Source organism: Medicago sativa, chromosome 4 (genome assembly GCF_051527215.1).
Source record: "Medicago sativa cultivar Bolivia chromosome 4, Bolivia_mono, whole genome shotgun sequence".
NCBI classification, from domain to species: Eukaryota; Viridiplantae; Streptophyta; class Magnoliopsida; order Fabales; family Fabaceae; genus Medicago; species Medicago sativa.
Window position 1 is genome coordinate 100,644,103 of NC_140752.1, and position 126,590 is coordinate 100,770,692.

At 32.6% G+C, this 126,590-nt stretch overlaps 11 protein-coding genes, 2 long non-coding RNA genes, 3 other non-coding genes and 1 pseudogene across 20 annotated transcripts; 7 read left to right on the plus strand and 10 right to left on the minus strand.

The window, feature by feature from the left end:
• Positions 1-3,444: 3,444 nt before the first annotated feature.
• Positions 3,445-5,185, minus strand: LOC146934741 (cyclin-dependent kinase-like protein). Its single transcript, XM_085706672.1, has 2 exons — positions 5,088-5,185; positions 3,445-4,982 (listed from the first exon to the last, which is right to left on the minus strand). The coding sequence occupies exons 1-2, from the start codon at positions 5,160-5,162 to the stop codon at positions 3,582-3,584; spliced, it is 1,476 nt and encodes a 491-aa protein (XP_085562798.1). The 5' UTR covers positions 5,163-5,185; the 3' UTR covers positions 3,445-3,581.
• Positions 5,186-9,451: 4,266 nt separating this feature from the next.
• Positions 9,452-14,693, minus strand: SUF4 (zinc finger (C2H2 type) family protein). Of its 2 annotated transcripts, none has more exons than XR_015007865.1 (7): positions 14,330-14,693; positions 13,562-13,662; positions 11,871-11,997; positions 11,292-11,713; positions 10,998-11,152; positions 10,065-10,904; positions 9,452-9,942 (listed from the first exon to the last, which is right to left on the minus strand). XR_015007865.1 is itself a non-coding variant. In XM_085706673.1 (7 exons), the coding sequence occupies exons 1-7, from the start codon at positions 14,521-14,523 to the stop codon at positions 9,871-9,873; spliced, it is 1,125 nt and encodes a 374-aa protein (XP_085562799.1). In that variant the 5' UTR covers positions 14,524-14,693; the 3' UTR covers positions 9,452-9,870. The 2 variants fall into 2 exon arrangements, 1 of the variants encoding a protein (XP_085562799.1); XM_085706673.1 differs by having other exon boundaries at positions 10,851-10,904.
• A 6,860-nt stretch (positions 14,694-21,553) lies between these two features.
• On the plus strand, positions 21,554-24,440 carry LOC146934743 (uncharacterized). Of its 2 annotated transcripts, none has more exons than XM_085706669.1 (5): positions 21,554-22,150; positions 22,418-22,567; positions 23,207-23,305; positions 23,443-23,589; positions 24,115-24,440. In XM_085706669.1, the coding sequence occupies exons 1-5, from the start codon at positions 21,587-21,589 to the stop codon at positions 24,247-24,249; spliced, it is 1,095 nt and encodes a 364-aa protein (XP_085562795.1). In that variant the 5' UTR covers positions 21,554-21,586; the 3' UTR covers positions 24,250-24,440. The 2 variants fall into 2 exon arrangements, with proteins under 2 accessions (XP_085562795.1, XP_085562797.1); XM_085706671.1 differs by lacking the exon at positions 24,115-24,440 and adding an exon at positions 23,738-23,863.
• A 632-nt stretch (positions 24,441-25,072) lies between these two features.
• Positions 25,073-25,267, plus strand: LOC146934744 (U2 spliceosomal RNA). The gene has a single exon (XR_015009022.1). It is a non-coding gene; the product is annotated as a U2 spliceosomal RNA (small nuclear RNA).
• Positions 25,268-30,671: 5,404 nt separating this feature from the next.
• Positions 30,672-31,151, minus strand: LOC146934745 (uncharacterized). Its single transcript, XM_085707938.1, has one exon. The coding sequence runs from the start codon at positions 31,149-31,151 to the stop codon at positions 30,672-30,674; it is 480 nt and encodes a 159-aa protein (XP_085564064.1).
• Positions 31,152-35,516: 4,365 nt separating this feature from the next.
• Positions 35,517-35,945, plus strand: LOC146934746 (uncharacterized). Its single transcript, XM_085707939.1, has one exon. The coding sequence runs from the start codon at positions 35,517-35,519 to the stop codon at positions 35,943-35,945; it is 429 nt and encodes a 142-aa protein (XP_085564065.1).
• Positions 35,946-39,076: 3,131 nt separating this feature from the next.
• LOC146934747 (U2 spliceosomal RNA) lies at positions 39,077-39,271 on the minus strand. Its single transcript, XR_015009013.1, has one exon. It is a non-coding gene; the product is annotated as a U2 spliceosomal RNA (small nuclear RNA).
• Positions 39,272-41,076: 1,805 nt separating this feature from the next.
• LOC146934748 (uncharacterized) lies at positions 41,077-43,308 on the minus strand. 2 transcript variants are annotated; one of them, XM_085708446.1, is made up of 2 exons: positions 42,128-43,308; positions 41,077-41,746 (listed from the first exon to the last, which is right to left on the minus strand). In XM_085708446.1, exons 1-2 carry the CDS (start codon positions 42,994-42,996, stop codon positions 41,077-41,079), a joined length of 1,539 nt encoding a protein of 512 aa, XP_085564572.1. In that variant the 5' UTR covers positions 42,997-43,308. The 2 variants fall into 2 exon arrangements, with proteins under 2 accessions (XP_085564572.1, XP_085564571.1); XM_085708445.1 differs by having other exon boundaries at positions 41,077-41,812; positions 41,984-43,308.
• A 6,917-nt stretch (positions 43,309-50,225) lies between these two features.
• On the minus strand, positions 50,226-50,393 carry LOC146934749 (U2 spliceosomal RNA; annotated as a pseudogene).
• Positions 50,394-52,243: 1,850 nt separating this feature from the next.
• On the plus strand, positions 52,244-58,379 carry LOC146934750 (uncharacterized). Its single transcript, XM_085706674.1, has 7 exons — positions 52,244-52,421; positions 52,558-53,002; positions 53,089-53,181; positions 54,865-55,098; positions 55,793-55,895; positions 57,063-57,292; positions 57,856-58,379. The coding sequence occupies exons 2-7, from the start codon at positions 52,713-52,715 to the stop codon at positions 58,073-58,075; spliced, it is 1,170 nt and encodes a 389-aa protein (XP_085562800.1). The 5' UTR covers positions 52,244-52,421; positions 52,558-52,712; the 3' UTR covers positions 58,076-58,379.
• A 10,320-nt stretch (positions 58,380-68,699) lies between these two features.
• On the plus strand, positions 68,700-71,959 carry LOC146934751 (uncharacterized). The gene is made up of 2 exons (XR_015007864.1): positions 68,700-69,429; positions 70,399-71,959. It is a non-coding gene; the product is annotated as an uncharacterized LOC146934751 (long non-coding RNA).
• Positions 71,960-73,442: 1,483 nt separating this feature from the next.
• LOC146934752 (protein PHYTOCHROME-DEPENDENT LATE-FLOWERING-like) lies at positions 73,443-90,476 on the plus strand. Its single transcript, XM_085707941.1, has 9 exons — positions 73,443-73,637; positions 83,739-83,811; positions 83,895-83,959; positions 84,050-84,121; positions 86,230-86,310; positions 86,410-86,532; positions 86,627-86,725; positions 86,807-87,909; positions 88,428-90,476. Exons 1-9 carry the CDS (start codon positions 73,443-73,445, stop codon positions 88,507-88,509), a joined length of 1,893 nt encoding a protein of 630 aa, XP_085564067.1. The 3' UTR covers positions 88,510-90,476.
• On the minus strand, positions 89,996-90,190 carry LOC146934753 (U2 spliceosomal RNA). Its single transcript, XR_015009024.1, has one exon. It is a non-coding gene; the product is annotated as a U2 spliceosomal RNA (small nuclear RNA).
• Positions 90,477-101,410: 10,934 nt separating the features above from the next.
• LOC146934754 (Disease resistance-responsive (dirigent-like protein) family protein) lies at positions 101,411-102,188 on the minus strand. The gene has a single exon (XM_085706675.1). The coding sequence runs from the start codon at positions 101,984-101,986 to the stop codon at positions 101,444-101,446; it is 543 nt and encodes a 180-aa protein (XP_085562801.1). The 5' UTR covers positions 101,987-102,188; the 3' UTR covers positions 101,411-101,443.
• A 4,696-nt stretch (positions 102,189-106,884) lies between these two features.
• LOC146934755 (uncharacterized) lies at positions 106,885-110,264 on the plus strand. Of its 2 annotated transcripts, none has more exons than XR_015007868.1 (2): positions 106,885-107,351; positions 107,992-110,264. It is a non-coding gene; the product is annotated as an uncharacterized LOC146934755 (long non-coding RNA). The 2 variants fall into 2 exon arrangements; XR_015007867.1 differs by lacking the exon at positions 106,885-107,351 and adding an exon at positions 107,359-107,431.
• Positions 110,265-112,920: 2,656 nt separating this feature from the next.
• On the minus strand, positions 112,921-115,235 carry LOC146934757 (transmembrane protein, putative (Protein of unknown function, DUF599)). The gene is made up of 2 exons (XM_085706678.1): positions 115,074-115,235; positions 112,921-113,601 (listed from the first exon to the last, which is right to left on the minus strand). The coding sequence occupies exons 1-2, from the start codon at positions 115,233-115,235 to the stop codon at positions 113,059-113,061; spliced, it is 705 nt and encodes a 234-aa protein (XP_085562804.1). The 3' UTR covers positions 112,921-113,058.
• Positions 112,921-117,880, minus strand: LOC146934756 (uncharacterized). The gene is made up of 3 exons (XM_085706677.1): positions 117,515-117,880; positions 116,324-117,285; positions 112,921-115,534 (listed from the first exon to the last, which is right to left on the minus strand). Exons 1-2 carry the CDS (start codon positions 117,677-117,679, stop codon positions 116,686-116,688), a joined length of 765 nt encoding a protein of 254 aa, XP_085562803.1. The 5' UTR covers positions 117,680-117,880; the 3' UTR covers positions 112,921-115,534; positions 116,324-116,685.
• Positions 117,881-126,590: the final 8,710 nt, after the last annotated feature.

Below are 126,590 nucleotides of genomic sequence, written 5' to 3' on the forward strand. Positions count from 1 at the left end.
TTGATTATTTGAAAGAAAAAAAGTTATTTTATAGATAATATATACATCTATACTATATATAAAGAAAACTACCCCTTTAAGCATTTTTGGGCTGGATTTTTATTTCCAAAAATACCCTCAATTTTTAATACAAATAACACATGTAACAAATATATAAGAATAAATTTAAATATTAAAACAAATGTAACAAACACAATATGATTTTTTTGTTTTTGTTTTTTAACCTTTATCATTTAAAAAGTGTAACAAACTAGATGAATATATTTATTACTTACTTTTTCATCATTCCAATTATACCCTTAAACAACTTTTTCTATAATAAAATTGTTGTTGGTGTCATTAAAAAAAGAATTTAGATTATATTTTTTTGTTATATTGTATTATTGTCGGTGTCGTTGAAATAGATAATCATGATTACTTTGAAGAGTCATACTTAATACATGAAGAATGAGAGAAATATGTATCCTCACAAGATATATCAATGATGTCATGCAAATAATATGTGACATTCTTTGTGATTGAAATGCATGACTCTAAGAGTCATATTTAATTCACGAGAATGAAAAAAAATCAATTGTGAACGATTTATCTATTATTTATAGTGTACTTAATATTTGAAACACTTTTATAGTATGGTTTTACCTTTTATTTAATTGATATTTGTAACACTTAAATTAATAAATCAAAAGTGAAATTTTCGATTTTAGATTAAATTCAAAATTAAATTATAGATTATGAGTATTCAAGTTTGATCTCTAATTTAAATAATACTTAATGTGTTTTTATTGCCTCTTGACTAAGTTTTATATTACTAAACTTGAGAAGCAAACCTCAAGAAAGTGAGTTGAATAACAAATTGAAGTGCTGAAATTGTGTGTGTGTAGTCAACAATATTAAATCTAGCTTCAAATTAGAATAAATCTCAATCAAAAACACGAGATATATCAAAATTAATTGTACAACTTTAATATCAATTTCAACTCATCTAAAAGTGGAATTAAACAATACACTAAAGATAATATATCATAGTTTTGTTTTTATTTTTGAAAAATAATATATCATAGCTAATAAAAAGATTTTATTCAAATAAATATTTTGTAATTTATAAAGAGGAGTATCATCTCCTCTAAAAAAAAGGATAATCATCTAATGCGTAAGTGTTTTTTTCCGTATTTAATGCATAAAAAAATTGAGAGGATTTGTAATACAAAATTCTGCTCGACCATTTTAAGAAGATAATTGCTACTTATAGCGAAACGAAACTCATATAAGGAATATTCTCATGTTAACTTTATACGGAACATCAGGATAACTTTATAGGGTTTAAGGTTTATGCGAATGGTATGATTTAAGGAATCCACAAAAAAAAAAAATTGTCTTAAAAATATAAGTCAAACACATATAAAATCATAGCTACACAATTTTCAATATAAAAATAACTATTTTAAAAATATTTAAAAATGTCTTAAGAACACTTATTAACATGTTTATATCCAATTAGATTGACTATTTACCAATTAGAATCGGCACCAATTAGAATCGGCGTTCCACATAGCAAGGGTATATGCCAAAGTTAGATGACTAATGTAATAATGTAAAGGCATGACAAAATATTTAATTTCGATGTGAACTTATGGTAGAGAGATGCATTCATGGCTATTATTTAATTTAAAGAATTAAACTGAAATAACTGACTGATGGGATGGAAGAATATGAACAATCATCAATAAACAAAACAATTGACGCCTCTTAAGAGTTGTGAGTGAAGGGAAAACATATGTAATTTCAAAATAATTCCCCATTGTTAAGTCTAAGAACATTAATTAAACAGGTGAAAGAAGAGATATTCATATAACAACAAAGTACTCATCTTGAGCTGGGCCGTTAATATATTTGATGTATTCAACATTTTGGCACCAACAAACGTTTTCTCTTGTTTTTTATTTTATTTTATTTTATATAAATGTGGTTTGTTTTTAATTTAATAAACACTTGTACGATTTGACAATATACAAATTACATTGTTTGTCAAAAAAAATAAAAAAATTACATTGTTCCTGTGAGCATCACTTAATTGGTAAGACATTATATTCTATATGTTGAGGTCAGAGCTTGAATCCGGATTATGGATTATCCACTTATTCACTTTAAAAGGATGTAATTCTACTTGATAAAAAGAAAATCACATTATTTTGAAGAGTAAAAAAAACATTTAATTTTCTTCATGGGGTTTATAAGTTGAGGATGTAAAACACTAACAAGACATTTTTCTTTGATTAATTTCTTCTTTTGAATGCACTTTTTGATTTTCTTATTCTTTCGTTTATCTATGTGTTTTTGTTGTTTTTATAAGAAGATGAAGAATTTGAAGATTTTGATGAATCCTCTTTCCGACTCTACTTGCATTTTTCAGAATGGGACGAAGATGATTGAGGTTCATTGATGGATTTGAGAAATAGCAAGGGTTTATATCAAGAGGAAGAATATGATTATTTTTTCTTTTTGTTTTGAAGCTTAAAAGACTTGTATCGTAGAAGCTCATAACTTGAATGATTAGCTTGATCTAGCATTATTGCTCGTTTAACCACATCAAATTTCCAACGGTCACAAAGTTTAAAAGACCTATTTAAAACAATGAAAACTTACCTAAAAGAAAACTTAACAAGTAACACACATAGGTTAAAAGATTAGAGATGCAATTTTGTCATAAAGAAAAGCAGCATAATATTGGAAAATCATCCACAAGATAAGCATCTTAGTACAAAAAGGTTTAATTCTGTCCTATATATATGTTTTTACCTTCTCTTTTCATAGTTTCATAATGATCTCTGATCACCATTCACATGCTTTAGGACCCATGAGAATCTAAATAATCTTTCCCAATCCCATCAAACTATTGAGGACCAAAAAACTAAAATTTCCAGATAGATATGTTACAAAACAAATTTTTTGCCTTTTCAAAAAATATGTTACAAAACAAAAAATGATAAGAAGTCCAAATAGACTTGACAGAAGATAAAACAAAAGAGTAATTAATCAAATAAAAAAAAATGAAGATAAAACAAAGGGTAACCATAAAATGCCAAGTTGTTCACGTTGACCCAAAAAACTCCATATATCGACATATCATACCCCAACTCAAGCATGAAAAATACATATCAAATATCTATCGAAGTTACTTTTTAACAACAAAAAACCAACCCCCATCAACACCAATATAATATACACATTGATTAAAATTGGCCAACATAAACAACAATAGAACCTGATCCAAATTCTAAATTCCAAACCAAATAGAGTACACTTTCCAATTCCACATTAAAAATCAAAAATAAAATACTCCCTCCGTCCCAATTTATCTGACCCCTTGGTTCATTTCACACAGATTAAGAAAAATGTATAAATAAAGGGGAAAGTGGAATATATTGTATTGGGAATGATAAAAGTAGTATTATTTAGTGTTATATTGTATTGGGAATGATGAAAGTTGTATTGAAAATTGAAATGGCTCAGTTATTTTGGGACACTTTTTTTTAGAAAATGGGTCAGATATTCCGGAACGGAGGGAGTACTTGATGGGTTTAAGGTGATGGGTTTAAACCTTTGTCTTGTTTGTTGTTGCTGAGGTTATTGGTCAAGTACCTGCAAAGAACCTTACATTTAACAGCACTACCATAGACATAAAAACCAGGAGCAACCATAATCCTAACCATGTTTGGTACCAACCTTGAAGACTTGTCCCCACCCATATCTTCCATGTAAACTGAATCAAAGTTGACTCCTTTATCAACTCTAAAAATTGGCAAACTTGGATGAACTGAATTAGCCAACAAATGAACCATCCAAACACTCTTTGAAGCAACAAAGAAAGCTTGCAAAAGTGGTTCAGACCAAGCCCTATTCCAACCCAACATAGCAACAATTTCACTCATTTTTCTATCACAAAATCTACTAAAATCTTCACTAAAATGTCTTGTCCCTTTGCTCAAAACTTCATCCCAAGTCAACCCATGAATCATGTTGAATGAAGCAAAACTTGATTCACACCTTTCCATAGGGTTCAATATCCTATTACAAGCATTCTTTTGAAACCCAATTGACTCAAAATCCTCAAAAAATGTCTTGTTCAAAAGTGCTTCCAAGTAAAAAAGCAAACTTCTTGGATTCTTTGAAAAAGAGATTTTTATATCATAAGGTTGTAAAAGTAAAGAAACTTTTTCATACACTTTGCTTCCTGTGTGTCTAAGTTGCATTGTTAAAGAACGACTTAGAAGTCTCACTGAAGATCTTGCTTCAGAAACAGCCACCAAGAAATGTTGTACAACGTTGTCATTGTCTTGAACATGATGATGAAAATTCTTCTGAGCAACAACATTAGAAGAACCAACAACATTAGTAGCAGTATTAATATTGTTACATTCTTCAAGACCAGATTTCAAAGTGTGACAATAAATTTCAAGCTTGTTCAACTTTTTCTCTAACTCTGACATTGAGTTCATGAGCCTTGAAGCTTCTTGAAGAGCTTCATCTCTTTTTCTTGTGGCATGAACAAGTTTGTGAGAAAGTTCTGCTACTGCCATTTTCCATTGTTCTTCATTGTTGTTTGTTGTTGATGCTGACATTGGACTTTTTCTTGTTAGCTTTGAAACAATGGATTTGAAAATCCCATTTGGACTTTGCAACAAAGATGAATACTTGCTGTTACTGCTGTTGTTGTTGGAATGATCAAAGGGAAGGATGAAGATTTTGTCACGAGAATGTGGTCTGCATTTGTTGCATGAAACAGAACCATCTTCTAGTTCAGTTTCAGAACGTTTTTTCTTGTGATTTGGTTTTGTGTTTTTGTTGATATTGATTGGTGTTGGTGGATGATGATGATTGATATTGTGCTTTGGAGTTGAAGCACTTGTTGGTGTTGTTCTTCTACTTTGGCTTCTGTTTTCACTGTTGGTGTATTCATCAAATTCATGTTCCTCTTGAATCTGCATATTTAATTTGATTAAATATAATAATATACCATATGATAAAAAAAAATAAAATAAAATTAGTGCTAGTACTAGCTAGAAAGTATGAAAATGTTACTAAACTGGTGTGAATTGTGGAGAATGGCGTGAAGGGATTAAAGGAGGAGATTTGGAAGAAGAAGAAGGAGAAGAAGTCATTTTTGAGAGATAATTGGTGGCATAAGATTTTTGAATGATATGATAATGGTAGGAATTAATATTATCCGTGACATGTCAGGGCAGGGCACAGTACAGTACCGAGGAGGTGGTCCAAAAAATATTAAATGTGATGGTCCTCTGAATGAAAGGAAGTGGGTAACATTTATTGATTATAAGTAGAGTGGTAACTTCCCTTGTTCAAAAGGCCAATAGAAATGAATTGAATTAAATGAGACTCAACAACTCATATTTAATTTTGAATGCGGTGGATCATGAAATAGCCAAACACGTCACTATCTATCTAGTGTGTGTGTGTAGTGTTGTGTTTCGTGTTTTGTGATAGGATTAGTGTTAGTGGCATGTGAACTTATTAAATGATTCTCACCACAATGGGTCCTCCATCCTCTCATCAATGCTATGCTGGAATTTAATTACCCTCTCGGGTACTAGTAGTATGGACGGACTACTATGTATATATTCGACTTACCTCATCATTGTTTTACACAAATTCAAAACAATCAATTGGTATGGTTAGAGACAGTGCTCGTAATATGTAAGGATGAAGTTTGAATGTTAAAGCTAAATTTTAGTCACTTGATTGCTTGATTAAGAAAACAATCTTGTAGTATAATAAAAAAGATAAAATTTTAAGTGAATTAATTGAGAGTTTGGCTAATATGTGCTTCAAACAACTCTCTCAACATTTTTCAAAACAAAAAAAAAAACAAAATCCATAAGTATGAGCTCCCTTTCAATTTTTATGTATTTATTAATTTGTTTACAAACATAGCTTAATTTTGTTTTGACGCACAAAAATAGTATAATTAATACCATTAATTTACATTAGAATATAAAAAGTTAATGTTGAATGCATCATTCACAAATGAGAATGTAGTAATATTTTCACACAAATGTGAATATTATATATATTACCCATCAACAAAATATAAGTAGAGTTCTCTAAAAAAAATAAGTAGAGTTATTTCTATTGACACCAATCGAAACAATTTATTTATCTTTTATTATAGATAATAAAAGACAAATAAAGGATTTAGATTGATATCAATTTAATAGAGGAATGAAAGAAAATGAAGATGAATGCAAAATATTTATAACCACCAATATCTTAAACTATAACTACAATCAAAAGAAGTACGTAAAATAAACTAAATCTACCAAAAATACATTAGACACATCATAAACCCTCGAAACTTTGTTTATAATGTCACAATTTAAAATATAGGGTTAATTATGTTTCTAGTCCCTATAAAATAGCGACCTTGTGAGTTTAGTCCTTACTTAATTTTAATAGCATTTTTAGTCCCTAATTTTGTTTTTCTGCACTGAGTATTAGTCCTACTCAATTCAAATTTGTTTAATTTATGCTTAAACTCTTAAATTTTTGAACAATTTTTTGCAGACATGTTTAGAACATTACTAAAAGTTCCTCCGCAAAAAATTATCGTAAAATTTGATTTCTACATCCAGATTTTATTACTTTTTATCTTTAACTTTTGTCGTTTTAAAAAATTCATATTTAATTCATTTCATGTCAGAAAATTCTAAATTTTAGTAAACGAACCTTTCATAGTGTTCTAATCTTGTCTTAAAAAAATCGTTCAAAAATTTAAGAGTTTAATGATAATTAATCAAACTTTGTTTTAGCAGGGACTAAAATTATAAGTAATTTTTTTTATAGGGACTAAAAATGCTATTAAAATTAAGTAAGGACTAAATTTACAAGGTCGCTATTTTATAGGGACTGGAAACATAATTAACCCTAAAATATATAATGTTCTAAATTATATAATCCGAACACATGCAACACCCACCCTTATCACAACACCCACCCTTATCACATTTTTCTCATTAAATTATAGAGAAATGATATTTTGACAACCACTTTTAAACAACTTTTGTGACAACTTTCTCTCTCATACTCACATTATACTTTTATTCTCTCTCTTCCTTTTTCTCTCTCTATTGTTATTGTCCAATAAGAAGAGAGAAAAAAAGGTTGTCATTAAAGTTGTTTGATTTTGGTTGTCAAAATATCACTCCTCTAAATTATAGTAGTCCTAAACTTTAAGAATAGGAATGAAAGTGATAGTTAGGAGTAATGTGTGTTTTTTACCGTTTAAAGTGGCGATATTGGATTCCATGTGTGATGATTAAGGCATATTGTAGTTTCATTTCATAGGTTTGAATAAAAAAAGCTACATGAATTAATCCATTCCATTTGAAGTTAAGGACATCGGTGTAAAAAGGAAAATGCTATGTCTCGCGACAAAAACCATCCCGAGAGTTTCAAGAATGACGTGTGATGACGTGTTAATGACATCCTCTCGTGGGTCCCACTTTTAATTCAATTTCTCTCTTCTTTCACATCTGCTTTCCTCTTCCACCTCAAAGAACAACTCTGCATGTTATTATCAGTGGAGGAAATAATCAAATCTTTCCCAAATCAAAAACACCCAATCCGTAATTCTTCTCCCCCAAATGTCCATTGAATTGACGCCGTCATCGTGTTTCACCCAACTCCACAGTAACACCTTCAAATTGTGTAACATTTCAGAAAATCATTACCACATTCAACAGTTCTGAAACTTATTCTGTTTGGGAAGAGCTTTCATCCTCCTCATGTTCTCCGTCTCCACCAGTTTAGATTACTACCAGCATCGACATCGTTCGCAGTTGCCGAAAATTCCGAAGCTCCACGATCTGATTTAGAATCCTTTTATAACATGTCTCGAAAACTCTGAGAAAGCAAAATTAAAACTACAAACAGAGTGAGTGGTGAATCGGTGGAGGTTGGAGCACAATAAATTGGTTGAGGTTTGGTCACAAAGAAAAGTTTTTTATTTTGTTCACAGAGAAGCAGTTGATTATTTTGTACAGGGAAGCGGTTGAGTTTATTTTATAAGAGTATTAAAAAAAATGTCTTCGTGAAATTTTCGCTATAATCTCCGTCGCGAGATATAGCATCACTCGTGTAAAAATGAGGCGGTGTATAATTGCACAGGAAAGCAATTAAATTGGTGATGTAACTGGTGTGGTGTGGTGTGGTGTGGTCTAAGTGGATCTACTAATTTATTTCCTATTCACTTAAATGAGTTACCAAGCGTGACTCAACTTAATCTATTTACATCCCTGCCTCTGCTCGTAGTTATTTCTTCTAGCAGTAGTGATTCAACACTTATTCATTTACCAATTTTTAGTTATTAATTCGTTTGGCTGTATGCAGGGGAAAGGGGATATGATATTCTCCAGTACGTGTCTCAAGACTTCAAATTTTCAATTTAGTAGACTTTCAGTTTTATTTGTCTTTTTCTATACTGGATCTACTTATTTATTTTCATTCACTTAAATGTTTTGCTCCAAAAGAAAGAGAGAAAAAAGATGTTTTGATTACAAGGGAAGTAGTACGTGTTACATATAGAATAAATCAAAATTCCATAGTTACGAAAGATTTCGATATAATTTTCAGGTGCAATCTGATATAGTAGAAAAATGTTTCATTTAGTAAAGCTATTTCATTTTTTCATATAGATTTGAAAGAGAGAGGGGGGAGGGGGGGGTTTATTTTTACGTCCAACGTAATGATGCATCAACATTTAGCTCATATTTCGTTATTGTTTCATAAATTCAGAACCAATAGTAGTGGAGTTATAAAAAAAAAAAAAAGATTAGGATATACTTAATCTAAAAGAGAAATGATATTTTGACAACCACTTTTTGACAACTTTCTCTCTCATACTTACATGATGTTGTTATCCTCTCTCTTCCTTTTTCTCTCTCCATTGTTTTTGACAATAAGAAGTGAGAAAACCAAGGTTGTCAACAAAGTTGTCATTAAATGGATGTCAAAATATCATTACTCAATCTAAAATTATACTCACTATTTTTGAAATAAAGGAAAGGTGCAAGTAAACCTAATAGTTAGATTACAAGTAAATTATTTGATAGAAATGACTACGTCCCGTTGAATTACTGACAGACGAGGTGTCTCAACTCAACACATCACATAAACAAAGAGTCTTGGAATTGGATGGCGCAAGACAAGGTATAACAAGTGGTTTACAAGTCGCTCATCAAGGGGTCTCCGTCTTGGTGCTCACTTGCTATTGCAACAAGTAACGTAACACAACATTGGGACGTTGAAAAGTATGAGTTGTATCTTATTTTAGGGGATAAGGAAGCGTTTTGTCTGTGTGCTAAGCATAGGCTTGTAATTTATCCTCTCATTACATTCTTTAATTTTGCTCTAACACAGAAAATGGTAAACGCTATTACTAATAAACGAAATATATAATCAAGAACTGCGGTCTTTTTCCCCCAAATCAAGACATGTAAATAAAGATTACACCAAATGGTCCTAAAGTATATATATCATCATGTCCTAAAGTTTGAATACAAATATCAGCTGGAAAAAAGTAGGAAAAGAGAAACAAACGAAGTCTGCAACTTCCCACGCACAAATATTGTCAGATGAGCCTTTCAAAACCATTGCAACCTTCTTCCTCAGGTTTAAAAATGACGAAAGGGCAACTTTTGCCCATTTAAGTAAAGAATGGCACCAATAATAAGGTTCCTTCACCGATCAATTAAAGGAATGTTGGAAGCTGGTTGTCAGAGGCTTAATAAAATGCCGTTTTCAGTTCATATCATTGAAGAAGTTTGAGAAGTGTACATGGATAATATTGACGACTTAAAATGCCATGCGACCAGCTAGCCTGCTCTCAAGTATCCTCTTATCTATGGCTGCATCAATGGAGCTCATCTGCAAGATAAACATGACAATAGTGATTAAAAAGTAGTCATAAACCACAAATTACCACAACAAACAAATATTTTGGAGCATGGTCCTATGCAAGAGATCCAAACTCTGCGAAAGAAGCTGACCTGGGCCAAGTCTGAATTCACTTGTTCCATAAAATAAATTGTAATGATGCTACGAATGAGCAAAAGTCTGTTGGGTAAGATCATGTTTCACCCAAAACCCCAAACTTTCGAATCAAGCGAAGGGTAAAAAAAATAACATTGGTAAAACGAAACCCAACAAAAATCACATATACATACTCTTTTATCGTGTACAAATGCTGGGATGAAGGATCACAAAGTTGGTTGTGTGCAACAAGCTTCACAAATTATGTTGTTATAATTATAATTACCAAAAGGAATTAGTAGAATAGCTACGTATATCTTTAGATAGCCCCCAAATTGGAAGCATAGCTTGACAGTGGTCCTTTAAATAAATGTAACTTCCATTCAGGTGGGAGGCAAAAGGGAGAATTAAGTGATCATTTTTTCTTTGCCGTTTATTTTTTTAAAATGATTGGAAATTTTTACATGATGTACCTCTTTTAGCATGCATAAACAACTGAATATGAAAACAGAAAGCGTAAAGCATAAACTGTCTGCTTTGCCATCTATTCTTTTAAAGTGTTTGGAATTTAAACAGAATGTACCTCTTTTAATATGTGTATACAACTGAATCTGAAAACAGAAAGCATAAAGCCTACACTTTTTTTGTTTGCCGTTTATTTTTTAAAATGATTGCAAACTTATACAGAATGTACCTCATTTAATATGTGTAAACAACTGAATCTGAAAACAGAAAGCATAAAGCCTACTCATCTGGTTAGATGTGAAAGCAACTCCAAGTAATAAAAAGGTAGTATGACTTACCTGGCTACTTTCATCATGAACCTGATATTTTGTTAAAGACATTCTTCTTTCCTCCTACAGCAACAAAGCATCAAAACATTATCGACCATGAAACAATAGTAGACTAGTAGTCCAATGAAAAGATTTTTTTTCAAGAATATGACTGACCATGGACATTGCCTCGTCATCCCAAACCAGGTAGACTTCGTTAGTGGCAGGCTGAGTAGCGGGAGCTTTGTTTGAGATTACTGGTGGAGGTCCAATTGAAGGACCACCGGTATTTGGGCCAGAAGCATAAGAATGTGAGTTACTTGATATCCCACCTATAAGAAACCAGAGGGACAAGAAAATGAAAATCACATGAATCATATTTTTTAGTTCCAAGTTTTTTACTATATCAAACACATTCAGTTGTGTCAAAAACCAGTCACAGTGGTTCAAGGAAAGAAAATAAAGCGTTACCTGGAATCCCTATTGCTTGATAACTACTTGTCACAGAAGAGTTGATGCCTAAATGTGCGTCAATAGGAACATTTGAAGAAAGCCCAGGAGCTATTGATGGTACACTTGAAGACATGGGTGCAGCGGAAAATGGTGAACTTTGAGTGGCCATGTGGTTATTTCCAACAACAGGAAACAAAGGCTGTGAAACTGGGACAGGAGGTGTAGATGAAGGCAGTCCAGGAGGAGTAATCTGAGATTGTAGTGCAGGTGAAGTAGTTGATGGCAATGGAGGCCTCACATTCTGAACAGGAAATAATGGTTGCTGTGGGTATTGAACCGGAGGAGGAATTGAAACAGTTGGAGGCTGGGGAAACCATGGCTGAGGTCGAGGTGGAACAACTCCCCAAGCATTAGGAGGGCCTGGTACAGCAGGATTATATCTGCAGCAGCAGAGAGATAGGTAAATGAGCAGATTTTGTGTCGCTGATAATTTTCTAAATAGAAAAATATTCACAAATATATCACTTCTACCACATTCCAAATAGAATAAGAATTCGAATGAGAAAATCAAAATGAAAAAAATGTTTAACAGCATACATTGGTCGAATTGGGCCCACGGTTGATCGTGGAGGATATCCGGTACCCATAGGAGGTGGCACCATTCCACCTGCAAATGGGGTTGATGGGATGTCCACCTTGGCTGTCTTTGATGGAACATCATCGTCTGCATTACATACAAAACTGTCAGAGAATATTAAACAATTTCTCGTAAAAAAAAAATAAAAAAAGGAACTTCAAGTATGATTCAACATTTTTATCATCACTAACAATACTTGTACAAAGCCTTTATCCTAAATAATAAATTGTACAAAAACACTCCTAACGTCAATAATACCAACAAAACAGAATAATACATAAAACAACAGCCACCATACATGTCAGGTATTCGGTAGAATAGTGTCAGAAAACAAGAGCGATTAGAATTCTTTTATTGAATCAACATAAACTAAATCCTCAGATTAATGATCAATTTCAATGCCTAGTCCTATTAGGGTTGAACAAAAAACCGAACCCCAACCCAAACCAGAAAAACCGAATGAAAATATGAGCAGACCAGGTCATCTGTTCAGTTTTTCGGTTGTGTAAGGGTTAGTAATGGTGGAGTTCATCTGTTCAAAATAAATCCATGAGAAACTGACCGCTACCATGTTCGCTGTATACATACTGATTCTTCATTTAAATTACAAGACAGTGATGCGACAAGTCGGTACTAATTCAGAGTATTAGTCTTGAGACCCGACCCGGTCTCATAATAACTGCAACTTGGAAACTGTAAATAAATATGCTTTTTATATTTGTTTTAGTAAAATAGAACAACTTCAACTATCCTTGACCTTGGAAAATGGAGATATTAGACAAATATGCTTTTTATATTTATTTTACATTCGTTATTTTTCTTTCCAGTCAATTTCTTCCTCAATTTCTTCATTAACATAAAGGAGTTGTAAAAAAAATTAGTTTCAGAGATAGCCATGCATATTTCAGATCCTTGAGATTTCTTATGCTCCTGATGTGGAGGCCTTCTCACGGTTGAAGGCTATTAAGCGACGATCAAAATATGAGCAACTTTGTTGTCTTTTGAGATTTCTTATGCTCCTGATGTGGAGGCCTTCTCACGGTTGAAGACGATTAAGCGACGATCAAAATATGAGCAACTTTGTTGTCTTTTTTCTTTTATTTAACCCATGTAAGTTGTAAACTAAGGCAGAACTTGGCCGTGGATATATGCAACTGTGTCGGCACCGACGGCCAAAATCTAAGTAGCCCCTTCTTCTCCTTCTTGCTCTGCTATCCATTTCAACCCACCCGCTTTCGTTAGAACCCGCCACCCAACCTATCCGTGAAAATAAATGGTCGGAGATGGGCTGAGATTTTCCGGCCGGCGGATTTCTCTAGATGGTGGTTTACCGACTGGATCCAACCATTTGTCCACCCCCTAACTCCTATATATCTGCTACCTTTTATAATACCCACCCTGCAGATAACTAATTAACCAACTATGGTTAATGAGCAGTTACATTACATCTGTTACAGTTATACAGGGGCATCCTTCCCTGCATCCCTCCTATTTCTGACACTACAATGGAATCATTAAAATGGAAAATTAACAGAGGTAAAAAATCAGATTTGTTTGTACTTGTAGTAGTTATTAAGGTGTCTCGAGTATAAACTATCAATAAGAACTATGAAACAAGGAGAAAAAACAATGAGACAGAGTATCGTGTGACCTTCATCTCCATAATGAGCAGCCAAGACATCTGGCGGAATCCCCTGCATTCCGTATATTTCAATTTCTGTACTCTCTCTTCCAGGTTTCGCATTTGGCACCCTGAAAAGAAAAACGATACAATTGAGAGTTCAGTAAAATCTAGTACATTAATATTTTAAGGAGAGCATTCATTCAAACATAATCAATTATGTACATCTCGGGTCAATCAAATGCTTGACTAACAAAGCAAACAACCTCCCTCTTTGTTACTATAAGGGTCTGCTTTAATTGTCTTATCTGAGCTTATCTACTGATATAAGCACTTGTAAAACTGCTTAGGAGAGCTTATGAAAATGATTTATGACATGTCGATCAGCTTCTATCATTTTATTTCCATCAACTCTCAAGTATAGCTTATAAAACCAGCTTATAGCTTATATCTTATATGAAAATCGTTCTGACATTATTTTATCTTTTGTGATAGAAATAGCTTATAAGTAAGCACTTATAAGGCTATAAGCGTATAATTAAGTTGTTTATCCAAATTGAACCTAAATAGTAAATTGAATTCACACATGAATAGATAATAATTAGCAATGAAAAAAAACACACTTGGAAACATTCTTTGAAATGTAACTACAAATCATAGCATAAAATGAGGGAAACTAGTAAGACAAAGATTAAATTACATAAAAAGTATTGATCGTATTAGCAAGTGTACGAATGAAGAAGAAAAAAGTGAAATTGAAAACCCTAAAAAACGAATGAAAGAGAAAAGGGAATATACTTGGTGACGTTTTCTTTGTGGACCTGAAGAACGTGAATGGACATGCCACCAGCAGTGGAAAGCTTCTTATGACAAACATGACACTTAAAGTGCTTGGCTTTCTGATGCTGAACCAAGATCTTCTCGTCGTCGAATTCACGATCGCAGTAATAACACCACACCTTTGAAGCAACGCGCTTCTTCTTCCTCCCCATCGAAATTCAGATAAAGATGCCGCTAGGGTTTGGAGATTCCGTTCAACCACCCCTGTGCTGCTGCTGCGATGGAGGAGGAAGAAGAAGAAGAAGAAGAAGACGAAGACCTAGGCTAGGGTTCTTAATCGTAAATTTGATTTTTTTTTTTCTCTTCTTTTATTTTTGCATATAACATACCCTTGTATTGGGTGGGTCCATAAATGTGAATTGTTATACGCACGTGTGGTTGTTTATGTAATTGTCGATAGTCTTGGGGCTGAAACTATTTTTTCTATTCATCCCTAAAAACATACTACTATAAGATTTTAATTTTCCCCTAAAAAAATTGATTTTAATCCCTTAATTAATAGACATCATTTGATTCAACCACGTTTTCTCACACTTTCATGATGGTGTTACGTAACTCTATCAACCTCATCTCTTTGGTATCAATCTTTTTGGCATCCACCTTTTCAGAATCATTCTCTTTGACATCGAAATACTCCTTCCGTCTCACAATAATGGTCGTTTAAGGTTTTTGCGCGGTAATTAAGGAAATGATTATTTGTGTTGATTTCAATGGTAAAATCAATATTATTTACTAATATACCCTTATTAATTGTAGTTAGTGGAGTAGTTAAGTTAAATGAAATTCAATAAATAAGGGTATGGTAATGGAAAAAAGTAATAAATGATGCATTGGTATTCTAAAGTGACTATTATTTTGAGACAAAGAAAAAATGCTAAAGTGACAATTATTGTGAGACGGAATGAGTACTTAACTTTGTAATTTGTCTTTGTACTTAACAATGGTGAGGTCTTCACCATTTAAGACCTAGTACCTAATAGGTACTCTCATTGTGGGAATTTTTTTTGAGGGTCTTCTAAGACCCAGGGTCTAAGTTAAGACTCCCATCTTTTAGTGGTCCCAACACACTTTTTTTTATTAAAATAATGTTAGTGGTGGAATGTAAATGAGGAAGAGTTAGTTGTGGGACTCATTTAGACTTTTTGCAAGAAGATCTCTATTGGAGTGAATGAGTACCTATTAAGTACTGTTATTAAAAAATAATAAAAAGTTATGTGTACAAGTGGGACCCGTTTAAGACCTTCAAATTGAGGGTCTCCATTGTGGATGCTCTAAGGGAGGATACTAACAATGTGATTCATATGTGCGTCATCCTTGTCAATCACAATAACCTTTGACATGTTGTTTTTAGACTTCAAAATATCAAGACAAGTTTGTAGAGCCCAAGTGGATTTTTTTTTCACACGTCAAAAATCAAAATCAACAGAATATGTCAACTAAATTGAGGTGACCTCGGCTATCTCGAACAATGACATTTTATAGTGACATGTTTTAGAAGTGGAGTTCATTGAGAAAACAATAAGAAAAATGCTAAACAAATTAGCAGATTCAGGATGAGCCCAACAAATATCATAAATAGTTGTACACTCACCAAAGGATTTAAACTGATAAACATAACTGTGATCGACCAAACATTTCAACAAATATTGCATTTTTAACATTTCAACTCTTATGGACTTTTTATACCTTTGACGTGCATTATAAACTTACTTTATAAACATTGCATTACTTTTTATTTTAAATTTCAAGTCATTAGGATATTATTTGGTAGACCGTATTCTCTCCCATGTCAACAACACTCTCATTTTTTTTTCTTGTTTAAACTGCCTACAAGAAGGTGACATTCTTACTTTGACTCCATTGGATGTTTGTGCACTCCATTAACAAGACTCAATGACATAAATGTACATTTACTTTTTATTGACCTTGTGTCTTGTCGTTTCAACTTCTTCTTGGTTCCTTGGTACACCAACCCTTTTACAACCCTGTACTAAATTTGGCACTCTTTGTCCACTACCATGATGAAGTTTTTCTATAATTAAGGTAAATCCGACTATTGATGCTTGACGACAAGTCTAATTAATCAAATTATTTCTAAGTTTATATTTTACTTTTGGTTAAAAGGTATTTCGCCGTCTCAACTTCATTATCAACAAGTTTAGAAACAACGAGCTTAACAATCTTCTCTCTTGTAATCAACATTTGGTTTCACGTCAATAAAAATCTCAACATTTGGTTCGACGTCAACAAAAGTCTCTACAATGTGTGGTTTCACATAAATGGAAGTCTCAACAATGTTTGATTTCAAATCAACAAAAACTTTGATGTTGTTTGGATTTTACTTGAGCGAGCGGGAGTTATAGCTCGAATGGTTTGGATCGTAACTCTAGAGGGGAGTGATATTAGCATTTTGAGGGGTCTAAGAGCAAATAAAGGGGCACTTTGAGCCAATTTCTCAATGAAATTGAAAGAACTACGACAATGTTGGGCTTTCAATTTTTTTTTTGTTTCAACCTTAAGAATTTTGCTCTCCACCCAGCACGTTTTACTCGCACCCTGCAGCCATGTCCAAAATGACCATGCGCTAGTTAACTTGCGCAAGTGTAAATTAATGCGCAAGTTAACTAACGTTGCGCTACTTAAGTAACGCATGTGTAAATCATTGCGTGAGTTAACTCACGCAGGTGTTACACCCCGCGTGAGTTAACTCACGTAGGTTCATATCTGCAAAAATTCATATCAGGAATTGAAAATCATATCTGCTATTGCTTTTTACTTTTGTCAGCAATTGAAAAATCAATACCCCTGCTTTTGTTAGCTTTTGTTAGTTGTTGTAGAATTAATGGGCTTCACGTGTATGAATTGATGGCTTGTTTCTATAATTTTTATCAATTTATTTTGGCTTTATCTTTGTATGAATTTAATGCTCAAATGAAAGAAGAAATACGTGAGTTAATTGATGGTCAAATGACTTAATCTTCATAGTTAACAAACACATGATGCTAGAAAACGAAAGCAGAAAATGAGAGAAGAAACAACAAAGAAATTGAACATTGCGTGAGTTAACTTGCGCGGCGTGAGTTAACTTGCGCAGCGTGAGTTAACATGCGTAAGGGCAATTTTGGCATGGTTGCAGGGTGCGAGCAAAATGTGCTGGGTGGAGAGCAAAATTCCAACCTTAAACAACCAGAAATGATGAAGCCCGCATGACCTAGGTTGCTAATTTTTCTATTCAAACCATATGCTATAATTTGTCTACTTCATTGCCATGTATTTTCTTCTTTTGTGTTAATCCTATGAATCCCAAGGAGTTCGGCCGGTAGATAAGGGAAGTCTGGTAAAGAATTATTTCATCCAAGAATCAAACTCAATTAAACAATTCGTTGTTGATGAAGCTTAATGATTAATTGAGCCAATTGTTTGGTTTTTTTCCATGTATTTTTCTATTTACGCGTGATCCAGGAACAATCTTTTTTTTTTATTTAGAGGATAAAACCATATGAAAAAAAGCATATACTTTTTTTTGGAGAAGGAGTATATACTTTTTTTTAGAGGTGTAAACACTTTTTTGTCATTTTCAATTTTACCTTTAGTTAGTTTTAGAATTAGCATCTTAATTATGATAATTTGGCGGCAATAATACACATCAACCAAACCAACAATCCTTTGTTACTACGACCGGCTTCCAAACACGAGTTCTCATGTTTATTTACTGTAAATTGTTATTACACCTAAAGAAGTGAACATAATACGACATTGTGCATATAATTCAAAATTAGCATGTTTGATTGCAACTACCATCAACGCCTCCAAATAATATTGTTCTGTCTTTAATAGATAGAGATGCGGAATGCATCATAAAAGATTAAAGATCATGGTGTAACTTTCGGCAAATTAATGGCCATCATCATAATCTAATGGGAGCTTATGAATAATCTTCAAGTATACATTTATATGCACGACCATCATAGTTTCACAAATTTAGAGTTAAAGGAGGACACTAATTGATTACGGCAAAAATTAAATAAAGCTAATTTCCATTCGGCTTGCTAAAAGAAAGAAATAATCGCTTTCCATAAAGCTATGGGATTAAATAATGTGACATACGGAGTCAAATAAGCCCATTATTTACCCGTTTCACCTCAGGGTTATGGAGCTAAACTATTGAACAAATTATAATGTTAAGGAAAGTTGTGACGTACAATACAACTAACCAACAACTATACAAGGAAGTGAACCTATTAGATATAAGTAGGGGTGGACAAGACCCGTTGAACCGAAAAAACCGGTCTACCTGTGCGGGTTTGTTTCTCTTCAGTCCGGTTTGAAAGGACAAACGGGCCATATTGTACAAAAGCTCAGGTTCAATATAATTAACCATGGAGTATTTCATTATTTCATGAAGGGATTTGGAAATACAGTTCATGTTTAACTGGAATGTTCTGCATGTGACTCTTATATGTGATGAAAAGATAACAAAAATTCTTTCTAAATTAAACTAAATAAATTAAAAATCACTAACTAAACCAAATAACACTGCCTACATTCTATTGGCTAAACCCGTAGTAATTTAATAACAAAATCTTCCTAGTGGGAAATTAAATTTACGGTCCTACCTCTTGGCCAAATTATTCTTTTGTTTATTATACTTAAAGATGTGGTCCAAAACCAGCCCTAGATTGAAAAAATTGAATATGACAATTTGTCCTTATGCTTTTGTTCTTTACTCTATTGCATCCCATTTTAAAGATGTGGAGCATTTTGCTGTTTATATATACACGCCACTATAATCGTTGGTTTCTAGCCTTTTTAAAAAAGTTTCCATTGATATGTGAGTGTAAACTAAAAGTTTTGGTGACAAATTCATTTCGTTCAAAGGGAGAGAAGAACACACCCATCATATAGGTCAAGGGTCTTTTTTTTTTTTGGGAACCAACATGACCATTTTGGTGAGACAGGCGATTTGGTATAATACGCTCATCAAAGGTTAAAAAAATGGATGTACCCATCATCATACCTAGGATAGGGTACAAAGTTTTAGCTTTGTTTAAACACTTTTATTTATGAGTTGTGTTATTTGAACAACCATTTAATAGACAACTTTTGGGACAACCATGATTTTACAAAGGAAAAGAGATATTGGCACAAAAACCAAAGCAATAGAGAGAGAAATTAAAAATATAATATGAGTATGAAAGAGAAAGTTGTCACAAAAGTTGTCAAAAAATGGTTGTACAAATATCATTTCTCTTTATTTATAGTGTGCTTGAAATCAAATTGAAACTCACATGACATAAGTGTGATAATGTAGAAGCTTCAATTTATAGTGTCAAATAAATTCACCTTAAAATATTATTAAGATGTGAGGTTGATGCGTAAAACCTAACACGAGAAGTTATGTGAACATTTTCTCTTCTAACGCTCTTTAACAATTAACATGTTTGATTTTGTGTCAAAGATATCAAAACAAAACCACAATTTTAATCAAAACCACGGTTTGAAATGTTCTCAATGCAAAACTAAAGAGTGTAATGCACTTAGAGCATGATGCTTGTACGAAAGGAGTTGAAATTGTGTATCGATACACCGTGGTACAAAATCAAAACACGGTGCATCAATACACAATTTGATAAATTGCCGCAACCGCAATGATATTACAGTGCCATCGTGACCACTATCATTCTCATGATGTCTTACTCTATCCTCCCGCTACTCTATTCCACCTCCATGTGTTGTCACCACAACACCGTACTCAACTCTCGGATTTGTCGAAATCATAGCATGTCATCTTGATTTTGTCAAATTCAACATGAATACAAACATGTATTAATTAAAAAATCAATAATTAAATTATTCTCGAAAAGGGTATTGATTTTTGTAATTAATAAATCAACACCATTTCCAAAAAAACCAATTGATTCTACACATTATTTTTTCTTATCATATTATTCACATATTCCTCTCTATTTCTTTTTTTCAATGACTATAGTGGATTGAAAATTGTCCAAATAAAATTTTTCGTAAGAAAACAACGTCACAAAAACCTTCGAATTATATGACCACAACGATTTAAACATGTAGTCTGGACACACTCATAAAAATACATATCAATAAGTTATTTTAAACAACTATATATTACAAATATTTTTCTGATGAAAGATGATATTTGTACCACTAGTTTTTTAACAACCTTATATTTTTATTTTTTTATCGATAAAAACAATAAAATGAAAAATGAACAATGATAATAAAATACTATAATATAACTATAAATATAAAATTATTTAAAAGTTATTACAAATACTACTCCCTCGGTCCCGGAACATCTGACCCATTTACTAAAAAAAAGTGTCCCAAAATAACTGACCCATTTCAATTTTTAATACAATTTTCATCATTCCCAATACAATATAATTCTAATTAATACTACTTTCATCATTCCCAATACAATACATTCTACTTTTTCCTTTATTTATACATTTTTCTTAACATGTGTGAAAAACCAAATTGGACCCGATATTCTGGAACGGAGGGAGTATCATTCATGTTTTCAAATCTATAACTTTCTCCAAAACATTCACGACGGGACCAGAGCAGAAGTTGAGTTGTTGTAGTTTGACTTTCCATAGTACTAGAAATATTTAAATATAAATTGTCAGTAAATTAAGTTGCCCTCCCACTACAGTCCAAATGAGAATCATAGATTAAAGAGAAGAGAAAGAATTTTCAAAGTTTTTATCCTTCCTTTCATAAGTACACCCTCTGGTCACTATTATAAGCAAAACTCAATTTTTTAGGTATATTGAATAATTAATCTATTTGATCTATAATAAAGATCAGATATATTAATTACTCAATGTATCTAAAAAGTGGAATTTTACTTATAATAATGATCGGAGGGAGTAGCATCAGCCATCCATCGGTAGTTTGGCTTGAAAAACACAAAAAGAAGAGAGCCTAGCTGCTAGTGCTAGTGCTAGTGCTAGTGCTAGTGATTGAATTGAATTGAATGAATAGTACTATATGTCCACAATTCCAGTAAAACAAAGATTGGACCCCACTTAAACTAAAGTAAAGGGCACCCCACCCCACAAATATTACTTATTAAATTATTAATTAATCTCAAAACTAAATACTAAGCAGTACTCTATATTCCTCTGCAAAAATCAATTTCCAAATCCCATTCTTGTTGATTCTTCTCCAACCAAACCAAACATGTCTTCTGTGACACAAGATACAAAAACAGAGCAACAACATATGAAATGGAGAAAACCATCCAGAAACCAAATCAACAACAAAAACCACAAACCCATTTCAGAAACAGAAACAGAAACAGATCCTCTTAACACAAAACAAATCCAATCCACACGCTCCAAGTCCACAATTTCATCTCTGCTTCTCTCCAATGAAACAACAACAACCTCACAACAACCCATTAACAAAAAGATCAACTTTTCATCTGCAGCAGCTACCTTCAGAGGTTTAGGATGCACTGCTGGTGCTTCTCAACAGGTGTCGGTGCCGGCAGTGATTCGTGCTTCAGCAGATTGGCCTCATCAAGGGAAGAAAACCAGAAAAAAGAAGCACAAGAATAGTAATGATGCTTCTTCTTCTTCTTCATCTTCAGCAGCTACTTGTGTTGATTTTCAAGATGTTTGGTGTGGTCCTGGAATTGGATTTTCAGCAGATGCTGCTGCTGCATCTGTTGATTGTGTTGTGTCTAAAAAGAATGTGTCTTCAAGAGCTAAAATTGATGTCGACAAGATAACTCACAGAGAGGTAGTAGTATTGCTATTTTTTTTTTTTTTACCATTTTGAAAATTGTGATGTTCTTCTATGTACATTAGTTAGGCTGCATTAATAATGTGTCACTATATATAAACTTGTTTGTTGTGATTTAGACAGACATCTATGATTAGTTTGGATTTTTGTTTGATTTGTGTTTGCTTCCTTATGTTAAACTTCATCACCATTTTGGTTTCTGATAACAGTTTCAAATTTCATAACATGATTATGTACTAAACTTGATCATAACTATATTGGCAGCCTTCATCTTCCTTCCGAAGGCGCACTGCTGTCTACCCAGAAACCTTCTCTTTTCCGGACACCGATCCCAACATTTTCACAGCATGCTCTTTTGGAACTGCGACATACCCTCGTCATATCAGAGATATTTCGTCTGATGATTTTTCTGAGGTTTGCTCATGCTCTTGTGTATTCTTTCATTAAGGTATTCTGATCATTTTTATGATTCTGATTCATAAAAACTAAGCAAAATCTGGTCTGTCTATATCAAACCATGGTAATTTACTTTCTTTTTTTTTTCTTTTTTTTTTTTTAAAAAAATCTATAACTTGTTAAATACTGCAAGTTAATCCAAGTACTTTGATCATTTTTATGAATCTGATTCATAAAAACTAAGCAAAACGATAACTTACTAATCATGCAAGTTACTCTATGTTCTGTATAGCATTTGAATGTATTGGCTACTAAATTCTAAAATTGGATTGGCATACCTTGAATAGAATATACCAAATCATGTTTTTAACATCGCTCTTGTTCAATGACAAAATTTGATAAAATTAATGCCTACTTAAAGTAGGAAGGTGTTATGGTTTTGATATATAATTTAGAGAGTTATAATCTTGATTGCGATTTTTATGTTAGGCTACATGATTTTTTCAAGAAGTAGGAAAAAAATGTTGTAAATTTCTTTGCATGGTAGATGATGTTGAGTAAGTCAATATGATGGTTATAACCAATCAAGTCTTTGCTAAGTTATAATTGTAGTTGAAATCTAATTTGCATATTCTCATTATTGTTGGAATTTTGAAGATAATGGCGCTTCAAGGAAGAATACTAATGGGAGGACGATTCAATTCACGTGATCTTTACAGAGATTGGAGACTAGATGTTGATAACATGTCATATGAGGTGACTTCTTTCTCCAATAATCATTTCTATTATTTTTCTATTTTAATAGTTACATCCTCAAGCTGTTGATATGTTGTCCAGTACTTGCATGCATCTTTGTTTTATGTTTGTGTAATTTTCTATTTTGTGTTTGACAGCAATTGCTTGAGCTCGGTGAGAGAATCGGTTATGTGAATACTGGACTTAAAGAAGATGAGATGGAACCTTACATAAGGAAGACTAAGCTTCAGTTTTCAGATGATGCATCAAAGCATCAAATAGACAAAAAGTGCAGCATTTGCCAGGTAGTTAGTTTGTAAAACTTAATTAGCATAAGTACAATCACTCTGTTTTGCTTTATTCGCGATTTTGTCCCCCTATTTCTCAATCTACGATTTTGATTCCTCAAATTTAAAATTGACCGACCTTTTCCTTCTACCTATGCATTTTGAGGCTGAATGTTGAAGATGTTGTAAGTGAGGCAACTTAGTTGGTTATATGACACAGGCTAGGTAGATTCTCACTTAACAATTAATCTTTTTTCATCAAAATATACACTATTGATCAATATCACAAAAACAACTAAATTTAATACAAACAATTCTAAGTGAATTTTCACTTAATAACTCATTTTCATGTCATAATATAATTTTGTCAATGGAAAAAAATAACCTAAATACATAGGTGGCAGAAGAAATATCAGACATTTTGAAAATTGTGGGACCAAAATCATGAATTTAAAAATGGAGGGATCAAAATCAAAAATAAAGCATAAAATTGCATTGTAGCCAATTAAATTTATGATATACATGTTTAATTTATGAGTACAGGAGGAGTTTGAAGCAGATGATGAGCTTGCGAGGCTTAACTGTGATCACTTGTATCACTTTCAATGTATACAACAATGGGTTGCACACAAAAATTTCTGCCCTGTGTGTAAGCAGCAGGTTGCAGCTCGACACTGAGTGAATAATTCTAATGTTTTTTTTAGACATTCTCATCCTAAAATAGGTGTATAATTTTTTATATTCAGAATTTTCATTTTTTGGTGTCAAACAACATTTCATCTTCCAAACTTTTAGCCTCCTTGTTGAGGAGTCTGTAATATATGCTATTGGATTAAGGTTTCTTATCAATGGATTTATTTTATGCTTCATCTTTAGATCATCCTTCTAAGGCAAATACAATGATGATGTTAGATAATTTCATAAGATCCAATTAGAATAAATAAAGTTAACTAGAGTAGAACCTATGGGGAGATGATTGAGAGATTTTTATCTGCATCACAAGACGAGTACATGCATTTGTTGGAGTCAGACTTAATGCTTCTGTTGAGATTGCAAAACACATTCTTTCTCTCATAAGAAACTTTATAAGGTTTTTCTGATCAACCAAAAATGAATTTTCAAATAAATTCCTGCTAATAAATTGATCAACCAAAACTGTATATAGTATTATTTTGCCGGAATGTGAACATTAAAAAGAAATAAAAAAAAAAAAAAACTCCACAAAATAAGAGTTGAATGTAGTGCAACTAACTACTACATCAGAGATTGAATTCTGAAGAGTATGTTGGCATATAATTCTAAGAGACACACAACAGTGGGACTCAAAAGAAATGAATGAACACAGTTGAAAGATGTAAATATGTAATAGCAATAGCGCCCATCAACAAAAGCATCGAGGAGTTAAGAGTTCAACAAGTGAAATAGTCCCACATCGAGGAGTTAAGAGAGAAAGTGAGTGAATGTGTGATATAAAAGCAGAAGCGAGTGCCACATACAATTCATACCTTTCTCGGCCTTTTGGCTAAGATCAAGTGTAGTATCTGTTCTTATCAGTTTAATATCTGATATGTGGACCAATGGTTCACACGATATTAAATTACTTTTTTGAGGGGGAGAAGCCATCACAGTAGCTTGCTATTGGGTTTCTCGAGTGTCGCCTATGTGTTGCACTATTGCATAGGCTGGCGCACCCCACCAATCCTAGTTCAATTTTTTTAAAAAAAAATTTCGTTTCTAAAATTCCTTGCTATTGATACCCCCGGTGTTATTTTCTTTTATGTCTTATAATTGGTGTTTTTTTTTAAAGCATGTCTTATAATTGCTCTTAAATTTACTAGTGTTTACTTTCATATAATAGAGTGTACTCCCTCCGGTCTAATTTATAAGCAAATTTTCACTTTCTAGGTTCATTGAATAAATGATGAATGTGGTCTATAATATAGACCGCATACATCATTTATTGAATGAATCTAAAAGATCAAAATTTGCTTATAAATGAGACCGGAGGGAGTATAATATTATATTTTTGTTTTTTTCTAGTTGTTTATTTGTGTTGAAATTCGTTGAATACACTTCATGATAAGCGTATATAAAAAAATTCCCGACTCTGTTGCAATTCAAATTCACTATTCCTATAAGGGTCATGTTAACTTGTGCCCTTAGGGCACATGTTAAGCATCCCAAAAGTAGAAATTGTTTCTTAAATTTTGTGCATTCAATTAGTTAAAAGTCAAAAAGAACATTTCTATTTTTACTTCTTAACTTGTGCCACATTAGCCTTCCTATAATAAATTTATTTTTAGATAGTGTCGAGTTCATCTTTGCTCCATTTAGCCTTACTCCATTTACTCCTTTTCAATGCATAGATGTATGACACATGGTAAAAATAAATCCAAGGACTGAAATTAAAAGGTTAACATAAACACGTATCCATCTTATTCCATCTATCTTCTTCTCGTCACCTAATCTCCATTGTCGCCTCTCTCTCTTTCTCTCTCCAGTTATAATCCCAACCACCATGAAATTAGTGTTTTAATCAAAATACCCATTCTGATTCATTGATTTACAATTAAGAAGAAATCCCTAAATTAAGATGAAACCCTAAAATTAAGAAGAAATCAAAACAACTACGTGATATCCATAATTTTATGCATTTGATCAGATCTGAAGCAAAGGCATCAAAACAAATATCATAACGTAAAACAAGAGAGTTGAATAAATTTGGAGCAGAGGAATCAAAGATAAACTCAGAAAAACAAAGGTGATTAAAAAGAAGAAAAGGAAGCATCTGGTGGTGTGAATATGGGACCCAAAACGTTTGGTTCTTCTTTGGATATGTTTCATTACTTTCACAAATTTCTTCATGCTTGGCCTCAGAATCTCAATGTTAACAAGTATGAGCACATGATGTTGCGAGAATTGCTCAAGAATGGAGGATGCCTGGGGTTTGTGTACCGGTGATTGTGATGATGATAGAAATGAGATGCATAGGTCTCTATGTTAACCATTTAATTTCAGCCCTTGGATTTATTTTTACCACGTGTCATGCATCTATGCATTGAAAAGGATTAAATGGAGCAATGTTAAATGGAGAAAAGATGAACTCGATAGTGTCATGCAGCACTGCAGCTCATTTAGGGAACTTTGATTTCATATAAGACCATCTACAATGGGGAGTCCTTCCCCTATTAAGCACCATTGTAAATAAGCACCCCCTTTGTGACACCAATGAATATGGTGCTTATGAAGGTGGGTGCTTGTATAGGCACCCTCTCTCCTATTACCCATGGGCCCCACATGTACAATTAATTCTATTTTTTTATATATTTAATTATTGTATTATTTTGATATTAAAAAATAATTATATAATAGTTGTAAATAATAGTTGAATTTGATTTCCTTAAAAAAAATAGTTGAATTTGAATTTGCTTTTAGCATAGCCGTTAGATATCTTAGTTGACATTTCTTGTATTCAATTACTCCTTAATAAAAAACATTGTACTTAATTACTTTATTTTTTCCTTCTTTGAATTTGTTTTTTTTTATAATTTATAATTAAATTATTTCAATATTTTAAAATTATATAATTATGAATGAGTATAAAAATTATTGTTAAAATGTAATGATATAGAGTTATTGTTGGGACCCAAATAATAATTATTTTGAGGTGCTGGGTTGGAGAGATTAGGTGCTTATTACGTATTAATTATAAAACGAATGACGTGTACAGTCGGGACCCATTTAAGCACCCAAATGAGGTGCTGCATTGTGGATGGTCTAAATACACTCAAAAGGTTGGTTGCTATTTTTGCCCACCTCTTAACAAAAAAAGGGAAATGTTAACGAGTGCCCCGGAGCACTCTTTAAGGGTTACAAATAGTAATTTTTTTATAAAAATTTGTGTATTCAAAGCTTTGGAAATTGAACCATTTCACTTTTTTATAGAATAATTTCCTGATTTAGAATGCTTAAAGAGTGCCCCGGGGACACTCGTTAACAAGACCCCAAAAATAAATGCTTTAACAAATCTACTGAAAACCATGCAAATAAGTCAAAATAAATTTTTACACTTCTAAATGTTTTACGACACTTTTAAAATCAATTTTGATACACTTAATAGTGGAGGGGAAAAAAAACTAAACCTAGACGGCAAATATCTTACTTTTCCATTGGTGTTTTCAAAACAATTTTTGGGAACCAAAATTTTTACGTTATAGTAACTTGTACAGTAATTGTTTGATGCAATCCCTCTCAAAATATTTTTTGACGAATATAAATGTTCCATACATTTAATACTCCCTCCGTTTTAAAATGAGTGTCGCTTTAGCCAAAAAAAATTGTTTCAAAATGAGTGTCGCTTTCAGTTTCCAATGCAATAATAACTTTTTCTTTTCAATTGTAACATCCAATTAATACTCTACACATTACTTCCAAGGTATTACTTTTAAAACTAACCAATAGTTAATAAGGATAATTTGGTAAAATAATCATTCTCTTTCTTTTAATCATTGCATCTCTTAATATGTGTGTAAACACCTAAAACGACACTCATTTTGAAACGGATGAAGTAGTATGATTCAATCAATAAAAAAAGTGTAATTAAATGTTTCAAGGGATCGCCTATGCATTATCAATTTATCAAATTTAATAGAAAAATTATGAGCAATATATTTAACAACTATTTAAAAGTTATACGTCCTTCAAATACTGTTAGCTATAATTGATTTTGTTTATGTATAATTAATTCCAATTGGTTTTGGATGTCTAGGAACGTTGAACGATATAAACGTTCTAGATCGGTCACCAGTGTTTGATGATGTGGAACAAGGAAAAGCTCCAAGGGTGAATTTCTTTGTGAATCAACGTCCCTATAATATGGCATACTATCTGGCTGATGGTATCTACCCTTCTTATCCAACTTTCGTCAAATCGATTATACTTCCTCAGAGTGAACCCGATAAGTTATTTGCAAAACATCAGGAGGGATGTCAGAAGGACATCAAACGTGCATTTCAAGTGCTTCAAGCTCGATTTAAAATCATCCGTGAACCAGCTCGCTTGTGGGACATAGCCGATTTGGGTATCATCATGAGGTCATACATCATATTACATAATATGATAGTTGAGGATGAACGAGATACATATGCTCAACGTTGGACTGATTTTGAGCAATCTGAGGGAAGTGGATCTAGTACACCGCAACCATACTCGACCGAGGTGTTACCCGCTTTTGCAAATCATGTGCGTTCTAGATCCGAGTTGCGTGATCCAAATGTTCATCACAAATTGCAATCAGATCTAGTGAAACACACATGGTCAAAGTTTGGAATGTTTTGTGATTGAAAATGATTTGTATCGTACTAAATAAATTAGGGAAATGCTAACCGGTGCCCCCGGGGCACTGGTTAAGGATACTAAAAAGGTAAATTATACACTATTTATTACATTGAAAATTGTGTAATTGATTCATAAAATGTCACAATAGCTTCCTTTTATGGTAATAATTCCAATTTTTGGTATGCTTAACCAGTGCCCCAGGGGCACCGGTTAGCATGACCCAATAAATTACTTGTGTGTTGTGTGCTTAGTTTGTTGTCTTGCATTCTAAGTTATTTGTGTGCCGCATGCTTAGTTTGTTGTATTGCATTTTAAGTTAAGAAAATAAAAATAAATTATTTAAATAAATTTTGTTTTTACAAAAAAAAATTGTTAAGTGTTTTTTAATTTAATTATAATCGATAATTGTAATTTTATGTAATTATAAAAGCAAAAATATAAAATTAAATAAGAATAAGAAATAAAAGATGGTGGGGTAGAGTGTTGAATGAAAAATCGTTGGAGATGGTAAAAGTTGAATGAGTGTTGAATAAGAGAGAGAAAATGATGTGGAGTGTTGGGAATTGAAAAAATAGGTGTTGAGTGTTGTTGAATGTTTTTCACCATTGTAAACGGTCTAACTCATTTATACAGATGTGTATTCAATGGCCATGTAGGCAGATTCTAGCTTAATGAAAAGCTAAGAATAAGTCAAGTTCATTGTGCTCCCTCCGTCCCACAATATATGACCTATTTGACAATGTACAATATTGACTTAACTTATTGTGACCGTATTTTTCTACTAATATACAAAGATAAACAATATCATGTAAGATGTTGTTGAATTCGTCTCGATGAGTATTTTTAAAATATTAAATTTTCATAATTTTTTCTAATAGAGGATTGAAGATATGAAAGATAAAAAATATGCATTGATATGTGTGTCAGAGTCAACTGTGTCAAGTAATATGGGACGGAGGGAGTATATAGGAAGATATAGATACATAGTTGAGACCTATTTTTCACATAAGAGATATAGGTTTTTTTATTCATTATTCAAATCCCATTGGGGGGATTTGGAGCACGTTGCATGGGCCATATAGACAACGTCGGTTCATTTCATTTTTATAAATTATTTTCTTGAAAATTGCTCTTCCCCGATTGAAAATTGCTCATTCTCATGTATTTTGACAATAATACCTCAGTGCGACTTAAGTCACTTTCGATACAACCAGTGTGACTTAAGTCACATTGGCAACGTGATTTAAGTTACGTAGATTATACCTCAACGTGACTTAACTCATGTATGTTATAGACCAACGTGAGTTAAGTCACGTTCTGCCTGTGTCAAGTAGGAGAATAGAATAATTGTCTCTTTTTTCCCCTTATTTTCCTTCATTCGTTCATATTTTCATACATTCATTCATTCCTTCATTTTCATCCATTCATGCAATAATTCAATTATACATACATACATACATTCAATCATCGAATCATTCAAAATTTAAATACGCAAGATAAAACCGAAAATTAATGAAATTGTCATAAAAACGCAAATGCGCAAGTGTAATTATATTACATCAAAATCCGCCAAAATGTCATTAAAACATTTAAAGATATACAAATGTCATAAAAACACTAAAAAAATAATACTTATGTGGACTACGGCTCCTAGTCCTCCTTCGGGAACCGGCTCCTCCTGCAAAATGTTATACTTTAACTGGATGCCCTGCAACACACTAGTAAAAACTGGAGAGAAAAACACTTCGGGATGCTCCATTGCACTAATCCACTATGGCTCTGATGTTTGCAATAATCTGGAGGGGATCCGGAAGCTGTATGGGCCATTGCTGCCGAACAATAACCTCCTCGTATGGAGGGACAAGAGTTGTGTACTCAGCAACGCACGCAGGGTAGCTCATAATAGGTTGAGATACATCGTAGAACCATCTGATGTACCCCTCTACATACCTCCACTGCTTCCTAGTCGTTGTCTGTCGACCCCTCCGCACCTGGTCAAGGACATGGACCATAAAATCCTGAAAGGCCGCAACCACATTCTCTGACTCAAGAGCCCGAATCATCGTAGGAGATCTGGGAATGATATGGATATAGCCGTACTTCCTGAGAACACGCTCTAGGAAGTGAAGGCACCATCTGTCTTTAACGGCCATGCTCCAACTGGAGTACCAACACATGTCGTGTAAAGGTCTGATGTCTCGCCGATCCTCGTACGGCCTCAAGATGACATCAACATTCACCATCAGATCAATGAGGCCTCAATAATATCCAGGGTCATAAAAGCCTATAGGGGGGTTTCCATCTGGTAGCAAGCGGCTGAGAAAGATCGTAGTCCTTCACAACCTTCCTTGGAAAGAGCTTTAGGAAGTGCTTCAAAACTCATCCCTACGAACATAAAGACACAATAATATCAGCACAAGTATTATACAAACAAATTTTTCAGCATCACAAATCCATAAATAGACACGATAATATTGTAAGTCATTTATATGCTATAGAAATGCAAAAAAAATATTACCTCAAGAAGAGTCATGTAACCGCCAACAACACCAACGTCTGGGTTCGTAGCAAGAGAAAGTTGGGTGCAGAGAAAAGCAAGTACCATCCCACCTCAGGACTACTCGTGCGCCGTGTCCAAGTCCTGCTTCGCTGTCAGCCATATCAAATGAACGTTTTTGCTGTTCTTGTTGGCGAAAATGGTGAGGCCAACCAAGATCAACAAAAGCGCTTAAATGCACATAGTCCTAGTAGTCTCCAGCTCCTTCGCCTCCTCCTCATCACCAGTCTACTGCAACTAATTACACCTATGGAGGAGTCTGTCATATGTAACACCCCGTTTTCCCAATGTAAAAATTTCATAACAATTATCAGAGTTTTTCATCACAAAACGGAATGTCACATTTCTACACCAAATAACATATATATTATACTAGCAAATACCAGCGTATAACATAACAAAATATCACTCATCAAAATAAGTCGACTAAATTATAAAAAGACATCTAATCTTAATAAAATAATAAATAATAAAAGTAGGGCGTTACATCATACACCTCCCTCAGATGAGTTATGCTAATATACTCACCCCCACTGATTATTCACTTTATCCCAACCAACTTTTGGGATAGATGACAATGAGGGGTATTAAAGTCACTTTGTTTACTCAAATTCACAAATGAGAATCTTTTTATTTGCTTTATTTTTTTTCTTTTGAACTGAGTTTTTTTTTTTTTTTAAGGTTCTTCTGAACTTAGTTGTCATTCTATTCATAATCATTCCATATTCTATTTAGGCATATGAGATTCCGGTATGCTAAGTTAGGAGACATCTCACACTTGTGTTTAAGTTTTAAAACTTTGACTTTTCCCTAGTGACTTCTAGTAGTTTCACTTACACTGTGTTTGGAATGAGAGAGATAGGAGGGAGAGAGATAGGAGCGAGAGAGTTAGAATAGAAAGTCACAATTTCTTCAGTTTGGAGGATCGAAGAAAGTGAGAGGAGAGATTAAAACATGGTGGGGTCCACATGTTTTTTTCATCTCCCCAAAAGAGAGAAACGTGAGAGAGATGCTAGATAATAGGAGTTTTCCAATTTTATCCTTTCCTTGACCTGCATTAGATAAATATCTTGAAAATTGTTGTTCACACATTAGAGAAGGCTGGGACACACATGTAAAATACGTTTTTGCCCCCTCGGCAGTTAACTGCCGAGGAATTAAAAATCCGGCTGCAGTTAACTGCCGAGGAATTCCTCGGTAGTTAACTGTCGAAGTTTTCTGAACATAAACAGATCGAAACAGAAGCAGTTCCAGTTTCAATATTTTGCTTCAAACACTAACAAATTCTCTCCAAAATCACATTTTCACGAATTGCAAGCAAATCATCACCACATTATCACAAGTAAGTACCCTTAATCATTGCAATGTTAATGTTAGTTTGTTAGGTTTATTTTTTTTAAAAATTAGAGTAGTTTGCATGTGGTTAGGTTAATGATGAGTTGATGATTAAAATAGACAATTTGATGATTGCATGTGTAGTTTTTGAATTGATAAATGAATGTAGATGTTGCCTATGCTGTTTAAATGGTAATGTGGCTTTGAATGGTGGCAAATGAACACAATTTGAATATGTTTTATACTTTGCACACAAAGTGTTTGATCAAATGCCTCAATGAAAATTATTTTGATTATTTAGTTAGTTTAGGTTATGGAAATGATAGAAGTGATGTTAATTATAGTTTGATTAAGTGTATATTGATTTTTTAGTGTATTTAGGTTATGATGTGAATGATTAAGTGTATAGAAATGATTAAGTTATGATGGAAATGATGGACATAAGGATGATTGTATGAATGATTTTATTTTATTGTAAGTGTTTAATGTGTTTGATTATGTTATGGAACTTGATGTTAATTTATTAAAAATTTGTGTAGATATGGCCGATCAGGAGCCCATTGATCCATCTAAGATGATAGGTGGTAGGCGTGCTCAGACACAAAGCTACCGGAAGGAGAAGGAGAGGAGAAACGCACATATCCCAAAGAGGGGAAGAGGTCGGAGGGGGGGGGGGATGGTTCAGGGAGTTCTCAGCCTTCTGAGGCTTCTCAGGCACCGCCTGAAGAGTCGCAGGTGGTTGACCCGACCCAGGCGGTGGAGTACCTGAATTATCAGGATCACCATGATGTGACCGACGGTGGGTACGACGAGCAGTATATGCTAGAGCAGCCGCATATGCCAGAGGAGCCAGACGAGGATGACATTGCAGCAGCGGCTGCCCCGGAGGTGTTGCCTACGGACGCTCCCTTTCCTGGAGGACCGCATGACATATCTTTGCTTCACTCTTATGCCAGTCATGTGGCATTGCCGCTTTGGTATAATAAGGATGACGTAAGTATTTTTTTTTAAAATGTTCTTTCTTTATGTTTAATTACGTGTTTTTTATATGTGTTTTTTTATATGTGTTTTTTTATATGGATGACGTAAGTAAAAACAATTATGTGTTCTTTCTTTTAGTTAACTTTTATATATGTTTTTTTTAATTCCTTTCTTTATGTTTAATTATTTTCTTTATTTTTCCTTTCTTGATTTAAATTGTTTTATTTATATGTTTAGATTATATGTTTTATTTATATGTTTTATTGATATGTTTTATTTATATGTTTTATTTATATGTGATTTTCTTTAAATTGTTTTATTTATATGTTTTCTTTATATGTGACTTTCTTTAAATATGTTTTATTTATATGTTTTATTTATATGTGATTTTCTTTAAATTGTTTTATTTATATGTTTTCTTTATATGTTTTATTTATATGTTTTCTTTATATGTGATTTTCTTTATATGTTTTCTTTATTTTTATTTTAGCATTTGTTAAGTTTAATATTTATTAGTTAAATGTTTACATTGTTTAAACTATGTTTATTTTTCTATTTTTGCAGTGCCGCAAGAAGCGTTTTGTAAAACCAATTAATCATGGCCCCAAGATTTTAAGTCTCGGACGTCCAAACCCCAATCAGAGATGGTTTTGGGATCCGCTTATGCAGAGTGGGTTACATGATTTGGTATACTTGGGCTACGCCACTGTGCCTCACGCTTTGCTGATGACTCTATGCGAGAGGTGGCATTCCGAGACCAGCACTTTTCACATGCCTATGGGGGAGATGACTGTGACTTTGGATGATGTCGCATGTCTTATGCATGTCCCGATTGAAGGGCGGATGTTGGGCCACCGGAAGAAGATGCTGAGACATGAGGGAGAGGCACTACTGATGACTCACTTGGGTGCGTCGAGGTCGCAGGCAGAGAAAATCTGCAATACTGAGTATGGTGGATACATTAGTTATCCTAAGCTGAGGGAGTTTTATACGACGCACCTTGGTAGAGCCAACCTTTTGGCGGATACACAGGATCCAGAGGAGCTGGAGGAGTTGGAGAGGGTTAGGACTTATTGTGTGAAGTCCTACCTTCTATACTTGGTTGGATGCCTGTTGTTTGGGGATAGAAGCAACAAGCGCATCCAGTTGATTTATTTGACGACTATGGCGGACGGCTACGCGGGGATGCGTGCTTATTCATGGGGAGGGATGGCACTTGCATACCTGTACGATGAGTTAGCTCAGGCTTGTTTGCCCAGAGACAGGCAGCTTGGGGGAAGCGTGACACTGCTCACTGTAAGTAAAAATTAAATTTAAATTTAATTTTTTTTGTTAACTATTATTATTTTGTTATATTTTGTTATATTTTTTCGTTAACTTTAATTTTTTTTTTGTTAACTATTATTATTTTGTTATATTTTGTTATATTTTTTTTGTTAATTGTAAATTTTATTTTTTTAGTTAACTTTAATTTATTTATATGTGATTTGTATGGTTTATGCAGGCATGGTTTTTGTCGCACTTCCCTAAGTTTTACACTGTTGATCCAAACCCGGACTACATTGAAAATTTACCGGTTGCGGCGAGGTGGACTCTTCAGAAGGGTCATGGAGAGGGGGCCACGTATCGGTCATTGCTTGATCGCATTACGTTTGATGACGTATGCTGGAGGCCGTACGAAGGGCACAGGGAGTTCCAGCCTTTCGAGGAGGTATTTTGATATTCTGGCTGGATCATGTGCGACGACCGTAGGGTGTACCGTCACCTGCCGGAGAGGGTATTGAGGCAGTACGGATACGTCCAGTCGGTACCTAGACCTCCGACGGATGTTCCAGCGCTGACACCGACTGAGATTGTGCAGGCCTTCTCGGACTTCCGCACTCACACACTTAAGGAGGCTGATTGGGGTGAGCAGGCAGGAGAGCAGCCATGGCGTATGGCAGAGGGCTATGTACGATGGTACACGCTTATGTCTCACCCTCAGATTTTGCCACTTCTTCCGGGAGATGTTCCGAGGCCTCCAAACGAGGAGCAGATCGTTGCAGAGCAGTGGGAGCGGTACGAGGCGAGAAGCTCCCCCGACACCTATGACATGGTTAGCGGCGCTGTTGCCCATGCTGATGAGTTTTTGGGTCAGGAGGTGATGAGCATGACCCCTCAGTAGTTGTATGCGGCCTTGCAGGATGTTAGGCAGCAGATCGCGCCGATCATTACCAGGAGGAGAGCCCAGAGACCGAGGAGGAGGCACCAGCAGGACCAGGACCAGCAGTAGGATTAGGACTTGTTGTTTACATTTCGGATTTTCATGACATTATGTATGTATTTTGATGACATTATGTTTGTATTTTGATGACATTATGTTCTTTTTTGTTTATGACATTTTGATGATTTGGTTCATTAGTTTGTTCGTTTAATTAGTGTTTGTTAAATTGAGCCAAATTTATTTTGCCATTTAAACACAGTTGCGCCACTTAAATTGAGCCAAATTTATTTTCTTTGACTAGCTTTGGCATCCAAACAATGTGTTTACAATGTGTAAAAACACATGTAATTCTGCCTTCAACAGGTTCTGCCAATTTCTGGCTTCAGAACGACTCGGCAGTTAACTGCCGAGGAAACTATGAAACCGGCGGTAGTAAACTGCCGAGGTTTTCCTCGGTACTTAAATGCCGAGGTATTCCTCGGCACTTTACTGCCGATTCTTTTTTTTTAAATTTTTTTTTGTTTTATTTTGTTTAGAATATTATTAGGAATTCTTTAAAAATTATTTTATGTTATTTAAAATATTGCGATAGAGTGAATTCGAATAAATATTGCGATAGCGTGAATTCGAATAAATATTACAATAGCATGAATTCGTTCGAATAAATATTGCGATACAGGTTTCGTTACATTACATAAATGGGGCATTCCAACTACAACAACTGTCTTACCTCTGAAATGGGGTAAATTCAAACTTGCCAAACGGCGAGGACTCAAGCATTTCGCTCGCTATTCATGCTTTCCTTTGAAAAGAATAAATTTTTGTCAGGCTTGATTTAGATGAAGGTATTCAAGTGCCACCGAAATGAGGTCCATTCCTTGACACCTAATACCTTCATCTAAACCAGCCTAACAAGAATTTAATCTTTTCAAAGGAAAAACATGAATAGCGAGCGAAATGCTTGAGTCCTCGCTGTTTGGCAAGTTTGAATTACCCCATTTCAGAGGTGAGACAAATGTTGTAGTTTGAATGCACCTTACCCTAACTAATGACGATCTTCTGGCGGAATCAAGCTGTTGATGATATCTTTAATTGATCTCAGCAACGTCACCCGCATATCGATCCACTGGAACTTGGTGTGCTCCCAAAACATGCTCGTCACGTTTTCGTCGTTCTTTAACTCCACCCAAGTGAATGATACGCTCCCCTCGTCGAGCTTTGGACGTTTATACAGAATATTTTGCACCCTCCTTGTGTCTCTAGGGTTGACTCCTTGGTAGAATTCATTCAGTTGATCCTTGAGACCTCTTAACGCTACATCAAGGCACCGAACCTTCAACCTATGAGTTTCTCCGCCGTTGAATGTTGCATGAACGTCGATCCATCCGGCCATTGTTTCAAATCTACACACATAGAAATTTAAAAGAATCAATGAAAAACTCGTTCAAACATTGCAAATTATACATAGACTCTAAAAATCATAAAAATAACCCTAAAATGTAATTGTCTAAAAAAAAAAATTAACGTAAAATATAGCAAAATTATTCAAATTATATTTACTTTTAAAATAAATCATATAGTCTTACTAAAATAAAATTAAAAATATAAAACACCAAATTCAAAAATAACCCTAAAATTTTTAAATTATAACATAATCATCATGCAAACATTTTAACAAAATTAATCAACTAACATCTAATCTAAAAATTATTTATAACATGTAAATCTAATTAAAAACTAAAATAAAAAATTAATTTAAAACACCAAATTAAAATATAACCAATAAACTTTAAACTATAACATAAACATCATACAAACATTTTACTCTAAAAATGAATTATACTATGTAAATCTACTCAAAAACTAAAATAAAATAAATATACTCAAAAACTAAAAAATAAAAACATTTATAACAACTAAAATTTAAGCTAATAATGAATACTATGAATTATAGCTAATAATGTTTTGAAAAGTAATAGAAAAACGTAACTAATAACACAAATAAGCCGAAGTGGATATGTATGATATAAATTATAAGGTAATGGTAATAATAATCTATACTATATATAAAGAAAACTACTCCTCTCAGCATTTTTGGGTTTGATTTTTCTTTCCAAAAATACCCTTAATTTTCAATACAAATAAGTGAATAACACATGTAACAAATAGATAAGAATAAATTTAAATATTAAAACAAATGTAACAAAAAACAATATGAATATATTTTATTTTTTATTTTTTTCCTTTATCATTTAAAAAGTGTAACAAACTAGATGAGTATATTTATACTTACCTTTTCATCATTCCAATTATACCCTTAAACAACTTTTTCTATAATAAAATTGTTGTTGGTGTCATTCAAAAAAAAAATTATTATATTTTTTTTGTTATATTGTCGGTGTCGTTGAAATATATAATCATGGTTGATTTGATTTTTTATAATTTGAAAGCAACAAACATTTATATTTTTTTTAGTTTTAATCAAAATCAAAATTTTATTAAAAAAAAACATCGTTCATAATTTTAAAAACTTTAGCGAAATAAAAAGAGCGGAAAGACGGGCACGTGAGTGCCCGTCTTTTCGCTAGTAATAATAACATACTCTATAGAAAAAATTAACGTGTGAATATTTTACTCTAACTAGTCTATCTTGAGAGGAAAAAAAAACTCAAATTGGTATAATATAATTACTTCATTGCTAAAATAATAATCAAATTAATTTAGTGATTAATATCTAAAATAACATATCTAAATTACAAACAAATAAATAATTCAACTTTTAAAACAAGGATATTTTTGTCTTTTAACAAATCAGTCACACTTCATAGGGTCCCCACTCAAAACAAGCATAATGCTAAAATTATGAATTGAAATTAGAATACCTGCTGAGACTATAGAATACGATATGTAAATATTTTTTTGTGACTTAGAAGAAAAGTTTGTGAATTTAAGTGATTTAAGAGCAATTATAAGACATGCTTTAAAAAAATAAAACAGCAATTATAAGACATAAATGAAAATAACACTGGGGGGTATCAATAGCAAGGAATCTTAGAAACGAAATTTTAAAAAAAAAAATTGAACTAGGATTGGTGGGGTGCGCCAGCCTATGCAATAGTGCAACACATAGACGACACTCGAGAAACCCAATAGCAAGCTATTATGATGGCTTCTCCCCCTCAAAAAAGTAATTTAATATCGTGTGAACCATTGGTTCACATATCAGATATTAAACTGATAAGAACAGATACTACACTTGATCTTAGCCAAAAGGCCGAGAAAGGTATGAATTGTATGTGGCACTCGCTTCTGCTTTTATATCACACATTCACTCACTTTCTCTCTTAACTCCTTGATGTGGGACTATTTCACTTGTTGAACTCTTAACTCCTCGATGCTTTTGTTGATGGGCGCTATTGCTATTACATATTTACATCTTTCAACTGTGTTCGTTCATTTCTTTTGAGTCCCACTGTTGTGTGTCTCTTAGAATTATATGCCAACATACTCTTCAGAATTCAATCTCTGATGTAGTAGTTAGTTGCACTACATTCAACTCTTATTTTGTGGAGTTTTTTTTTTTTTTTTTATTTCTTTTTAATGTTCACATTCCGGCAAAATAATACTATATACAGTTTTGGTTGATCAATTTATTAGCAGGAATTTATTTGAAAATTCATTTTTGGTTGATCAGAAAAACCTTATAAAGTTTCTTATGAGAGAAAGAATGTGTTTTGCAATCTCAACAGAAGCATTAAGTCTGACTCCAACAAATGCATGTACTCGTCTTGTGATGCAGATAACAATCTCTCAATCATCTCCCCATAGGTTCTACTCTAGTTAACTTTATTTATTCTAATTGGATCTTATGAAATTCTCTAACATCATCAATGTATTTGCTTACCATTATCAGAATTGTGCATATCAGTATCAAATTTTTGCCTACCATTATGACCTGGGAAAATATGCAACTCTAATTTGCTGTCCTATTCTTCTCTTTTACACATGCAAATGTTTGATTTTCATTAATTTTATATATATGACAATTTTTAATTCATGCGTTTTTCATTTTAATAATCTGATGTATATTTATATAAAAAGGCTCTACTTGATACTTAGTTTTCATATGAGAGTACAGACATATGCATGTGGAAATTTAAGGTTCCAAAGTGAAAGTAAAAACTGTGCGCTGGAGTCTGAGAGACTTTTGTATGTACTCAGTATATATACATTGTGTCATTTGTCTCACTTTGACAATTTTTGTATAGGCACAATATAATGTATTCAACTTTTTAAAAATACTGGCTGCAGTGAAATCCTTGATACCGTATACCGTAGAGAATCGTGGTCAAATGCAATGGATGTGAGGTCAGTTATTGTCGCAGAGATATTGAAAACTCTGATGTCACAATCTAGATGGTGGTCGCATACCTTTGTTTATAACCTATAATTATTATCAAAGTAAAATTGTATAAGCTATAAAGAGTATCAGATTATACATTCATAATACAGCTGAGTTCTTCGGCATGTTGCACGAACAGTTATAGATTCCTTTGATGCCATTTAGAAAATATCAGAGCACACAGTGCCCAATCTATGTCATGTTGATTATGTTCTATTGCAATTTCCACTTATTAAACGTAATTTTAAAGTGATGAAATAGTTCGCAACATATAAATCACAGTACTAGTTTGGTTGGACATCAATCTGACAACCATCAAGTGGAATCAAATGCAATGCTCTTGAATGATGACATAAATTGATGAGTCACGAAATTAAAGTTTTGGACCTATTTATTTTCATTAATTTACTCGAACCACACGTTCACGTGCTAATAGAACTTGTACATACTGGTATATAATATAATAGATAAAAACTAATGGCAGTAGCTTTGCCTTATTGAACTGGAATATTGTCTTAGATAATAGCATGACAGGAACTAGACTGAAATATATGATCTTACATTAGATTCACATTCATATAGATAACAGTCAGAGGCCTTAGTTTTTCAGAAGGAAGATCTCAATCTCATATATAATTAATCACTAAAGAATGAACAGGAATCGTGTGACACACTGTTCTACGAATCGAATTATACTTGCTGTGAAGTTCTGTTCTGTTGCTGGATGTTGTTGTCTATAGGAAATTGTTTTGAAACGTCTAACAGTGCTGCTGCAGCAGGTGCTGGTGTTATGGATTGGTACTGAGGAGGTGCATTTGCATTTGCAGGTTGTTGTTGTGTGTAGTATACTTGTTCTTGTGTAGCTCCGCCATATTCATAACCATAAATAGTCCGTGGTGGATGATGAATATTTTGAGGCAAACTCACGTATTGCTGCTGATATTGATTAGAAGGAACTTGAATAAAAGATGGATTTGATGCCATAGGAGTTTTATAAACACTTGGATTCACCTCAGGTACAACACTTTGTGGTATTAGTGATCTAGTTGAAGCTACCACATTTGTGTCAGATAAATTGGATTGTAAAGCCATGTTGTATGGTTGAGTAGATCCATGTCCAATTGGCATTACATAAACAGGATACTGATGAAGTTGTTGGTGTGATTGCGATGGTGGGGCATAAACTGGGTAGTAGGATGACATTGGAACTTGACCTGTACCTATAGGACGATGAATATAGACAAATTGATGTTGTTGATATGTTGGAGGTTGCTGGTTTTGATTCAATTGTTGTTGGGGTGGGGTGTAATCAGGATCCTTTGCTTGTAATTCCCCTTGTTCATTTTGATCAAATATTTCACTTTTGATATTATTTGGCAAAGTTGTATCTTTGTTGTCCACACATGCAGATGCAATACTGCTATCACTTTTCACATAAACAGAAAATCATAATCATCAAATAACATCAACATGTGGTGGACATATATACTTCCAAGAAACTACTTGAATAAACTTTATATGACACTACCTTACAAAATTAAACTAAACAAAGAAAAATTTGCATATAGAATAGATTGATGATAGTTGAATATATTACCTTGCTAGTGAATCTGGAGAAGGCAAGCCAAGGCCAGCTCCGGACGTGGTCCTTGGTTGAACAATGAGCAACGGCAAAGGAGGCTTCCGATCATCGGACACAACCCTATTGAAATCATAACCAGCATGGGCATCATGACAATACGAAGATTCAAGAAAAGGATCATTTTGCTTCACATCATCAAAGTTGTTATCATGCTGTTGCTCCATCCTAAGCCTCTGCTCTTGCTTCGCCCCGTTACCATCATCGTCATGATCAACACGAACTCGTATTTCAGAAAGATTAGCAATTGAATAATTAAACATGTTCTCCTCCTCCTCCACGGGCACTGAATAATGATCAACATCAATCAAATGCTCCTTGATAGCATTATTATTAGTATTTTCGTCATTACTTGAAGCACTAATATCATAATCATCGAGGTTGAGGAGGCAGTTATCAACAGCAGCTGCAGAATCAGAAACAACACGAGACAGAATCCCTGAGTTGTTGAGAGCTTCCACAAACCACGCATGATTATCAAAGTGATCATTACCCATAGAAACAACAGTATCTGGTTTTGAGAAGAACAAGAACAATCTGAGACGAGAACGTGAAGGGGAAGGGTTTGAAGACAAACGATCATACTCATCTATCATATTCTGGAGGTCTTCATCAGTGGAAACAGTGATGAGGTTGTCAAGGTCTTCATTGGGAAGATGATACTTGAGAGTGAAAGGTCTTCTTCCATGAAGGAGAGTGCGAGAGAGGTGAGAAAAGAGGTGTGTTAAGGAAGATTGACGGTCAACGGCAACGATACGAGTGTCGCCACCGACGTAGTAGAGAGAGTTGTCACGTGGCATGATGTGGCCGCCGTAGCTGCACATGAGGCGGAGTTTGGAGCCAGGCACGTGAGGGAGGAGGAGGAGATCAGCTGTGTCATTATGATAATGACGAGGAGGAGAGGAAGGCACTGAGTCAGGGAAAGGGAGAGGGTGCTGTTTTTGTGATATAGAGAGTGATGGATCCATCATATTGCAGAATGAGTCGAAAGTGAATGAAAACTATGTATGGATTCAATTCTTATACTATCATATGTTTTTTTTTTTTTTTGCATAGGATATTTGTCTCAAGTACGAGGTATGCTATCTTTTAAGGCTTAATAACACTTTTGACCCCTTATGTTTGCAAAAATTGCGATTAAGGCCCCCTATCTTTGAAAACTACAAAACCGTCCCTTATGTTTCGTTTTCGTTGCAGTTTTGGCCCCATGGTCATTTTTGACCTGGTCCACGCTGACATGGCACCCACATCACTTATGTGAGGGGCCAAAATTGCAACTTTGGCAAACATAGGGGGCCAAAAGTAATATTAAGCCTATTTTTTATTTTTTTAATTCATTTTCTTTTTTTTCCATTTTTTTTTGTTTTGAAAAAGTTAAAAAAAGAGGGAAAATTAATAAAAATTGAAAATAATGAAAAAAATACTGAAAATTTTTTAAAAAATTGGAAAAATTAATAAGAATGAAAACAAAAATCTGAAAAAAAAAAAAATTCGCATGACATGTGTGTATATACATACCACATCATTAAATCATTTTAATAATAAAAAACATTAAAAACTGAAAATCTTTTAAAAATAACAAAAAATCAGAATATTTTTTTTTAAAAATAAAAGATTGATTTTTGTTAAATTTTAAAAATAACAAAAAATCAGATTATTTTTTTCGAAAAATAAAAGAAAAAATCAGATAATTTTTTTCAAAATTTAAAAAATTAGAAAAAGTTCGGATTTTTTTTCGAAATTTAGAAGATATTTAAAAATAATGGAATTTAATTTTCAAAATAAAAAATTTAGATTTTCTTGCGAAATAAAAAACTGAATATTTAAAATTTTAAAAATCTGGATATATATTTTTTAAAATCCAATTACAATATGAAAATTAAATTTTGAAAATCATATAATCTGAAGAAAAAAAAATCAATTTTAGTTCAAAAGAGATTGGAAGAGCAACTTGAGGTACTCACTTTTTAAATTTTAATGTCTCTTAAATAAGACACTTTTTAAAATTTTACACGCATTAGTAATTCTTTTTACAAAAATATTCCTATGTAATTCGAGCTTCTCAGATTTTTTTCCTAAATTTTTAATTAAACTAAAATCAATTTTTTTCTTGAGATTATATGATTTTTAAAATTTAATTTTTCGATTGTAATTGGATTTTAAAAAAAATATATATCCAAATTTTTAAAATTTTAAATATTTTCCAGTTTTTTTATTTCGCAAAAAAATCTAAACATTTTATTTATTTTGAAAATTAAATTCCAGTATTTTTAAATATCTTCTAAATTTCGAAAAAAATCCGAACTTTTTTCTAATTTTTTAAATTTCGAAAAAAATCTAAATGTCTTTTCTGCTTTTTTCTTTTATTTTTCTAAAAAAATAATCTGATTTTTTGTTATTTTTAAAATTTAAAAAAATCAATCTTTTATTTTTTTAAAAAAATAATCTGATTTTTTGTTATTTTTAAAATATTTTCAGTTTTTAATGTTTTTTTATTATTAAAATAATTTAATGATGTGGTATGTATATACACACATATTATGGGAAATTTTTTTTTTCTAGATTTTTGTTTTCGTTCTTATTAATTTTTCAAATTTTTTTAGTTTTTTTTCATTATTTTCAATTTTTATTAATTTTCCCTCTTTTTTTTTAAATTTTTTCAAAACAAAAAAAATGGAAAAAAAAAAGAAAATGAATTGAAAACAATAAAAAATAGGCTTAATAGCACTTTTGGCCCCCTATGTTTGCAAAAGTTGCGATTTTGGCCCCTCACATAAATGATGTGGGTGCCATGTCAGCGTGGACCAGGTCAAAAATGACCATGGGGGCCAAAACTGCAACGAAAACAAAACATAAGGGGCGGTTTTGTAGTTTTCAAAGATAGGGGGCCTTAATCGCAATTTTTGCAAACATAAGGGGCCAAAAGTGCTATTAAGCCATCTTTTAATCTAAGAAACTAGGAATATATTATATAAACTATAAACGTTTTGGTAGAAAATTACACAAGAGTGAGACCAACAAGCTAGCTACACTACATAAATCTTGTTAGTTATACATATCATTTGAACTATATACAAATGGTATGAAAATGATTTATACATATCAAATGTTTAAAATTAGGAAAATTCTATCGTGAAGTTGTTAGAATAACTTTTTTGGTGAAGTCGTTAGAATGACCAATCATAATGCATTTGTGTATTTAATGCATGTCACATCAAATTATATTGTGTATTGTACATTTACTCATACGGTGTACCACTATTTTTTTTATTTATTGCAATTGTGTCATCGATTAAATTAAAATTAAACATTTTTGTTATTTTTTTTTATTCTTAAAACTTATGCATCTAAATTGGATACAAGTACACCAAAAAAAAAAAGAAAAATTGGATACGACCAATTCATTCCATCTTCCCCATCACACAAATTCCTCGGTAGCTTCATCAAAATTTCAGATTTCTTCCTCCCTTTCTCTCCAAAATTCCTTAGTAAAACTTATGCATCAAAACATCAAAATTAAATTGTAAAATTAAAACTAAATCTGAAAAACTTGTTCATCTTCATCTTCTTTAGGGTTCGCTTATCATACCGATTCCAGACTTTGTTGAGCTTGTGGAAACACTTCTAAAACACAGTACGAGCATATGGACAATACAATGACAGATTAATTGTTCCTAATTTTGTCGTGATATTGTGTAACTACAGAGGGTTGGTTTGTATGTGTTTCTCATATAAGCAATTATTTTAAAATTGATGTCGTGCCAAAATTGTGTGATTGTTATTGTGTGGGTGCAGCCTTGCATCCTGTTGATTACAAATCTACAATTTTGCGTTTCGATTTTGATTGGGTTTTGAATGATTTTTGTCAGTGATGAATATGTTTTCGATTTTGGGATGAAGATGAAGAAAAATGAATAATTTGCGGATGAAGAAGAAATAACGAACAAAATGAACAGATGAATAACAAAAAATAATTTTATTTAAAATAAAATAAGTTAATAAATCAAAAGTAATTAATATTTTATACAAGGACTTATTTATAATAAAGTAAAATTTAGTCTTACAGTGGTCCATCACAAAGACACTAGCTAACATGACATCAATAACTATGCTATACAAAATGACTTTTTCAAAAAAGTTATTTTCTTGACTACACCATAGAAGCCCCCTTAAAATTATTGTTTGTTTCATCAAAAGATATTATTAGTTGTATTACATTAAATTGAAAAAGATATTATTAGTTCTATTTAGGCGGGTGTTGTCCTTAGGGGTGTTTTTTAAGGTGTTTATTTCGGGTGTTCCGCCTATATACGGCGCCTTTTGTTTGTTTGCTCAGTTTCACCAATCTTTGTTCTTCTTGAACAGAGATCTGGTCGTTTAATAAAATTTGCTGTTTCAAAAAAAAAATGTTTAAAAAACAAAAATTGTTAGTTATACATATCATTTGAACTAGGGTTAATTATGTTTCTAGTCCCTATAAAATAGCGACCTTGTAAGTTTAGTCCCTACTTAATTTTAATAGCATTTTTAGTCCCTAATTTTGTTTTTCTACACTGAGTATTAGTCCCTACTCAATTCAAATTTGTTTAATTTATGCTTAAACTCTTAAATTTTTGAACAATTTTTTGCAGACATGTTTAGAACATTACTAAAAGTTCGTCCGCAAAAAATTATTGCAAAATTTGATTTCTACATCCAGATTTTATTACTTTTTATCTTTAACTTTTGTCGTTTTAAAAAATTCATATTTAATTCATTTCATGTCAGAAAATTCTAAATTTTAGTAAACGAACCTTTCATAGTGTTCTAATCTTGTCTCAAAAAAATCGTTCAAAAATTTAAGAGTTTAAGGATAATTAATCAAACTTTGTTTTAACAGGGACTAAAATTATAAGTAAATTTTTTTTTATAGGGACTAAAAATGCTATTAAAATTAAGTAGGGACTAAACTTACAAGGTCGCTATTTTATAGGGACTAAAAACATAATTAACCCTTTGAACTATTTGTAAAAGATTTATAATCTCTGGTATTAGGAAGGTAAATATGGTCCGACATAAATGATATAAAAACTTATTGATTGTGAAAGCATGTTTTTTTTCATGTTTGATCGTTTTCTTTATAGCGGCTTTTAGTTGTCATGTCCTACTCTAAAAACCTCGACCCTCAATCTCATAGCTTCATAAGTGTTGGATCTAGGAAGTTAACCATTAAATATAACATAGTAATTCACTTTTTTTTTTCCATAAGATATTTGTTTCAAGTACGAGGTAGGTATATATATCTTTTAATCTCCTTGCACCCTGCATATCATGATTCCTTCGATTTAGTATTTATTAAATCTTCATATGTCCTCACTTGTAAGATCATTGAACAAGGCACAGTCACGTGCAGAACTTTGGTTTGCAAATTTACAAACTTGAATGGGTTGGTGTCTCTTTAGATTGGCCATTACCACACGCACGAGGGTCTGCTTAGGAAGAACACAACCCAAGAGAGCAGAGTAACATGGTAAACAGAAAATACTACAAAATTAAATCCATTTGTAGTGATTTAAATCCATTTGGCAAGACCATTTCAAAATTTTCGCTGTAAGTTGGCAAGAGAACAGTCATGAATTCAACAAAATTTCAAAAGGTTATTCAATTTTATTTTCTAGTTAAAATGGAAATCATAACAAGTATCCATAAAAAAAGAAATTTGATATAAAAAATTGTGCAATCTATTTATTCAAAAGTTAAATATTTATTCTTTTAAAACATAATTTCCTTTTGCAGATTCTTTAACATAGACACAAATTAGTATGATCTTAGTTAAAAATATGTATTGCATTAAATAAGTTTATAACTTTTAAATATTCTCAACTAATGTCATATCCTTATTATGTCTTTGGTAAAATTAATTTTTGAATAAATTAATTTTATAAATCTAATTTTAGTTAAAAATAAGTTGAATGTAAAATAGTTTATGTTCGAATACACATATGTACAAGTAAGTTTTTTGACAAATATGTACAAGTAAGTTAAACAATACATTTAAAAATCAAAAGATACAAATTTTAGTTTCAATAGGAATCAATTATACTGAAATCCATGCAAATCTGTCCAAATGAATTTTACACTTCTAAAATCAATTTTGATACATTTAAAAGTGAAAAAAAAAAACACTTAACCTAGACGGCAAATATCATACTTTGAACTTTTCCATTGGTGTTCTCAAAACAATTTTCGGGATCCAAGAATTGTACTGTTATACTCTTGTAATTGTTTGATGCAAGCCGTCTCAAAATATTTAAGGGTTAATTATGTTTTTGGTCCCTACAAAATTGCGACCTTGTAAGTTTAGTCCTTACTTAATTTTAATAGCATTTTTAATCCCTACAAAAAAAAAAATACTTATAATTTTAGTCCCTGCTAAAATAAATTTTGTTTAATTATCCTTAAACTCTTAAATTTTTTAACGATTCTTTTTATACAAGTTTAGAACACTATGAAAGGTTCATTTACTAAAATTTATAATTTTTTAACATGAAATAAATTAAATATGAATTTTTTAAAACGACAAAAGTTTAAGATATAAGTAACAAAAATATGGACTGAGAAATCAAATTTTTACGATATTTTTTTCGGAGGACCTTTTAATAACGTTTTTAACACGCCTGTAAAAAATTGTTGAAAAACTTAAGAGTTTAAGCATAAATTAAACAAATTTGGTTTGAGTAAGGACTAATATTGAGTGCAGAAATTTTTTGTAGGGATTAAAAATGCTATTAAAATTAAGTAAGGACTAAACTTACAAGGTCGCAATTTTGTAGGGACCAAAAACATAATTAACCCAATATTTAAAGAATTTTCTTCTTTTCCTAACTTCATGACAAAACAAAGTGAAATATGTTCAGTGATAAATTATTATAGTTGAAATGCATAGCATAGAATCATCAAGCCTTTTTTAATATAAATATCTTGAATTTTATTCTTAGTCTATATAAAAAAAGAGTAGTGTTAACTTGTGCCCTAAGGGAATTAAATCATAAATTATGTCTTGAAAAGATAAGATTTTAAATTTCTAGAATATTGAATGCACAATTTTCAACAAAATGTTTCTATCTTTGGTTTCTTAACTTGTGCCTCGAGGGCATAAGTTAACATTTCCCATAAAAAAATCGCACCTTTTAATTTTGTAAGAACATTAGCATCTCTTTTTTTATGGTAGAACTTCTATAAAATCAAAATTCCCTTGAGCTCCACAACATTGAATCACTTGGCCCAAATTTCCCCTATAGCTCTTGTTTCATCTCATCCCTTATACAGCCAATTCAGTATTCATCACTAAGTAAGATACATTTTCTAAAGCAAATGTCTATAACCAATTGTAACATCAAGTCGTCTTAATCTTACTTGTATTTTTTTCTTGAGGCGTTAATCTTACCTTCTTACTTGTATTTAGTGCCCTGAAGCAATTCATTTTTTTTACTGTATTTTTCATGAGATACTACACTCGATGTAAATAGTATATTTTCATATATTTTTCATGGGTCATGTTAACTTGTGTCCTTAGAGCACATGTTAAGCAACCCAAAAAAAGCAACTTTGCATTGAAAAACATAACATGTCAACTTTTAAGAAGAAGTTCCCTCAAAAAAAAAAACTTTTAAGAAGTTGAATGCACGACTTTTGATACGTGTATTTCTATAATAAGTTTCTTAACATGTGCCATTGAGGGCACAAGTTAACATTTGCCATTTTTATTATCTCTCGTCAGATTAGTGTTAGCTTCTCTTTCTCATTATTGTAGTCAAATGCAATGGATGCGAGGTCAGTTACAGTCGCAGAGATATAGAAAACTCTGATGTCACAATCTAGATCGTGGTCGCATACCTTTGTTTAAAACCTTAGGTTATTATCAAAGTAAAATAGTATAAGCTACAAAGAGTATCAAATTATACATTCATAATACAACTGAGTTCTTCGGCATGTTGCACAAACGGTTATAGATTCCTTTGATGCCATTAAGAAAATATCATAGCACACTGCCCCATCTTGGGATGTTGAAGATTTCTTCATCAAGGGTTTTGGGGTGGTTTTGTGAAAATACCCAATCAAAAACCAACGTTTGTGTAGTGAAAATACCCAATCAAAAACCAACACTCATGTACCCACTTAGAGCACCTCACAGATGCTCCTACTCCACGAACTCTCATGGAGTAGGAGTCCTCTGTGCTCCGATTGAGAACATGATGAAAGTAGATTTACGATTCGGCATTTTAACCGATAAACTACTCCTTCCTCAAAAAAGTAATTTAATATCATGATATTAAACTGATAAGAACATCTACTACACTTGATCTTAGCCAAAAGGTCAAGAAAAGGCGGAGAAAGGTATGAATTATATGTGGTACTCACTTCAACTTTTATATCACACATCCACTTACTCACGCTCTTGACTACACGATGTAGGACTAACTAGTATTGTTCAGCACCAACTGCTTCGTAGACTCACTTGGTAGATTATATTCAGTCTTTCTTCTCCTACCTCCTTTATCTATATTCGTTTTCTTCCATACATCCATTTTGTGGAGTTCCTAATGTTGACATTTGGCCAAAATACGAACTTATGCAGTTGGGTTGATCAATTTCGAGCAGGAACTTATTTGAACCATCACGCTTGTATCCTACTTTGTTTCTTCCTTTTCTCTCGATAAACTTATACGAAAAATAATGTGTTTTGCAATCTCAACAGAAGTATTAAGGTTTACAGCTTTCACAGCCGTCTTAGATATATTTTTCCTCTTGTGATGTCCCCTATATCAAGAAAGAAGCAATGATAAATAAACAAAACGAATAGAAAAAGAGTTACTTATTGTTTCAGGGTACATGATGTACATCTTGGTTATGAATACATTAGACTTATTTACTGAGCATGGAAAATTCATTGTTCATGCAATTACTAAAAGAAAGCTAAGCTAGTTTAGAGGCATATGGTCTCAATAATAAACCCGGATACTCGGGAAAGAGAAGGGAGCTTTGAGAGCTTTCAGAGTGATTTAGAACAAAGATGAAGAAAGTAATTCAAAGTTCTTTATATATAGAGAGCAACTAACTATCAAACTAAATCTAACGAACTCTACTTGAGTCAAGCTCATACTAAGTTATAATTGTCACGCTCACCAGCTAAGTCTGCCATCAAGATTTATGAATTGATTCCCTTCAGAGAAATCTGACGATGGTATTTGCAAACAAAACTTAGCAAAGGTCATCACAATCTTTTGTGTATGAGCCATAGATCCAATTTAAGAAGAAATCATATGGCCTGAGAAGAAAATTTGGACACACATATATGATAAATTTAAAAGTGAGATGATATCAAGTGATGCGACTTAATTTATTTCTCTTTTAAATTTTATCATTTATGTGTATGTGTCTATTTACTTTTAATTAGAAGTTGTGTCCAACTAAGTATTTCTCATAAACAATAAGTAATAATTACTTTTTATAAAAAAAACTAATAATTCTTTTAAAAAAAAGTGTTTTAATAAGCTATAATACTATATGATACCTTGCATAATAAAATAAAAGGTTAAGTTTGTTTTTTATCCTTATAAACTTTTCATCTTTTCGTTGTAGTCATCCTAAAACTTTTTGACTTTTAGTCATCAAAAGTTTTCTATTATCACTTTTTTTTCGTTGGTTTTGTTATCACTTTTGGTCTATGTTTTTAAATAAATGCATGTGTATTGGTCAAAAATTTAATTCTTTTTTTCATAATCATGTTTAAAATACTATAAAAACCATAAAAAAAAAAGAATTTTCTAACCAACCATAATTTTTTGTTTTCGACACATTCTTTTTGGTGGTGTCCGAGATTCGAACCCCGGACCTTGCATATATTATGCATTGTCCTTACCAGATTAGCTAAGCTCACGAGACTATGTTTTCGACACTTAAAAATTCATATTAAAATAATATTTTGTTAAAAAAATCGAATATTTTTTAAGAGATTCTTATAATATTCTAAACACTATCGTAAAAAATCATTAAAAAATCTTAATGAAACACATGATCTGATTTTTTTTTTTTTTGTTGAAAGAAACACATAACTGATTTAAAAACAAATATAAAAAATATGGACATAATTTTTTTTAGAAGAAATTAAATAAAGAAATAGGAACATTATAGAGAGAAAAAAAAAGTATTTAATCCTAAAATAAAGCAAGAAGAGGGGAGATTTGCATAGGGGGGATAGTTGAAAAGCAGCGAGAGTACCTTTGCAAGTGAATCTGGATTCTGGAGGGAGAAGGCAGCAGCATTCCTTGGTTGATTCACAAATCCAAACCCTAATCCCAAATTGAGCTTCTTCAGAATCAGATTGATTTTGTTTACACCAATTTCACATCTTCAGGTATTTGTTTATCAATCATGCTGCTGGGCTATTATCATTTACTAAATCTGGTTTTCGTCTTGTAATTGTTACTATTGTTATTTTTAGTGTTAAACCAAACCATGACCATGAGTTTTGTACTTGCTTTGTTTCATAGGGTTTAAGTCGCCACTCGTAGTGAACTACCCATGCTCAGCAGACACATACATTGTTCATGTGATTCATAATCAATCAATCAAACAATAAACACAAACAAACAGATGCTTTCGTTACCGAAGTCTTAAATTGACACTCGTAATATAATCCAATCCAATGGCATTTAATAGAACCTCAAAGGGGAAACCAAAGGCAGTGAGATCCAGAATTGTAGTGTTGGGTGCAATAGTGAGTGCAATAGCGCTTCTGTTTCTACTTTCCTCTGCTGTATTCACATCTGGTTCCCAAAAATCCCAATACATTAAGTATTCTCACAAAGACAGAAAGTACCTGTATTGGGGTACACGAATCGATTGCCCTGGAAAACACTGTGGATCCTGCGAGGGTTTAGGTCACCAAGAATCCAGCCTTAGGTGCGCCCTCGAAGAAGCAATCTATCTCCGCAGGTATAGTATCTCCTTTTAAATTCATTTTTCTTCTTAGTTACTTTCCTAGGGTTCCGTTCATAAGGTCTTGGGTTTTGGAATTGCAGAACTTTTGTTATGCCGTCCAGGATGTGTATTAATCCTATACATAATAAGAAAGGGATCCTTCATCGTTCAACTAATGCTACTTCCGAGGATCAGTGAGTTTCTTTCTTTTTTCTTTTCTTTTCACATTTCAATATTATCATCATCATTTATGTTTTTGAGTTTGATGAACATAGACGATTAGTGTAAAGCACTTTTACACATACAACCAATGAGAGACCACCTGTGTTACACGGGTGCGGGTACGGTACCCGGTACGGGTACGAGATACGGCATTTCTCAAAAAACAAAGGTACGGGTACGTTAGGATAAAAAAAAATTAATTTAAAATAACATAGCATGAGGAAATTATATTGCTCAACCGGCGGATTCAAACTTGTAGTTCCAGTAGGAAAAGGAACTTGTACTGGATTTGCTTTTTCATTAGCAATTCTGTCAAGTTCTTTCATCTCAGCAAGATATTCATTCGTCACTTTTGGACAAATAGCTATCCCTTTTTCTTTTCTCGGAGCAAATGACATCTTATTCTAAAATAAGAACCCTTGTATGATATATTGCAATAGTTGCAGTTCCAGGTTGCATTATTTCCTTTTCCTTCACATTTAATTTTAAATGAAAAACCTCATTTTCTCAAGAAAAAATCGGTTATGCGTACCCTGAGAGTACCACTGTCGTACCGTAACCGTACCAAGGTTTAAAAACAAAAAAAAAAAATATTGGTACATCATGGGTGCGTACAGTACGAGTACCATACGAGTACCAGTACCCGCGGAGTCCCGGTACGGGTACGTTTTGCAAATTGGAGTACCCTTGCTTCAGAGGAGACCACCATTTCTCCACGTCATACCAATAATTTCAAACTACCATTGCAGTACTGGGGTGATGTGGCAGACTAGTGAATTTTGTTGAATGTTGGCGTAAAACTATTTTACACTAACAGGCTAAGTATCCTTTAGATCCTATGTTTTTTTTTTTTGTAAATTATTTGTTAGAGAAATAAGGATATGAACGATATGTGTAAACTAGTTTTACTTTTACACTAATGTCCAATAAAAACAAAGTATGTGGTAGTTATTTTTAAAAAAAATTACAAAACAATCCTACATGGCAAGATGATGGGTTCCCATTAGATGACAGTATAAAACTATTTTACTCTGTAGTGCATAGCCTTTAAAGTTTAAACTCTATTTATTATATATGTTTGGTAAAATGTGTGTGTGGGTGTTTGTTAAATTTGATTTTGAATTAACTTGATTAAATACTTTTTTTTTTTGCTTCAAATTAAACCTGAATTTAAGTTATTTATGTTTGGATTTTCTTTTTAGTTTACTGGGGATGCACTGTCGGTGTAAATTATTCACACTAATATTTGATGACCACTCTTCATATTACTACATAAGCCCACCTTTGTAACCACTTTTTAAAAATAACCACAAAATATTGGAGTCTCATCGAATGTCAGTGTAACACTTGTTTACATTGGCAATGCACATCACTTTTTCTCTCTTTTTATTTTACTCTAAAAGTAAGTTTGATGATAATTAGTATAAGTTGTACAACCTAACACAAAAGCTACTTTTTATCACTTCTATGCAAAATTTGTCATAAAAAAACAATTCACTTCTATGCAAACCAAATTTCGAAGGCAACTGTATAAAATTTTCAATCTAATGCAAAGCCTTTAATCTACATTTTATCACTTCTAGTTAAAATCAATTTTAATATTTTCCACTGTGATACCAAACACACATTTAGACAGCCTTGTTTATCCATTACAGGTGGGCTGCAAGTTCTTGTGCCATGAACTCTTTATATGACGCAGAACTCATGTCGGAGACTGTCCCTGTAATTTTTGACAATTCAAAAGAGTGGTATACGGTTCTATCGACCAGCATGAAGCTTGGAGCCAGAGGAGTTGCTCACGTGGCAGGAGTTAGTCGTGTCGAGCTTAAAGAAAACAATCAGTACTCTGATTTGTTGCTCATAAACAGAACTGCTAGCCCTCTTTCTTGGTAGGTTTTATTTTTCTTTTTTTCTTTGAAACTGTTCAATCAAGTATGCTTAGACTCACCTTCTTTTTTTGATTATATTGAACATTAAGGTTGATGATGTCTAGAATATAGTGGGGTATATTGTTATTGAGGTTTTAAATTGTGGGTTGCAAATTTTCTGTGTGCAATTGGTGATACTTGACAAGCTGTGAACATGATCATGATCCTTGTCATTACAACGAAATTTATTATGGTATGGAATTTTCATTAAATCTCTTTTCGTGACTGGTGAATTTTGTGAAGCTTTTTGACACTTTCCCTACATACTAATGTGTTTTTTTACTTCAGTCCACATTGAAACTTGTATTAACTACTATTAAGTTAACCTGTATTTTCTCATTTAAAGAATTCAATTTGAACTTGCAGAATTTCAGAAGCTGGTATGTAACAGAGATAGATTTGTATAATCCATTAAATTTAAAACTAACAGATATGACATGACCAATGTCTAATTATTAGTTCAATATATTGCCTGATGTACTTGAATTTGAAGTTTTATTTGCATTATAACTCAACTAAGTTGAGATTTGAATCATGCCTTACAAAATGCCATTGTGGTGCTACTGTGAAGATGATTGCTCATAAAATAATAAATTGTTATATGCTACAAGCAGAGATTCTTCTGAACTTCAAGGTGCTAATGATGGCTTTCCAGGTTTATGGAATGCAAGGATCGAAACAACCGTAGTGCTATAATGTTACCATATTCGTTCCTGCCCTCAATGGCCGCAAAAAAGCTAAGAGATGCTGCAGAAAAGGTTCACTTCATTCATAACCTCTTTAAGTTCTTAACATTCACATGTAGAGGCAATACAATTTGTTATTGGATTTTAAATCTATTTCTTCGAGCATATAATTGTTATAATGTTAATATTTTTTGTTCTTCTATATTTTAGTTGAAAATATTATATCAAGAACCTGAATGAGTTATTTCAATGGGAAATGTTGGGCAAGGCTGTCTTGTTTCTGCCCTTGCTAGATTACATGGGGATAGACTAGAGGAAATATTTTAAGCTTGATACAAATAAAATCACTAGGTAAAGGAAAAAAATAACGAAGCAATATAATATGAGCTTCACAAAACATGGCTGGCTGAAAAGGTAAATGAAGGTTGTTGGAGACATTAGAGAGGTGCGTATTGCTAGAAAGACAATGTAGTACCTAGTAGTGTTAAGGCCTTTGGCGGACCTTTTAGAAATCCTGCTTGACGATGAATTGCAGGTTTTGTTTGGATGATTGGCAATGTGAAGTTTTGTTTGTTAATTGGGGGGAATACACTCCGCCTTAGTTATGGCTTGGCAGAGAGGATTTCCCAAGTTCTGGCTTGAGTGTGATTTTTTGGGTGCTGTAAACTTGGTTCACAAAGGACTGGCTTGATTGTATCCCTGCCACCGGATTGTCATGGCCATCCAATGTCAGATCACTAGGAAGTGGGGGACACTAGTATTATGTAAGGAAATATGTTTTCGGTCTGGATAGCTAATCCTGGCCATGATTTTGACTTGGGGTTGGGGTTGCCCTTCCTAGCTTCTCACTGGTAGCAAGTCTGTGTTTTAGTATTACTTTGTAGGAGCTTCCTCCCATCATTTTGTTGCTGCCTTTTTGGCCTCCTGAGAATCAAGATTAGAAAAGAAAAAATACGAGCTTCCCAATTATGTAATATGTTCTTGAGTTCCTCAATTTCCTTTCTGCAAGCTAGCATTGGTAGTTGAGATAGAATCAATTACCAAATGGATAAAAACTTGGAACATAATTGAAGAAACTTATCTTTTTATCCAATAGATGACTCTGCTCTAATTATTCTGCACATTTCAGAACACCAAATTCTGACTGTAATATGCTTGACATGTTAAAACTGTGGCATTACAATTGAACAATCTCTCTTTGTTACACACTTCAATTTCTGATGAAACACTTGCTCACAGATCAAAGCTCTACTTGGTGATTATGATGCCATCCATGTTCGTCGGGGGGATAAAATAAAAACCAGGAAGGACAGGTTTGGTGTGGCAAGGACCCTGCATCCACATCTTGATAGGGATACCCGCCCTGAGTTTATTCTTTGTCGAATAGCAATGTGGGTCGCACCTGGAAGAACCTTGTTTATTGCTTCAAATGAAAGGACTCCAGGATTTTTTTCACCGCTTTCTGTCAGGTAACTGTTTTCATGTTCACATTGAGGGCGAGGACGAGGAGAGAGTTCCTAGAAATATACACAATGATTTTCTTTGACAGCACAAAGCATGTGTAGTAGTTTGATAGTAATTGAAATATTCAATGATTTTCTTTGACAGCATAAAGCATGTTTGGTAGTTTGATAGTAATTGAAACATTTGCTTAATTTTGTATGAAACTGAATAACTGATTTTGTTTATGCAGTGGTTTGTCAATTTTAACTTCATGTTTGGTGGTTTCATTTGAAAATGAAATATATGTAGTATGCTAATGTTCATTTCATTGTATCCTTGTTGAACCAAGACAACACTTCACATTTTTAAGTTACAATCTTATTCCCTCTGCTAGTTTTATTTTATCATGTCCTTTCTGTTTTTTGTTAGATTATTAATGGTTTGCTATTAGATTTTAAGGCTAATGATCACTTGATCATATATTCTTAGAAATTATGTAACTGTAACACTGGTATGCTTTAGTTTTTGAAGGAAACTATCAGCTGGTATCAAATGCTGACTTTATGCTCTTGATCATTCAAATTTGCAGGTATAGATTGGCATATTCGTCAAACTATAGCCATATGTTGGATCCAGTGATTGAGAATAACTACCAATTATTCATGATCGAGAGGCTTATAATGATGGGTGCTAAAACGCTTATTAGAACGTTCAAGGAAGACGAGACAGATCTTAGCCTTACGGATGACCCAAAAAAGAATACTAAAAAGTGGCAGATACCTGTTTACAATGCGGAAGAAACTTGCTGAGACATGTTTACGCCTACTATTAGTATGCAATTCACATGACATTAAAAAGAACTTTCTATGGCCGAAAGAAATCCTTAGGAAGAAATTCTCGTTAAGTGAAACATGAGAGCATGATTGATTTGTGTTGTAAATTGTGATGTTAGCTACAGTCAAAATTTAATTAATTCATTACACCTATGTACTTGTCTCACTGTAAAGCTGAAGTGTAGTGACCACTAATTTTATATGTTGGGCACTAGTTTGTATGTACGGTATCTCTTGTTAAAAACACTGGCTTTATATGTGCACTATTCATCCTATCCAATACTTCGATTGTTTTAAATTTACGATCAGAATGTGAAAAAAATAATAGAATTAAATCGGAATCTATATTGTAACCAAAAAAAAAAAAATCGGAATCTATATTAAATATAGTGTGTAAGCAGCAGGTTGCAGCTAGACAGAGTAAGATAATTCAAATGTTTTCTAGACACTTTTTATTAAGACACTTTATTCTCATCTCTAATATATGTTTAGATCAATGAAATCTACAATATATTTGAAGTTTCAAGGTGAAAGCAAAAGCGAAATAAAAGCTTAACAGAGTTAAATTTGTTTCCCTTTCAGTCACAAACGAACAAACCGAAATCCATGTCTTAGCTCTGATACAGGCAAAAAATCATCTGTCCAGCAAAATCATATGCTGTCATATCTTTATGATAAAGACTTTATCTTATATTTGGATCAATTTTAAAAAAATCTGAACCGAATCGATCCAAATATATGCGGTTTAATTTGGATCGGTTTTTTGATATCCAAAATGCAAAATATTTTATTTTATTTCTTTTTTTGAAGAATATTTTTTATTAAAATTAATATTAGATAAATACGGTAAAATAATAGATTGGTATGAAAGCTATCAATTATTTTTGAAACATGAAGTAATAATAATATAGATTAAACCCGCTCGAGGTCTCAGGTTCGATTATCCTCGGTGCCAATTTAAGTGGACTAATTTAGATTCTTCAAAAAAATAATAATATAGATTAAATTAGTGCAATATATATGATATTAAAACCAACAAAATACATAATAGTTCAATATACTAATAAAAGAATAAATAAGTATTAATATTACTTTTGCGGTTCTGTTTAATTTGGATTTGAAAAAACGATCCAAAATCCGATCCAATCTTAGGCATCCAAAAGTATTCGGTTTTTTGCGATTTTCGGTTTTTTTTTTTAATTGGTTTGTATTTGAACACCCCTACATCTAGGTACATATTATTATAAAGGGGCTGCTAATTTACACCCACCTAAAAACACTAAGGTGCAAGTTAGCAAGCTACACCCACTTGTTTTATTACAAAAACACCCTTTTGTCTCTATTGAAATCAATTTAAAACAAAATGGTATTTTTTTAACTAACTTAAAAACATCATTGTGTTCCTAATTGTTCGGCTGAATTTGTGCAATTGTTCCGCTGAATTTGTATGACAGTTGTTGATTAATAAGCATGTTGGAAAAAAATTGACATTTTGTTTCAATGAATTTGCAAGCTCCTGAGCACTAACTTTTTTTTTAGGGAATTAATTAGCATGTTGTTCGCCAAAGAGAAAAAGAAGTAACATTTTGTTTTTGGATTCAACTTAAAAAAAGTAATGTTTTGAACTAAAAAGACACAATTGAAAACTGATTTTTCATTTTAATTAAATACAGGATAGTGTAATTACATGTTTTCATATTATTAATAAGGTGTGCAAATTATTTGTTAAAAGTTACTTGCATCTTAATAATTTATAATTTTAGATGGATGCACCTTACTAACTTGCACATCTTAATAATTTTAAATGAGGACACCTTGCTAACTTGCACCTGGATAGATGTAAGTTAGCAGCCCCTATTAGAATCATTTGAAAAATAGAGATCAAAATCATCTTTAAAAACAATTAATAAAAATTAGTTTTACATCACAATCTACCCTTTTAAGCTCAACTGATTGCAAAAAGGAAAAATTAGCGACATAGACCTATATTGCCATCCCAATTGACACGCCTCTAGTATTACCTCATTAGCTATGTCATTTGCAACCAAGCGCATAGATGGTTAAAACTTAGCCTCGCTGCTTCTATTTATATTCACTCTATCACTCGTGAACCTTTAACCTGGTCGATGTGGGACTTTTACAAATTTTAGTTCTCTGGTCCCTCCGTAAGTACGCGGTGAAAGACGAATGCACCAGCATCTTCTCTTGGTATGGCATGTGTATTTAAGGTTGTTATGTTTTGAGGTTGTTGAATGTAAAGGGATAGATCAAGCCATGGTCTGGAATGGATCTTTTTATGTGAAACAGGTGATACCAAAGAAAAGATTATAGCAATTATATGCTCGAAGAAATAGATTTAAAATCCAATATCAAATTGTATTGAGTATTGACTCTACATGTGAATGTTAAGAGCTTAAAGAGGTTATGAATGAAGTGAACCTTTTCTGCAGCATCTCTTAGCTTTTTTGCGGCCATTGAGGGCGGGAACAAATATGGTAACATTATAGCACTACGGTTGTTTCGATCCTTGCATTCCATAAACCTGGAAAGCCATCATTAGCACCTTGAATTCAGAAGAATCTCTGCTTGTAGCAACAATTTATTATTTTATGAGTAATCATCTTCACAGTAGCACCACAATGGAATTTTGTAAGGCATGATTCAAACCTCAACTTAGTTGAGTTAAAATGCAAATAAAACTTCATATTCAAGTACATCAGGCAATATATTGAACTCATAATTAGACATTGGTCATGTCATATCCGTTAGTTTTAAATTTATTGGATTATACAAATCTCTCACTGTTACATACCAGCTTCTGAAATTCCACAAGTTCAAATTGAATTCTTTAAATGAGAAAATATAGGTTAACTTAATAGTTAATACAAGTTTCAATGTAGACTGAAGTCAAAAACACATTAGTACGTAGGGAAAGTGTCAAAAAGCTTCACAAAGTTGATGACAACAGATTTAATGAAAATTCCGTACCATAATAAATTTTGTTGTAATGATAAGGATCATGATCATGTTCGCAGCTTGTAAGTATCACCAATTGCACACATAAAATTTGCAACCCACAATTTCATTGTTGTGTGTATGCGTCTAAGTAATTTCATTTGGGGAAATACTTCAGTGACTTAGAAATGGTGCCATTGGTGCCATAGCAGAAATCCTGGCCGTTGATGTGTATGGGTCCGCGTGGGGATGTGTGTGTGATGTGTGTGTGTGTGGTGGAGATGGAATTGGATGGTGCCATTGGTGCCATTAATGGCACCAAAGTGGAACCCTTTCATTTGTAATTATGTCTATGCAAGACTTACTCGCCGCCTTGGGTCTATTATCGTTGCATTGATTAATGGGCTGCAAGGGGGAGTAAACTATGTTTTCTTTTTCAATTTAATTAATAATGTTTATCCACTTTTCATATAGTTATTTTTCCATTTAAGCATCCAAATTGCCACATAAGCACTGTTTGACGGATTGGATAGAAAAAGGTAACCTTGCAAACGTTGTATAACTTAAAGTACCGATTTGAAACTAAAAACATTTAAAAGGACTAATTCAGTACAAACGTTAAACTTAAAGGACTCCAGCCGACAGGAGGGTTAGCAAAGTTATTTGGTGTTTGCGTGGTGTGATGGAGATAGCTGCCTTGTGTGATGGTTAGAGGAGGTTGCAGAGGTGTGGTTTTTGGTGTGGTATGGATGGGGTGGTCGTGGATAATCTAGATTCGGATTTGTCATCAGAATGCTCTGCGGACGAGAGCTTATCAAGAGGGGGTGGTTGATGTTTTTTAGGTAGGGAGATGGTTTTCAGTGGTGTTTTTAGTAGGGGTGAGCTCTTGGTGTATATGTTGTAGGCCGCCTCTGTTTTTGGGTTCATCTGTTGTCGCTAACTCTCGTTGAGTTTTGGTTGTTTTGGTGTTTTAGGGGATTCGAGTGTGTGTCGCCTTGAGCTGAGCCTTTTCCTTTCTGATATGATTTATGTTTGCACCACCTTACATCATGTTGATTGTCTTAAGGTTTGTGTCCTGAATTCTGGTGGGCCGGTTAATTTTGCTTCGAGACTGGAAGTTGGTGTCTAGTTGCAACCTTGTTTGGCTAGTTTTGGTGTCTTCTTCGGTTGATCGAGGGTGTGGGGTGCCTTGCTGATTTGGTTCTGGAGTCTGGTGGGATGATCACTTTTGATTTGAGATCGGGAGTCAGTTCTTCGATTCAAGTTTTTGTTTTGGGCTATTTATGGTGGTTCTTTCGGTGAACCGGAGGTTGAATGATGGTGGAAGCTGTTTGAGTGTTAGATTAGGACTTTATCGAGTGTGGCTCAGCTATGGAGATGTGTAGAGGATTTTGACTTATAAGAGTGTTGTTTTGGGGTGAGTAATTGCGATGAGTGGTTATGGATTCGTTTTCAGTGGTTGTTGCGACGGAGTTTGATTTTGGTGATGTTTATTTTGGTGGTTGAAAGGAGGGCTTGGTTAGGTGTTGTGTGTATGTGTGTCTTTTATGGTGTTTATTTTGAGTGTTCCGTCTATATATGATGTAACAGCCCGATTTTTCGCTAGATTTATTTTATTTATTTATTTATGTGTGTTATACGTGCTCTTATGTGATTATTGCCTCTGTGTGTATTTTTCGTTGGGAATCGTAGAATTCGGTATTAGAGGGGTATTTTAGTCATTTTGGACTTAGGGGCATTTTGGTCATTTTGAGAGCAGGGGTAATTTTGTAATTTTTGCTGGAAGTTATTTTTAGTGCTTAGTAAGAGTATTATTTTACCAAGTTACTAGAAGGTGTAGTAATTATTTTATTTACCGTTAAGTGACCGTTAGTGTCATATTTTACCGTTAAGTGAGTAGTAACATGTTTGAGGTTTAAATAGAAATGGGTTAGGCCCATTAAGGTTTGTGAGATAAGCCCAATTAGGGGAGCCTATATAAACTAATGTTAGTAGAGAAATAGGGTTTTTCACCAACATTTTTCATTTGAGAAGAGAAGAGTTAGAGGCTAGAGGGAAGAACAAGAGCAAGGGTTAGAGGCAAAAGAGGATTCATCATCTAGGAGCTAAATTGAAGCTTGGGTTAGAGATTCTTGGTGCTAGAGGTAAGAGGGTTAGGTTTCAACCATAATTCCTAACTTTTTATTTCTACCCATTTTGTGAAATTGATGAATTGAACCTAATTAATTGTAAATTCGTGTTCATGTTTTGATACAATGTTTGAGTGTGTAAATTGAATGTTATTTGAGTTGTTGATGATGAAATTACATGCTTAAGTTGTGGTTAAGTGTATGCTTTGCATTTTTGTCCAAAAATGATGAAATGAGGTGTTGTTGTGATGATGGTTAATTGATGTTGGGCAATCATAATTGTGGAGTTTGCTATGACTTTGTGTTGTTTTTGAAGTTTGATTAAAAATGGGTCAAATGATGATTTTTGTTAAGAGAATGTTTTTGGGCAAATTTTATATGGATTTGAGTGTCTTTTCATGTTTAGAAATGTTTAAACAAACTTTGGGATCAAATTTGGGCATTGGGGAGTCAAAATTGGGGTTTTGGGGTGAAAATGACTCTTTTTCCCGAAACTACTGTCATAACTCGCAACCGTACTCGCAGTTGCGAGTTGGATGCGAGCAACAGGGGCTCCCTGGAGCCAACTCGCAATGGCGAGTGAAGTTACTCGCAGTTGCGAGTTGTACAGGGCAGTATCCCCTGTTTCGCATTCTTTCATCTTTTTCCCTCGTTTCTGTCGTGAACTGGTTTTTGGTACAAACATGAAAATTGTAGATAATATTTTTAGCTTTCTAAGGGCGTTGGTTTGACTTGAATATGATTCTTGGTTTTCAAGTTATGGGGAAAATACTCTTGAAAAGTTTTGTCGAAAAATCCCGCATAACTAGTTCTAAGTCGACCCAATCCTCGTGGAATGTTTTTAATCTTTGAAACTTGATTTTTATGAGTTCAACTAAGGTGGTTAAACTATGATGTAGTGAGCCTACTTGTTTTACTTAGAAATTGGGAAATTCTTTGAAAAATGATAATTGAGACGAACTTTGTGATTTTCATGATTTCGTTATGTTTGGCCGGTGAAACGCCAAGGTATCCTCTACGGCATTCATATGTGGCCTAGTGGTATGCCTAGTTGAGGCATTAGAACTTGTTTACTTGGTTTTGGTTAAATGACCCAATTATTTTCAATATTGTGATTTTTGAGACGAACTTGATTGAAAATGATTTTGAGAACCAATTGCTTATGAACCCTTTATGATTAGATTGATATGATTATGAGATGATGTATGATGGTTGTTAGGTGATGAATATGATGTTTGTGATCATATGTTGTAATTGTTCTTTATTTGGATTGTAAGGAATTATGTGGAGATATGAAACTATATGATATAGTTGAATGATGATTATAGCCGTTGACTTATAGCCGTTGATTATAGCCGTTGAATTTTGTGAACATATGCATGGTGAATTGAGTCATATGTTCAAGCATCATATGTCGTGTCGGATGTTATATCCATATTGCCGTTGACTATAGCCGTTGATAATGATGTTTTTGTTGCATCATGGGTGACGACCTTGAGGAGATTTGGTACCACATGCATCTAGATGAGTCTAGAGCCATTGCATACTCTGTTGGTGAATTGAAATGCATTGAGTTGTGAATGATGATTGAATTTGTTAATTGTTGATTAACATGGTTGATTTTGTGATGTGTGTGAACTTGAGATGATGATATTGAATGATGTGAATGTTAAGAATACTTGTGAATACGTGTATAGTTTGTTATCCATCGTTCTTAAATGTATCTTTCATTCTCAAAGTTTCTTGTCAATTTTGATTGGATTATGATGATGTAATGCTAACCCTCAGTGGTTTACCACCTACCTTTCTGTTTGGACGGGTAGATGGAGTGCAGGATGCTTAGACTTGTGTTGATGTTGCCGAGGAGCGGAGTTCCTCTTTTTATGTGCAGTGTCTAGATTAGGGCTCTAATCTAGGATAGTCTTGCACGTTGCATTTCTATTTGATTATGTAGTTCGGTGTTGAGACATTATTATGTGGAGATTTGAGATATTATTGTATCTGAGATTGGAGGATGTTATCTTTATATCTTTATTCTGAGATTTGTTGTTGTAATGGATTATATATGTGTTCCGCTGCTATGTGATGTAACATGATCTTTATGCATGTATGTTTTAATTTGGAAGACGTAGCATCTATTTCTAGAATATATTTGTGTATTCGCGCGTTTTACCGCTTAATAGAAGTAGGGTGTTACATATGACGCATGTAGTTTGTAGTCTCTGATTCACGGGTTTCTGTTCGTCTTGATTAGGAATATGATTTTTTAATAAATTTTGGTGTTGAAAATAAAAAACTCAAAGGACTCTGGAGGTATTTGACCTATTAAATATATCTTCACAAAAAGTCAATTCATGTTTATCATTTGATTTTCTTTTTTTTTTTTTGCAACCATCTTTAGTACATTATACATTTTACAAAATTTTTATTAAAGATATATTAAATATAACTTTTTATGTTTTTGGCGCCTAAAAATTCATATTTTGTTGATTTTTTTAGGCAAAGGTCCTTATAATATTTTAAATATTTCTAAAAAAACCCATTCAAAAATATAAAGCGTACATATGACATGATTTCAAAGCAAAGATTAAAGGTGGTGACAGAAAGTATTTGAAGAACCAAAAATGAAAAAATTAGAGAAACTAAAAGTAAAACTTAAAAGTTTTATAGGGGTTAAAAACTTATTTAACCATTTTACATGTGTGTGTCTATAAACTAGGGTTTTGATGACGACTCACAAGAGAGAGGAAGGGAAAAGAGACTCACTAATTCTTTACAAATGAATCTTTGTTTCTATTAGATATATTTCATAAGTGATATTTGTTTATATTAGAGACGATTTATTAAAAGTAAGGGTCTTGTTAAAGAGTGCCCCGAGACACTCTTTAAACATTCCTAATAAAGAAATTATTCTTTAAAAAAAGTAAAGATTTCGATTTCCAATGCAATAAATGCACAAACTTTTATAAAATCTTACTACTTTACGTGCTTAAAGAGTGCCACGGGGGCACTTGTTAACATTTCCCTAAAAGTAAATGAATCTTTGTTACTTATTTTTGACAAAATAATTGTTACTATTAGATACATTTTATAATCATCGTGAGCTTAACTCAGTTGATAGGGACAAAACATAATATATGCAAGGTCCGGTGTTCGAACCCCAAACACCACCAAAAAAAATACATTGATTCATTTTATAAACGATGAATTGGTTTTATTAGAATTATATTTATTTTTTTGGCTTTTTCCATAAGAAATTTGATTATTATTTAGTTGTACATATTTTACAAATGAATTTTTGTTTCTATTAGATAGATTTTATAATTGAATATCCGTTTCGATTAGACATGATTCATATAAATAAATTAATCTTTGTGACTTATTTTTTAAAAAATATTTGTTACTATTAAATATATTTTATAAATGAATATTTTGTTTCATTAAATTTATAATAATTTTGGTGGCTTATTTAATAGGAAATCTGATTATTATTTATTTATTTTATTTAGTTATACATATTTTGCAAATGAATCTTTGTTTCTATTAGATCTATTTTATTAATGAGTATTTTTTTTTACAAATAATGAATATTTGTTTTTATTATATATGATTTATAAAAAAATAAACGAATCTTTGTTACGTCTTTTTTTGACAAAAATCTTTGGTTTTTTTGTTATTATTGTATATATTTTATAAATGATTAATTTGGTATATCATTTAAAATAATAAATATACAACATTTTTCGTAAAACAGAATAACACCATAATCGAGATTAGCTCAGTTGGTATGGACAATGCATAAAAAAAAAAAACAAAGGTCCGGGGTTCAAACCCCGGTTACGAAAAATATGATTATTTGGTAAGGTCTGAATACATGAATGATGCGAATTTTTCTTCTACTAACAATATATAAAAATCGAAGTACAGCAAAATTCCGCAATTGTCCTTATTAAAACTCATGATCTCCTTAATTTTATGTGCATAATGGTCGTTTTGCAAAATTTTATTTATTTGTTTTTAAAAAAAATCTACTAACAATATATAAAAATCGAAGTACTGCAAAATTCCACAATTGTCCTTATTAAAACTCATAATCTCCTTAATTTTATGTGCATAATGGTCGTTTTGCAAAATTTAATTTATTTGTTTTTTTAAAAAAATAATAACAGATAATGTTCATCACAAGTGTAATCAATTTCCCTTGATAACTATGAAACTAATTTATTTGCTTTTTAAAAAATTACTCTACTAACAATATATAAAAATTGAAGTACAACAAAATTTCATAATCTTCCTTATTAAAACTCACGATCTATTTAATTTCATGTGCATAATGGTTATTTTGCAAAATTTAATTTATTACTTTTTTAAAAAATTGATTAGAGATAATGCTCATCACAACTATAACCAATTTTCAAGGATAACTATGAAACTAATTTATTTGTTTTTTAAAAATTAATTGCGGATCATGGTCATATCTACTAACAATATATAAAAAATTGTTATAATGTTCATCACAAGATATAAACATATGGTGCAAACATTGAACAATGTTTTGCATATAAAATAAAAATTTAACTGATAGAAATATTACAATAATGGTTATAAAATCTACAACGGGAGCATTGGAAACATTGAACGGTGTTTTGCATATAAAATAAAAATTTATTTAATAGAAACATTGCATTAATGGTTATATTTTGAAAATAGCTTTGAGTTTTCAAAATATTATCATATCGACTTTCACATACTGGTACTTTAAAATTTTCTTATGCATATAGAAGCATATAAAATCCTCAACGAGTGCGGTTTAAATATTTAAAAAAATTATTTAATAGACACACTACATTAATGTTGATATAAGTGCATAAAATTTTATAATATCAACTTTCTCAAATATGTTTATAAAAATTTGTTTATTCATATATAAGTACATAAAATATACAACGGGTGCGGTGCAAACAATGACCAATGTTTTGCATATAAAATAAAAAGTTGTTTAATAGAAACACTACATTAAATTTGATTTTAAAAATTAATTTTGATTTTAAAAATAGTCATGAGTTTTTTCAATTTTATCATATCGATTTTTCATATATGTATATAAAAATTTGTTTATGCAGATACAAGTAAATTAAATCTGCAACGGGTGCGGTGCAAACATCGATTAGTCTTTTGCATTTAAAAGAAAAATTTATTTAATAGAAGCACTACATTAATTTTGATTTTGAAAATAATCATGAGTTTTTAAAATTTTATCATATCAACTTTCTCATATATCTACATGAAAAGTTGTTTTCGCATACATAAGAAAATAAAATCCACAATTGGTGTGACTCAACTATTTAGTAATTTTTTTATATATACATGAAAAGTTGTTTTCGCATACATAAGAAAATAAAATCCACAATTGGTGTGACTCAACTATTTAGTAATTTTTTTATATATATAAGAAAATAAAATCCACAATTGGTGTGACTCAACTATTTAGTAATTTTTTTATATATATCATCATACTTATATCTAATCTTTGTTAACATTGCTAAAGTCATTGCAAACCCTAAACCTACATTTTTAGGCGCCAATCATTCCTGGCCATTGGATGCTAATTTTTGAGTGCCATTCAACATCAACCGTTGATCAGATTGCTCATCCCCCAATTGCATTGGAAATAACAAACCTTTATTTCCATCAGTTTACTGTGCATTGTAAATGACAAACAATTAACGTTATCAGTTTCCAATACAGTGTTGCATATCCGACCATGGCTCTGACCTAACCCTCCTCTCTCTCCATCTCTCTACCATTCCCCATTTCCACCCCTTTCTCTCGCACCTATTCTCCCCATCGCCACCGTCCACCCCCACCACCCTGTAAAACGTGATTCTTCCACTTCTTCCTCTCGGGCTCTGCTTCTACATCTATATCCATATCCAAATTCGCCCAAATACGCCCATCCGTGTTCAGTAAAACGAAGAACACGGTTGAATGATTATTCAATACAAGTGCATCCAGGTAATTGTATTAACAAGATTGAATAAATTTTTGACGGTGTATCTCAATCCGACTTCGAAGCTTCTGTCATCGGTAAGACCATGGTCGCTTCTCACAAGAAGTTAAAGAACATGTAGCTTCACGTTCTCCTCCATTTCCTGTCAATTTGGTACTCACGAGCCAGTAGTTATGTTCTGCTGCCTTGGTTTAGTGTCCTGGTCAAATACAAGCTTCGGTTTGAACAAATAAAAGGTACGCAAATTTACTGATTGTTCATTTCCTTTATTTGTTTCCCCTTATTCTTCAGCATGTGTTTGATATGTAGTTTCTTAAAACTTTTGTTTGTTTTTTCTGATCTGTTTTTTTTTTTAAGATCCTATACCTAGAATTTCTCCTTACTTTGAGAAATCATTCTGGTTTGTCTTTTATAAAAACAAAATCCAATGTTGGTGGATTCTAATGTAATTAGGGTTTTGATCAAGTGCATTCTTTGGAACGGATTTGGTGGTGTCATGACAGGTTTATCATTAGTATTTTGTTTTCCCTAATGTAATTTTTATTTTCATGAAGAAAGCTTTGAAGTTTAGCCAGAAACTATGTTTTGTGTTAGTTTATGTTTTAATTTACATTATGGTTATTGCAGAAAGTTGGTTGTTATTGGATTTGCGCATTTATGTACTTCTGAATTTGGGTTGTTTTTCATCAATAATATGGTGAAATTGCGGCGTTGCCGCAATTTAGATCGCTGTTTATGTTCCTATTACTATGACCCTTTAGAGTTAATAGATTATGTTAGCAATATCATATGCATCAGAAAATGATTAATAACAACTGATAGATCAACGTTATTGTTGTTTGCACTTATCTTACAGTTTAAATTGCGACGTTTACGCTACTTAAATAGTAGTCTAATGCAATGCATCGTATGAGGATGATGGTGAACATCTCTATTCATAATGACTAACTTTGAAACATCAAGTCTGTTGGTGTTATCCTTGAGATATGGAATTAAATGAGTACCAGTTAATGCACATTGGCTAATGGTAAATGGTTTCACGTTGTGTGCTTTCCGATGCTATTATAACCGTTTGCATTGCCTTGGTTTCGACGTGTCTGTCCAGCTTACTGTCATATCATTAATTGAAATTTTTTGTTACCTAAGCAACATTAATCTGTATTAACGCAGTTATTCCTCAATTTATATACCCCTTTGATGCTCAGATTTCCAAAATTGTTCTATCTGCTCTCAGTGTGTTCCAATTCTCAGTCAATTCACATGAAAAACTGCTCTGATGGATTATGATGTTGCTGAGAATACTCGCAAGGCTTTGTGCAGTTTACCCGGTAAGTCTAAACTTAATGTACAACTCAATTTTTTTGAGTTGCATACTATGGCCTGCATACTGTCTATTCAAGTAGTCATTGAATTTTATCAGTTAGATTGCAGCTTAGGTTTGTCATTTAAATTGTTAGCAGAAATTTTCTTTATGATATTTATTTAGCACAGAATCAGTAGAAAGATTAAAAGGTTTTTTAGTTTCTTTGGTATTATTCGATGTGTATATTCAATGTCTTCTTCCACTGCAAGCACCATCGCAACGCAATCGCTTCAGCCATGGTAGGTGACATCTGACACTTCTCAAGCTTTGTAGCAGCAAACTTCACATTCCCTTCATTATCTCTGGCCACCATTCCACATCCCAAACTGCTATCCTTGAACACCCCTGCATCAACATTCAGTTTCAGCATGCCAACGAGTGGAGGACACCAATTTTTGACAGGTTGTGCAGCAGGGGCTGCTGCCCTTTCAATTTTGTTCGCACTGATAAATTCACCTGTGAATTCAGCAGCTGCCAAGGCTATCAGCATCAGATCAAATTGCTTTTTTTGAAAAACCACATGATTTCTACCCTGCCAAATTTTCCAAAGAGTGATGCCAAAAAATTGAGAAGTTAAATGGTCTTATTATAGCCGATGATTTGCACCTTATCAAATGTTGCAGGACATTGCTCTGTTATTGAGTATCTGGAAGTAAATTTAGTCTTTATTAGGATCACTATGTATGTAGTTTTAACTGTCATAACAGCAAGTTCAATACAAGTATGTTACAACGTTAAGTTGTCGTGCTTCTGTGCTTCCTAAAAAAAAGGAATTGCTATCATGGATAAGATATTTATTTTTTTATGTTATTTGCTAAAATGCATGTGTCCTTGGGGTTTCATTTTTACAGCTCTTTTATGTGATTTTATTTGTTGTATTTTCCTTTTTTTTAACCTTGAATACTCATAATGAAAAATCTTTTGTTGCTTATTATCCTTTACTCTGTAAAATGGTTACTTTAATGAGTTGATTAGTAGTTGTAAGATTCAAGGCAGAACAGTACTTGATTTAATTTTTTTTATCGATGTTTGAACATAGAGAAATCATTTAATCATATGTAAGAAAAACTGAAAGGCTTTTGCATACAAATTTGTAATTTTGGAAAACTCAGTTCTGATTTTTTATTTTTTTTTTACTTGGAAGAGGACCATACTAAATAGGTTTTACATGCTTCACATTATAATATGTTTATGCCCATTGTGAATGCCTTTGAAGAAACTCCTGAATGTTTGATCTTAAGTAAGCATGGTCACTACTCATTGGTCTTTGTGTTGTATAATCACTTTGTAGATTGTATTGAGCTTTTAAGTTAATTAATGTTGAGTTGTTAATTCTTTGTCGTTATATATTGAAGAATTGTATTGAGAGTATTTGGCATAAGAAAATAAATTTATTGTAAAAATCCGACTTGGTGTTTTGTGAAATTTGGGAAAAGATTTATTTTGTATTAAATTAAATGTATTAATAACAAGATTCATAAATTGATAAAAGAGTAATTGTTTACCTCTTATAAATTGAACCAAAAAAGAAGAACGAGAAAGATTATTCGTTAAAAAATATTAGAATGTTTTCTTATCTATGTAATTGATCTTATTGCAATATATTAGCTTCTCCATTATTTATGACCCGGGCGGTAGCACGGGTAAAAGTTCTAGTAAGAGAATAATAGTTTATAGAAACATTACATCAATACTCCTAATTTTCCTTTAATATCTATAAATATTATACAATATTTTTTTGAGGAAAAAAATATTATACAATAAATATTGTACAATATTAACAATCTAATTATTATTCATATAATTATCGCAATGTTACGTGACCCGTGCGAATGCACGGGTCTTTTACTAATTTTTTATATAAAATAAAAGTTACCGTGTTTTACTACTTAAGCAAAAATGTTAAGACATTTTGTTAGGTCATAACACTAAAATACTTAATTTTATTCTATTTTATATTTATGTTACTCTCATAGGCACATACCTAATTTCTAAATTATAATATTATAAGAAAACTTTATACCTTTCTTTCAAAAAAAAAGAAAACTTTATACCGCCAACCCAACACCTTTTAAAAATTTATTTAACAAGTCCCACTAATAATTATATCTTATCACAATTTTCATATACAATTAATCTTAAAATGTTGTATGATCTGGGGAGAAAGATTACTTGAGCTACTGGTCTTGACAAGATTTATTTGTCCTAAATAATTGAAGCTAAGTGTTTTTTTTTTTTTAAGGAATAATTGAAGCTAAGTTACTTCGTGGGAATGGTCATAGTATTTTCCATATGTAAAAGAAAACGGAAGATAACATTTTTATATTGAATTTCAAATAAAAACATTCTAGTTAAAAAAAAAAAATGAATGATGCAAATTTTATACAATAAATGTGACACGTTTTTTTTAAGGAAGAAAAAATAAATGTGACACGTATTATTTTAATAATTATGGAAAGACATTTATGGTAAATCCACGGCATTGATTTACTTGAAACATACCAACTAGAGCCAAAAGTAATCATAGACATATACTACATTACTGCTATCATGGCATGGTATGTGGACGTGCAAATAATGATTCTAATGTTTGTGCAATAAAAAAAGAAATTATGTATAAACAAGGGAAATGTTACAATGGTTAAGGAATTGAAAAAAGATTTTTTTTTTTGTTTTTGAAAATGATGCATTCTTTTTTTTTTTTTTGATACAATGAAAATTATGTATTCTATATATTAAAAGTTGAAAAATTGCTCATTTTAATGTAAATCATATATTTTCTTTCTACTTTTAGATTCTTAACCAATATTATGAGGACATTGGTTAACAAAATCGCTATTTTGCATTTTTCCCTGTCATTTGGGCTGCTTGATTACACCCTCTATCATGGTTGTCTCCTTTAAAGTGTCAAAAATTGGAACTAGGTTTCACCCTAAACCTAAAGTTAATCCCATGCCCCCTCCTCTTCAACCTTCCCATGTCTCTTTTAAAGTGTCAAAAGTTGGAACTAGGTTTTGCCCTAAACCTAAAGCAAATCCCATCCCCCTTCCTCTTCAACCTTCCCAAGATGACCAATCTCAGGTAAACCTAAAGCTAATCCCATCCCCCCTTCCTCTTTGCATTTTTTCTCTTTGTGAATTACTTCTTCTTATTTACGAAATTTTATCACCATTTTATATATACTTTTACTGTTGCATACTGTTTATAAGGTTGAACTTTGATCGATAAGGTTGAACTTTGATCAATTCTGTAACACTCCAGGTACGTGATTATCGAAGATGCTCTTCTGAAAAGGGAGCTGGAATTGTGTCCACGGAAAGTTCTCCTACCGTGAGTAAAGTATGCCTCAAGATGTCATTGGAAAATATTGTGAAGGACATCATCCCATCTCTTACTCATAAGTCTTGGACATATGGTGATATAATGGTGAGTATTATTCACCAATCATGAATGACCAATATGCATTTTTTTTTTTTTTAGGTATAGATCTTACTTAACTATGTTCTCATTGATATATAATAGGAAGTTGAATCAAAGATAGTGAAAGCACTTAATCCAAACCTTCATCTTGATCTTACTCCAAAGTTGAATCGACCGTGTCAAAGTCCACTTGCAACAAAGGTATAAACAAGTTAGTTGTACATATTTTACAAATAAATCTTTGTTTATATTGTATAGATTTTATAACTGAATATTCGTTTCGATTAGACATGATTCATAAAAAATAAATGAATATATTTTATAGCTGAATATTCGTTTCGATTAGATATATTTTATATATGAATATTTGGTTTTATTAAATTTATAATTCGTTTTTGGTGGCCTTTTCCATAGAAAAACTTGATTATTATTTTTTATTTAGTTATACATATTTTGCAAATTTTTCTTTGTTTCTATTAGATCTATTTTATTATTATAAATGAATACTCGTTTTTATTATATATGATTTATAAAAAATAAACGAATCTTTGTTATTTCTTTTATTGACATTTTTTTGTTACTATTGGATATATTTTATAAATGAATAATTGGTTTTATTAATTTTATAATTATGTATACAAACTCATGACAATTTTATATAGATATTAAAATTTGGTTTAAATACATTTTTATTTTGTTGCTTATAAATTGATGATGACTCATAATTAACAAGTTTGGTAGATCATTTAAAATAGTTAGAACATTCCATTGTTACTCTAAAACAATAGTTAGATTAGACCACTGATTTTTTTTTAAGGAAGACCACTAAATTTTCAAAAACTAAAAATAAAATAAAAAAAATCAGCAATGGCGTAGCAAAAACTATATTTATATACACCCAATAAAAAGCTAGCATTTGTTGCCCTTCATTAGATACATATTACATACAACTAATTGGCATAATTTTATTGTTATATTAAACATAGTAAGTCTAACAATAAGAATTTTTATACTACGAGAAGATACTTTATAATTTCATACTGAAATAACTTAATCCTCCTTATATACGATATATAGATATTTCAACAACTAAACAATATTACGATAATAATTTTTTTATGTTAAATTCAATTTATAATTATACTTATAACTTTAATATAAAATAATATTATTTTAAGTTATTTGATAAAAAAAATACATTAATTTTCTTTACTTAGCACGGTATCACTCCCAGTTAACTTTGATAGGATAATTTACAAAGAATAACAAATTGATTCCGAAAACACAAACAACCAGCAATATTGTACTAAAAATAGAAATAAAAAATAAGGAATAACACCACAATCAACTCTGTAAAATAATAAATGCAAATGATAGTATGATTATTTGGTAATTAAAGTGCTGAATGCATGAGTGATACGAATTTTTCTTAAAAAGAAAATGAATGATTCGTATTTTATAAGAAAGTATAAATGTGACACGTTATTATTTTATTAATTGTGGAAAGACATTTATTGTAAAACTACAACATTATTACTTTGAAACATACCAATTAGAGCCAAGAGAAATCATAGACATATACAATAGACTACTATCATGGCATGGTATGGGAAGCGTACGTACAAATAATGATTCTAGTGCCTGTACAAAAAAATAAATAGTGTAAATATAAATATAGCCGCTTCCTTAAAAAAAATTAGGGTTATATATCTTTTTGCTTCCTATAAATATGTGAACTTTTGGTTTTAATCCCTATAAAAAAATTCTTCAACTTTTAGTCCCTCAAAATTTTCTCATCTTCACTTTTGGTCCCTCCTTTAAAGTAAACTTGTATGTAGAATTCATATTTTTAAATAAATTTTTTCAGAAAAATTCATAATATTATAAGAATCTCTCCAAAAAAAGTTTAGAATTTTTTTAACAAAACATGAATTTAATATGAATTTTTATATTTTTTACGGTAAAAAATTCATATTTAATTTGTATTTTGTTAAAAAATTCTAATTTTTTTTTTGAATATTTTACACATTTCTGCACAATTTCATTAAAAAATACAAAAATTAATTAAAAATAAGGACCAAAAGTAGTGATTGAAAATTTTATAGGGACTAAAAGTTGAAGGAAAATTTTAGAGGGACTAAAACGAAAAGTTGGTATATTTATAGGGACCAAATACATATTTACCCCAAAAAAATATAGCCGCTATTTTGCACTTGTCACTATCATTTGGTCTATTTGGTTACACTCTATAACACATTACGGTTGTCTCTTTCAAAGTCTCAAAAATTGGAACTAGGTTTCGCCTATAACACATTACGGTTGTCTCTTTCAAAGTCTCAAAAATTGGAACTAGGTTTCGCCCTAAACCTAACGCTAAAGCCATCCCCCTTTCTCTTCAACCTTCTCATCTCACGATGACCAATATAAAAAGTTTTTGAATTTTAGGTCTTGCTATTATTTTTTTCTTTCTAAAGTTTGCAGTTTTGTTGTTATGTCTATTATATTATGGTGTTTTTGTTTGTGATAGTTTATTTATATTTGTGATTTTAGATGAAAATAATGCTATGAACATATAAAAATGAATTTTGTATGTTGTTATTTTTTACTTGGCACTCAAGTTAGGTTTAGGGTTTTAATTTTATTGCTGGTTTTAAATTTCATTCTTCTTTTTTTGTGCAGGCTGGTGAAAACATTGATGGGATGCCTAATTCATCTGAAAAACATTCATTAATAAAAGGTTAGTTATTAGAGAGTTTATTGGTTTTTTAATTGTGTTTAAATCATTGAGTGTTGTGTTCTGAAGGTTGTTTGGACTTGACTGGAAATGAAGCTTCTTTTACGTTGAACTTGTATCGGGATGGTTATTTCATCGGAAAACCTCGCAAGGTTTGTTCAAATGTAGTATTAATATTTCGCTATTGTGGAGTCTTTTATCTCAACTAGTTATTCTAAGTTATGTGAGTTATGATTTTTCAGCATGATGCTGCAAATCAGGTGTTACTGAATTCATTACTTCCTTATGATAGGTCATCTGAAACAATTTTCTCGGTAATTCTCGAAATTTTATAATCGTCTTTTTGTTATTTCAGTTTAAACTTCTATGTTCTAAAACCTTATATTTTAGACAACTATGATGTACAAGACCTTTTTTACGGAGTTGCGTTATGACCAAAACCTTACGTACAAGACCTTTTTTTGTAAAGTCGTGTTAAGACCAAAACCTAAGGGCTTGTTTGTTTCGGGAGAGGGGAGGTAAAAATTTCCTGAATCTACACTTTGTTGAACGAAAAAAAGTGTCTTGCAATCCTTCTTCTTAAATTCTTTGTAAGCATTCCTCTGCACCTCAGTAGCATTTGCACGCAACTCATCACAATCATAAGGAAGCTTATTCACATTAGTTGTGAAAAGTGATTACATCATGCCTTATATAAGAAGCTTATTCACATTGCTTGCTTAGTAAGCTATCTAAACAAACATAACAAATTTAGCTAGATTACCTAACTAACCTGTAACACACTTTTATACCCCAATGGGTATAATATATACCCCAACAGTTATATAGTCTAAACTTGAATTAAAACTAACATTTTCTACCTTCTTACATTGTGTACCTCATAGTTATGCTTTTGTCTAAATCACCATCTTATGTTTTCTTAATTTTTTATTTGTCTGCTGCATATGTTAAGTATTACATTTCATGTACTTACCTTCCTATTTCTGCATTATGTGTTTGGAGGCCATTGAGTCAGGTCACTTGCCTGCGGATATTCTGGATGATATACCAGTCAAGTATGTTGATGGAGCACTTATATGCGAGGTGATTATTATGAAGAGAGAAATAATGATTGTTATTATTGATAATAGTGGTTACAATCATATATATACATAGAGTGAAGGTGTATAGTAACTATGATGTAGTGGCTGTAGCTGATATGAACTAAATGCTAAGCTATACTAACTAACTTGCTCTGCAAGTTATCTCATTTACTTGTATCCTCTAATATCCCCCCACAAGATGGAGGTTGATATATCTCTATCAAACCCATCTTGGATAACAAAATACCAAAAGGTTGAGGTAGGAGAGGCTTGGTGAAGAAATCAACAAGTTGTGCTTGAGAAGAGACTGGTAGAAGCTTGAATGTGCCAGCATGAAGTTTTTCTCTCACTATATGACAGTCAATGTCCAAATGCTTTGTTCTTTCATGAAATACAGGATTGGAAGCTATGTGAATAGCTCTTTGATTGTCACAAAAAAGAACTGGAGGTTTAGGACATTGAATGTGCAAATCTCTAAGCAAGTAAAGAAGCCATTGAAGTTCACATGTGGCAGAAGCTAGAGCCCTATACTCTGCTTCAGAGGAAGATATGGAAATAGTTAACTGTTTCTTGGTTCTCCAAGAGATTAAGGAATTGCCAAGAAAGAAACATTGGCCACTGATAGATCTTTTAGTATCAAGACACCCTGCCCAATCAGCATCAGAAAAACCTTGCAATTGTAAAGGTGAACTTCTGGGAAAATGGAGACCCTTGCCAGGACTGCCCTTGAGATACTTAAGCACTCTCAGAGCAGCTTGGTGATGAATTTGAGTGGGTTTAGAGAGAAATTAACTCAGTTGATGAGTAATAAAGGTAATATCATGTCTTGTTGTAGTGAGGTAAAGTAACCTGCCAACCAATTTTTTATAAGATGATATGTCTTCATAAAGAGGTGAATGATCAGTATGAAGCTTGATGGAGGGATTAGAAGGTGTTGAAACAGGTTTAGAATCAATGAAGCCTAAATCAGATAGCAAGTCTAGGCAATATTTTCTCTGGCACAAAGATATACCATGCTGAGAATGAGCAACTTCAAGACCAAGGAAGTATTTGAACTGACCCAAATTCTTAATTTTGAAAGAAGCATGTAGAATGGATTTAATATGATCAAATTCAGGCAAAGAGTCACCAGCCAAGATGATGTCATCCACATAAACCAATAAAAGAGTAAAAGATGAAGCAGTTTGCTTGATGAACAAAGAGTGATCAGAAGTGGCTTGTATGAAGTGTTGTTGTATGAGAATGGAGGTTAACTTCTCATACCATTTTCTGCTTGCTTGTTTGAGACCATAAAGAGATTTCATCAACTTGCAAACTTGATTTGGTTTAGGGGATGAGACACATAGTGGAAGAGTCATATAAACATCTTCCTACAGATCACCATGAAGAAAGGCATTGTTCACATCAAGTTGGAGATGCCAATGTTTGATTGATGCTAAGGCAAGAACTAATCTGACAGTAGTCATTTTGGCTACAGGTGAATAGGTGTCAAAGAAATTAAGGCCTTCAATCTGATTGTACCCTTTGGCTACATGTCTAGCCTTATATCTTTCAATAGTGCCATCTGCATTATGTTTCACTTTATAAATCCATCTACAACCAATATGATTCACATGATCTGGCAAATCAACAATTTTCCATGTACCAGTTGACTCAAGAGCAGAAATCTCAGCTTGCATGGCTTGTCTCCAACATTCAAATTTGGTTGCCTCAGTATAGGTTTTTGGTTCAAGGTTGGAGCGTAAAGAGAAAACAAAAGAAGAATGGTTATTAGACAATTTATTATGAGAAATATAATCAGAAATAGGGTAAGCAGAAGTATGAAGATGATTACAGACATAATCTTGAAGGTAGGAGGGAGTAGTTATATTTCTGGATGAATGTCTAACAGGAATAGGTAAAGGAGGAGAAGAAGGTGGACTATGGGGTAAAGACACAAGGGGAGGGTCATCAATGATAGGAGGAGGGACAAGAATAATGTCAGTATTGGGAGAAGATGATGATGGAGATGAAACAGATGAAAAATACTCCCAGTTGGAAGTGATAGACTCTGAATTACTAGGATAGGGTAAAATATGTTCATGGAAAATGACATGTCTGGATACAAATATGTCTCTAGAGTGCATATCTAAAAGTTTGAATCCTTTGTATCCTGATTGGTAACCTAGAAAGACAGATTTTCTAGATCTGGATTGGAGTTTGGTTCTATGAGCCGGTAATGATGAAGCATAACACAAACAACCAAACACTTTAAAAGAGGAAATATCAGGAATCTTATTGTATAAAACCTGAAATGGGGATTGATATTGAAGAACAGGAGTGGTAATTCTATTTATGAGGAAGACATCATGAAGTATAGCATATGACCAGTATGAGGAAGGCAATTTTGATTGAAAAAGAAGTGCCCTGCCAACATTGAGAATATGTTGATGTTTTCTTTCTACCCTAGCATTTTGTTGGGGAGTTTCAACACAGGATTTTTGATGTATTATACCATGAGATGCATAAAAGGTAGAAAGCATAAACTCAGGACCATTGTCAGATCTAATATATTTGGGGGTGACATGAAATTGATTTTGAATCATAGTAATAAAATATTGAACATGATGAGCAACTTCAGCTTTGGATTTGAGTAAAATGACCCATAAAAACCTACTATGATCATCAACAATAATTAAGAAATACTTATGACCATGTATAGAAGAAACATATAAGGGGCCCCATATGTCAAGATGAAGAAGCTCAAAATTACAAGAAGCATGAGATAAACTAGTAGTAAAAGGTATATGCTTTTGTTTTGCAAAGTGACAAATGTCACAAGTGGCTTTATTATCATTGGTAATAGAAGAGTACAAAGATGACATTTTATTCATTCTTTGATGGGATAAGTGACCCAATCTAAAGTGCCATAAGGCTTGAACAGGAATGGAAATGCTTGAATTACAAGTAACAGAAGAAATTGAAGTACAAGGTACATTTATTTTGCTAGAAACTGAATCAAAAGAAGCTAAATTGGAAACATGAAACTTGTATAAGCCATCTTGTTGACTAGCCAAACCAATCATCTTCAATGATTTCATGTCCTGTATAAGACATTGATTATCAGAGAAATGAAACACACAAGATAAATTTTGACACACTTTAGCAACAGACATGAGATTTAACTTGAATGTAGGAGAATAAAGCACATTGGTTAAGTAAAATTGAGGACTAAAAACAACTGTGCCAACTTGATTAAGAACAACAGAAGAACCATTTGGTAAATTAACATGAACAGGTGGAATGGAATATATAGAAGTGAACAAAGACAAAGTAGTGCATATATGTTCATTTGCACTAGAATCAAGAATCCAAAAGGAACTAGAAATAGAAGAGCATGAATTAACATTGGATATACCTGCAGATGAAGAAGAAGCAGTATAACCAGAAGTAATATTGGGAGAAACACTTATGTGGTTGGTAGTGGGACCAGGAGAAGGGTTAGGAACTGAGGAAACCAAATTTGCCTATTGAAGCAGCAACACAAGTTGATCAATCTTATCCTGAGCCAAACCAATACTACCAGACACATTGCTTGCATCAGAAGATTCAGCTGAAGAAGCATTGCTTGTGAATTCATAGGAGCTTGTGAATTCATAGTGGCTTGTGAATTAGGTTTGTTAGGGAAACCATGCTTCAGGTAACAATATTCAATAATGTGATTATATCTGTTGCAGAAACTGCAATACCTGCCAGAAGGCTTGTTGGAAGAACCTCTACCACGACCTTGAGGTCTTCTAGCATCTGAAGCATTCAAAAATACAGAACCTTCTTCTAGAGAAGGAAGAGAATGAGTATATACATTGTTACTCTCTTCCTAAACTACCAAAGAAAACACCTTGTTCAGAGAAGGTAAAGGATCAAGCAAGAGAACTTGAGTTTTCACAACTGAAAACTGATCAGTGAGGCCGGTTAGAAACTGAATGATTTGATCTTCAATCCTGTATTCTTTGTTAACTCTCATAGCAGTGCATCTGCACTGAAGAGGACAAGTACAAGTTGGAATGGGACGATGAGAATGAAGTTCTTTCCATAAAGCATTCAATTCAGTGAAGTATTCCAAAACAGATTTGGAACCTTGCTTGAGATTGTTAATGAAGGAACGTAAATTTGCAATACGAATATGATCAACCTTTGAAAATCTTTCCTTAAGATCTTTCCAAACATTAAATGCAGTATCATGAAAAAAAACGGTTTGTGCAATCGAATCAGAAAGCGAAGCTATAAGCCAAGATTGCACAAGATGATTGCACCTTTCCCAAGCAGTTTTGTTGAGATCATCATCATCAGGAACAGGGAGAGATCCATTGATGAAAGGGAGTTTATTCTTCGCGCCAAGAGCACGTTGCATTGATCTACTCCACACAAGATAATTGGAACCATTGAATTTTGGAGAAATCACCACAGAGTGAGGACCTTCGCTAGGATGAACATAGAAATGAGATTCAGTATCTTGACTCGCTTGTTGAGAACGAACCATGGTGAATCAAACAAAGAAGAAAAAACAGAGGATTGAAGAATAACGAAGAAAACGATTCACACAAAAGGTGAAACAAGAAAAAGGTATCTCAACAAGAAATTGAGATAAAGAAGCAAGAATAATCGGTGAAACAAAGAAGAATCACGCGAAAGGAAGGTGAAAAAGCATAGAAAGAAGAAGCTTGAGTTTCACGCTTCCATGGCGGAAACGGTTAGAGAATGAAAAAGGATCGTAACAAACTTTTCTCTCATGAGAGTCTCGTGATACCATATTATGAAGAGAGAAATAATGATTGTTATTGATAATAGTGGTTACAATCATATATATACATAGAGTGAAGGTGTATAGTAACTATGAAGTAGTGGCTGTAGCTGATATGAACTAAATGCTAAGCTATACTAACTAACTTGCTCTGCAAGTTATCTCCTTTACTTGTATCCTCTAATAGTGATTCTTGTTTATTTTTTGCATGCTTTACTTTTAAAGGCAACATTTAAATTTCTATCTAAAAGGTTGAGCTTTGATCAATTCTGTAACACTCCAGGTGCATGATTATCGAAGATGCTCTTCAGAAAAGGGAGCTGACATTGTGTCCACGGAAAATTCTCATGTTGTGAGTAAAGTAAGCCTCAAGATGTCATTGAAAAATATTGTGAAGGACATCCCATCTCTTACTGATAAGTCTTGGAAATATGGTGATATAATTCACCAATCATGAATGACCGATACGTGCAATTTTTTTTTTTTGGTATAGATCTCACTTAACTATGTTCTCATTGATAATAGGAAGTTGAATCAAAGATAGGGAAAGCATTACATCCAAACCTTCATCTAGATCCTACTCCAAAGTTGGATCGACTGTGTCAAAGTCCACTTCCCACAAAGGTATAAACAAGTTAGTTGTACATATTTTACAAATGAATCTTTGTGACTTTTTTATTTTTATTTTTTATAAATGAATATTTGGTTTTATTGAATTTATAATTTGTTTATGGTGGCCTTTTCCATAGGAAATCTGATTATTATTTTTATTTAGTTATAAATGAATACTCTATATAACACATCATGGTTGTCTCTTTCAAAGTCTAAAAAATTGGAACTAGGTTTCGCTCTAAACCTAATGCTAAACCCATCCCCCTTTCTCTTCAACCTTTTCAGGATGACCAATCTAGGTTATCAAAGGTTTTTGAATTCTATGTCTTGCTATTTTTTTTTCTTTCTAAAGTTTGCAGTTTTGTTGTTATGTCTATTATATTATGGTGTTTTTGTTTGTGATCATTTTTTTATGTGTGATTTTAAATGAAAATAATGTTATGAACATATAAAAATGAATTTTGTATGTTGTTATTTTTTACTTGGCACTAAAGTTAGGTTTAGAGTTTTTATTGATGGTTTTAAATTTCATTCTTCTTTTGTTGTTGATTCAGATTGATGTTGTTGAGGCTGGTGAAAACATTGATGAGATGCCTAATTCATTTGAAAAACTTTCATTAATAAAAGGTTAGTCATTAGAGTTTATTGGTTTTTTAATTTGTGTTTAAATCATTGAGTGTTGTGTTGTGATGGTTGTTTTGACTTGACAGGAAATGAAGTTTCTTTTACGCTGAACCTGTATCCGGATGGTTATTTCATCGGAAAACCCCGCAAGGTTTGTTGAAATGTAGTATTAATATTTCGCTATTGTGAAGTCTTTTAGCTCAACTAGTTATTTTGAGCTGTGTGATTTATGATTTTTCAGTATGATGCTACAAATCAGGTGTTACCGAAGTCATTACTTCCTTATGATAGGTCATCTAAAACCATTTTCTCGGTAATTCTCTTGAAATTTTATAATTGTCTTTTTGTTATTTCAGTTTAAACTTTTATTTTCTAAAAGGCTTAATTAATGATTTGGTCCCTTAAGTTATTTGTTGGTTACATTTTGGTCCCATAAGTTATTGACGTTACAATTTGGTCCCTTAAGTTACTTTTTGGTTTCGTTTTGGTCCCTTAACTATTAAAAGTTTCGTTTTGGTCCCTTAACTTATTTTTTGGTTTCGTTTTGGTCCCTTAACTCTTCCTCCGTCAACCACTTTGGTCCTTTACGTTAGAATGAATGTATTAGAGTTAAGGGACCAAAACGAAACCAAAAAATCAGTTAAGAGACCAAAACGAAACAAAAAAATAAGTTAAGGGACCAAAACGAAACCAAAAAATAAGTTAAGGGACCAAAACGAAACTTTTAATAGTTAAGGTACCAAAACGAAAACAAAAAGTAACTTAAGGGGCCAAATTGTAACGTTAATAACTTATGGGACCAAAATGTAACCAACAAATAACTTAAGGGACCAAAAGAGTAATTAAGCCTTTCTAAAACCTTATAATTTAGTCGATTTTATGTACAAGGCTTTTTTGCGGAGTGGTATTACCTTTTTTAGGAGTTGTGTTTAGACCAAAACCTAAGGGCTTGTTTGGTTCGGGAGAGGGGAGGAGGGGAGGTAATATTTTTAAAAATATGTGTTTGATTCAATTTTTAAGAGGGGGAGAGGAAAAGAGAGATTAATTAATACATTTTTTTTTTTTGCACAAGTAATTAATTAATACAATTTTAATTTCATTGATATAATTGTTTTTTTTTATACGAATTGTTTTCTTCTTTTTTATTGTTGCGTGTTCTTTTCTTCTTTCCTTTTTTTATGAGAATTCTTTTCTTGTTTTTTTACTAACATTACTTGCTTTTATATACTTTAACAACCAGGGTTGTTTATTTATTTATTTGTTTTTTTAACAATATTTTTTGATTTAATTAATTCTTAATGACTCCTATAATTCATAATCTGAGTCGGGTGCTTATTATGCCTAAGGGCCTGTTTGTTTCCAGGGAAAGGGGGTGGATAGATAGTAGATAGAATGGAAAGTTTATGGAAATGTGATATTTCCATGGTTTGGTTGCTATGTCAGTGAGGAAAGAAACATTGCTTTTGGTGGACCCCACATGCAGAAAGCTTTCCGCCCAAAACAGCAAGGAAACATGGAATATACATCAAAATTAATAAAATGACAAATAAATCCTTGGTTGGAGCATTTTTTTAATACTTTTTTTTAATGATTACGTATTGTTTTTTATCAAATTAGTTTTGCTTCTCTCATATAGTAAATCATGGTTTCAGACATTAATAATTTATATTGATTCTCATATATATATATATATATATACTAACATATTGATTTTTATTTGTTAATATGTAAATATGAACATATTATATTAAATAAATAACAAATACATAACTCATTTTATCATAAGGATATTTATGTCATTTACTAAATATTCATCTTTCTTTCCTCTCATTTTCTTTTCACTTTCACTAATACCAAACAACTAAAAAATCATCACACTTTCCACTCACTTTCTACTCACTTTCATTCCTTCATCAATCTTTCCTCATACAATCTATCCTTCCACTTTCTTCCCTCATCCAAACAAAGCCTAAGAGATGAGCTATTTGTTTCTACCTTCTTACATTGTGTACCTCATAGCTATGTTTTTGTCTAAATCACCATCTTATGTTTTCTTAATTTTTTATTTGTCTGCTGCATATGTTAAGTACTCCCTCCGTCCCAGTTTAACTGAGCCAGTAAACCATTTCACACAGGTTAAGAAAAATGTATAAATGAAAGAGAGAAAACAATGTTTTTGAGTGTCTTTGTCAAGTATTGGTGCATTCTTCTTTAACATAAATGTAAAGTAGAATATATTGAATTGGGAGTTGTGAAAGTATCATTAATTAGAGTTATAATTGGAAAAAAGTAATTAATGTTGTATTAAAAAGTGAAATGGGTCAAGATTCCTGAGACAATATTTTTTTATAAATGACTCAGTTATTATGGGACAGAGCGAGTATTACATTTCATGTACTTACCTTCCTATTTCTGTTGGAGGCCATTGAGTCAGGTCACTTGCCTGCAGATATTCTGGATGATATACCAGTCAAGTATGTTGACGGAGCACTTGTATGCGAGGTGATTCTTGTTTATTTTTTGCATGCTTTACTTTTAAAGGCTACATTTAAATTTCTATCTGTAAGGTTGAGCTTTGATCAATTCTGTAACACACTTCAGGTTCGTGATTATCGAAGATGCTCTCCTGCTGTGAGTAAAGCAAGCCTCAAGATGTCATTGGAAAATATTGTGAAGGACATCCCATCTCTTACTGATAAGTCTTGGAAATATGGTGGTATAATGGTGAGTATAATTCACCAATCATGAATGACCAATACGCATAATTTTTATTTTTTTAGGTATAGATCTTACTTAACTATGTTCTCATTGATAATAGGAAGTTGAATCAAAGATAGTGAAATCATTACATCCAAACCTTCATCTTGATCCTACTCCGAAGTTGGACTTACTGTGTCAAAGTCCACTTCCAACAAAGGTATAAACAAGTTAGATTCTCCCCTAATAAAATTATTATGTGTGATGTATGCATCCTAATGACGTTGAACTTGTGTTTCAGCTCAATTTGCAGATGAAGCGAGCAAGGAATACCACTTCTATTAATAAAATTCATGGGGTAAAAGTCAGTATAGATAGAGTGCCAGAGAATTCAAAAAGCAGGTTGGGTGATTCAAGAATCACTACATCAAATGCTATTGTGAAACAGACTCTTGAAAATCCAGCAATGCAGAATCTTAATCCAAGCATTGCCATGAGATCAAAGAATATCGTACTAGATTCTTCCATCCAAGGCATTTCTATGATCTCCCATCAATCAAAATATCCAATGGCTGTCGAAACTCCAAGAAGCTTGCTGGAGCACCGATTAATTGCTGGTATAAATTCACCTGGGGCTTCAGCTGTACAAGATGTCATGTATTCATATGGGGATAATCCGAACCTGAGTGCCACTCTTCATGTAAAAAGAGAGAATCCAGATAGAGAATCATCATCTTTATCGAATATTGCAAAAAGAATGAGGTCTGCTTCCACAGGTGTTGATGCAATGCAGCAAATAGACTCGCATGTTAACGCTCTTCAAGGATCGAATATGAATTGGCAGGATACATTATTACAGCAACAGGCAATGGCCAGAAGTATTCAGAATACTGGGAGTGGCATTCAGATGTTTCCCCAGCAGGTTTTTGAAGGGGGGTTAAATCAAGAGACCGGGACCAAGGTAGAAAAATTTGAAATGGAAAGAATAGACGGTGCAGGGATAAACCGCATTAAAAGTGAGGTGGAAATGTATCCAAGAAATTTAGACCCACAACAATTGCGGATTCAACAAAGAATGCTACAACAAGCATTGATGAGACCTAATTTCCCACAGACAACCTGGAATTGTCTGGGCCAGCAAATCATGAAAGAAGCAAAAAAGGAGGATCATCTTCAGCACGTAGAGAGTCCTTGGTTATCTCATGGGACACTACCTCATTGTTCTGATGGTTCAGTTGGACCAAGTTTTAGACCGTCTTCACTGAAAATCGCACCTGGAGCATTACAAAAACAGAAGGCAGCAATGACTTCTCATACCGATGCTGTTGGAACTCCATCTTTGACATCAAGTGCTAATGATTCTACACAAAGGCAACAACAGGCACACATAGATGCAAAATTTAGATCTAAATCCTTTTCCAAGACCCCGGCAATGTGTGTAGTTCAAAAGTTTCCCCAACAGGTTTTGGAAGGGGGGTTAAATCAAGAGACTGGGTCCATTCGATTTGCTTCTGGTCAGCAAGGCATGAGGTTAGTTGCCAAGGCACAACAATTTGAAATGGAAAGAATAGATGGTGCAAGGAGCAATTTAGACCAACAACAAGTACGGCTTCAGCAAAGAATGGCACGACATGCATCCATGAGACCCAATTTCCCACAGACAACCTCGAATAATAGTCCTCAGTTATCTAGTGGGATATTACCTCACTCGCTATTATCTTCAAAATCTGGTGAATTTTCTAAGGGTTCAGTTGGACCGTCTTCAATGAAAAATGCATCTGGAGTATTACAAAAAGAGAAGGCTGCAACTTGTTCAAAAAGAAAGAAAAAAGAGAAGACTGCAATGGCTTCACATATTGCTGCTGTTGGAACTCCATCTACAAAGGCAACAACAGGCAGCACACCTAGCTGCAAAATGGATAATCTAATTCCCTTCCCAAGACCCCAACAATAAGTGGAGTTGCTTCTCCTGATAGTGTCCCATTCATTGCTAATAGTCCTTAATATATTTCTCATGAATTGGATCCCAACAATTTAGTGCTAGCTTTTTCTTTCCGTATCAATTATTATTAAATAGTGCATGAATGAATATTGAGAAGCTTCTTTCATCTGCTCAGACATTCTGCATTGTAGCAGGAACACTACAACTCTTATTTTCTAAATTTTTTAATGTTGTTCGTATTGTGCCAAAAAAGCATAAACAGTTGGATTGATCAGTTTCAAGCAGGAATTTGAATTTGTTGAACCATCAAGCTTATCTTTTTAATTTACCCATCTACAATATTTTTTGACTTAAGCCTGATTGATCAGATAATTATGCATAGCAATTTTTTGACTACTTAATATGGTATGCTTCATGAATTATTTTCAAACATGAAATTAGGAAGACATGAAAGTAGAAGACAGCATACTTAAAATCTCTTCAATTGCAATTACAAGTGTTATGACTAGACTGAACCCAACAAATACCTGCAATCTTAATGAAAGTTAATCTTAAATCTGAAAAATATACCATTTCCTGTGAGAGGAGTCTTCCAAATCATTGTATTTTAAATTCAATTGGCATAAAAACATCCTTCTTATTCAGGTTTATGTTTTCAAATTAGCATAATAAATTTATATGACAACTGTATCAGGACAACTATACAAATACTTATTGTCATGCCTCGTTGTGTCATCATCAGGCCTAATTTTTTTTTTTTTGAAATCGTGAGGCTCTTAGGGTCTAGCTCAACTGACAATGCCGATATTGCTAGATTCACATGAGATATGCTAGTATCTCGCCATTTTTCTCCATAAATCTCCAAATATCTTCAACATTCTTGACTTGAGGATGAGAGGAAACGCACTGCAACGGAACGAATCGAGTTGCAATAAGGGAATCTGACTCAGTCCCCACCTTGTATAATTACTAGATAAGATAACAATGCCCCTGAGAATAGCCTTAAATTTTGCTTCCAACACTAATGAAGCTCCAATGAAATTAGTATAACCAAAGGGTTTGCTATTATGTAACTGTGATGTGAGACTAATTGAGCTTGACAAGAATGGATCACATGACCCCAAAGAAACCCTATATATAGGTCTTGTTTCCTTTCAACACCAACACAGACATTTCACTATCCGAATTCTATGCTGCATTTTTTAAAGCAAAGGTCTATAAATTATAGTGTAAAAGCTGGGGTTGTAATTTCACTGTGGCGTAACAAAAAATAAATAAATGAAATTCTTATAACATTGATTAATTTGTTTTATATCATCTCCATGTTTGTTTATATTACTTGTACATATTAATATCAATATGTTAATTGGTTAGAAAATAATGATTTGAATTAATAAGCATTACCCTTAAAGCATTTGACTACCTTTTTATTTTACTGATTCATGCACGTTAGATAACTCAATTGAAAATAAGAACGCGGGCGCACCAATAGCAAGGCATTTTAAAAACTAAAAAAAAAACAAAAAAAAAAACATTGAACTAGGATTGGTGGGGTGCGCCAGCCCATGCAATAGTGCAACGCATAAGCGACACTCGAGAAACCCAATAGCAAGCTATTGTAATGACTTCTCCCCCTCAAAAAAGTAATTTAATATCATGTAACCCATTGGGCTACATATCAGATATTAAACTGATAAGAACAGATACTACACTTGATCTTAGCCAAAAGGCCGAGAAAGGTATGAATTGTATGCGGTACTCGCTTCTGCTTTTATATCACACATTCACTCACTTGTTCTGTTGTCTACACGATGTGGGACTATTATGCAGCATATTATAATCGTAAATTCACTTATTAATAAATAAATAACTTGTGACTTTTCATTCTTATACACCACAAATTTCTTCTTTATTCCAAACAATTAATTATCATCAGAATAAATACACACATTGGTGGCCATTACGATCGAATTGATGATATTCCTAAGCAAAATATGATCTGATTCTTGTCTTGTCTCTATTTTGTTAATGGGCTCTTCATCTTTGTTGATTCGCTCGTTTTGAGTGCCACTGTTGTGTGCCTGTTAAATCTGTAATGTACAATGATGACTACAGTTCTTGTGATGTAGATAAAAATGTCAAAATCTGCCCTTAAGTACGTTCTAGTTGATTTTATTTACTTGGATCTTATGAAATTCTCCATCCATCATGTTTAGTATTTACTTCAATCTTAATGAAAACGTACAGATCATACACCATCATTGTATTTTAATTTCATTTGGCATATACACAATTTTTTTGTTCAGATTTAAGTTCTGAAATTAGCATAAATTTAGATGACACCTCTCACAGGTTAAGGGCATTGCTTCTTTCTTTGTTGCATAAAAACGGTAAACTACACAAATACTTGTATTGTTATGCCCCATCTGTGTCACCAAGCCTAATTTATTTTGAACTACCGAGTTTTCCTGTAGGGAGTAGTGTACTTTACACTAATTTATTTTTTAAACTTTATCAATATTGTGCTTACCATTATGAGCTAAGAAAATATATATGCAGGCCTTGCCTTAATTTGTTGCAGGTTTAGCAATTTATTTCTTGTGTTCTGTTGGTGGCTGACCCCTCCTGAAAGATCAAAATTCTGCTAAAAGGTCCAAATAAAAATGGCTGATCCCTCCTTAATTAATTTATCTGAATTGTTGCATTTACTTTTTAGTTTATGAACTAATGGAATGGACTAATCATATATATAGGATAATTTATAGTCCTAATCATAAATAAAGGAACATAAGGAATGGAAGGAACATCAATCCCTCCTTAATATAATCAGGGTCGAAATAATGCATAGTCTGAGAGTATTATAGTACAATATAGACATGGAAATTTGAGGTTTCAAAGTAAAAGTGAAAACTATGTGCTGGAATTACCGAGATTTTTGTATGTACTCATCATACATACACTCTGCCTATTAAGCTTAATCAACATTTGTCACTTTGATGAAATTATTGTATAGACACAGTAAAAATGTATTCAACTTTTTTAAAATAATGGTCACAACAATGACAATCCTTGATACTATAGAGAATCAAGGTCAAATGCAATCCATGAGACGTCAATTATAGTCACTGAGATATTGAAAACTCCCATGTCAAGGTATAGATCGTAGTCACATAACTTTGTTTAAAGCCCTAAATTATCATCAGATTCATAATGCAAGCACGGTTATAGATTCCTTTGATGCCATTAAGAAGTCAGAGCTGAGGAGTGACCCATCTATGTCATATTGATTGTGTTCTATGCAAATTTTCATTCGTTAACGTAATTTTCAGCTATAAAGCTTGCTCATGACTGTGACTTATGAAGTACAAATAGTTCGCAACGACATGTTGTAGATCAATCTGACAACCATCATGTGTGATCAAATACAATGCTCTTGAATGATAACATAAATTTACGACTCACTGATTTTGACGTTTTCGACCTATTTTCATTAATTTACTCGAACCACGTTCACATGCTAATGGCGTTAGCTTGCCTTGTTCATCTGGATTACTGTTATAGATAACAACATAAGAAAAACTTAATTGAAATATATGATCTTATATTAAATTCATTTTCATGTAGATAATATTCAAAGACCTATCCTTCAAAAAAAAAAAAAATATATTCAAAGACCTAAAGTTTCATGTAGATAAAATTTATCTCGAACCACGTTTACTTGCTAATGGAAACGATAGATTTATCTTAGAACTTGAAAAAGAGAAGAGAATCACTGACTGATTTCTCTTTTTCTCAATTCTGAAGTGTAAGTAAGTAACAAGTTACAAATACCTTGTTCTATCTGTTTTCTGTCTAGCAAAGTGACAAGTTCCTAACATAAACTATTTTTAACTATAATTAGAATCGTTTGACATCTTGGCCTAACAAAATTTCATGTACATTTTCTATAATAATTCGAATCGTTTTACATCTTTGCAAACCACGGGTATTGCATCTAGTTTTTTTAGTTTAAAAAATAAATTACTAGATTAAATTATTGACTTGTTTTTCATGTCAAAAACAAATTATTAAATGGGTGGGGAAATACTTGTGTGACATTAATGTCACGGTGACATTAAATCTGGACCACACATTGGGTGACATTAGATGTGTTGTGTGGCCCAGATGCAATGGCACGGTGACATTAATGTCACCAAAGTGCCGCCCGTTTTTATAATAGGAACGGTTTTCATCATTACTTCCCATTAATTCTATTCAATTTTTTTAATAAATCCCATAAAAAATATTTTTAAACTGTTTTCCATGAGAGAGCACGATTGTACTTTTTGTTTCATTTTTATAGAATAATTTATATTAATTAATTTCTTATTAATAAAAATTAATTTAGATTTATATATACATAAAATGTAGAGATGAAGTTGAGTTAAAAAATACTAAATTCAGAAAATATATATCTTTTTAATATAATTTCATTTCTCCACCAAATAAAAAACACCAAGTACAATAAATTTCGGTGAATTTTATTTCTTAAAAGATATTCAAATTTTATTTAAAAGACAAACTTTAAACTAAATTGTAGGGCTTTACCCAAAAAGGAAGCCCTTCCAGAAGATTATTGATCTCCATCCAGCACGTTTTGCTCGCACTGTAACACCCCGTTTTCCCAACGTAAAAATTTCATAACAATTATCAGAGTTTTTCATCACAAAACGGAATGTCACATTTCTTAAAAATCATAAATAGAATAAATTAATATTTATCCTTCAAAATTCAATCAACAATTAATTAATACTTTGCAGCGGAATTATTCATCATCTAAAATAGTCTTTGGCACGCAGGCCTCATCATAAAAGTCTCATAAATCTTAGTTCAATAATAATTCTTAAACTTCAAAAGCAATACGTAAAGGATAGAAAATAGTATTAAAATCCCCATCCCTTTACGTATCAGAGCACCTAAGGACACAGTGAGAGATAGTCACCCACGACCGCAACTAATCTTGATTACCTGCAAGTTACCCATACGAAGAGCAACATTTTCAAGCAGAAGGGGTGAGATTTCTCAAACAATAATATTAAGCTCATAAATCATAAATTACATTTAACAATATAAACATCTTATAATTTAACAATTATAATCAAATACATAGACATCATCATTTCATCTTAGCAATATATCATCATATAGCAATCACAATCATCGTCACATATCATCATACTAAAAGGCATCACAAAGTAATTCGTTAAAACATCACAACTTGACTTGACAATGCATCTAGACTCGACTATGCAACTCTTAACGTCTTAAACCATCTTGAATCATCATGAAAATGCAAATGCATGTGGTACCAATCTAGGGCATAAGCCCTCGTCGCTTATGAGCATAAATACACTCCTAGGGCATAAGCCCTCGTCGCTATTGAGCAAAAGCTCCTAGGGCATGAGCCCTCGTCTCTGGTTGAGCAAAAGCTCCATCGTCGTAGTTGAGCAAAAGCTCCATCGTCGTGGTTGAGCAAAAGCTCCAGGGCATGAGCCCTCATCTTTAAATGAGTATGCATGGACTCAACATCTTACGTCTTAGAAACTTAATGAACATTTATGACATCTTAACATCTTGACAACATGACATCTTAACAAATTGATGACTTCATAACGACTCGACGAATTAACAAACTCTTTGACTTAGACCGACATTTACATCTTAAATAAGATCAACAACAACATATGCAACACTTATAAAGTCACATCATATCAGCATCATAACTTAATAGTATCAAATGATAAACATCAACATCTTAAACATCGCATCAACATAAGCATCATAAATAACACATATTTAAATCACACATCTTCCAAATAGCACTTCATTATATAACACATCTTAAATTACACATCTTTAAATCACACATCTTCAAATAACACATCTTTATATAAGACCTTTCTTTGAATCACACATAGTCAAATAATTCATCAATTACACTTTGTTAAATAAAGCACACAAAGAACAGTTCTAGATCCTCTATTAATATTATAGTATTAAAGTAACAACAACCTTGACACTTCCTTTTAATATAATAAAACGTATACTCTAAGCTTTACTACTCAAGAGATCAAATGAACCAAATACACTCATTATTTATTTTTTTCTTAATTAAGCTTGTAAAAGCCATGGACTTGTTCTACACCTTTCATAAATATTTACATGTCCCACACAATTCATATAAATATATTTTACAAGAACCATATAGGCCATGACACTACTTATATTAGTATAAGCACTTAACACAAGAACAGTACCTATATAAACTAAACATATAGATATGTAAAAGCATATAGTATAGGAACCTTGCAAATAGACTGTACCGACAACAAGTATAATAAAATAAATTTAAGGGTAGTACTTGATAAATTTTATTTGACACCTTGAGAAAATTATTCTTGGTCATCGTCAACTATTTCATTCCACCACTCTATAATTCCTCATATAATTATCTTATACTTCTTTAACTAATCTATGATTTTAGACTCGTCATGTAATCACACTATTTACTCTATTAAGGGCTTCTCGTATTAACCTCAAGTAACTTGATATTTTCCCACGCCGTTATTACTATCTCTAACCTTATCGTTTTTCTTTAACTCATACCTTCAAATATCACATCTTTATATGACTCGACAATTACACATTTAAATAACTCACAAGTAGATAACACATTATCAAATATCTCATCATTTACCTGTTAAATAAATAATAATAAACCCTTCATCATTATTATAATTCTGAAAAGCAATTACTTGACAAATCATTCATACTAGTTATTAGCTTTCTCTCTCATGGACAGTTCAATCAAAACTTTTGTAGCAAACCTTATCATATGTCTGAGCCAAAAGGGTTAAACATGCATACACATAGAGTTTTTCATTCTTAAATAACATATATTATTAATATCTCTAGGTCAAAAGTATCCAAAACAAAAGGTATCTAACTGATAATATATATACTATGATTCACTATCGACAATCTGCAAGTAAAAAGATTGGATTTTTAATTGAAATCTATTATCTAACTGACTTGGATTTAAAACAAAATTGAAGCTTTTGAGATGGTCAGTACTTGATCCCTTAAAACCGATAACATATGACCAGAATATAATACTATCTCTCATAATCAATTGACCACTAAAAGCTAATATATATTTGTCAATTGAATCGTACTAAAAATCAAAAAGAACAGCAACATGAATATCACTTGAATGATGTTCGCATATTGATAAATTAAATTGACAAAATCATTCAATCAGGAAACACACGAAAGTAATGAATCCAGAGACAACAATTCACCCAAAGATCACGGCAACAATTTAGAGCACGGATTTAACATGAATTCATAAAAAGATAAGAAAAATAAAACCCTTCACTACCCACATGAGTACACAACCCTTATGATGAATAGAGACTCCTCCATACAAACTCATCCTAAAGCATGTTAGATGCAATCTAATAATTCACAGACCTAATATTAGTGAAAGATAGTCTCACCCTTACCTTAGATAGTTTTTTCTGAAATCAAAGCAGCGTTCTTCGTTCCTAAGGTTTTCTCTCTCTCTCTCTGAGTTCTCCTCTTTCTCCTCTTTCTCCAAAAAGCGGTTTAACGTAAAAACTCTTTCTAACCTAAGCTTCCTTATTTATAATACTAATCACTCTTCCTAAATCTATTTAGGCCCAATAACTTATTCTTCCTTCTATTCTAACCTCCAATTCTACTTACACTAATAATTCTCATATTCTAATAATTAATAGAATAATGCCACAAAATAAAATACTGACACCTCATATATATAAATAAATCACATAAATAGACTCTAACTTAATAAAAATAATTAAATAAAAAGGAGGGCGTTACACGCACCCTGCAAGCCTACCAAAAATACCCTTGCGCAAGTTAACTTGCGCAAGTGTTAATTGTTACGCAAGTTAACTAACGCTGCGTGAGTTAACATGCGTAGCGTTAGTTAACTCACGCTGCGTGCTTTCTTAAACAAGGCAGAGCACCTCATTTCCTCATTTCTCATATAAAATCTCAAAAAATCCCAAAAATCTCTCTCAAATCACCCAACTCCAAAATTCCTTCAAGTTCAAATCAAACAACACTCCAATAACAAGTAAGTTCTCATGATCAAACACCATTGACCTTTTATGTTTGCATGTTAGATTTTTTCTCTTAAATTAGAAATTTTTTAGATTTATAGTTTGTTTAAATTTTGGTGTTTTTGGAAGGAAATCATACAATGTTAGGATGTAAATGACTTGTGTTGCTTAAAATGTTTAGATGTTTGCATGTTTATGTTGATTTTGTATAGAATTTTTTTTAGAATTAGGGTTTGTTTAAATTTTGATTTTTTTTGCAAAATATGATACAATGTTACATGCAAATGAGTAATATACATGCAAATGAGTAATATTGCTTAATTATTTAGATGTTTGCATGTTTATGTTGTAGTTATCATTTTTAGGGTTTATGTATAATATGCACACCAAGTGTTTGATTAAATGTTTGAATGAGTTTTCATTGATTATTTTTAATTTCTATGTGTGTAGATTTGAAGCAATGGCCGGGTGGATCGACGTTCATGCAAAATTCAACGGCGGAGAAACTCAGAGGTTGAAGGTTCGGTGCCTTGATGTAGCGTTAAGAGGTCTCAAGGATCAATTGAATGAATTCTACCAAGGAGTCAACCCCATAGACACAAGGAGGATGCAAAATATTCTGTATAAATGTCCAAAGCTCGACGAGGGGAGCGTATCATTCACTTGGGTGGAGTTAAAGAACGACGAACACGTGACGAGCATGTTTTGGGAGCACACCAAGTTCCAGTGGATCGATATGCGGGTGACGTTGCTGAGATCAACTGAAGATATCATCAACAGCTTGATTCCGCCAGAAGATCGTCATTAGTTAGGGTAAGGTGCATTCAAACTACAACATTTGTCTCACCTCTGAAATGGGGTGATTCAAACTTGCTAAACGGCGAGGACTCAAGCATTTCGCTCCGCGTTCATGTTTTTCCTTTGAAAAGATTAAATTTTTGTTAGGCTTGCTTAGATGATGGTATTAAGTGTCAAGGAATGGACCTCATTTCGTTGGCACTTGAATACCATCATCTAAATCAAGCCTGACAAAAATTTATTCTTTTCAAAGGAAAGCATGAATGCGGAGCGAAATGCTTGAGTCCTGTTGTTTGGCAAGTTTGAATTTACCCCATTTCAGAGGTAAGACAATTGTTGTAGTTGGAATGCACATTCCAACTACAACAATTGTCTTCCTTTGGATGGGGTCATTCAAACTAGTTAAATGGAAGGACACCGGCATTCGTCCAGGAGTGTTTTTGTTCCATTCTAAATGTTAATTTTTTGTTGGCTTCGTTTAAATGATGGTATCGAAGTGTCAAGGTCTGGACCTCATTCCGTTGGCACTTAGATACTATCATTTTAAACCAAGACCAACAAGAATTTAACATTTGGAATGGAATAAAAGCACTTCTGGACGAATGCTGGAGTCCTGCTGTTTAGCTAGTTTGAATTGACCCCATTCAAAGGTAAGATAATTGTTGTAGTTGGAAGGTACATTTCCGAATGTAATGTAATGATAGTTGACGTACATATCTTTTACGTAATGTAATGTAATGATACCACAATGTAATGTAACGTAGATGAAATTATATCTAAATAAAATTGTCTAAGAATTAATGTTGAAGATGGGTTTTCCGACTCTTTGGCGTAAATGGATAAAGGAGTGCATAGGAACGGCTACAGCTTCAGTATTGGTAAATGGATCACCGACGGATGAGTTTTCTTTGCATAGGGGGTTGAGGCAGGGTGATCCTCTCTCGCCTTTCTTATTTTTGTTAGCTGCAGAGGGGTTTCATGTGCTGATGGAATCCTTGGCTAGAAACAATCTCTTTTCTGGCTATAAGGTGGGCAGTAATGATGCAATGGTTGTTTCTCATCTTCAATTTGCAGATGATACGTTAATTTTGGGAGAAAAATCATGGGCTAACATCAGAGCTATGCGTGCCGTTCTTTTTCTTTTTGAAGCCTTGTCTGGGTTGAAAGTGAATTTTTCTAAGAGCCTTTTGGTTGGTGTGAATGTATCTGCCTCTTGGTTGTCAGAACCAGCAATGGTGTTGAACTGTAAAGTTGGTTCTATCCCTTTTGTGTATTTGGGGTTGCCAATTGGTGGTAACGCACGTCGGTTGTCTTTTTGGGATCCTATTATTAACCGTATTAAAGCTAGACTGACAGGTTGGTATTCGAAACATCTTTCATTGGGTGGTCGTCTGGTTTTGCTGAAGTCTGTCCTGTCGTCTCTGCCTGTTTATGCTCTCTCCTTTTTCAAGGCTCCGTCAGGTATCATTTCGTCTATCGAATCTTTATTTAATTATTTTTTCTGGGGGGGGAGTAATGACCACAGGAAAATTTCATGGGTGGATTGGAAATCTGTTTGTAGGAGTAAGGAGGTTGGTGGTTTGGGTAAGGAGTATTAGGGAGTTTAATATTGCTCTATTAGGGAAGTGGTGTTGGCGGTTGCTGGCAGAGAGGGAGACGTTATGGTTTAAGGTGTTGTCGGCTCGGTATGGGGTCGAAGGTGGTCGATTGTTGAGTGGTGGTCGTGAGTCATCCTTGTGGTGGCGTGATATCCATGACTTATGTAGGGAGGAGTGGTTTAGCGATCATGTTAGTCGCTCGGTGGGGGATGGGAAAACCACGTGCTTTTGGACTGATGTGTGGCTTGGGAGGGTGTCATTTAGTGTCAGGTATAGCAGGTTATATGACTTGACGGTGCTTAAGGGGGAGTCAGTGTTTCAGTTGAGTCAGTTAGGGTGGGGGGAGAATGGTGGGGCCTGGAGTTGGAGGCGGAGGTTGTTTGCGTGGGAGGAGGAGTTGGTGAGGGAACTTATTTTACTACTCGGTAACGTTACTTTGCAGGTTAATAAGGTTGATCGTTGGTTATGGAACTTGGAAAACTCAAAATCATTTACAGTTCGTAGTGCTTATAACTATTTAACTGCACAAATTCTGACTGATACTTTGGTGCCCGTTGCTTCACTTTGGCACAAGGATATGCCCTTAAAGGTTGTGTTGTTTGCGTGGCGTCTGTTTCGGGATAGGTTGCCCACAAAGGACAACCTTTTCCGTCGTGGTGTTATTGATCAAAATTCTTTGGAGTGTGCGGCTGTCTGTGGCTCCGTCGAGTCATCTGCTCATTTGTTATTACATTGCAATGTTTTTGGCTCTGTCTGGTATCTTATTTATAACTGGTTGGGTATAATTGTGGTAGCTCCTCAGCTTTTGTCAGAGCATTTTATTCAATTCAGCTTTATTGGTGGTTACTCAAAGGTTAAACAATCAATCTTACAGGTAATCTGGTTTGCTACAGTTTGGGAGATCTGGAAAGAAAGAAATAACAGGCTTTTTATAGATAAAACATGTTCGGTTCTTCAGGTGTCTGACAAGATTAAGTCCCTCACGTTTATGTGGTTGAAGATGAGGTTTACCAATCTTTCCTTCAACCTTCATGGATGGTGGCTTAGTCCGTTCACCATGTTGGGCATAGGCTAATTGTTATTTCTGTTTTGCTTTTTTCATGTTTATGTAAATATTGATTGAACCTTGTTGTTTCTTCCTAAGTACACCTTGTGCTAAGAGAGACACTTTTTGGTGGTAATATATTTCATTTTAGCTTCTTCAAAAAAAAAAAAAAACTTATCGAATTTATTTATTCAAAACGCCAATGCAAATATTTATTTGAATTCACGCTGTCGCAATATTTATTTGAATTCACGCTGTCGCAATATTTATTTGAATTCACGCTGTCGCAATATTTGTTCGAATTTTATTGAAATTTATTTTATTGACTTTATTCTTCTAATTTATTTTATTGAATTCACGCTATCGCAATTTTATTGACTTTATTATAAAAAATATATTGCGTTAATTAAATCACATTGTGTGACTTAACTCACGCATCATATAAGCTGTGCGTGACTTAAGTCACGCACGTTATAAGCACTGCGCAAGTTAACTTGCGTAAATTAGCCGGTTCTAAAAACTGAGGCACAAACGTTTCTTGGATGGTAGTCAATGGTCTTCAATGGTTTTTGCACGTTTTCCTTCACATTTGACCACGTTTTTTGACTCATTAATTGCTATATACCTCATACCCCCTATAAAAACCCTCACATGCTTCCTCTTTTCCTCACATTTTATCATCCCACTCTTTCTCTTCTTCTTGCTCTGCTTCTTTGTTTCTTATTAGTTTCTAGGGTGGTTATACCGCTTTAGGTATATACCAGTGGCTTCTGGGGGAAGTAGTGGTCGGTCCGGTCGGGAAAAGGGCATCTTGATGTCGTTTTTCCCAGGCGCAAAGATACTTCAAATAAAGCCTTGCTGCTTCTATTTATATGCACTCTATCACTCGTGAACCTTTAACTTGGTCGATGTGGGACAAATACAAGTCCGAGTTTCAACTTTCAATACACGCAAGTCTCAAAAAATCGGGAAATACTTCAGTGACTTTGAAATGGTGCCATTGGTGCCATAGCAGAGATCCTGGCCATTGATGTGTGTGGGTCCGCGTGGGGATGTGTGTGTGATGTGTGTGTGTGGTGGAGATGGAATTGGATGGTGCCATTGGTGCCATTAATGGCACCAAAGTGGAACCCCAAAAAACCTATGCATCGAATCACCGAAACTGAATACAATAAAAATACAGTACTTGATAAACTATTGCAACATATTATTATTGACCTATATATATATATATATATATATATATATATATATATATATATATATATATATATATATATATATATATATATAGCTTCACGAAGATTCAATCTTGTATGTTAGTAGAATTTTAAAAACTCTTCTGATATGATAAGAAAGAATCATGAAGCAAAAATGAAGTAAAAAACTAAAAACTTTGGTTCATCATTCATAGTAACTTTGTTGAATGATTTGGGAATTCAAGCTGAAGTTTTACATGATAAGTTATAGCTTCATCACTTGTCTGTTCATCTGTTTGAGTAAAAACTGCAACACCATGAACAAATGCAAACGAACCTGTTCCTCCTACCACCCTGAATTCTTCTGTGTCTTTATGAGCAACTTTGATTGCTTGCACACTCAAGCTACCTGAATGATCTGGAGTATCAAAAGTAAGATACAAAACATTGAATTCTGATTGCTGAAACTGTTCCACGGGGATTATGAAACCTTGTGCTTTTCCTACAACCTTTGATGTGTTCTCTGGTCCCTCCGTAAGTACGCGGTGAAAGACGAATGCACCAGCATCTTCTCTTGGTATAGCATGTGTATTTGAGGTTGTTATGTTTTGAGGTTGTTGAATGTAAAGGGATAGATCAAGCCATGGTCTGGAATGGATCTTTTTATGTGAAACAGGTGATACCAAAGCTAAAACAATCACTGCTATTGTTGCTAGAGAAACTGCAGTAAAAAATATGATCCTTGACAACATTATGTGATGTTTTTAACTTAATCAGAGAGAATTTAAGATTTTTGTTCTTTATTATAAGATTTGAGAGATCAAATCACTACATTTTTGTCCCTTTTAAATTGAATGTTTCATCATGTTTAAATCAAAAGTTGTTAGCTACCTAAACCATTTTGCATTTCATTACCTAAACCATTATAATTTGAACATTTGTTTTCAATATCATTGGATTGAGATCAACTAGAACACCAAATTCAATTAAAAAAACAAACATTATAATAATTGAAGTCTATAGGGACAATTTCTTAGTCACTATCAGCATGTACCAATTATTGCATGTTGTAAGTTCTTGCCAAAAGTACTACATGAAAGAAGGAGTAAATTAATATCCAATTTGAATGCAATTAGTGTATATCTAGGAAAGATTCCCACAACAAAGTAATATAATTTAGACCCACAATAACATGCAACGTCCTTACTCATGATTTTTTTCTCACAAAAATGGCCACAACAAGCATAGTCCTTATGCCTTTTTTCCTTTTTTAAAACAGAAAAAGGACAATGCATAGTGAGATTGACATTGAAAGCACAACTACTTGCATTGCAGTATCAAGGTGATCATAAAACGCCACAACAAATGGATGAAGTGAATATAATTGAATGAACTATTGATTGGTAAGTAGTCAGTCAGTACTATAGCAAGTACACAAGAACGTGCACATAATAACATGCAAGTACCATCCTTGCTCAATGACACTTATTTTCTAATTAGTTTTTTTTTTTTTTTGGCTTATCTGTTAATTAGCTCCGTCGATATTATAAGTTAAATATAATTTTTTTTATATTCATCGAATAATAAATGTATCTTATCTATATTATAGATGAGATACATTAGTTATTCAATGAACCTAATTTTTTTTTTCTTATTATAGTTATTGGATAAATTTAAAAGAACAAATGAACATATCTTTTTTTTTTAAGGAATATCATATTTTATTTTTATAAGTTCATCCAAAAATTTATGTAATTTAGAAATTGAATAAATGCAAGCAAACTCTAAAAAATATCTTAAAATTCAAGGAAATTACGTTGGGATATTGACTTTATATATCATCCAAACTTTCAAAGTAATTTTAATTCTCATTAATTTAATCCAAATTTTTATGGTGACATTGATGGATGATTTGATCATCAAGTAAAAGTCGTTGGCCTGTTAAATAATTTTTAGTCAACCAGACACTATGTTGGTCTTATTCCTAGACCTTATTATAACAGATCCATCAACCATTCCAATTGGACACTAAAACTGATCGTTAGTTGAGTTGTTTATAGTGAGTTACATTTGGAGGAAAAACAAGCTTTTATCATTTCCCATTACTTGTTTTGGTAACGGGTGTCCTCGGAGCACTCTTTAAGCATTCTAAATTAAGTAATTATTTTTTAAAAACGTCAAACTTTTTAATTTTCAATGTACTGATTATATTAACTTTCATAAAAGTTTATCATTTAAGGTCTTTAACTAGTGTCCGGAGTATTAGTTAATATTTTCCATTACTTATTATCTTGGTGTTTTGTAATTAAAAAAATTCATTCTCCCGGTAACAAATCCTATGATTTTTACATCAACTTGTTAAATGAAAATGTCAATGAATTATATTTCTACCTGAATTTTTTTTAAGTCAATAAATTATATTTCTACCTGATTTTTTTTTATTGTGTACAATTGGATTTATTTGAGCATTTTGATGTCAAAGACCCCGTTACGAAAATTTTGGTGGGCTTAATGTAACGTAACTACTCTAGAGCTCGTATCACCATTTCTAGGAGTATAATATATAGAGCTTTTCGCTTACTATTATAAACAAAAATTAACTTTTTAGATTCATTTATTAAATGATGTATATGATATATAATAAAGATTATATACATTGTTAATTAAATAAATCTAAAATGTAGATTTTTTTTTTGTGGTTGGAGTTTAAATCTCGCACCTTTTATATATTATGCATTATCCTTATCAACTGAGTCAAGCTCCCGAAGACAAATATAAATTTTTGTTTATAATAGCAACAGAAAGGGTGTATGTTGTTTTGAAAATTAAGATACAGAATGGAACCATTTTATCATGAACGATACAATTATTTGATTTGCCACCGCAGTGAAATCTCACAAAGTAAGTAATGTATACTCTTCCACTCACTTTCTATCATAATAGTTTTCATATATCCTTCCCTACAGTAGTAGTGCGTTGTGCAGATGCATATATTCTGTTATCCTTGAAAGTTTTATTCTTATTAATTAACAAAATAACATGTCCTTTCAAAAAGATTGAATAATAATTCCTTTCAAAGATAGCATCATGCACCAATGTTCCATAGTTCCGGAACCAGTCAAAAGTTGTGAAGATATATACTATTAGCCCTTTTTTTATTCATATTCATTTTTTCTACTTCTTCCCAACAATATATTCCAGAGAGACTCAGAACAGAACCTTTTATTGGCAATCAAGGTGATGGTGGTACCAACCCCAACCAATAATCAACAACAATTAACCAGTGAAGAATCATACTATACCCAAAAAGGAAAGTCCAAAAGGTTCCAACATACATAGCCTCAAAACTGTACAGACCAGCTGCCTAAATTCTTTCTTATTGCCAGTAGATATAGTCTTTGATTCGATGTGGTGGGCCTAAATTGAGGCCAACTATGGAAAGAAGTTCTGGAGGATTTGAATGTTCTCCCACAAAATTTCTCTACATCTTTCTAAAAACATCTCATTTTTAATTATATAAATCTCTTAATTATTTTTGCGAGTGAAGTCCCATTTTAATCGATGACAAAAAATTCTGAGACCAAGTTTGGTCTCTCACAATAAATAATGCAACTTTTAGTCTTTCACGATAAATAGTTTCTTTTGTTGTATTGTTTTCATGTCATGTGTAAGTTCGTTGTGTCATTATATTAGTTGTGTGTGATGTGATCAAATTAAGAGACAATATGGTAATTGGCTATTTCAGACTGTACCAATGCATATTTCCTCAACGGACTGAGTAATCTCAAGTCACTAGCACTCACATGGACCATGATATTGCCCTAAATCCACTAAATCAAGGCCGCATAAACTAATCTAGACCACCGATACCGGATACAAGGCTAGCTTGTCCTGATCTACCATTGGGCAATCAAATCGATGAGTATTAAAGAGGGTTAATGATTGTTTTGCTGGCCAAGACATTGTCCACATGCAACTTTTTTATTTACGTTTCATCACTCGAAGACCAACTGATAATGCAACACAGGGGGCATTTGTTTACACCTAAAAGCAATTATCATGTACCAGACATTGTAAGATAGGAGATTAAGATTTAGGTGAGGAAATCTCTGTGCCGATAAAAGGTAAGGCAAAGGCTAAGACATCCGAACGAGGAAAAGTTGATTCTTTCTCAAAACTACTAATTATGTATGTGGTCTAGAAGATCTCAGGCTGAGTTAAAGCTCAGTAGAACTGAACAATGAGGCTAAAACTCACACTTCATGTTTATAACGCCACCAGCCATGAAGAGGGATAAGAGAGGAAGCACATTCCTGGGGGGAGCTGCGCACCGATGACCCTGTCAACAGATCACGTCGTGAAGGAGAAATCTATGAGCGGGACAAGAGTAGCCATAATCCTCTCAATGAGAGACACTCAAGCATTACCCGCGAAATTAGTCCAGTAAACGGTGGATATTATAGGCCACATCGTTTGACTAGTAGGAATTTTTTTTTCTTATAAATTCTGAGTTTGTAAAATTGCAAAAGACACATTCAATCAAACACATAGCTTTTACCGTTATTGTATGAAGAAAGGAAATCACAGTTGATCATAAGAATCACTTTTGAACGAGTGTATCCAAACATAACCAATTCACATTCAACTCACTTTTAACCAAAATCAATTTTTTCAAACTCAATTCTATCAAAATCAATTCTCACTACCGCCAAACCAAACACACATAGTAGAAAGAAGTGTATGTGAAATTCTCTCTTGAAATACGTGAAATATTATGTATGATGTATGTAGACTCTCCCTTGGAGCCTAGAAAAAGGATTTATCCTTTGAAACGGATATAAAATGATCATTATAACACCACAACTATTAATAATTTCTTTTTTATGGGATTCCAAATTTTTTTATGGGATATTTATTTTTAAATATCCTACTATTATTTCATAAACCCTTGTGTCAAAAAGAAAAACTATTATTTCATAAACCCACATGTCAGCTTCACTTGCTTTGACCCATGAATGAAAAGACTGTACTCCAGTTATGGACCCTACAGACCACTCACGTTAAGTGATCGAACAAGATAGATAGATGAGAATATCATTTGTATAACAGCAGGACTATAATAGTAGTTAGAAGACTTTGGAAATAAATAGACTCAAAAGAATTAGAGAAATCCTATTAATTAATTGCACATGCATGGTTGTATCAATAACCGTAGTTTTATAGAAATCCTATTAATTGCACCTGTGAAGGATAATAGCCATCAGTTTTCATTTTCTGTAAAAAAAAAAATGTTTATTTGTACTCTATTAGTAAGAAAAAACACTAATTGGTTCAAGTAAGCGATTTGGACCCTTAAGCAAAGTGGTCAAGAGTTTCATCATCAATTCTTACTTATAAAGAAAATTTGATTCAAATGAGAGGTTAGGTTCGGTCAAGAGAACCAAACATGTGTGTAACATAAATTCTTCGATAAAGATTTATCACTCTTAAATGACATTTAAAACTTCGTATTAATAACATGTAACAAAAATCAATATATATATATATATATATATATATATATATATATATATATATATATTTGACAAAAACAAAACGATATTCATTCATTCAAATCGATAGATTACATCATTCAACACCGTATAAAACATGAAGGATAAATCTGCGAACAAACTCACAACATCCAAGTTTATAGCATGTAACGACGTAATGCCTACAAAAACACATGATAAATTAAATTAAAGTGGCCGAAATACCCATGCCTCCGGATCTGCAACGTTGACGTCCAATTCTTTGATTGAATAATGGATCTTTCAATATGACTTAAATGAACACTGCAACAATACGGGAAATCAAACAACGCCGCACAAGACGACGAACAACACACCACCACACTAGGATGGCGAAATCACGAAGAAAAAACCTAGATCTATGTGAAAAATCACTTATTTAAATTGAATTAGAGAGAAAAAGACGAAGATATGTGATTTCAGGTAAACAAATTGACCTAAAACCACCTCTCAATGAAGAAACTCAGAGAAAATCTAGAGGGAAAAAACTAAGGCCAGCTTGTTGGAGACCAAATTCATTTTACCTTTTGACGTTTGCATTTAAGAGGTGAGGAAGTATCTTCTAAGAAAGGGCATGGTAACAAAACGGAGAGGAGAGGAGAGGACATGGAAAGTGTAATTGCTTTGGTACATTAGCTAGTCTAGTAGTGGAATATTATTTCAACAAAGCCCTATAAGATGGTTTCTTTTCCATTATTTCCCCTATAAATACCTGATCCTTGCAGGGCAAGAGAAATCAAACACTCCAAAGTTCCAAATTTTCTTACATGTCTATTTACGTTCCTTTTTTCATTAGTAAAGAACAATATCTAGGGGTAGAGGAGCTAATAGGGAAGAAGGAGGAATTAATGGTATAAGGTTGTTGACAGAAGATAGAGAGCACAGATGATGATATGCATTTATATATATATGAGGAGCTGCATGGAGATGAATTTTGTGCATATCACTCCTTTGTGCTCTCTATGCTTCTGTCATCACCTTCATCCTCCAATTTCCCATTTTCCTCTACTCCTCCAACATGTTAATTAGTACAAAGTTTCAAATTAAGGTCATGTCTTGATCATTAATTAATATATTGTGCAGAATTTAATGAAGTTGTTGCAGTTCTATCTGCTTCTAGGCAAATAATTAATAATATAATATGGTCATTATCTAACCTTAATATGCATTTCTTTGTTTGTTGATAGCATGAAGAATTCAGAAGGAAAAGCTGAAGAATTTATCAACTAGTGCAAGTGCAATTCATTCTATATATCCCTTCTATTTAAAGGCCTTAACATTTGCTGCTGATAATATGAGTTGCTACAAAGTATAAACCAAAAAGAGGTATTTCTTTTCATATTTGTTTCGACTATACTTTAATTTGGCAACATTAAATTAATTATGCTAGTCATAAAGTGTGTCTTACACACTCATTGTAAGAAACTTCTCTCATTCTATCAATTTCAAATAATCTAATTTATCTCAATTTTTTGTTTTGTTTTGTTGGGCTTTACCATGTTTTTCAATGGGGTATAAGATTAAGAGCATTGACTTCCACCTTAAATAATTGATACTAATTATTTTTTTTTCTTCTTTGTTTTGGTTCAGAAAAAGTCATTGTTTCTTAGTAAATTAAATCTTTCATGATATTTACTTTTTTTAATAAGTTGTAACTTTTATTTCTATAGTGCATTGTATTTTACTTTATCCTAAATTGTATTGTTCATCTTCATCCCAACTTAAAAATGTTAACCACACATACATTCAACTTGGACAGTATTGTTAGATATAGTTGGAGTTGGTTAAAGTTTGTCGCAAGTACATGTATCGTATACTCATGATAACCAACTACTTCTCCTTCTATGAAAATTTATTTATTTTTGTGACTTTAAACTTAATTTACCATATGCTTCTCAACAATCATAATCATGATGGCAATATAATATTATTCTCAGAAGCAAGAATGTTTTCAGGAGAAAAGAAGGACGAGTATCAAGGCATATGACTGACGTGTTGTGGTTGTAGGGCATATTCATTCATTCATTCTTGCTTGGGATTCTTCCAATTAAGTCAGGACTCGGATTCCCTTCATTCAATAAATTCTGCACTTGCTGTGCCACCTTATCCAAAAATTCCTTTTACAAGGATAAAGTTGTACTAATTAATTTATCTTCTCAAAAAATTTATTATGCTATGGGGACAAAACAACACCTATTTGTGTTTGGGAAATATTTATTAAGCATAGTTAAATGAAAAAACTCATTCATCTAAAAGTGTTAAAAGAGAAAATGTCCAAAAAATTTGATAGATTTTATTTTCCTGAAAAATGTTTGGAGCAAAAGTTGAAATTAGATAATACGTACGTGGGGTATGAGGACCAACTGTAAGGAAGGGAACAAAAGTAGTTTTTGGTAGTTGCCCTTTGTCACTACATGACATGCATTTGTCATTGCGCACTCGACAAGTTGATAGCCATTGAATTAAGATCATATCATATGTTAAACGTAACGTTACACGTTGAATAAATATACACATCATTGTATAAGTCATTTGATCAAAAAATCAATGGCCAATATTATTGTCAATTACTTGTGTTTGCGATGATTTTGAGGTAAAAAATAAGCAAATTCCAAGATAAAACTAACAATTTCTATCCACACGCTAAATTCCTATTACGTGGTCTTAACGAATCTTAGAAGATATTTCCTTAGATATTGTGAGGTTGGACCTAACACAATTCCACAAAATTGACATGTAAGGTGAGAATTGACTCCACCTATAAACACTTAGACTATCTTTTATTGGATATGAGAATCGTTAAAGGTTTAAGGTACCGAATTTCAACCACAATGTCACACCATGTTGTGAATGAGAAGCTTCATTATTTCAAGAGTTGAAAGTTGGTACGAAACATTAACTCAAGAACAAGACAGCCTCCCTTCTTTGATTTGATATTTGTATGTATCATTTAGAATTAGCATATGGATATCACATAATTTAGTACTTTTCGGCTGGGGATTGGTTTGGCGGTTGATATTGATATGATAAGTTACCATTATCATGTGCATGTGTCTCCAATTCAAAATTCAACTGTGTTGGAGTACGGGGTCTAGATCTAAACCAAGTGCAATGGTGTTTAATGGGCATGTTGAAAGCAACATTAAACAAGTAAAATGCTCCAATGGTGATGTTTAATGGGGATGTGGATGAAAGAGAGGATGAACGGTTTCAACATTGTTGAATCTGACGAAGTGGGACACGTGGCGGGCTGTGGTTGGACTGAAATGGCGCGTGCAGAACACGCGCGGACAACATCGCGTGAGGCTGCAGAGGGCGGAAAGAGAAAAGCAAATTTGGATAGATGCTGACACGTGCTGCTTTGTTATTGGTTGTTCGGATTTTTATTTTTTTTAATAATTGGACCTCAATTATTTCGTTGTAAATTAATTTTAAAAAAAAATATACCAAAATTCATGATTTTTTTTTCTCTATAAAAAGAGATTTGGTTTATTTGATTTGGACACAGAAAAAAAAACCAAATTTTTCACTATCTTCATTTTATTATCTTTCTATTAGCAAACTAGGTGAAGTATTAATCTTCTTTTTAGTGAAATGGATCCCAATAAATAAATTTTGTTTTTACAAAAAACAAAAAAAAAATTGTTAAGTATTTCTTTATTTTAATTTAATTATAATCGATAATTGTAATTTTATGTAATTATAAAAACAAAAATATAAAATTAAATAAGAATAAGAAACAAAAGGTGGTGGGGTAGAGTGTTGAATGAAAAAAACCATTGGAGATGTAAAAATTGAATGGGTGTTGAATTTAGAGAGAGAAAATGATGTAGAGTGTTGAGAATTGAAAAAGTGAGTGTTGAAGGTTGTTGAATGTATATGACCATTGTAAATGATCTAATTGATTGATAGGGAAATGTAAGGAACTAAATGCACGTTGCAAAATTCAATACTCCCTCCGTCCCGGAATAACTGACCTATTTTCTAAAAAAAAAGTGTCCCAAAAAAACTGACTCATTTCAATTTTCAATACAACTTTCATCATTCCCAATACAATATAACACTAAATAATACTACTTTTATCATTCCCAATACAGTATATTCCACTTTCCCCTTTATTTATACACTTTTCTTAATCTGTGTAAAAACCAAAGTAGGTCAATTATACCGGGACGGATGTAGTATTATTATGTATGGCTCTATGTTACTATTAATATGAGCTGGTAGTTCAGAGCAACAGGTGATTCAGTCACTGTCAAGGTTTAGATTCAACAATACCCAATCCATATGTGGCAATATTAATACTACTTTCTTTCTACTTTTCATTTTTTTTTAACATTCGTTCTGATCCTCATTCTTTTATTGAGTGAAATTCAAGTAAAATCCACACTTAAAAAGTAGGTACTACGTAAAGTGGCGAGACCACGTAATTTTCACTTGATAAAAAATTGAACGTTAAAGAGTGTTTTTTCTTTTTTGTTGGAAAGGGCTAGAGAGTGTTGTTAACACTCATTTTTTAGCTTATGTTTGATATTACGGTGGGTATGTTAGAATCATATCGCCGTAATTTTGATATACCCACGGTAATATCAAACATACACTTAACCATCAAAATGTCATTCTAACAACTAGTACTCATCTTCTTTTTGATATTTGAATGTAAACAAATCTTCAAACTTAGATAGGATTTTGCTAACAAGGATTAGGAATATTTAACAATCATCAGTGAAACATTATGCAATTAACTTTAGTGGCCATAAACTTGGCAGGCTATTATGAAAGTAGCCACACGAGCAGATAACTTCATTTTGGAATTAATATTGTGCGTTTGTTATACGATGATAAAATTGTTTTTGCAAAATTAATTTAGTTAAAAGTTAGTTCAACCTGAAATGATTTATATTTGGATGCATCTGTGTAAAAGTGGACTGAACAAAAAATTTGAGAGAAAATGTTCAAAATCAAAAGCTATAAATCATAACTTCAAGTTAGAATCAATTTTAGAGACAAAATTAATTTCAATTGAGATCATAGAAACATGTCAAGATCAATTTTAGGTGTCCGAAATCACGTCATCCTCTTTCAAATATAAAACCATACATACACAAGTTATAAAAGCATCTCATAGAGTTACAGGTAATCTAGGATATGATCGTTGAATAAAGGAAATCTGATTGGTAAGCATGAAATCCCCACACTTCCAAAGTTCCAGTATATTGATGGCAGATATTTCTTTTGCCATCATTCCTATTGTCAATTGTCATGGTCATGGAAATTGTCAATAGTACTGTCATTGGTTCTGTTATATCTCATCATTCTATTTCTGACAAAGCCATTCACACAAAGTACTAGTTAAATGTTTTTTCTGCCCCTCTCCAATTATTTATTACCTTTCCCAATCATTGACTTCAATACTATAATACACCCCACCCACCCATGTTTATGAAGTTCAACTATCTATACTCATTACATGGCTCTGCACATGACTAGCCATACCTTGATCTGATATAAACCAAACTAATTATGAAATCTGATTTTTTTTCTCTCCATAAAATAGGTCATTCATATCTATTTAAGCTTGCAAAAGAAAAAAAATGATATTGCTAGTTGCTACCAAGAGCCCTTGGATGAGAAAGTTCGAGTCTCTTTCCGTTTAATCAAAGATCCTAGGCTCGAATCCAGGTTTGTTAATGCAGAAGCGTTAAAAGTCTTAAGGGTGAGCTTTGTTGTCCATTGACCTTGTCCTACTAGAGAGATTAGTCTCAGCAGTTGAGCAGGATAAAAAGGATATTGTTGAATCATACCCCCTCTAAAAAAAACAGTAACAGGTCAAAAACATCTCCAACATATAAGGCACGTTGTCAACAAATATCTGTTTTGGATCTTTTCCAAAAGTTAGCTTAAAGAATAGGAGAATCAGAGCATATATGAGTAAAACTTCAATATAGTGTGCCTTATTCCAATTCAAGCATTGCCTGTAAAATCCAATTCTACTCCCATGGTAATGCTAATGTTAAATAGCTTTGGATTTTACTCCAAAAGGCAAACTTTTATGACTTTCCTAGCACATATAAACCCTGTACAGCCTGATAATTTTTAGCAACGTGAAACATAAATGCAACTTCAATACTGATGACTATCATTAGAGAGATAATAATTATAGAAAATCTACATCTGAACTTGTAGAAAAATTACTAGAGATAAAAAGTATCATAGTTACTATCAAGTTGAATAACAGTTACATATATATGGACCTATGCTGCTGCTGCATCCACTTCCTCAGTACTTTCCCTCTCCCTGAAGGACTTAATGTGAAGATCCCTTGTGATTTGAGTGGTTGTATCCAAGAAGTACAAAATAAATGATGTGAAACAAGAACAAATAAACATTGGTATTGGCCCATAAATCCATAGGACAAGTGGAATTGACGTGTAGAAAGCCCTCAAACCAAGAGACCAAGAATAACTTCCACGGTTCAATGTTTTTGCAACATATTCAATAAAATCCTTTTTGCCTTTGAGTGCAGGTGTATTGATTAAGAAACTCACATGTGCATAGTATCTTATAGACTGCATATTACATAGAAATGCAACAAGGAAGCATAACGAGATAGAAAGACGTTTTATTGAAGAATTAAGGGAAGTTTTGTTGCCAAAAACTAATTTGGTCTCTGTCTCATTGCTTGCAAAAACTCCAATTAGTGAACTTAGTGTGATTGCTGTTGTAGCTAGTAGAGTAGATGCCATTATATTGTTGCGGATAGTTTGAACAGCCAATACCCCATTTTTCATTGGATCCTGAAAACAAATATATGCAATACAAGATAACTTTTTTTTATCAAAACTGTTAGTGGGTTTAATGGCCAGAAATCTATTGAATACAATGCGCATAATTCAAACCAAAACATAAATTGAACAAAACCAGAAAAACAATTAAAACAGTAGCAATGATTAAAGTATAGATAAAAGAAGATGAACACCAAGATTTTACGTGGTTCGGCCTTAGAGACGAAGCAACAAGGAATTTACTATAAAGAGATACAAGATCAAAGCCAATATGATAGAGTTCCTTTGGTCTCTTGCTTCCCATTGTTGAGGAAGAAAAAGAATCCTCCAGCCCCTTTCAATCAATGATGTCAACTGCAGATTGTTAATATTTTGCTACTCAATAGTGCTAAAGCGCCGCTATAGCATCTATTTGACAATATATAGTACTAAAAAGTGTTTCACGGAACAATTGCAGTTTTTCCAAATTCCAATAGGTATATCGGTATACCGTTGCTATAGCTAACATTGCTTTCAATACTATAATTTCACTTTTCCCTTTGATATCTCGATCTCTAATTTTGTTTTTCACGAGTTTACATGAATTGTCTCGTATCACAGCCCAAGAGTTTTTCCAGAAAACTACCAACGCTGGGTTCCAGTATGCTACTTGTATAAACCACTGAATACAAGCTTTGAACTATAACAAAATAACATAGCCAGTTACAACATTTATGGCCAGTAACTGTGTGTGACAGATTTGTAACAGAATTATAACTAACTGTAATAGACTTTTCTAAGTGTTCCAGTATGCAGCATTACTGCTGCTTGTATTAGATTTTGAGACACTCAACAAAAACAATCTGTGCAAGCAAGACTTATGAAAACAACTTTATTGGTTCATGTTTGAGATCATGATATGCCTTTGACAAAATTACGGTACACACTCTAATTCTGTCAAACTTACCGGTAGTCCAACCAATCATACACATAGATATGTATAAATATGTCTTATTGGGGAGTTCGGGAGAGTGCTGGGAGCAATAGCAGGTCAATGCTTCAGGACCACAAGAGAGGGAGATGCCTCACCTCTCTTATATATTCAACATTTACCCATTCACAGGCATATGAGACCTAACCACTTACACTTAAAACCCAAAAATATGTATGTGAAAAGACAGCTCAAGTGAGGGGCTACAGCAATATATACCACGTCCTCCGTCCCACAATGAGGGGCTACATAGTTTATTGTTTCACATACACCAATTCTCAGTTTTGACCTTTAATATTTTTAATTATCTATTAGGAAAAGTTATAAAAAGTAAAAAAATATGAAGCGGTAACATCGTATAAAACAAAATATTATGCAACAATAACTAACATGAAGTGTGGTAAACTAAAATTCTATCATTAGATACCTAAACAAAAGATAAATACAAAATGTTAAGGATTGCCAAATGTCAACAGATAAAAACAAGAAGGGATAGAGAGAGAGGAATACTGACAGACATCATGAAAAGAGTCCACTGGTAACGAGACTGAGCATTCAAACCAATAACAGTGCTAGAAGGGTGTCGGATTATAGTGTAGAGAAGCCAAACATGATAAATTAACAACACCAATATACCAACAGGAATCAAAACATAATCCAAATCCTTTATTTCCATCTTCTTCCTCTTTGCTTTGCTTTGCCTCTTCAAGTCAATTGTCAAACCTCAAAACAAACTTTACCTTTCTTAATTTTTCACCACTCACTCACTCAGTAACCTTATTGTTACCAACCACTGAAAGTGTAGTGCTATGCTAATGCTACCCCACAACACAAAACTCCAAAAATGTGATGAAATTCAAATTAGTTCCACCTCATTATCACACACACACACACACACACACACACGTAGTGACTTTCTTTGTCTTTTGACAACTACACATGCACACTTGTACAAACTTGTCTTCTTTTCTTCTTCTACAAAACAACATGTAACGTTCCTAGTTAAATAAAGATAAAGACTCTCTTCTCTTGTTCTTTAAAGCAGTAAAGTTGTCCGCAAAATTAAAATAATAAAAATCCATCTTATTATATCAAATCAAAAGGGGAAAAAAAAAGTAGGAAAAAATGGATCTATGCAGTGCACCACGTTGTCCAATTGTGTCTGAATTTGACTGTAACAGACAAAACAATTTGAAATTGGATTACAGATAAGATGCAGTTATGTGTGTTCACAAATTATGATGGCCCACTTGTTAAACAATTCCAAATGGGTGGTGATGTGATGACATTGGCATATCAATATTAATATTAAGCAAGCGTCCATCACATGTTTGGTGGACCTAATTTTGGAAAAAAAATTAATTCATTGCTTTTGTTTTTTAGGCAAAGATAATCTTAGAAAATTAGTGATGTTTGCATTTGTGTCATCTTCAAAACCATTGACTGCTAAGTGATGTTTTTTCTCAATATTCTCTAAAATAATAACCTTATTTGGATTGACTTATTTGAACTAATCTACTAAAATAAGCACTTATTATGAGACTATTTGAAAGACCTTGTAAAAATAACTTATGATGTGTTCAAAAGCAGTATGAAATAACTTACACCTTATATCAAATCAAAGTAATTTGACTTTATTTTATCTTTTTGTTATAGAAATAAATATCTTATACATAAGCATTTATACGATCACCGCTTAATTAAGATGTTTATCCAAACGGAGGCTAAATGCAACCGAGTCATGAGCTATATCTCATAGCATACCTCTTTGCCAAGCATGTAGTTTGAATCACAGGTCAGACACTCCAGAGGTACAACACAATCTTAAAATCAATGAAGCAAATGATTGAACCGTCATATCATCCTAATAAATAGCATTACCAATTTACACAATCTTAAAATCACTTTTAGTAGAAGCTCCAATATTATTCTCCAGAGGTACAACACACATGAATGGGTGACTTACAACAAATGCAAGGGCACCTTAGATGAATTCTACAACCATTAACAGTAACCTAAAATTGACAACATCCAATCCAAGGCACATGTTCATATAGTACTTATTAACAGAATCATACACAAAAAGAACGCCAAAACTGTATGTATTTGCTACGAATATACATCAATTATACATTATCATCTACAGCTGCTGCATTTTGAGCTAAATTGTTACCAGCTAAAGGAAAATAATCAGTCGCTACTGCAGATTCTACATCATCAGTCTCCTTTGTGAATGAGTCACTATGAAGATCCCTTGTGATTTTAGTTGTTGTATCCAAAAAGTACAAACTGAATGATGTCAAACAGCAACAAGCAAACATTGGTATAGGCCCATAAACCCATAGGAAGAGAGGAAATGATAAGTAAAATGCTCTCAATCCAAGGGACCAAGAGTAACTAGCACGATTCAATGTCTTAGCAATATATTCCATATACGCCTTTTTATCTCGGAGTGTAGGCGCGTTGATTAAAAAGCTGACATGACAATAGCATCTTATAGACTGAACATTGCATAAAAATGCAACAAGAAAGCAGATGGTAATCGAAATGCGTTTGATCGAAGAAGTACTTTGAAGTATGGAAGATGTATCATCAGAACTCCACGAACTACTAGCGAAAATTCCAATGAGTGAACTTAGTGTGATTGCTGTTGTAGCAAGAAGAGTAGACGCCATGATATTGTTGCGGATAGTTTGGACCGCCAAAACACCATTCTTCGAGGGATCCTAAAGATATAGCAATTGAATTAATGGAAGAAATACATGTGCAAGCAAGATCAAAAGAACCAAAAGTCTACGAGACGACGTTAATGTTATAACTTTAATTAATACTAATAAAGAGTACTAAAATTCTGAAATAAAATGATTTCAAATTACTAACATGTAATGTAAGATTGCAGAATCAAAATATTCTAACTAAACAATCAAATATAAAGGTGTAAAAGAACTGACTCACACTCATCATAGCATGAACCCATTGATGACGAGATTCGGCGTTAAAGCCAATGACAGTTCGATGAGGTTCACGCATGATAGTGAAGAGAAGCCAAGCATGGTACAAAGAGAACACCAATAATCCCAATGGCACAAACACATACTCCAGATGCTCATTGTTCCCCATCCCACCAAATTATTACTTGGAACTGGAATATCTATGTTTGGTTAATACAATATTCTATGGTAAGTGAAAATTAAGGTAATGTTTCATTCATGTGTGTGTGTCTATATATATATATATATGTACCTAGTCATGAGACCAATCCAAAGACATCAACCTTAGTAAAACCAAACATGAGATTGATACAAACCAGTTTTTCCAGTTGAAATGGAAGATTGACCACAACTTATTTTTATTTTTGCAAGTAGCAACTTGTTGACAAGTTGATAGTGTGGCATTACCCAAAATACACTTGTCATAATTTTATTGTCACTTGTTTTGTGGAAAAGCAATAGGGGAGACAATGATTCTTTATTAATATATTTATATTTTTTTAAGGGATTAATATATTTATATTATTAAGGTAGTTAAGATAGGATGATATAATAATAATTAAAAAGTTTATTAGTTTATTTGTTGATAAGTAATGGAGTAATAGTTATATTATCATACTTAGTTCATTCATTGTATTGTTGACTAAGTGATAGTGACAAAATATATTTTGTCCCCACATCAACATGTTGGTGGCTTTTAGGGTACACAAATTGATAAATTTGTGTACCCATACACAAATGCATTATTAGCCATAGATCTATAGTATTAAAATTCAATGAACCAGATTTTGCTAGAGCAATTCAATGTACTTCTTACTTCTTTCCTTTCCTTTTTTATTTCTTCTAGTGGCACACATAACATTAAAATATTAAACCATTATAAAATTTATTCAAAATTAAATGTCATTCTTTTAAATCTGAACCGTTAAAGCTGTAAATAGCAGTATTCTTTCCTCTCTTTTTTTTTTTCCAATGGTACACATTAAACTATTATTTCAATTATTAATTTTTTGGATAGAAAAATTATAATATTTTTCCTTCTTAATCAATGATACATTTTTTGTTATGTATTCTTTTTTCTTTTTCTTTTTTGTTATTTTGCATATTCATAATAAACCTCACGGACGAACTTTAATATGTATTCATTAATTTTGGGGTGAACTTTGTTACATATAAATTTATTTTTTATTTCTTAAGAGAAAATTTATAAGGAAGATGTACCACTTATTAAGAAGAAAAAACTTTATGTAAAAAAAAGAAAAAAGAAGAAAAAAATTAACAATAGTTTTGTAAAAGAAATGAATTCGGAAAAAAATTTAAGTATTGAATTATTTTTTTGAAAAGAAAATTATTCAATTATTCTTTTTAATAAATAAAATTATTTAATTATTAATCTGTAAAAAAAATTGAGTTTGACACTAACACCAATCAAATATACCCTAATTATTTTTAAAACAAAATTAATTCATGATTTTTTTTTATGTATATATAAGTGCAACTTTTATTTCCTTGAAGACTCACTAGTTCACTACTAAATTGACATTCTTAAATCTAAGCCATTGGATTTTTAAACTCTTGAATCAATGGTAAAATGAGCATTTGTGTATGGGTACACAAATTTAAGCACTTGTGTACCTTAAAAGTCACCCAACATGTTGCCTTGTTAGTATCCTTTCAGACGTTTGGATGGCCGAACCGTGTATTCCGTGTTGTTATAACGTCACGATAAAAAAAAAGTAAAAAATTCTTTAGATTTATTGAATATTCTTTTTTATTCTTTTTCACTACCAAAAAAGAATATTTGATTTATAATATTGACTAAATAAGTCAGTTATTCAATAAATATAAAAAGTTATTTTTTTGTTTATAATAGTGACTAAATTAAATAGAATGATAATATTTTAGAGATATTAATTGTCAAAAAATGTTTTTTTAGAGATATTGATAATATGCACATGTTCAATTGCTAATAAAAATAACACTTTTTAAATTTTTAAAGATCTAAACTGGAATATATTGGATTCCTCAAATGAAAATTTTAGACACTTTACCATTTTTTATATATATAAAAAAGGTTTAAATGTGTAATTGGTCCCTGCACTTTGAACAGATTTTGGCATTGGTTCCTGCACTTTTTTTTGTTTGGCATTGGTCCCTGCACTTTGTAAAAATATTGGCATTGGTCCCTGCACTTTTTTTTGTTTGGCATTGGTCCCTGCACTTTGTAAAAATATTGGTATTGGTCCCTGCACTTTGAAAAAATATTGGTATTGGTGATACGTGGCATGAAATGATTGGGACCAATATCAATATTTTTCCAAAGTGCAGGGACCAATACCAATATTTTTACTAAGTGCAGGGACCAATGCCAAACAAAAAAAAGTACAGGGACCAATGCCAATATTTTTACAAAGTGCAGGGACCAATGCCAAACAAAAAAAAGTGCAGGGACCAATGCCAAAATCTGTTGAAAGTGCAGGGACCAATTACACATTTAAACCTATAAAAAAAATAAACATTTACCATATTTTACTTTCGTTGGCTTTTGTATTTGCACATGCAGGTTTTTTTTTTGGAAATGCTAACAAGCACTTGATAAGAAACTTAAAGTAGTAACTTTATCTTGGAAATTGTGCATTCAACTTATTGAAATACTCCCTCCGTTTTAAAATGAGTGTCGTTTTAGATGTTTACACACATATTAAGAAATGCAATGATTAAGAGAAAGAGAATGATTATTTTACCAAATTATCCTTATTAACTATTGGTTAGTTTTAAAAGTAATACTTTGGAAGTAGTGTGCAGAGTATTAATTGAAGGGTACAATTGAAAAGAAAAAGTTATTATTGCATTGGAAACTGAAAACGACACTCATTTTGAAACAATTTTTTTTGGCTAAATCGACACTCATTTCGAAACGGAGGGAGTAGTAAAAAGCAACTTTTTTTCTACATGAAATTTCACAATTATTTCCTCTTTTGGTTTAAATGTGTAATTGGTCCCTGCACTTTTAACAGATTTTGGCATTGGTCCCTGCACTTTTTTTTGTTTGGCATTGGTCCCTGCACTTTGTAAAAATATTGGCATTGGTCCCTGCACTTTTTTTTGTTTGGCATTGGTCCCTGCACTTTGTAAAAATATTGGTATTGGTCCCTGCACTTTGAAAAAATATTGGTATTGGTGCCACGTGGCATGAAATGATTGGGACCAATACCAATATTTTTCCAAAGTGCAGGGACCAATACCAATATTTTTACAAAGTGCAGGGACCAATGCCAAACAAAAAAAGTACAGGGACCAATGCCAATATTTTTACAAAGTGCAGGGACCAATGCCAAACAAAAAAAAGTGCAGGGACCAATGCCAAAATCTGTTGAAAGTGCAGGGACCAATTACACATTTAAACCTTCCTTTTTTTATTCCTTAACCATTGCTCTAAGGGCATTGGTTAGAAAACCCTTTTTTTTTTTTAATAAAGCTATGAAATGATATAAATGCAATCAGGAGCTGCTGAACCTCTTACATCAATTAAACCATATCAGTCCTAGAGTTATTTCATAATAATTAAAAGTTGGGTTCTTTCAATCCACTATCCGCTTTGAAGAACTTTATATTGTCTACCTTTTAGTGGAGTAAAATTTAATAATTTTAACTTTCGAGTGAACTACTCAATTTTGTGATGATTATTATTTAGAAAAGTACTAGTAGATTTTATATAGAGAAATGATATTTGTACATTTATTTTTTGATAATTTTTGACACAACTATCTCTCACATACTCACATGTTTATTCTCTTTATTCTTCTTTTCATTGTTTTTGTCCAATAAAAAGAAAAGAGAAGTAGTTGTCACAAGAGTGTTGTATAAAATTGATTGTATAAATATCACTCCTTTTTTATATAGTGTGTTGAAAAAAGGTACTGATTCATTTGTGTCGATGATTCAGTGAATGACGAAATGCATTTCATCTCTGCATCAACATGTTGTCCGGTTGGTATACTTTGATTCCTTTCCCGTGCTTAGATGGTCAAACATCCTTCTCTTGTACTCCCTTGGGTTACATTTATAAACAAAAAATAACTTTTTAGATACATTGAATAACTAATGTATCTAACATATAAATATGACCGGATACATTACTTATTTAATGAACCTAAAAAGGTGTTTTTTGCTTATAAAAGTGACCGGAGGGAGTATTATTCAAAGTGATTATAATAATATAATTTAGTCGTCATTACACTTTTGATCTTTTGGCTTTTCAATTTTGTGATTTTTAACCCTGTAATTTTAATTGAGTGATTTTGGTTATTAGGGTTATGTTTGGATATTTTAAAACGAGTGGAAACATAATGTAGAAAAATAAAGTATCTATTTCATTGTTTGAATGATATATGATAGATGAACATTTTTTCTAACATCAACTCTCTAATTGGGTTAAATATATGTTAATATCATACTTTGAAAATAAATCACATATAAAGTAGTGAGATCTACATGAATTTCATCCAATAAAAGAATCAGTGTTAAAGATAGTGTTAAAAAGAGAATGTTACTAGTATTTTTCAAATATGATAAAATGAAATAAAAAAGTAAACGGAATGAAATATGTTATAGTATATTTATTCCATTTTTACCTTTGTTAAAAAAAATTATTATGTAGAATATTTTTCATTTATTTTTTTTCAAGTATATGTCGGATATATCTATCTATTCACACACTGAGTCTCCCTAAAGAAATTACAATTGCATAGTCTCATCCACTCCGTTGGTTTATTTATTCCTATCCATTTAACTTTACCAGCCATACCCAACAATCTCTACGTTAGATTGTGTTTATTTCAAGTTTATCAAATTTATTTTTAGGAATAACATTTCTTGAAATATAAAGATGAAAATTTTATTTACAAGATCCAAGATTCACAGCTATCTTGTGTTCAGCAACAGATGCGTAAAGCTTAGAGACATCATCTCCATCAAAGTAAGTAAGCAATCCATAAATCGTTACAATCAATAGAAATCTGAGAACCTCCAAAGAATTTTCAGTATTTTCTTTTATATTAAATTTCAACTCATGTGCTAGCTTCAAAGCTTCATCTCTTACACAAGGTTTAATATTTGGTACGATTATCATCGGTTGTTCTAGAAGATAGATGTGGCTTTCATCAATAATCACAGTTTTGTTTCCCTTCTTAGGCAGTGGAAATATGGGGTCGTCTAGTATTATATCCAAAACAATTTTTGCTATATATGATGATTCTCGCAAATAAACTAGAGTGTCAGATTTCCCACTTGTTCCATCATCAGTTGTTCAAATGGATGGATAAAGCTTAAATGAAGGAATTAAGAACAGGAAAAATAAAAATGAGCACACTAGCTAGTAAATTATTTGACAGGTGAAGTTTAGTTATGTACCTTTTTACTATGTACCACGAAGTTTAGATAAAACGTACAGTACTACGAAGAATTTCAAATATTAAATATATAATATAGGGAAAATTATAATGACCTCCCTTGAGGTATGTCTAAATACAAGAAACACCCCCTCTATTTTCCCAATAATCAATCACCTCCCCTGCCGTTAGTTATAATCAAATTCCGTTAACAGAGAAAACGAAAATGTTTTGAACTTGTTGTTGCTTTCGTCTTCCCTATCAATATTCATACGCACACAAAACTAAAACTGTTTTCTTTCTTGTCTCTAGATTACTCATTCACTTTTGTTTCTGGGTTGCATCCTTGATCTGTATTCCCAGTATCAAGATGTGTTCCCCGCTGTGCTCTTGCAATCATTTTTGTCGTTGCTCTCGCCGGTTTATGCGTCACCGCTTTCCCGCGTTGGTGTTTTTATTACCGTCATCATTCTCTTAGTTCTTGCTATAGTTTGTATTGCGGTGTTCAATTATCATAACTCTTGTATTGCTCGATGGCTAGGGATTTCACTCATTATCTTATACTGTCAAGCTTTCTTATCCAATTTGGAAAATGCTTCTACGTCTTTCTTTAGCAAGAAATGACTTTTACGAGCTCAGAATTGAGTATGTCTTTAGTCTTTACTGTCAACAAAAAAAAAAAGAAGCAATTTTCACAAATAATAGAGTAGTGTTTTAGACCTCTTCTACTTCTGTCAATATAAAAACCTCTCCTCCTGTTCTAATATTTGAAAGAAAGAAAAAAAAAGGAATTAAAAAAGTTGGAGTAAATTACTCACTCCGGTCACTATTATAAGCAAAATTTCACTTTTTAGGTTCATTCAATAAATGATGTATGTGGTCTATATATAGACCACATACATCATTTATTTAATGAACCTAAAAAATCAACTTTTGCTTATAATAGCAACCAGAGGGAGTAACTTGAACAAATTTAACTCATGAAACAAAACACTAAATTAACTATATTTAGAAAATAGAAGCATTTGATAAAACAAGAGAAATTGTAGATTCAGATGAATTTCAAGTTACAAAGCCATGGATTTGAGAATTGAAATAAAATTAAGAGAATCAAAAGTAAATCACACGGTGGAATTGGAAGATTAAGGGGAAGTAGAAGTAGCTTCATAAATAGGAGAATAATAGTTTTCGAAGGAAGCACATTGCAGCAGCTTATGACTGTCTCATAACAGAGTTTAAACACCGTTAACCCATGGGGGAGGTATCTGGTAGTTAGAAAATTAAATAAGGGAGGTGATTGATTAATTGAAAAATAGAGGGGGTGTTAGTGATATTTAATAAAGTTTAGGGGAGGTGAGTGTAATTTACCCTATAATATAAGTATATATCTACCGATGAAAAGATAATAAGAAGAAAGTTCAAGGGCTCTTGCCTTAATTTGTAGCGAAAATGTTGCCAAGCCAAATTAACTCTAACTAACTAACTAACTGCAAAACAAAATGATATGATCTTCATGGATGGATCAGTGGTGCCAGTGATATTGGGAATTAGAAGGATCCAAATCAAATTGCAGCGAAGTTCCACCTCTGGAGAAGAAGAATCACATTCTATGTCGAACCCAAGTAGTCTCAGCCCTTTTCCGCTAGTATTAACATTGCCTCCGCGGTGATGATGTACAACTGCCACTGAATCAATGTGAGAGAGGAAAGCATTATACTAACAGTTACAAAGTTAATACTATTTGAATCAACTTTTAGTTGATTCAAATAGTTTAAGGATAGTAAAAAAATAATAGTTTTAAGGATTAAATTGTTTAGAGAATAAAAAAAATAGTTTAAGGATTAAATTGATTAGAGAATGATTTGGGGAAAAAATTGATCGTTCGATAAAAAAAAAAAAAAAGGTTTAATTACAGTTTTGGCCATCTAAGTATTTAAATGTTGCGATTTTGACCCCCTAATAAAAATAACTACTTTCGAGCCCTCTATGTTTACCCTCTTTGACATTTTTGGCCCAGACCAATTTTGACCCAGTCAACGCACACGTGGACGCCATGTGTGTAATTTTAATTTTTATTATTATTTTTTAAATTTTAATTTTTTTAAATTTTTTTGTTTTTTTAATTTAAAAATAAATAAAAATATATTTTTTTAATTAAAAAATATTGTTATTTTTTTAATTAACGCATTTACACGTGACATTTTATTTATTTTTTAAATAAAAATTACACACGTGGCGTCCATGTGAGCACCACGTATGCATTGACTGAGTCAAAATTGGTTTGGGGGGTCAAAACTGTAAAAGAGGGTAAACATAGAGAGCTCGAAAGTAATTATCTTTTTAGGGGGCTAAAATCACAACTTTTGGATACTTAGGAGGACAAAACTGTAATTAACCCAAAAAACAATGACACAATTTGATCCCTCACAATATTAGAGTGTCACTTCATGTAACTCATCATCATTCGGATAGAGCTGCTCGAGTAATTTTTCTATTTCAACTTCTGGTTTGAGGCATTAATTGAGGTTAAATCTTCTCTGAGGTTGTATGTGTGCCTCATATCCTTCTTTGATAGGAAGCATGTGTTCAACTAGTTCTCTAGTCAAACCGGACATTTCATATACTCCACTAGCTAATTTCTTCCGACAATTGCTTTTTCGACAATGAAAGGTTCCTATTGACACAAGTAAAATACTAAAATGCCCCCAGCGGTTGTTAACAACCGCTCTGCAAATCGCCGCCGGTTAACTGCCGCTGGCCTTCACGGATAGCTAACTACCGCTGGAAATTGCTTTTCTGCACATCTTTTCATTCTCTTTCTCTCTCCTCCTGATCATCTCAAAGCAAGTCTGTAACCCCAATTTTATATTTTACCACTTCACAACCCAATCTTCTTATTATTTTAACTTTAATTTGATTTTATTATTATTCTCACTTGAGTCTCACAATAAAAGAAGGTAAAACAAGTTAATTTGATTTGTTATGGGAGTTGAAGAAATTAACTATGTGAGAAATTTGGAGTGATGGGTTTGAAAGGAAGATGTGTGAGGAGTATGCTTCATGTGGTGATGGATGTTGGTCTTGTTGTCTCCTGATTGAAAACTTATCATTATACCTCTTTCTATTTTCATTTTCCAGAATAAAAGAAAACTTATCAACCCCATTTTTCACAGCCTGCCCATGACACATTCTACCATTATCAACACAACCCATTTTAGAACAAGCACTAATAAGCAAAACAAATGTATAGCTATTCGCACAGAAGCCAATTTTCAAAGAGCTAAAGTAAAAAACAATAGCTTTATGAGGAACATAGCTATTACAATAAAAGTTTATAACAGTGTTGACACAGAAAGTATCTAAAGGGTTATTGAAATTGTGAAAAATAAGAAACGTGAAATCAACTGTGCAGAGATTAGAAGCACGGCTTAAAAGGGTGCGGTAAAAGCTAGAAGTGATGAGAAGGGCTTGGATTTGAAGAAGATGGTGAGTGGTTTGGCAATGAGAAGGTTGAAGTAGTGATTGAAAATGAAGGTGAGTTAGGAAAAGTGGCAGAAACAAGTGGGTAAGTAAACAAAAGCCATTTTCCGGTGGTAGTTAACTACTTAACTGCCGGCGCATATTCCAGCGGTGGTTAACTACCGCTGAGGG

Coding starts and splice junctions, on each gene's coding strand:
- LOC146934754 (XM_085706675.1), bottom strand. CDS start 101,986: ATGTTGTCAAGGATCATATTTTTTACTGCAGTTTCTCTAGCAACAATA.
- LOC146934745 (XM_085707938.1), bottom strand. CDS start 31,151: ATGGTGAATGTTGATGTCATCTTGAGGCCGTACGAGGATCGGCGAGAC.
- LOC146934757 (XM_085706678.1), bottom strand. CDS start 115,235: ATGGAAATAAAGGATTTGGATTATGTTTTGATTCCTGTTGGTATATTG. Junction 113,602..115,073: donor GGACTCTTTTCATGATGTCT/GTCAGTATTCCT, acceptor ATTTGTTTTCAG/GATCCAATGAAAAATGGGGT.
- LOC146934748 (XM_085708445.1), bottom strand. CDS start 42,996: ATGATGGATCCATCACTCTCTATATCACAAAAACAGCACCCTCTCCCT. Junction 41,813..41,983: donor TCTCCAGATTCACTAGCAAG/GTAATATATTCA, acceptor TTATGTGAAAAG/TGATAGCAGTATTGCATCTG.
- LOC146934741 (XM_085706672.1), bottom strand. CDS start 5,162: ATGACTTCTTCTCCTTCTTCTTCTTCCAAATCTCCTCCTTTAATCCCT. Junction 4,983..5,087: donor ATTCTCCACAATTCACACCA/GTTTAGTAACAT, acceptor TTAAATATGCAG/ATTCAAGAGGAACATGAATT.
- SUF4 (XM_085706673.1), bottom strand. CDS start 14,523: ATGGGGAGGAAGAAGAAGCGCGTTGCTTCAAAGGTGTGGTGTTATTAC. Junction 11,153..11,291: donor TCAAGCAATAGGGATTCCAG/GTAACGCTTTAT, acceptor GGTTTCTTATAG/GTGGGATATCAAGTAACTCA. Junction 9,943..10,850: donor TTCATGATGAAAGTAGCCAG/GTAAGTCATACT, acceptor TTTATCTTGCAG/ATGAGCTCCATTGATGCAGC.
- LOC146934746 (XM_085707939.1), top strand. CDS start 35,517: ATGTGCGACGACCGTAGGGTGTACCGTCACCTGCCGGAGAGGGTATTG.
- LOC146934756 (XM_085706677.1), bottom strand. CDS start 117,679: ATGGGGAACAATGAGCATCTGGAGTATGTGTTTGTGCCATTGGGATTA. Junction 117,286..117,514: donor GGGTTCATGCTATGATGAGT/GTGAGTCAGTTC, acceptor CTATATCTTTAG/GATCCCTCGAAGAATGGTGT.
- LOC146934750 (XM_085706674.1), top strand. CDS start 52,713: ATGGCATTTAATAGAACCTCAAAGGGGAAACCAAAGGCAGTGAGATCC. Junction 53,003..53,088: donor GAAGCAATCTATCTCCGCAG/GTATAGTATCTC, acceptor TTGGAATTGCAG/AACTTTTGTTATGCCGTCCA. Junction 55,099..55,792: donor ACTGCTAGCCCTCTTTCTTG/GTAGGTTTTATT, acceptor ATGGCTTTCCAG/GTTTATGGAATGCAAGGATC.
- LOC146934752 (XM_085707941.1), top strand. CDS start 73,443: ATGGTTGTCTCCTTTAAAGTGTCAAAAATTGGAACTAGGTTTCACCCT. Junction 73,638..83,738: donor CCCAAGATGACCAATCTCAG/GTAAACCTAAAG, acceptor TTGTTGATTCAG/ATTGATGTTGTTGAGGCTGG. Junction 83,812..83,894: donor AAAACTTTCATTAATAAAAG/GTTAGTCATTAG, acceptor TTGACTTGACAG/GAAATGAAGTTTCTTTTACG.
- LOC146934743 (XM_085706669.1), top strand. CDS start 21,587: ATGTCTTCTGTGACACAAGATACAAAAACAGAGCAACAACATATGAAA. Junction 22,151..22,417: donor ACAAGATAACTCACAGAGAG/GTAGTAGTATTG, acceptor CTATATTGGCAG/CCTTCATCTTCCTTCCGAAG. Junction 23,590..24,114: donor AAAAGTGCAGCATTTGCCAG/GTAGTTAGTTTG, acceptor TTATGAGTACAG/GAGGAGTTTGAAGCAGATGA.